The sequence below is a fragment of the Enhydra lutris genome, unplaced genomic scaffold, assembly GCF_002288905.1.
Source record: "Enhydra lutris kenyoni isolate GAN:26980312 unplaced genomic scaffold, ASM228890v2 scaffoldscaffold22, whole genome shotgun sequence".
NCBI classification, from domain to species: Eukaryota; Metazoa; Chordata; class Mammalia; order Carnivora; family Mustelidae; genus Enhydra; species Enhydra lutris.
In genome coordinates, this window is record NW_019154106.1 from 12941039 (window position 1) to 13078954 (window position 137916).

The 137916-nt window shown below is 52.0% G+C and overlaps 6 protein-coding genes across 11 annotated transcripts; 3 read left to right on the top strand and 3 right to left on the bottom strand.

Moving 5' to 3' along the window:
* Window positions 1-9602: 9602 nt before the first annotated feature.
* On the bottom strand, window positions 9603-21479 carry LOC111149560 (serpin family G member 1). The gene is made up of 8 exons (XM_022506656.1): window positions 21396-21479; window positions 20774-20851; window positions 18883-19315; window positions 17204-17338; window positions 15175-15378; window positions 14845-14984; window positions 11114-11333; window positions 9603-10110 (listed from the first exon to the last, which is right to left on the bottom strand). The coding sequence occupies exons 2-8, from the start codon at window positions 20825-20827 to the stop codon at window positions 9857-9859; spliced, it is 1440 nt and encodes a 479-aa protein (XP_022362364.1). The 5' UTR covers window positions 20828-20851; window positions 21396-21479; the 3' UTR covers window positions 9603-9856.
* Window positions 21480-36931: 15452 nt separating this feature from the next.
* LOC111150158 (ubiquitin conjugating enzyme E2 L6) lies at window positions 36932-48284 on the top strand. Of its 2 annotated transcripts, XM_022507555.1 has the most exons (4): window positions 36932-37032; window positions 40990-41085; window positions 45521-45707; window positions 47553-48283. In XM_022507555.1, the coding sequence occupies exons 1-4, from the start codon at window positions 37006-37008 to the stop codon at window positions 47702-47704; spliced, it is 462 nt and encodes a 153-aa protein (XP_022363263.1). In that variant the 5' UTR covers window positions 36932-37005; the 3' UTR covers window positions 47705-48283. The 2 variants fall into 2 exon arrangements, with proteins under 2 accessions (XP_022363263.1, XP_022363262.1); XM_022507554.1 differs by lacking the exon at window positions 36932-37032 and having other exon boundaries at window positions 40762-41085; window positions 47553-48284.
* Window positions 48285-49754: 1470 nt separating this feature from the next.
* LOC111150169 (smoothelin like 1) lies at window positions 49755-56915 on the bottom strand. The gene is made up of 7 exons (XM_022507568.1): window positions 56187-56915; window positions 55835-55967; window positions 55661-55712; window positions 54103-54261; window positions 53796-53910; window positions 53523-53674; window positions 49755-50135 (listed from the first exon to the last, which is right to left on the bottom strand). Exons 1-7 carry the CDS (start codon window positions 56913-56915, stop codon window positions 49991-49993), a joined length of 1485 nt encoding a protein of 494 aa, XP_022363276.1. The 3' UTR covers window positions 49755-49990.
* Window positions 56916-66799: 9884 nt separating this feature from the next.
* Window positions 66800-69373, top strand: LOC111149793 (translocase of inner mitochondrial membrane 10). 2 transcript variants are annotated; one of them, XM_022507062.1, is made up of 3 exons: window positions 66800-66927; window positions 67352-67467; window positions 69090-69373. In XM_022507062.1, the coding sequence occupies exons 2-3, from the start codon at window positions 67397-67399 to the stop codon at window positions 69289-69291; spliced, it is 273 nt and encodes a 90-aa protein (XP_022362770.1). In that variant the 5' UTR covers window positions 66800-66927; window positions 67352-67396; the 3' UTR covers window positions 69292-69373. The 2 variants fall into 2 exon arrangements, with proteins under 2 accessions (XP_022362770.1, XP_022362771.1); XM_022507063.1 differs by having other exon boundaries at window positions 66818-66862.
* A 10897-nt stretch (window positions 69374-80270) lies between these two features.
* Window positions 80271-103849, top strand: LOC111149594 (solute carrier family 43 member 1). 4 transcript variants are annotated; one of them, XM_022506730.1, is made up of 15 exons: window positions 80271-80319; window positions 81620-81786; window positions 89650-89827; window positions 89950-90005; window positions 90136-90212; window positions 92540-92632; window positions 94253-94386; window positions 95272-95450; window positions 96580-96726; window positions 96820-96855; window positions 97078-97216; window positions 99846-99993; window positions 100205-100278; window positions 101945-102068; window positions 103163-103849. In XM_022506730.1, exons 2-15 carry the CDS (start codon window positions 81633-81635, stop codon window positions 103307-103309), a joined length of 1686 nt encoding a protein of 561 aa, XP_022362438.1. In that variant the 5' UTR covers window positions 80271-80319; window positions 81620-81632; the 3' UTR covers window positions 103310-103849. The 4 variants fall into 4 exon arrangements, with proteins under 4 accessions (XP_022362438.1, XP_022362437.1, XP_022362439.1 ...); XM_022506729.1 differs by lacking the exon at window positions 80271-80319 and adding an exon at window positions 81043-81072; XM_022506731.1 differs by lacking the exon at window positions 80271-80319 and adding an exon at window positions 81453-81478.
* A 7303-nt stretch (window positions 103850-111152) lies between these two features.
* Window positions 111153-124188, bottom strand: LOC111150178 (reticulon 4 receptor like 2). Its single transcript, XM_022507576.1, has 3 exons — window positions 124137-124188; window positions 118059-118540; window positions 111153-111902 (listed from the first exon to the last, which is right to left on the bottom strand). Exons 1-3 carry the CDS (start codon window positions 124165-124167, stop codon window positions 111153-111155), a joined length of 1263 nt encoding a protein of 420 aa, XP_022363284.1. The 5' UTR covers window positions 124168-124188.
* Window positions 124189-137916: the final 13728 nt, after the last annotated feature.

The following is a 137916-nucleotide window of genomic DNA, read 5'->3' on the forward strand; positions in this document are numbered from 1 at the left end:
CAGTGCGGAGCCCATGGTACCACGGGTTTGGAAGGGGATAATGCATGGAAGGTGCCCGGGGCAGTGCCCCAGGAGCTCCCCCGGAGTGCAGAGAGAAGAGGCACAAGCCAGCAGCCGAGCTAGCGTAACCCCTACTTATGATTTTGGCCAGGACGGAGGCTACCAGGCTTGGTCCTCGGCGGAGGCATTCTGCGGTCACTCAAGGAGAAAGGGAGGGCCGTGGGGGAGGGGCCGGGAGGCGGCTGCTCTGCCAGCCTGTCGCTCGGGGATGATGGATGAGCCTACTCCGTGCCTTGTAATTAGCGCTTACTGGCTCTGAAAGTCTCATGGTGGGGAAATGTTCCCCGCTCCTCCTTGGCCGGCAGGCTCTCCTCCGGGATTGGGGCTGGGCGGGATTGGATGTAAAGTTTGCCCCGACCCTCTGGCACCCCCTCCCAGAGGCTGGTATGCACGTGCTTTTGTACACATGTGTGAATGTGAGTGAATGTGCGTATCTGTGACTCTTGTATCAGCGTATGTGTGTACACACGTGTATGTACAAAAGTATGTATGTATTTACATGTCTCTGAGTGCACATGTGTGCCAAGTTGCCCGTCAAAGGCAGGATTAAATGTGCAAGAACTTTCGGCTGGGAGGAGGGGAAGGCGCATCTGTCTTCCGTGATCACGAGTCCGGGTTCATCCCACACCAGCCACCTCCACCATGCCGCCCAAGTTGGACCCCAACGAGATCAAAGTCGTATCCCTAAGGTGCACAGGTGGGGAAGTTAGTGACACGTCTGCCCTAGCCTGGGAGATCAGCCCCCTGGGTCTGTCTCCAAAGGACACTGGTGATGACATCGCCAAGGCAACCGGTGACTGGAGATTGGAAGGGTCTGAGGCTGACCATGAGGCTGACGATTCAGAGAGGATCAGACTGAAGTGATACCTTCTGCCTTTACCCTGATTATCAAAACCCTCGAGGAACCGCCAAAAGACAGAAAGAAGCAGAAAAAACATGAAGGGCAGTGGAAACGTCACTTTTGATGAGATTGTCAGCATTGCCTGACAAATGCGGCACCAATCTTTAGGCTGAGCACTCTCTGGAACCATTAAAGAAATCTTGGGGACTGCCCAGTTTGTGGGCCGCAATGCAGATGGCCACCACCCCCGTGACATCATAGATGACATCAGCAGTGGTTCAGCAGCATGCCCCACTAGCTAAGAACTGCAAAGGAAAATATTTCAATAAAGGATCATTCGAAAACAAAACAAAACAAAATGCAAGGAGAGGAATCTGTAAAATGCTCGTCTTTTGTCTGGGTCACTTGAGGCTGACTTTCTATTTCAAGAAGTCACTTGACTGCCCCTCTGAGTTATCTAGATGGTAGGCAGCCCCTGTCCTGAAGGAGGAAGTACCAGAAGCATCCATGCCTCTCTATACAGGCTGCCCCTCCCTGAGTAGCTACAGCAGGGCAAGAGGGAAGAGGTGTTCCAACTTGTATAAGAGTTTTTCTGGAATAAGGGGAGTCATATTTCCCTAACATTTCTTCCTAAGATTCAAAATTGCAGAAAGCTTTTGGGATGGATGAGTGGAATTTCAACCCAGGCTTAGGGCAAGGAATATCAGTAGGTTCTCAAAGATGGAACCATCTTGGGGGACACCTGGTTGGCTCAGTCCATGGAGCACATGACTCTTAATCGCAGGATCATTAGTTCAATCCTCACGTTGGGCATGGAGCCCACTTAAAAATAAATAAATAAATAAATAAATCGGGGCGCCTGGGTGGCTCAGTCGTTAGGTGTCTGCCTTCCACTCAGGTCGTGATCCCAGGATCCTGGGATCGAGCCCTGCATTGGTCTCCCGGCTTGGGGAGAGGCCTGCTTCTCCCTCTCCCACTCCCCCTGCTTGTGTTCCCTCTCTCGCTGTGTCTCTCTGTGTCAAATAAATAAATAAAATATTTTATAATTAATTAATTAATTAATTAATTAAATAAAATGAAATTACCTCGAGAGAAAGGGCATCAAGGTTTCCGAGCACTGGGGTCTACTGTCCACTCCATCATTCATCAACCATGAGACCTTAAAGGAGTAGATTAATTACTTTCTTTTTTAAAATTTATTACTATTTTTTTAGTAATCTATATACCCAATGTGGGGCTCAAACTCACCACCTGGAGATCAAGAGTCACATGCTCTTCCCACTAAGCCAGCCAGGTGCCACTTTGTAAAATTAATTGCTTTCTAAGACCGCATTTTCATCTACAAAAAGAGGATATAATGGGATTGTGCTTTTATATAGTATGTAAATTTGAGTTAAGCAAATCTGAAAAACTGCAAATCCCCCTAACTTTTTTTAATTTTTAAAGAGTTAATTTTTGGTTTTTTATTTTTATTTATTTATTTTTAAAGAATTTATTTATTTATTTGACAGAGATCACAAGTAGGCAGAGAGGCAGACAGAGAGAGAGGGGGAAGCAGGCTCCCCACTGAGCAGAGAGCCGGATGCGGGGCTTGATCCCAGGACCCTAGGATCATGACCTGAGCTGAAGGCAGAGGCTTTAACCCACTGAACCACCCAGGCACCCCTAATTTTTATTTTTTTAAAAAAGATTTTATTTATTTACTTGAGAGAGAGAGGAGGGAGAGAGAGAGGGGAGAGGGTCAGAGGGAGAAGCAGACTCCCCACTAAGCAGGGAGCCCGATGCGGGACTTGATTCCAGGACTCCAGGACGATGACCTGAGCCAAAGGCAGTTGCTTAACCAACTGACCCACCCAGGCACCCAAAGATTTTATTTTTAAGTAATCTCTATATCCAACATGGGGCTTGAACTCATCACCCCAAGATCAAGAGCTACTTGTTCTTCCAACTAAGCCAGCCAGGTGTCCCTTTATAGCTTAACTGCTTTTTTTTTTAAATTTTCAATTCAATTAATTAATGTATAGTGTATTATTAGTTTCAGAGGTAGAGTTCAGCCGCTCATCAGTCTTATATAACACCCAGTGCTCATTAGATCAGGTGCCCTCCTTAATGCGCATTACCCAGTTAGCCCCCCACCCCCATCAACCCTCAGTTTATTTCCTTCAGTTAAGAATCTCTTATGGTTTGTCTCCCTCTTTGATTTCATCTTGTTTTATTTTTCCCTCCCTTCCCCACGATCCTCTGTGTCGTTTCTTAAATTCCTCATATGAGATTAGCTGCTTTCTAAGACTCCATTCTTCATCTACAAAAAAGGAACATAAAGGGTGTGGTACTATGACATATTATGTAAATTTGAGTTAAGCAAATTTGAAAAACTGCAAATCCCCCTAAATTCTTTTTTTTAAAGATTTTAAGACTCTCTACCCCCAACATGGGGCTCAAATGCACAACCCTGAGATCAAGAGTAACACGCTCTTCTGACCAATCCAGACGAACGCCCCCAAACTCCCTAAATTAAAAAAACAAAATCACCAAGGTTACATGATTTCAAAATTGGTGAGTTGAGAGGCCTGCGCACTGCACTTACAACCATTATCACATGGCGGTATCCCTTGATAACGGCTATTAATGTTCACATCGTGAGAATGGAGCCATTGTTTATGTTTTCCTAACTTCTGAGAGGGGATGCTAATGACTAATGTGCTGTTTTCATAGTCAGCATTGTCCTTTAGAATATTTTCTGCACCCTAGAATGATATTTTCTCAGAGTTCATTAAGTGCTGGCATGAGTGCCAAAAAACACAGTCCAAAATCAATAACTTTGTAATGGAAGTTAGATATGATAAAACACTAGGAAAAAGCCCCAAGAACTGTCGTGACATGCCAAGCAGTTAATTTAGGAGTGCCTGCGCCGGGAAACGTTAGAGATTTTAGTGTTTAGTAAATAAAGACTAGCATAAAGGCCAAAATATTCTGAAGTGGTTGAAGATTCCTCCCCACCCTTTTTGAATGATTCTTCTGGAAAATACAGTGTCAAGTTACTCAAGTCTTGAACTGCCCCACATCTTCGGTAGCATATCCTTTCCATAAGGTGTGATCTCTCCTTAAACGAAATCATGTAATCCACGAGAAATTCTTCATGTGGGGACCGTGGTTGCTGCTGCTGGGGTTACCAGGCTGGTCCTAAGGGTTTGCAAGGACTGGGCTGGTTCCGATTTAGCACGTGGCTCAGGTCAGAGGTGTTCTGGAATCTAGGCAAAACCTGAAGGTAGTCATCTTTAGGAAATTACAGCTGAAGGAGTATAAGCCATAAACTTTACAATGGAAGTTTAAATCCCCGTGTTGTCTATGAAAGCATCGGAACCTCATCGGAAATCCCGTGTCCAAAAGGCTACGCAGGACAAAGTTTCAACAGTGACACCATGTGGTGAGAAGGGCTAACTGCGATGGAGCCCCGATCACACTTCAGGGTCCTTTGTTAGAATGTCTTCAATCAAATCCATGTGTGGAGGAGGACTGTGTAATTGGGAAAGGAAGCAGGTCTTTGGAACTAGGTGGGCTGACACCTAGAACTTTGTCTATCCCAGGATAGGCCGGCAGGGTGAGGGTAGGGGTCCTAGATGTATGTCTATGTGTTTATGACCTTCTGTCTTTCTCAGGTGACATGTGTCACTCGTGCAAGTGCCAGAACTTGTTGAATATGCCAAGAGAGCAGCAGCAGCAAGAGGAAAACTATATGTAAGCAACTTGAAACTTCATGTGACAAATCCTTTCTGAAATTATAAGGATATAGACACAAAGTCCTTCATTCTTTAAGGAAAATCTCAGAGCAGCAAGTTGCTTAGGAAAGTTGCCAGTAGTTTCTCTACAAATATGTAAGAACCAGTACTGTAGACTGGGAAAATGGCCACAACGATTCATGCTCCTTATATCCACGCCCTTTGCAGGTGACTTTGCAGGTCTCTTCTGAGAAGTGGAGACTTTTCCCTACACTTTGATTCTGAGCTGGTCTGGAACGAGGCAGGTGTGAGGTTATATTACTTCCTAGCTTCCGACTCGAGACCTTGTGTGACTCTGCTCACACTCTGAGACTCCTACGGCCTCCATGAGTAAGTGCAGACTAGCTTCCTGGTAGATGAGAGGCCACATGCAGCAGAGCTGGTCAGCGGCTCCATCTCAGCCAAGATCAAAGACACGTGAAAGAAATCTATGAGCTCAGCAAAGCCAGGCATCTTCAGACCTCCCAGCTAACCCCCCAGCTCACGGCAGTAGGCACATAACCGAGGCCATCTTAAAGCAGGGGGGCCCCACACTGACTCCATGACTTATAAATGTGCATCATTTTCAAGAAACAAAACTTCAGGGGGCCTGTGTGGCTCAGGGGTTTGGGCATCTGCCTTTGGCTTGGGTCATGATCCCCGGGTCCTGGGATCAAGTCCCACATGGGGCTCCCTGCTCGTCGGGGTGTCTGCTTCACCCTCTCCCTCTGCTGATCCCCTTGTTTGTGCTGTCAATTAAATAAATAAAATCTTTGGAAAAATAAACAAACCTTAAAAAAGTGACACACTCTTTTACATGAAATGCCTCGAGACAGAACTACCTCAATTCTCTCCATTTCCAAACTTAGATTTTCTACTCTTTTCTTGCTACAAGGATGTGGGGACTCATTCATTCAATCATCCAGTTGTTTGTTTGTTTACTTCTGTGTGTGTGTGTGTGTGTGTGTGTGTGGGTGGGTGGGTGTTTTAGGGTAAGACACTTTGATAGTTTTGATGGGGACACATGGTGCAGAGCATGAGAAAATACAGATCTGGGCCACCTGGCTGGCTCAGTCGGTGAAGGACCCGACTCTGGTTTTGGCTCAGGTCATGACCTCATGGGTCATGGGACTGAGCCCTGCATCGGGCTCTCGCGCGGAGTCTGCCTCAGGTTTTCTCTCTCTGCCCCTACCCCACCTGCATGTGTGTGCACACACATGCTCTCTTTTTCTAAAATAAATATTTTTTTTTATAAAAAGAAAATAAAATACAGATCAGAGGCACCTGGCTGGCTCAGTTGATAGAGCTTTCGACCCTTGACCTCAGGGTTGTGGGTTCCAACCCCATGTTGGACACAGAAACTACTTAAAAATCTTGAAAATCTTAAAAAAGGGGCACCTGGGTGGCTCATTCGGTTGAGTGTCTGCCTTCGGCTCGGGTCATGATCTCAGGGTCCTGGGATCAATCCCTGCGTCCAGATCCCTGACCAGTGGGGAGTCTGCTTCTCTCTGCCCCTCTCCCTGCTTGAGCTTGCTCCCTCTCTAATAAATAAATAAAATCTTAAAAAAAACTTTTTTAAAAAAGATTTTATTTATTTGACAGAGAGAGACACAGTGAGAGAGGGAACAGAAACAGGGGGAGTGGGGAGCCTGATGTGGGGCTTGATCCCAGGACCCTGGGATCATGACCTGAGCTGAAGGCAGATGCTTAATGACTGAGCCATCCAGGCGCCCCTAAAAAACAATCTTAAAAAAAAAAAAAAATCTGATTTAAAGTCTAGTTTGGAAAGAAAGGAAGGAATCCTGACCAAATAAGCTACCCACCAAATTTGAATTCAGACGACATGGGATCAATTGACAGCTGTGTGACCTTTGGATAGTTACTTAATCTGAGTTTTAGCTTCCTTATCTCACAAACAGGAATAAAACCTGGCTCTCAGCATGGTGGGGAGGGTCCAAAAAATTGGCAAAGGACCGTGCTCGTGGGTCAGAATCACTTTCCACCGCCTGACTCTGCTTGTCCGTATCTCAGGAGGGCACTGAGGACCACCTTCAAGTTAGGATCACCCCAAGTAGGGAGGAATCTTCCTGAATTTAGGAGGTGGCTTTGCTTTCAACAACCTCTCACATACAAATCAGCCCACACAGGAAACAGGGTCCTCCCAGCATCCTGTGATGGACTTCTGCATGTTGAGAGGGAAAGGCATGCAGAGAGCACCCCCGCACATCAAGTGTGTTGTGATGTGGTGAGCTCCCCGTGCCCACAGAGCTACAAGTCATCTGGGTGACCCTTGTGGGGTTCACAGCCTTGCCTGGGAGACTGAGCTGCAAGGAAGGCCTCTGACCTGGGACCAGCTGTCTTGAGGTTTGGCTCCAGGAATGGCCCACGTGGGAAGCCAGCCCTGCCTCAGTCTGAGAGCAGGAAACAAGAGCAGGGGATGGATATGACGGAGGAAATAAGCTGGGAATACCCCTCATGTCTTCTTTCTGCTTCTCTGAGGAACTTCAGCTGCAACCAGAACATGCATGAACTAGAGTACACTGACCAGTTTGGGCTCCTGGCAAGGAACGTGCTTGCTGTTCAGAGCCTATCATGACGCCGTCCCACCAGCGCTTACTGAAGCTCATGTCACCTCACGCTGCATTCAGTTCCAGCCCATAGCGAGGGGAACCAGCCTGAAGGGAGAGAGCGGTGAGCCCCGTTGCAGTCCCCAGCTAGCTCAGGTTTTGCATTGCCACCCTCCCCATGCCTCAGTTTCTCCTTTTCACCAGGGTATTCCTTGAGAGTGTGGTTGGGGAAGCCAGATTCTCCAAGCAGCTTAAGTCCCTAGTGGCAGGCAGTGGTCATGCAAGCCCACATCCTGGAGGCTCTGATGGCCTTAGGAGATCACACGCCCTTCAGACACAGCTCCAGGCAGGACTAGCTTGACCAGAGTTAAGACCCTATGGGCACATCAAATCTTCCTGCAGGGCACATGCTTGATGGAGATCCATGGAGCAGGGCGACATTCAGAAATCTGTCCTCATGTCTGGGTTGACAACACTGTAACAGCGGGAGGGGAAAGGGGAGGCTGGTGCAGACACAGTCCTTCGGGGATTAGGGACAGGGGACCGAGACCAAAATGGGATGAGAAGGCAGAGAAAGGGAAAGAGGGAGGTAGAAGGGCTACAAATTGGAGGGAACATCGGTGAGTTGAAGGGCAGAAGCTAGAAATGAGAACACAGTGAGACACCTTCAGAGATGAAAAGAACACACAGGCAGCACCTGGCTGGCTCAGCCGGAGCGTGCGACTCTTGATCTTGGGGTTGCGAGTTCGAGCCCCATGTTGGGTGTAGAGATTACAGGAAAAAAAAACTTAAAAAAATACTAAAACAAATAAAACCTATCTTCCTATTTGTGCCATCAAGCTGTAGGTTGTGAAGGCAGGAAGTGGGGTTAAGTCCTCTTTGCACCTCTGCTGCTTGGCGTCATGCCCATTGCAACCCTAGGCACTCAGTGAACAAATCAATCAGGTATTTAAGCCAGATTTTTCAGAGAGAAGGGCAGAGAGATAGAAGAGCGTGGCTCTGAACTTCAGAGTCAAACACATGCTTTCACATCCCCGTTCTGCCATTTCCCAACTGCGTGACTTTGAGCAAGACTTCCCCTCGCCGAGTTTTCCATGTGATGCAGAGGCAAGGAGTAAAGGTCTGCAAGGCTCGTGGCAGGCTGCCTGTGTAAGTTCCTGACATTAACGCCTGCTGTTTCGGTCACAGTCGGTGCAGACAAGGGACACACAGACTGCAGTGAATGCATGGCCCTGGGACACCTGGGTGGTTCAATCAGTTAGGCATCTGACTCTTGCTTTCGCTTGGGTCATGATCTTAGGGTCGTGAGATCGAGCTCTGCAATGGGCTCCATGGCAGGAGACAACTCTAGATTCTCTCCTTCTGTCCTTGCCTCTTCCCCACTCACACATACGAGATTGCTCTAACAACAACAACAAAAAAAGCAGGGCACAATAGTCCCCGATTAATGACCTCATCTGTAACTTTGTAGTGCCTTTCCATTCCAACTCTAGGTCCAGTCAAGTGAGCTGCTCTGGCTGATGGGACAAAGGTATAAATTTGATGCAAGTGAAGGTATGGAAAACACTGCTCCTTTCTGGGGCATCTGGGTGGCTTAGTCAGTTGAATGTCTGCCTTGGGCTTGAGTCATGATCCTGGGGTCCTGGGATCGAGCCCAGCATAGGGCTCCCTACTCGGCGGGGAGCTTACTCATCCTTCTCCCTCTGCCTGCCATACTCCCTGCTTGTGCGCTCTCCCTCTCTGTCAAATAAATAAGTAAATAAAATCTTGGGTCAAAAAAAAGACAGCTTCTTTCTGAGGCCTTTCTTGGAACTCTGCCATCACAGGGTAGCCTGCTGGCAGGATGCAAGAGTCATACAGAGGACAGCCAAGGTGTCCCAGTTGAGGCCATTATACATCAGCCAACCCCCAACTATTACAGATGCACGAGGAAGCCCAGGGAAGGTCAGTCAGGTCGAATGAGGTCAGCAAGACCATTCAGCCAATCCCAAGACTTACATGAAGTAAAAAATGGTTGCTATTGGGGCGCCTGAGTGGCTCAGTGGGTTAAAGCCTCTGCCTTCGGCTCAGGCCCTGATCTCAGAGTCCTGGGATCGAGCCCCGCATCGGGCTCTCTGCTCAGCAGGGAGCCTGCTTCCTCCTCTCTCTCTGCCTGCCTCTCTGCCTACTTGTGATCTCTCTCTGCCAAATAAATAAAATAAAACCTTAAAAAAACACTATATATATATTATATATATAATATATATGTATTTTAAAAAAATGGTTGCTATTTTAAGCCACTAAATTGAGAGTGACTTGTTACACAGCAATACTAGCTTTTACAGGGGCCATGGTTGTCCCCGTCCTCTAAAATTGAAAGTTAAGCAAGAGAGGAAGTCATGGTCTGCCAGATTTTATTTGTACAATCTGGTGAACTTGAACCAGAGGAAGCTGTGAAAAGTGCTTTGGGGAGCCACAGGGAAGGGATGATAGAAGCAGGTCCCTTCACCAGACCCCGAGTGAACCCTTCACTTGAAGAGCGGGGGACACCTAGGGTGGGAGGTAGCCATGGGGCCAGTCCAGACAGGGCTGCCCCTGGGAGAGTGAGGCTGGAGGGGGACAGCTTGCCTTAGCCTGGTGCCCTGCGGGTCTCAGACCCGGGGGTCATACACCCGCCCCATGAAGACAGGGAACCTGCGCCGCTGGTCCCAGAGCAGGAAGAGGAAGGGCTGCTGTACTTCGAAGACCAGCAAATTGCGGGCCACAGAAATCACCGAGGCCGCCGCCGCCTCCACCCCAGACTCCGTGAGCTCCAGCGTGGCCTGATGCTGCATCGCGGAAACCTGAAGATCCATGTCCTCGGTCAGCCCGCACAGGTTGAGGTCGTAAAGAAAGTCAAAGAAATCTAGAGCATAACCAAGACAAAAACAAAGAGTCAAAGAGCAGCAGGAGGGGCGCCTGCCTGGCTCAGTCGGTGGAGCCCGCAACTCTTGATCTCAGGGTTGTGAGTTCGAGCCCCATGCTGGGTGTAAAGATTACTTTAAAAGAAAAAGGAAAAGATAGACCAACATGAAAGCCTCAGCTACTGGAGACATCTGTCCTAAATTTTTGGAATTGGTCCCAAGTCCCAGTGTTCTCTTTGTCCTCCTCCCCTGCTTGTCACGTTATATATTGTGCCTTCTGATACAGTTCATGGGATCCTCTATCAGTGGGCCCATCTTCATTCCCACCACCACCTGCTCTGACGAGGTGAGAGGCCTTGCCCTACCCACCAAAGAACCCTGAGAAATGATGTCCTAGTTTCCAAAGACCCCAGAAGTGAGGTCATATATCAGAAAGAAGTCATGTTTTATCAAATGAGGTCATATACAAGGATGTAATGTCATATACTAGGAAACCAGTTCACCCATCAGAGAGTCAAGTTCTATCACAGAAAATGAGGTCAAGATCAGGAAGTGAGGCCAAAGGTTAGGTAATAGAGTGTTGCCTCCTCCAAACTCAGAAGGGTCCAGACTGTATCATCCAGACAGCCTGTGGGGTGGTTGAGTGTTATGAATGGTCCTGGGGACAGAGTGTCTATGACCCATCCTGGTCACCTGTCCCAGTGTCTTTGTCACAATGAACCATGGTGGAAACAGTCAAGCTGGAGACCTGGGATGGTGTTCTTGCTTGCTTCTAACCAGCCCAAGGGGACCTTGGGTAAGTCAGGTAAATTTCAAGTCTCACTTCCCTCAAGGGTCCAATGGGATAACAGCACCTTCCCCTGTAACTCACGGGACTGAGGCATGACCTGACATTACGGGTGTATACAATACTCTAGAGAGAGCTAAATTGCGCTTTAAGTACAGCCCCACCCCACCCCACCCCACCCAACAGCCTAGGAGCAATCCTGAGCTGCCAGGGCTCACTCAGTTTCTCCATGATGGTCAGCATGTCCTGGTTGCTCTTCACTTTGATGCGGGGCAGCCTCAGGAGGGTGGGCTGGAACTTGCTCATCTCCAGCTTCTTCATGATGGCCTTGAAGACAGTGGGGTTGAGAGACTTCTCCAGGTCTTCGAGATGGTGTTTTATGCTCTGAGGCATCAGGATCACCAAGCTCAAGTTGTGGGAGAGCTGCAGCTGCCCTACCTGGAGAACAAGAGATGCACCTTATCTGTCTTCTCCTGGATCCCACCCCCTAAGTCCCAAGGCTTATCTTCTGTCTGCTGCCACTGTTCATGCTATCACAACAAGCCACAGTTGGACCTGGGCTCCCAAGCTTTATGACAAAGTGGGGATGGTAGCTGGGTGGACAGTGCTGGTCTAATTCCATGCACATAAGATACGGAGGAACGAGTATGGCTTTCTGATCACACAGGCCGAGGATGTCACCCTGACTCTACTTTTGACTAGGTAATACAGGCAAGCGATTGGATCTATCTGAACCCTGTTCCTTCCCCTTCCAGTGTGCTGTGCATAAAGTGTGTAATAGGCAGGGACACCTGGGTAGCTCAGTCGGTTGAGCATCTGCCTTCGGCTCAGGTCGTGATCCCAGGGTCCTAGGATCAAGCCCCACATTGGGAATCCCTGCTCAGCGGGGAGCCTGTTCCTCCCTCTCCCTCTGCCCTTCTCACAACTTGTGCGCGTGCTCTCTTTCTCTCTCTCAAGTAAATAAATAAAATCTTTAAAAAAAAAAAGATTTTATTTTTAAGTAATCTCTATATCCAATGTGGAGTTTCGAACCTATAATGCCAAGACCAAGAGTCGCATGGTCTACCAATCAAGCCCGCCAGGGGCCCTGGTCCTTTTAAAGACTTTTTTTTTTTTTAAGATTTTATTTATTTATTTGACAGACAGAGATCACAAGTAGGCAGAGAGACAGGCAGAGAGGAGGAAGCAGGCTCCCCGCCAAGCAGAGAGCCCGATATGGGGCTCAATCCCAGGACCCCAGGACCACGACCCGAGCTGAAGGCAGGCTTTAACCAACTGAGCCACCCAGACGCCCCCTTTTAAAGACTTTTGATGATTCTTTACAGCCTACAAGATTAAGTATAAATGTCTTAGTATAGCATGAGATTATGGACAAGCCAATCCTAGCCTACCTTTCAAGCTTGCCATTAAAAGGACTTCCAATTGGTGGTCAGACAAAAGTATGACACAGGTATAGGACCCATGGGTCTAATATATAGGGGTTCTCAATTTGCCCCAGTGGACACTTGACAATGTCTAGAAACTTTCTGGTTGTCACAACTGCAGGAGAGGGGACTCACAGGGCTGCTGTTATCTAGTGGACAGAAGATAGGGATGAGGGACCCCTGGGTGGCTCCGTGGATTAAGCCTCTGCCTTTGGCTCAGGTCATGATCTCAGGGTCCTGGGATCAAGCCCCGCATTGGGCTCTCTGCTCAGCGGGGAGCCTGCTTCTCCCTCTCTCTCTGCCTGCCTCTCTGCCTACTTGTGATCCCTCTCTCTGTCAAATAAATAAATAAAATCTTAAAAAAAAAGAAGACAGGGATGATGGTAAATCCTGCACAATGCCCAGCAATCGTCCTCCTAACAAAGAATAATCTAATCCAAAATGTCAACAGTGCCAACAGGTCCTGTGCACTGACCTTGAATCTCGGACCAAAAGGTTACCATGTTGCGGTCTTGACTTTTCCAGCTGGTAACCCGACCATACCGGAGTTGGTAAATCTAACCTCCTTGGTTGGGTAAATGCTCTTAAGTCCCAGAAAGATTCAGAATTAAGTACGGGTATGAGAAAGTAAACCAACTCCGTAGTATTTTTTTTTTTTTAATTCCCTTTTTGAGAGAGAGAATGAGCTTGAGATCATGAGCAGGGGGAGGAGCAGAGGGAGAGGGAGAGGGGGAAGCACATTCCCCACTAAGCAGAGAGCTCTATCCAGGGCTCCATCCCAGGACCCTGCGATCATGACCTGAGCTGAAAAGGCAGATGTGTAACTGACTGAACCCCCAGATGCCCCCCAACTCCACGGCATTAACATCAGGGTACACTGAGGGTAATCTGTGCATCTGTTATTCAAATAGTGCTTATAATTAAGAGAAATCAGACATACTAGTTTTATGCTTTGAAGCGAAAAGGTATAGGATAATTAAATGAGAGAAGGATATTGAGATGCTGGTGGAAAGCTGATCTACCTTCGAATTTAATTTTTATTTCGCAGTGGCCTTTGAGGCTTGGAAGATATGGCCAAGCAGGGCTGTCATTCAGCTCTGATGGGTAGCTGACATGCTTCAAAAGAAAATCAAGTATATTAAACTTACCCGTGCCATTCTGGTTCTGTTAGTTAGGAGTGGTCAACTACATCGGATAGGCATAGATGGGTGGGCGGAAAGGTGCGTGAACGATTCAGAACGGTCAGAGGTAACCTTTTCTCTGAAGCCTCCTGGGCACCCCTAAGTGGGTTGTACCCTTCACCACCCTCCAGTGATTTCATTCATTTATTCAGCAAACCTGTAATGAGCACTTATTACAGGGGTACTGTTCTGGGCCCCCAGGAATAGGAAACAAGGCAGGTGAGGTTTCTGTTCCTAGGGGAGAGACAATATCTCAGGGAGACAAACAATATTGTAATAAAATAAGCAAATAAACAACCTAGTATCTGATAATGAGAAGTACCATGAATATAATCAAACAGGGCAATGTTTCAGGGTGAGGCGGGGCCACTTTAAGAAACAGGAAGTTCTGAGGTCTCCTGGGTGGCTCAGGGGGTTAAGCCTCTGCCTTTTGGCTCAGGTCATGATCCAGGGTCCTGGGATTGGGCTCTCCGCTCAGCAGGGAGCCTGCTTCCCCCCCTCTCCCTGCCTTTTTGCCTACTTGTGATCTCCCTCTCTGTGTCAAATAAATAAATAAAATCTTAAAAAAAAAAAAAAAGAAGTAGGAAGTTCTCTCCATTGAGGTGACCTTTGACATGACACTCAGGAGTGCAGAAGGAACAAGTTATGTGACAATATGAGTGAGAAAGGGTCCAGGCAGAGGGAAAAGTTAGGGAAATCTCCCTCCCAAGGTGGACCAAGCCTGGCACTAAATCACTGGGTATTCTCCCAATGTTTTCTATCTCCTAAATCTGTGTCTTGCTGTCCTAACAAGGCAGAAATATCTAGATATATCTAGAAATAACTAAAATCTTCTGGAATCCAAAGTCAATCTTCCCTCCCTCCCCATCTGCTGAAATTTTACCGCTCAATTTCTGCAAAGGAACAGAAGTCATTTACCAAGTGCACACGCGTCTACACCTACCACATACATGCACACACATCTACACCTTCCCAGACGGGGGTACACCCACACATGCATGCTGTACACAGGCACACATAAACACAGGACTTGCCAAGCCGCCAGGGGCTCCTGGTGGGTTGACAGGAAAGAGATACAGATGAACAGACTCACTTCTGGCCGTTTGACGCGGTAGAGATGAAGAAACTTTAGAATCCTACTCTCCAGCCTAAAATAAACAATGCCTGCCTCGGCCAAGCTAGAGAGGGGAGAAGCACAAAAGACAGGGTAGAAATACAGATGGAAGGAGTAGAAATGATGAATTCGTAAGGATGTAATACCCCAAAGCGATGGGGCCATAGCAGGAAAGACATCAGGACCCGCCAGAGGCTCTGAGACAAGAGTGGGAAGGGCCGAGAACATACCCTGGCCTTCAAGGTCAGGTCATTGAAATGGGCCACAGGGTATTTCTTGCTGTTCATCATCGACGCTTTTATCACAGAGGATTTGAGGTAAAAGGGCTCCATAGAGGTTCTTTTCAGATCAAATGTTGTCTTCCACTTGGCTAGAGGGAAGGAGAGAGAGGGTCACTCTAATGCAGGTGAGAAAGGATGGAGAGGATTGAAAAGCCCCATTGGAAGGTGGTGGGCCGGGCTCAGTGGGATCCAGGTGTAGAATTTGGGGTTTGGTGGGCTTTGAAGCCAGGAGAGAAAGGACACGGGATGGAAAGACCACTGGGTCCAGAGCTCCCTTACCACTCAGGTAGACGGCATTGAGGAGGACAAGGCGGGTGTCAGAGGGCAGACTTTCCAGCAGCCGTGTGATCTTGTGGTTGGTCTTCTCTGCCACCCAGGCATTGATGAGTTCCGTGTTGACATCACTGTCATTTCCTAGGACTCTGGGGCTGCTGCCATACAGGCTCTGAGAGGCATTCACAAAGCCGTCCCGTATGACCAGGTCTGGGGGAAGGGAGCAGGTGGAGAGAGGGAAGCATGAGTCCCCCAGACATTCTCTCCCTTCTAAGAGGATGGGAGGAAGCGTGTTTCCTACTGCTTTCAGCTCACTGCAGCGAGCACAGCAGGTTGGAGCCAGGGTCCAGCCCACTCCTCTTACAGATACGGCAACTGAGGCCCCGAGAAAGCAAGCCCTAGACTTAGGGTAGGACCCCTCCTAGGCCTTGGCTGTCTCTCCTTGCAGTGCACCTGTGGCTTGGCGAAATAACTCAGATACTAACTTCCATTTGCCAGTGTTTTCCCTTGTTTCTTCCCTTAATTCAGCAGGGAACCCCCTCTGCTTCTTGGCCTCAGTGGAAGCTCATGGCAAGACTTTCTGGCTTTTGTTCTCCAAAGGTCAAGTCCACTAAAGAAAACAGTGTTTGAAAGAAATTTTTCCTGGACTGCATAGATAATATGCAGTTGTATTCTCTAGCAATCTAGCAAGACAGAGGTTAAGTTGATTTCTAGCAAATAAGTAAACGCAGTGTTTCTTGATCACCTCCGACACAGATTTTTCCCATCTCTAAAAGAGGGTATTTTTTTTTTTTTTTTAAGAGAACCAGGCTGGTGGGTTTTTTGTTCCTCCCCCTCCTCCTCCTCCTCCTTCTTCCTCCCTATGTTTTCTGGTTTGTTTTTTAAGATTTTATTTATTTATTTGTCAGAAAGAGAGAAAGCAGAAGCAGGTGGAGAAGCAGGCAGAGGGAGAAGCAGTTTCCCTGCTGAGCAGAGAGCCCTGTGTGGCTCTCCATCCCAGGACCCTGGGATCATGACCTGAGCCAAAGGCAGCCGCTTAACTGACTGAGCCACTCAGGTGTCCCTGTCTTCTGTATTCTACAATAAATGATATTGATTTTATAGTTGAAAAAAAAAAACAGGAAAAATATTTTTCCTTTTAAAGAGGGGGGGCAGGGACACCTGGGTGGCTCAGTTGGTTTCATGTCTTCCTTTTGCTCAGGTTATGATCCCAGGGTCCTGAGATGAAGCCCCACATCAGGCTTCCTGCTCAGCAGGGAGCCTGCTTCTCCATCTGCCCGCCGCTCCCCCTGCTTATGCTCTCTGACAAATAAAATCCTTTAAAAATAAATAAATAAAATAAAGAGGGAGCAGACGAGATCTTTAACTTTCAAACCTTTTTAAGGAGCAGAACTGTCCTGAAATAGTCATGTCTGAAGCCCACGGTTAAAAGGGCTCTGGTTGAGGCTGGGTGAGGGCTCAGAGCCCACCTGGCTCTATCTGCTTCCCACAGGAAGTGGTCCCCCCACACCCATTCAGCCTCCCCGATGCCCCTCAGCTCCCATCATGACTCCTGAAGATGCTCAGCAGAACCCCAGGGCTCTGGGGAATACAATTTGAAAATACCTGTATCAGATCATTTTGGAAGCTTGTTAATCTTATTGTATCTTAATAATGTAATATATGTAAATGACCAGAAATTCAAAGAACACAAAAGTACAAAAACTAGAAGCCTCAAGATTCCTCTGAGCCAGGTTAACAAAACACTGTTTATCTTGAGCTCTCTGGTTCTACTGATGAATGAAAGCAGAAGGACATTCTTATTTTAACAAGCACTGATGAATGGAAACAACTTGCCCAAGGTCTGGGCCATCCTGCTCTCCCTGAGCCAAAGGACATTCCTGCTGAGGCCATTACCTGTTCTGCAGTCCATCCTTGATGTCCTAGCTCTAACATGCCCTCTGTCCTCTCTCCCCTCTTTCTGAGGCATCGGGTCCTCCTCAGAGTCCTCTCAAAGTCCTGCTGGGCAGCCTCTGGCCTTTTCCGGGGTGCTCACCTGGGCTGTGGAAGATCTGAGAGACTGCGGTGAAGCCTTTGGATGTGAAAGCCTTCAGGGTCTGGTGGACACAGGAAAAGTCCTCAGGGTAGGAGAGGAGGCTCTCCAGGTTTCTCTTGGTGCTGTTCCCAGCCCCTGCAACAAAGGGCAGAAATGAGGAAAAATTGCGGGGCGGGGGGAGCGGCAGGAGGGGGTTGGACGTGACACCTGTCATTAGGACAAGGATTGAGGGACCAGGCTGGCATGGGTCAGGGGAGTGGGGTTATTTCCTGCTATGGAGGGGATCACAAATCATCAGAGCGGCGACGACTGTTTCTGAAGACAATCCAGAGGTCAGAACGAAAGCGGTGGGGGAATGATGATGAATCATCCCAGTTAGGCTTTTCCAGGGCTTTGAATCCTGTTTTCTACCCAATTTCAACCCCAAATTTCTACCCAATTTCATCCCAGAAAGCCTAGTCCAATCATTTGCTGTTTCACACGACGGTTGAGTTGGTTTGGGTTTACACAGGTTCACACTAGCTCACCGTGAAGAGGAGAAATCAGAGGATCACAAAAGAGCATGGAGAGTCAATACCCCTTCAGTTATTCATTATCAAATATCTATTGTGCCCATCCTCCCTGTGGTAACAGAAACAACTCGCGGAGCACTTACTTGGTTCCAGGCATCACAAGTGTTCCTCCCCTATGAGCTCACTGTATCTCCACAATACTTCCCTTTCACAGAAGGGTAATTACTCTCCCTATTTACAGATGAGGAAACTGAGGTTTAAGAGCGTCAGTGATATGCTCTACTCAGGATCCCAGAGTTAAGTGGAGAAGGGAGACAAGATTCGAGCCATACATTCTAGGCAATAAAGAAATCTGCCGAAGTCAATCCATGGCAACGTGCCTCCCAGGGAACACCTGGCAGTTTTGGGGGTTCCTAACTGGAGAGTGTAGGTAGAGCTTTATCCCATGGGAACATCTCTCAGGAAGACAGGGGATTAACATTTTTTGACCTCCCTCTAAGCCAGGCACTAAATGCTCTTCTTTCTTTCTTTCTTTCTTTCTTCCTTTCTTCCTTCCTTCCTTCCTTCCTTCCTTTCTTCTTAAGCATTTTATTTATTTATTGTGAGAGAGATCACAAGTAGGCAGAGAAGCAGGTGGGGGATGGCAGGGGGGTGGGAAGTAGGCTCCCTGGTGAGCAGAGAGCCTGATGTGGGGCTCGATCCCAGGACTCTGAGATCATGATCTGAGCCGAAGGTAGAGGTTTAACCCACTAAGCCGCCCAGGCTCCCCTAGTTTTTTTTTTTGAAGTAAGTATAACCACCTCCATTTCACACCTGAGGACTCAGGCTCAGAGAAGTAACCTGCCAAGGTCACACAGCCAGTAAGCAGCATTAGTAGGACTTTACTCTCTGTCTATCGCTTATGGTTTCATCTTCCTTGCTGCCTTACCCTGACACACGGCTGAGGACTGGGACCCTGTTTTATATGTTCCCGTGTAGTCCATGGGGTTTTGTAAGCAAGAGAGCCTGTTCAATCACTGTTAAGTGAAGGAATAAATGAATGCTCACCCCCCCCGAAGTAGCCCAGGTTTACAGCCTTCCCCCCAAGGCATGGCTTTGTAGGCATCTGGGTTGGGGACCCTCATTGGAGGGTCCAACATACAACTTAGAGAGAACTTAGGTTCTTACCAAGCAGGACCTGGGTTAGGAGGCTGGCAATGCTGAACGGAGAAAAGGCCATGTTGGTCTCTGCCTTCTTCGTCGCTGAGAAGGCATGGTAGAGCTTCACAGAGAAGTCTATCAAAGCCTCCCTCAACTCAGACTCTGCCCAAGGAGTCTCCAACTCAGAGCAGGAAGTGACAGGCTCTGGGCAGAGGGGCACAGTCGTGGGCTGGATGGGTGGAAGAGTGGACTGGATGAAGGGTTCAGTGGTGGCTGTAAGAGTGGTGTTGGCTGTTACGATGGTTGAGTTGGTTGGCGACAAGGTGGAAGAGCCCACGGTGTGTTCGGTGGGTGGATTCTTGGTGATCTCTCCCTCCAAGATCTGTCCTTCACTTTCCTCTCGCCAGCTCTCTGCCGTGGAGCTGGGGCTAGTAACATTCGGATTTGAGGAGGCTCTAACCTGTGATTCAAGAAACTGAGTTTTATTTTTCCTACCATGAAGCACAGTCAAAAACTCTCAAAGCACTCACACTCAAAGCAGGAAGGGAAGGTGTGGATTTGGAAAAAGTCCTGTACCAGAGACTGATTCCTGGGAGAGCCTGGAGGGTAAGGGACCTGCCCTGAAGCTGCCACCCACTAGTTCCTCTGGAGAAGGGGCAATGCAGGAGCCAATGCGGGTTGAGGCAGAGGTAAGGGGCGGGCAGGGACTCTGTTATCACTGAGGAATTGCTGCCATAAGGACAGCTGTTTCCCAGACTTCAGAGCTGAGAGTCCATTGCCATTTATTTGCATTCTTGCAATTTCTTTAAGTGTCTGCCTGTCTTGGCTCACCTGCCAGGCCAGTAGAGGGATTTGAGCTTCTGACCTCTGCATGAGAACAGTGGTTTTTCCAACTGTGGGTGGCAAGCCATTATAGGAAACCATTAGCATTCTGGAAGGAAGGAAGGAAGGAAGGAAAGAAGGAAGGATGGAAGGAAGGATGGACAGAAGGAAGGAAGGGTGAGTCAGAAGGGGATGGGAGGAAGGAAGGAGGAAGAAATAGTATAGACCAGTGGCTCTCAATCAGAGACAATCTTAATCCCTGGAGACTTTTGGCAATGCCTGGAGGCATTTTTGGTTATCACAGAAAAGGGAAGGGAATTGGGGGTAGGGCAGAGATGTTAATGGCATCTAGTGGGGAGAAACCGGGGTAGGGCATAACATCCTACAATGCACAGGATAGCCCCTCATAATGAATTTTCCACCCCCCAAATATCATGGTTTCTGGGTTGAGAAAACACGTATTACCCCATTTCACTGATAAAAGAAACCAAGGCTGAGATAGTAACAAGCTCAGGGTTTCCCAGAAGCTGCTTGTCTGACTCTGATTCTAGATCCCTCGCTAACCACGGCAGCACCTACAGATTCTCTAAGGGCACTCCCCATGCCAACTTCCATACACTACCCTCAATAGACAACCAAAGCAGGAGTCCACCTTCCTCCTGACTCCCAAGTCGCTGGGACCTCTCACTGGGATCCTCCCCCAACCCTCCACCCAGACCCAGGAGTCAGCTGCCTTTCCTGGCGTTTTGACAGGTGCAGCCCAGGAAGGACTTAGGTCTCGGCAGCCAGGGCCCCACCGCACAGCTCAGCTGCAACCCCTTGCTCTTGGATCACAGAATGCTGTCCATCTCCTGGCTCTCTCTGACCCTTCCGCCTTATTCTCCACTTTATAAACCAGTACAGGTAGGTTCGGAGAAGCGACTTGCTCAAGGCCACCCTAACTGCTGGGCAGCGGGCCGGGATTAGAACCCGGCTCTTGCCTCGCTCTCTCTGAACCCCGGTGCAAGGACCACACTTGCTGATCCCAAGAGGCGCTCTCCTCATTCTCCGGGCCCACAACGGTTAATCCTCAGCCCCCCTCAAACGGGCCACTCACCCCAGCCAGCAGCAACAGCAGCAGGAGGGTCAGCGTGGTCAGCCTGGAGGCCATCTGGGCGGCGGCGTCAGCCCGGACCTGCGGAGCCAGCCGGCAACGTTGTCAGCGCCGAGCCCTGGGGTCCTGGGGGCCTCCACTTCACTCCCGGGTCTCCAGCCACCACCCTGGGCCCGCCCCCATTCCATTCCGGGACTTAGCCCCCAAGCGCGAATTCCCTCCTCCTCCTCCTCCCCCGCCCACCTTCTCCCAGGCTCCTCCCCCTATTTGTTTTCCCCGAACTGCTTCCCTTTCCCGGCACCCGCTGGCCCTTCCTTCCCCCTCCCAAGCCCGGGTCTCCATCCATCTGTTACACCCAGAGAGTCCTGCTTCAGTCTAACAATGACGCCCAGAGGCAGCGGGGGCAGGGGAGGTCCAGAGGGGGCTGGGCACCACAGCTCGGGCGGGAGCGGGGGCACCCAGGGAGGAGGGGCACGTGGGGGCGGAGGGTAGGACAGAAGTCTTCGGTGGAAGCAAGCCTAAAGAAACTTCAGAGATAGAAGGGGGGGCAGGAAACTCGGGGAGGGAAAGTAGGAGATGAGGACACCCCACTCCCAAAGCCCCCACCCTCACCCTATCACCAAACCTGCTCCAAACTCTCGGTGGCTGGACAACTTCAGCGCAGAGTGCGCGGACAGTCCCACAGGGTCAAGGAGGTGGGGTGTGCGGTGGGGTGGGTCTTGGCTATTGGCTGGCTCGGGACACTGCCGGGTTACAAATTAAGGATGATTGATCGCTGATGTGAGTTCCCGTAAATGAGGATGGGCCGGACCCCTCCGTCGGGCCTTTGTGGGCCGGGCCTGAATTCAGCCCGAGCCCCTCGGCAGCCGGGGTGTGGGGAAGCTTAGGTAGAACTTCTCAGCTCCAAGTCACCGAAGCTCCTCTTCCGTCGTCATGGGTTCTGATAAAAACTGCGGAGATCCAAAATGTGCTCTGTAGGTGACAAGCAGCCGGCTTTTCGGGAATTGCTCTGCTCAGCTAATCCTCAAAGTGACCCTTTGGAAACAGGTCCCATTGCGCCCATTTGATAGTTAAAAAACCTGGGCCTTAAAGCAGTTAAACGTCTGGTGGGTGATCACCCTCCCTTGGAAAACAGCCCGAACTGGGACCTAAATGGCCTGGAGTCCTAACCTCCACCCCGCTCTTCCCTGCGCTGTGTGGGTGTTCTGTTTCTCCTGTTGGAGACTCCCAGCCAGTAGTTATCCCTTTGTGAAGCAGACAGCATCTGAGGCACCCAGCCCAGCAAGCTTTCCCCTTCATGTGAAAAGCTGCAGCTGGGGCAGATGCTGTGGGTGTGGGGGGCCGTGGCTGGGAGCCAGCAGACCTAGCTTTGAGGCCTGGCTAGATGCATGACCCTAAGTTGTTTCCCCCTTAGCACCTAACTCGCTTCACAGGGTTGCCAGATAAAATACAGGAAGCCCAGTTAAATTTGAATTTCAGATCAACAACAAAAATTCTTTGGAAGGATGTCCCATGCAATACTGGGACGTGGGTTAAAATCTTTTTTCTCATTTAGCTGAAATTCCCAATGAACTGGGCATTCTGCATCTTATCTACTAAATCTGGCAACCTTACCTCCTTTGCAAAGCAAGGAAGTGTCTGATGATATAATATAATAATATTATAGCTCTAGAGTCCTATGATCATCTCACTGCTGGGCCTGTCCTGTTTGGAACAGTCAGGAAAGTTAGCTTCAGAACTGCTGTTTGATGGGCCTGACCAAGGACAGAGGATAGAAAAGGTGTGTGTCTCCTTGGGGATCACCGGAAAGGATCCACAGAAACTCTGCACCAGCTTTGCCAGTGCTCCATTCCCTGTGCCGACCTGGGAACCTTCTGAGCCATGGGGAAGTTCCTTCGGCACAGAGACACACACAGTGCCACTTCCCCAACCCCAGGCCTAAGCTGGGGGCCTGGAAGGCTCACTGAGTTTGTGGATTCTGGGAAATGGGCCAGCCCAACAAAAAGAAGGTGGTGGAAAGCAGCGTCCTTCATCCTTAGTAATTCTCATGACAACTATGAAATGGGTGCTAATAATAATCTCCTCTTGAATTTAAAAAAGAGAGAGACTCATAGGCATTAATTGGTCCACCCAACATCACCTAGCAAGTAAGTGAAGAGCCGGGCTGTGGGTCAAGTGGGTATGAGCCACCAGTCCTGTATGAACCCCTGTAAATGACTGACCTGAAGCAGGCATCAGAGTGAACGTCTTCTGGCCAGCTGTAGGAGTGTGGTGGTCTGTGGACCCATCTCATGGTGGACAAGACCCAATGGAGAGGTTCCCCTGGCCTTTGGGGCTGTCTCGTTCCACCATCTTACTGAAGATGGCCACTCTGGACATTTAGAGGATGTCTCTGTTTTTTGGAGACTCTCTTGGCTGAGGAAGCTGGTACTGAGGCCATGGACATCAGCATTTTTCCCCAACGCGAATGGCCTCAGGTTGACACAATCACGAGGTTTGCAGAATTTCTCACTAGTATGGGTGTTCCGAAAGTCAGTCAGCTTAGGGTTGTGAATTAAGTCCTTCCCTCAACCCTGGAGGCAGGTCTAGGGTTTCTCTGCCTTGAGAACCTTCCCTGATGGTGGGGACCTCTTCCCCCTGTAGGACGTGTACATGGCTTCTGCCACTGTGGGCTTCCTGGAGGAGGTCCAAGTTCTCATTAAAGCTCCTTCGCCCTGAGAGTATTTTATCAGGCTTTGAGTGTTTTTCGTCAGGCGGGTCCTCAGATAGTAAAAGTACGAATTACTGTGGGTGGACTCTTTCTCAAAATCTATACACCTGTAGTTCCTCCTCTGAAGAAAAGTGATCCAAAACTTGGAAATAGGGCAGAAGAATCAGGGTCATCTTATTCTCAGATCATGGGGAACTGTTCGAGTGACTGTTTTCTTAGTTCCCCCATAGACAGTACACGAATGTGCCGGGCATTAGGGCTTCAGCCTCTCTTCAGAACCCTGCTGAGAAATACCACTGGAAGGGAAGAAGAGTCACTCTGTCTTCTTATTTACTGTGATCAGGGCCCATTGTCTGTAATGTCAGATGCTGACCTGCCCAAATGGATAAGACACACAAGTTTTCTGTCTGCTATTAATGAAGGTAAAATAGAAACATTTGGAAGAGACAATAATGATAACCCCAAAGGTTGGGGTCTTTTGCATTATCAGGCAGTAGCCAGTTCTGCTGCTAACTTAGCCATGTTCTTCCAGAATTCTCTTTTTCACTGAGTGCACGTGCACACACACAACACACACAGTTTTTTGCATCCTTCTTTGTTTTTTGTGTTTTTTTTAAAAATATTTTATTTATTTATTTGAGAGAGTGTGTGTGTGTGCACACACTAGCTGGGGGGAGGGGCAGAGGGAGAGGGAGAAGCAGACTTCCCTCTGAGCAGGGGGCAACCCCGGGCTCAATCCCAGGACCCTGAGATCATGATCTGAGCCCAAGGCAGACACTTAATGGACTGAGCGACCCAGGCACCCGCTGCATCTTCCTTTGAACCAGCTTTGTCATCCAGATGTTTGTCTCCTTAATATTCTTGCTGTGTACTATGTGTGAGAATGATGTTTCTACCATTTTGAAATCTGTATGGTGGCTTTCCCTTTTGTGGGGTTATTGATGCCTTGAAAGTAAAGGTGGACCACTGACTGACCCTTGCGTGGTATTTCCTACAAACACAGTCCTCTCTGCAGGAAGGCACAGGTGTGGCCGCCATGGCAGGTGGTGGGGGAGGGGTTCCTACTGCAGGTGCTCTCCTTAATCTTCCCTCATTCCCTTTCTCAGCTGGTCCCACATGGGCTCTTTCCTGCCTACCATTTCAAGGACTGAGCCATGCTGGGTCGGTGAGTCTTCATTCATGGGACCTTTCTCCCAAAGACCATCTTCTCAATATTAGCACTCCTGGTTGGGGGCGGGAGGGTTCCTGGGTAGCTCAGTCAGTTAAGTGTTCAACTTTTGATCCCAGTCACATCTTGATCTCAGGTTGTGAGTTTTGAGCTCCACTCTGGGCTCCACACTAGGCATGGAGCCTTCTTGAATATATAAAAAAATATATTTAATAATATAATTATTAAATTATATTATTAAATAAATATTAATATATAATATATTAAAACATATATATTTTATTCCAAATGCGTGATGATTACTACTCCCTAATTTCTTTTCTTAGTTAAGTATCATGGGCTTTTTTTTTTTTTAAAGATTTATTTATTTATTTGACAGACAGAGATCACACGTAGGCAAAAAGGCAGGCAGAGAGAGAGGAAGGGAAGCAGACTCCTCGCTGAGCAGAGAGCCCGATGTGGGGCTCCATCCCAGGACCCTGGGACCATGATCTGAGCTGAAGGCAGAGGCTTTAACCCACTGAGCCACCCAGGCGCCCCAAGTACCATGGGCTTTGTTCCATGTCATTACTGGTAGCTGTACCTATTCTCCCAAATGACTGCCTGGTACTTCACTGTATGGATGTATCACACACTATTTTTGGATCTTATGCTGCAGGACAAATGGGTTGATTCCCAATCCCCCTGACTGCATGTTGGTTCCAGAAAGCACTGTCTTGCCTGCGCACCTTTACACTTGTTACTACTCAGCAGCTTAACTAGTAGTCTGACTGCTACATTTCTGTCTCTCTTTGACTCCAGCTCTCTGTTGCCACCTCTTGGGATAGAAGACCAAGGTTTGGATGATTGGCTCAGCTGTCAGTTTGGTCCTCTTCCGACTGTGATTTCTCATTTTGACCTGCTGCTTCTGTTTCCACGCACTGCCCCAGTGCCTCCCCTGTCCCCGGGATGCCAAGGGGACTTACCATCCCTCATTTAACTGTGTCTGACAGGGAACAGGGAGCCAACATCCTAGTCCTGCTTTAGTTGGGCATGGAGCCCATATGGTCACTTACCCAGTTAAAAACTGTTCTGGGAAGTGGAGAGCCTGGGTGGCTCAGTCAATTAAGCATCTGACTTTGACTCAGATCATGATCTCGGGGTCCTGGGACTCCACTCAGCGGGGAGTCTGCTTCTCCCTCTTCCCCTGCCCCTCCCCCCACTCATGCATGTGCACACACAATCTCTCTCTCAAATAAATAAATAAAAACTTAAAAAAAAAAAAGGCAATGAAAACTGTTCTGGGGGACCTGGCTGCCTCTGTCGGTAGATCATGCAATTCTTGATCTGAAGGTTGCAAGTTCAAGTCCTATGTTGGGCATAAAGCTCACTTAAAAATAAATAGAGGGGTAGGTAGATAGACAGATAGGTAGGTAGATAGATTAAAACTGTTCTTTGCTTCAACATCTAAAATGCAATTACCATTGCCCTACAAGCCATATAAATATCTCATCATCGAGGGGTGCCTGGGTGGCTCAGTCAGTTAAGCTTCTGACTCTTGATTTTGGCTCAGGTCATGATGTTGGGGTTGTGAGATCAAGTCCTGAGCCCCAGGTCAGGCTCCGCACTAAATGGGGAGTCTGCTTCTCTCTCCCTCTCCCTCTGCCCCTCCCCAACTCATTCTCTCTCTCTCTCTCTCTCAAAAGATAAAGTCTTTTTAAAATCCAGAACAGCAGGATTTAAATCCATGTCTGCAACTCAGAGGCACAAGCCCCTTCCTCTTTGTCACACATGATGCTGGGGAAGAAAAGTATAGCCACTCTTCTATCAGAGAAAAATTACCATTTGTCGTAGATACATATCTGGATGATGAGATATTTATTTTTTTTAAGATTTTATTTGTCTTGGGGCACCTGGGTGGCTCAGTGGGTTAAAGCCTCTGCCTTTGGCTTGGGTCATGATCTCAGGGTCCTGGGATTGAGCCCCGCATAGGGCTCTCTGCTCAGCGGGGAGCCTGCTTCCTCCTCTCTCTGTCTCTGTCTGCCTCTCTGCCTACTTGTGATCTCTGTCTGTCAAATAAATAAATTAAAAAAAAAAAACCTGCTGTTCTGCTTATTAACTATCCACGGGAACTTCTGGGAGGAGTCAGAGTTCCAAATCTGACATGGGGTTTGTGCAGTCTCTCCCGCAGGGGTCACTCTGAGGATGAAGTTAAGATAGGTTTGAGAGGCACCTAAAAGTTGTTTGAAAATGACAGTGCTTGTGGTTAGATTCTTACTAGCAGCTTTTGGAGGGTGATGACTGATTTCTCCTAACGTTCCAGAAAAAGCATCGTTTTTCTTTCGCATTAGAATGGTCATAAACTCGTTGTTCACAGATGGAATTCTACCTAAAGGGTGGGTTTGTTTCTTGAACAGAGCATTCCTGTAGGCCCCAGACTTTTGTTTTCCTCCCCAATGAGATGCTAAGAATCTGCCAGGGCTGCCTCTAGTCTTTGCATTTGTAAGGTTAGAAACAAAACTATAGTGACATATAATTTATAATGAAAATTATATAAAACAAATATATAATTTAACAAAAGATTATAAAGTTTGCATCCACTGCTCACTACCCAGTTCAAGAAATAGAAATGTGGCTGGTAGGCCAGAAGCATCCTGTTCCCCTCTTAATCACACCTCTATTCCCTACACAAAGCTGTGACCCAAATGAGAAGGTCACCAGTTCCTTACTTCTCTTTATTTTTTAAGTTTTTTTTTTAAAGTAGGCTCCATGCCCAGCATGGAGCCCAACATGGGGGTTGAACTCACAACCCCAAGGTAAGAGTCGCACACTCCACCAACTGAGCCAGCCAGGTGTCCCTCATTTTGATTTTCTTGATTACTAATGAGATTGAGTGCTTTTTCAGGCTCGTTGTCCGTTTGGACATTTTCTTTGGTGAAATACCTTGGGGCATTCAAAGTTGTTTCTTTCTTTTTTTTTCTTTAAGATTTCATTTACTTATTTGAGAGAGAGAGAGCGCAAGCAGTGGGTGAGGGGCAGAGGGAGAAGCAGACTCCTTGATGAGCAGGAAGCCCAATGGAGGGCTCCATTATAGGACCCTGCATCAGGACCTGAGCTGAAGACAGACACTTAACCCACTGAGCCACCCAGACGTCGCCATCAAAGTTGTTTCTTTCTTCTTCTGGCCATACAGGTAGACCACATTTCCCTGCTTCCCTTGCAGGCCTGTGAGCTCATGGAATGCAGGTGGACGAGGTGAGAGCCTAGGCCTGGCCTTGACAGATCCCCCAGCATGAGACTCCCTTTTCTCCCGGCTCTTCTGGCTGGACGCTCATGTCCAGGATGACTTCAGAGGCCACATGTCAATGACAGTTGAGTGTCTATCATTTGGGGGGATTTGGGTGACTTTGTGGAGCAGAACGTCCTCTGATCAGGAATATTAATTTTGGACTTTACGTGAGCAAGAAATACAGTTCCACACCTGCGATCCTATAAGGCACTGAGATTTGGGACTTGGCTGTCCTCACTGTTGGTTCATTCTAACTAATAACTGCCCATATTTCTATTAGGCTTTTTCTTTTGATTTAGGAGTTCTTGGGGATACAAGTCTTCTCTCAGTTATACATGTTGCAAATACGTTCTAGCCTGCAGTCCTTCTTTTCATTCTATCCATCCTGGGTTTTAATGAAAATTCTTCATTATAGTACGATAAAATGTATTACTCTTTTCCTTTATGATTAGTGTGATTTTGCATTTGTTCATAAAACTTTTCTATCTGGGGCTAAGAATGGATTCTCTGGTTTTGTTATCTAAACTTTTTTTTTTTTAAAGATTTTATTTATCCATTGGACAGACAGTAGTAGTAGACACAAGTAGGCAGAGAGGCAGGCAGAGAGAGAGGAAGGGAAGCAGGCTCCCCGCTAGGCAGAGAGCCCGATGTGGGGATTGATCCTAGGACCTTGGGATCATGACCTGAGCCGAAGGCAGAGGCTTTAACCCATTGAGCCACCCAGGCGCCCCTATCTAAACTTTTTTTAAAAAGATTTTATTTTTAGGTAATCTGTACACCCAATGTGGAGCTTGAACTCACAACCCTGAGATCGAAAGTCAGTCACATGTTCCACTGACTGAGCCAGCCAGCATCCCCGCCACCCCCCCTTTTTTGGTATGGTGTGAAGTAGGAATACAACTTTGTTTTCTCTCTGTGGATGTGTGAATATCAGACTGTGACAATATCATTTTTAAGTTGTGATATCTGGTAGACCACATCCCTCCACTTTCTTCTTCAGAAATGTCTTTGCTTTAAAAAAAAAAATGTCTTTGCACTTTGTGAACCCTGCATCTCTCTTGAGAATCAGCTTGTCAGGTTCCACAAAATAAAACAAACAGAAAATCCGTTGGGATTTTGACCGATATTACTTTACTTCTGTAGATTCTTTAGGGGGGTGAATTGACAACTCTTTTAATTAATCAATATATTACAGCTTTCCAGTCTTTGTACCTTCTTTATCTCTCAATACGGTTTATATTTTTCTCTGTAGTTGTATTCCACTTGTCTTTGCTCATTTTGTTCCTATTTGATAAACTTTATGCTGTTGATTTTATGCTGTTAAAACAGGTTATATTGTAGTTCAATCTGCCTCATTAAAAATAATTTTGGTGGCGCCTGGGTGGCTCAGTGGGTTAAGCCTCTGCCTTCAGCTCAGGTCATGATCTCATGGTCCTGGGATCAAGTCCTGCATCGAGCTCTCTGCTCATCGGAGAGCCTGCTTCCCGCCCCCCCCCACCCCCGTCTCTGCCTACTTGTGATTTCTCTCTCTGTGTGGCAAATAAATAAATGAAATCTTTAAAAAATAATAATAAAAATAATTTTTGGGCCACCAAGGCAGCTCAGTCGGTTGGGTGTCCGACTCTTGATTTCAGCTCGGGTCATGATCTCAGAGTCCTGGGATCAAGCCCCACGCTGGGCTCTGAGTTCAGTGCAGGGTCTGCTTGAGTTTCTCTGTCTCCCTCTGCTCCTCCCCCTGCTCATGCACACATGCTTTCTAAAGTAATAAATAAAACTTTAAAAAAATTTGTGTGTGTGTGCCTAGCTTCCCCTTTCTTCTTTTTATGCAGCAAGACAAGTTGGGTGTCTTGTTTTTTTTTTTTTTTTAAGATTTTGTATCTTGGGGAGCACCTGGTTGGCTCAGTCAGCGGAACATACGAATCTTCATCTCAAAGTCGTCAGTTACTTGGAAATGAGCTCAGTACAAGCTCTTCACCCAGTTAGAGGCAATCTGGGATTGCCAGTCATTGGTCCCTAACACTTCCACCTTTCTGACCCCTCTCCATCCTTCATCTGGAAGAGTGAAAGGAAGAAGATGACCCAGGACAGGAACAGCGGGTTTGAAAAGAAGCCTACCGACTGCACACCGGTGTCACCTGCTAACGTCTGCGGAGGCTGGGGGTGAATGTGGGGTACACATGAAGGTGTCCTTGCTCTTCACTCAGAATTCTGGCCTGTCTTGTGAAAGGCTCCTATTCCATTTCTAGCCCATGTTACTTCCTTTCAGTCTCCCACCTGCCCCACAGCAGACGCTCAGTAGATAATTGTGGAATGACTGAATGACCAAGGTCCTTTGATATGCGCCATCAAGGACGCGGACTAAAATTGTCGCATCAGGCCTTCTAGCCCCTCTTTCCTCCTACACACCCATCCTGACAGTCACTTCTTTCTGGCAGCTGCCCCCAGAGGCTGGTGATTCCTGTTACCTCCTTTAAAGAGCTGATAAGACTGGAGGGAAAGAAACAAAGATATGACGTGGGGAGGGGGGAGAGCAAGCCCTCCCCCAAATTCCAGAGACACAACTGTGCCAGGAGCCCATTAACAATTCAAGGCCAAGGCATTTTCTTTATTTCCCCCATCCCATCCGCCCCCACCCCAATATTCTCCAGTCCTGCTTTTCCTCCTGACTGCTAGCCCCAGGTTATCCTCATTTTCTTACTAAAAATGCCACTTCCTTAAACAGGTAAGACATTTTAAACATTAACCTCTGTTGCCTACATTGACCTGTAGAGGGCACAAAAATGATCTTTTTGTAAAAATTTTAAAATATTGCAAATAGAGGGGGCACCTGGTTGGCTCAGTCGGAGGAGTGCGTGACTCCTGATCTCAGGGTTGTGAGCTCTAGCCCCACGTTGGGGGTAGAGATCCCTTAAAGATGAAATCTTAAACAAGAAAATCTCTTTTGAAAAAGAAAACATTGTGACTAGGGCTGCTTTGACGCTTCCTATCCAAACCCACTGGATTCTGCCATCGCTTAATTTCATCCCTGGATTTGCCTGCTTGGTTTAGGATTCATCTGGGATTCAAACCCGGCTCAGGCTTTTAGGGATTGATTTATTTATTTTGAGAGAGAAGGCGGGGGGGGGGGGGGGAGAGCACAGTCTTCTCATTCAGTCAGATGCCCTCTAGGACGTTTCTGGCTCACCCTTCAGGCCACGTAGCAGCTCAGACAAGCGTCAAGAGCTCCCAGCTCCCAGCACTCTACCCCTGTCCACATTTTCAGAAGCTACATTTTCATCTCTCACCACCATTCTCATCTGCCACTGAGAGAGCTGACCAGGAAAGAGGACCCACTGGTGGCTTGGGCTCTCCGGCCTTTCTCCTCAGCCTCTTCTCCAGGGAGGCTAAAATGGAAGGAAAGAACAAAACCCTGGGGGGAGGGGTGGCTGGAGCCCCTTCTTTCCCCCTCGGAGGTGGCCTCTGATCAGGACCTCGTTACCTGGGTGACAGGAGTCGGTCCTCAGGCCTTGGCGGAGGCCCCCTAGTCAGAATGCCAATTTACTCTTCTTCAAAGCTCCCTCAATTCTTTATTATTTTTCTTTAACAAGGTGCTGCCGCCTGGATTTAAAGGGACTGGGTCCTTTGTTGGCCTTTCTGAACATTTTTTTTTTTAAGATTTTATTTATTTATTTGACAGAGAGAGATCACAAGTAGACAGAGAGGCAGGCAGAGAGAGGGAGGGAAGCAGGCTCCCTGCTGAGCAGAGAGCCCGATGTGGGACTCGATCCCAGGACCCCGAGATCATGACCTGAGCCGAAGGCAGCGGCCCAAACCACCGAGCCACCCAGGCGCCCCTTTCTGAACATTTTTTAAAAGCAGTGTTCTGATGGAAACAAGCCCCCTCCCCCAACTGAAGTAGTTTCCTCACAGAGCTTAGGGCTTGGCTAGAGTGGGCTGTGTGTAGTCCCCCTGGAGAAGGTCTACCTGCCCTTGGGGACAGGTCATTCAGTGTGCTGGAGGAACCCAGGTGCCCCATCACAAAATGTCCTGAAGGGCCCAGAAGGCTTAGGAATTCCACTCCTGGCTCCAGGAGGCTTCATCTCTAAAATGAAGAGCTTTTATTCTTGCCACATTTTACACATCCATGTGCTTTCATATTAGCTGTAGACCCAGCTGTGTCCTGCCCAGCCCAATTCCTCTGTCAAAGCCCTTACTCTGAGTGTAACTGGATCTACAGATGGAGTCCGCAGGAGTTGGTCAAAGTGAATGAGGCCATAAGGGTGGGGCTTGAATCTAATAGGACGGAGGCCTTATAAGAAGAGGAAGAGAGACAGGGGAGCTTGGGTGCCTCAGTGGATTAAGCCTCTGCCTTTGGCTCAGGTCATGATCTCAGGGTCCTGGGATCGAGTCCCGCATCGGGCTCTCTGCTCAGTGGGGAGCCTGCTTCCCCGGCTCCCCCCGCCCCCCTGCCTCCTTCTCTGCCTACTTGTGATACCTCTCTCTGTCAAATAAATAAATAAAATCTTAAAAAAAAAAAAAAAAGAAGAGGAAGAGAGACACATGAACACCCCTTCATGGGGGGACACAAAAAGTGTGTCTACAAGCCAGGGAGAGACCTCTCACCAGACCTCCTCCAGCGCCCTCCTGATCTCAGACTCTAGAACTGAGAGAAAATATGTCCATATTATTTAAGCCACCCAGGCCACGGTCTTTTGTTATGGTGGTCAGAACTGACTAATGCAATATTAAGACTTATTTTGTTTACTTGAATACACTTACATAAGAAGGACACTTGACTTTTCCTTTGTAATTGGAAAATCGGTAATACTCACCATAAATAAATGAATCAGGGCCAACCGGGCAAGAGCCTTGAACCCAGGATATTTTTAGGGACCTAGAAAATGCTTTAATGTAAATTTCTTTTAAAATCAGAAGAAAAAAGAAATACAATAATGAGTCCAGCCTGGATTATATTCTTATTTTTACCAATGAGTCAAAATATAATTTATTTTTATTGTATTTATTTTTAAAAAATTCTTCCTTTCTTTCTTTCCCTCTTTCTTTTAAGGAAGGAAGGGACCCACCAAGGTAAAAGTGTCTAGGACCCATGAAAGTCAGGATAGAACCCTGGAATGAATGTACCTATAGAAGAAACACAATGAAAATGGAATGATGTCACTAACTTCTAGCAGATTCTACCTGCTGAAATTTCTTTTCTTTTCTTTTTTTTTTAAGACAGAGAGAGAGGGCGCCTGGGTGGCTCAGAGGGTTGAGCCTCTGCCTTCCACTCAGGTCATGATCTCAAGGTCCTGGGATTGAGCCCCGCATTGGGCTCTGTGTTTGACAGGGAGCCTGCTTCCCCTCCCCTCTGCCTGCCTCTCTGCCTGCCCCTCTGCCTACTTTGTGATCTCTCTCTCTCTGTGTCAAATAAATAAATAAATAAAATCTTTATTTTTTTTAAAGATTATTTATTTATTTATTTGACAGAGATCACAAGTAGACAGAGCAGCAGGCAGAGAGAGAGGGAGGAGGAAGCAGGCTCCCTGCTGAGCAGAGAGCCCGATGCGGGGCTCGATCCCAGGGACCTGGGATCATGACCTGAGCCGAAGGCAGAGGCTTTAACTCACTGAGCCACCCAGGCACCCCAATAAATAAAATCTTAAAAAAAAAAAAAGACAGAGAGAGAGAGGATGAGCAGGAGTAGGAGAGAAGGGCAGAGGGAGAGAGAATTTCAAGCAGACTCCTAGCTCATCGGGGAGCTGACGTGGGGCTGGATCTTATGACCCCAAGATCATGACTTGAGCTGAAATCAAGCATCAGTCGCCTGACTGAGCCACTTAGGTGCCCCTGCCTACTGAAATTTCTGTATCTCCTTTCTGTGCCTCCTTAGTCCTTGTTGAAAAAGGAGATTAATATGTATTAGGTATTTAGCTAGTAAAGACCTACTAGCCCCAATTGATACTTTGCTTTGAGAAATTAAAAAGGATCAGAAGAAGTGGAAAAAGCAAAAGCTTTTTCAGTTTGTGATTTTTTGTTATCTGTACACCCAGAATTGCTTGACACCCCTTCTGTGAGTTCATCCTGTACTGGGGAGACACTGGGTTTGATGATGATGATGGCATTGAAGATGGTAATGTTGGTTATCATATTCCTGTGGCCCAGATTTAGTACGAATGCTTCCTGTATTTCAAGCCCTGGGCTAGAAATGTTCATATTCAAATCTCACATAATCCTCACAAGGATATTGGGAACATGGCACTATTATCTCCATTTTATGGATAAACTAAAGCTTAGAGAGGTTAAGTAACTTGCCCAGAATCACTTAGAAAATGTCAGCGCTTTAAATCCAGGGCTGATTGGCTCTGAATCCCACGTTCTTAATCCCTTGGTTACACTTCCTATTTTTGTTTCCCTCTTTGCCATTAATTTTCTTTAAAAAAAAAAAAAATATTGTAGGGGCATCTGGGTGGCTCAGTCGGTTGGGCATCTGACTCTTCATTTCAGCTCTGGTTATGGCCTTGGGGTCATGAAATGGAGCCCTGAGTCGGGCTCCACACTGAGGGGGTGTCTGCTTGAGATCCTCTCTCCCTCGCCTTCTGCCCCTCCTCCCACTTACATGCACGTGGGTTCTCGCTCTAAAAATAAAATAAAATAAAATAAAATAAGGTTTTATTTATTCATTTGAGATAGAGAAAGGGAGAGAGCATGGCAGGAAGGAGGGCAGAGGGAGAGGGAGAACCAGGCTCCCCACTGAGCAGAGAGCCAGACACTGGGCTCAATTCTAGGACCCTGGGATCATGACCTGAGCCAAAGGCAGACGCTTAACTGACTGAGCCACCCAAGTGCCCTGCCTCCAAAAAATCATAGAAAAACACATTGTATTTGTTTATAGCTTTGAATGGAGAGTTATTCACGTAGTGTGAAGTGGAAAGTAAGTCTCCTTCCCACCCCATCGGAAGATAGTTTTCCTCACCAAACTGAGGAACTACTCATCAGTTTCTCTTTCTTCCTTCTTTCCTCCCTCCTTCTTTCTTTCTTCCTTCTTCTTTCTTTCTTTCCTTTCTTTTTAAATTTTACTCATTTACTTGGGACACCTGCGTGCCTCAGTGGTTTAAAACCTCTGCCTTCGGCTCAGGTCATGATCTCAGGGTCCTGGGATGGAGCCCCACATTGGGCTCTCTGCTCAGTGACCTGATCCTGAACCGAAGGCAGATGCTTAATGGACTAAGCCACCCAGGCTCCCCAATAAGAAATTATTTTTTAAAAAAACAATGTTCATAGTAATAAAAATAATACTAAAAAACACTAAAATGATGTCTGATGCCTGTCCAGGAGCGAATGTGCTGGGTTGGAGGAAAAGAGATGTCTGACTTTGTTTCCTGAGAGCAATGGAAATATTATGTTCCCAAATGGGAGAACCCTTTTTCCTTCTGCCTGATCTACTCATTGACCATGTGTTCCTCCACTCTACAAAGTGTCTTGCGCACTTACCACACGAAGCTCTGGGTGCAGCACTGCAGAGGCTGCATTCCTTCCCTCTGTCTAAATAACCTGAGAGCGAGCTCCTCAAGGACAAGGGACCCCACGTTATCTATTTATTTAAGATTTATTTTTAAGCACTCTTTATACCCAACATGGGGCTTGAATTCACAGTCCCAAGATCAGGAGTCACATGTTTCATGCACTGAGCCGGCCAGGCATCCCAGGGACCTCACTTTCTCATCAGGGTTTTCCCCAAAGGCAGGGCCTGGCACTCCGTAGTTAAATGCTAATTCACGAAGACGAATGATCAGAGGTAGGTTCAGATGCCTTTCTACCCTCACCTTTCGGACAGTTTCCTCGTCACTTTTAGCATCTAAAAGGTGCTCAGCTAGTTTACTGAATTTAATTAACAGACTTAATCATTCTGCAAATGCATCCCACATCTGAGCAGGGAAGTACTTGGTTCTAACAGACTTAAATAAAAACTATGTGGGGTACAGAGCTTAGGATTCAAAATACGTGCTCAAGATCTGCTGATTTCCTTCCTCATTTGGACTTGTGACAGGGCTTGGTCGCAGTGAGGAATATGTGTTCAGTCCTCCCGAAGAAGAGAGTATTACTAGTATATTCTTCCCCAGATGCTGCTCGGTGCTCGGAGGCTGCTATTCCATGGTGGTCTCAGGGTCCAGCTAGGGGAAAGGTCTTTGCTCTCGCACAGAGGGGTGGAGACCCCAAGTTGTGTGTTGGGGGGGCGCCCATAGTATGTCCATTTATAATGGACCGGTGGTAAAATAAGGGAGGCTGAGCAGCTTCCCCTGAAGAGAGGCTCCTGAAGTCCATCTTGGGGCTCCCGCCACCCAACTGTTTCCCAAATTACCACATAATGAGCCTCAGTAAACATTAAACCTAGTCAAGGACCGAATGAATTGCGGACGGAACCCCTAAAGCTAGAGGGATGGGTCCAACAGCGCCCCCTTGCGGTGCCCTGCACCCAAGCCGTCACCGGGGAGAAGCGTCTTTGCGGTCCCACCAGTGAACACAACACAAAGGACCCAAGCTGCCACGGGAGCGACCCCTGGAGGGAATGTCGTCCACGCCATCCCCCATCTTTTTAGAGACGGGGCACTGGGCCCAGGGCGGGTAAGTGGCTCGATCAGCGGGTCCCCAGGAATGCGCTCCAGCAGCTTAAGGAGGCGGTCTGACGGCGGAGGCCGCGGGCGACCTGCGGCGGGGCTGCGCTGGCACCGCGAGCAGCCTGTGCTGACTCACGGAGAGTGTGTCCTGCGGGCGGCACGGAGGCGCCCGTGGGGATGCGGGGTCCCCTGCGGCCGCCGGCGCCGGAGCTTCAACTAGAACCCGGAGAGGCGCACTGGCGCCGCGCTCCGAGCACAAGGGAGTCCCCTGCAACCCAGCCCCTCGCACCGGACCGAGGGAGCCAGAGTCCTCTGCGCAGCCCGGGCCTGGAGCGTCGAGGGGGCGGGGCTCCGGGGCGGGGCACACCGAGGGGGCGGGGCTCACGGGGCGGGGCGCACCGAGGAGGCCGGGCTCCGGGACCCGGCGCACCGACGGGGCGCGCCCGACCTCAGTCCTGCTGGAGCGAACTGAAGCCCCCCAGGCTCGGTCCCGAGATGTTGGCTAGCAAGCGGGTGGCGAAGGTAACGGCGGTCGGACGACCCCCTTCTCACGGCTCTCCTTGCCTGCCTTGCCCTGCCCCCTGCATCCCTCCCCCGGCTCTCGGAGCGCGGTTATTTATCGCTCTCTCAGCCTCCGGGTCTGGAGGAGGAGTGGGTCTGCGAAAGGGGCGGGAGCGGGAGTTGAAGAGAAGCTGGGGTCGGGGATGGGGGTGTGGGGCATCGAACCGGGCTGTCGCTGCCTCCCTGGGCTGTGCTGGGGATGGGGATGAGCTGGCTCCGAGCTGAACTGGTTTCGGTTTCTTTTCTCTTGCCAGAAACTTGTGATCACAATTGCTCGCGTCTCACGGAGGTGCTGGAAAGGTTCCAGGAGTCAGGGGTTCTGCTGAGGCGGGTGTGGTGTGTGTGTGTGTGTGTGTGTGTGTGTGTGCGTGCGTGTGTGTGTGTTGGGAACAGATAAAACGAGAACAAGGTCTTTGCCATGGAATAGCTCATATCCCGCCCCGAAATTGGGTACCTACATTTCTAGAGTCCTGAGAAGTATGGGGTGTTGAGTAGGAGTCAGGAACAAAGTTCCCTCGGTATTCTTAGGAGGAAAAGATGCCAAGGCGGAGCTGGAAGGCGTCCTGGAGTAGGTGGCCTGCTCTCATTCCTTCTGCAAATGTTGTCGGAAGCCTGTTATGTGCTGGCTCCTGTTCTAGGAGGTAGAGAGGCAAAGATGAGCAAAAATTTTGCCCCCACCCCCACCACCTTGAGCTTTCTTTCCAATCAGGAACACAATTTGAAGATTTATGTATTTTTATTTGAGAGAACCGGCTGAGCACGGAGGCTGAGCTGGGGCTTGATACCATATCCCACAACCCTGAGAACATGACCCCAGCAAGTGGAAATCAAGAGCCCACACTTAACCGACTGAGCCACCCAGGTGCCCCTCCAATCAGGAACACAATTTGAAATGAGGTCTGGGAGTGTGGTGGCAGGGGAAATTCTCCAGGAGGTGGGAAAACCCAGGGTGTTTGAAGGACTGGGGTGTAGCCAGGATGTGGGTGTAGGTGGGGAAGGAAGAAGGGTCACCGTGAAATGGGTCTGGCATATCGCCAGACTTTGACTCTCTTGGAAGTGGCCCTCCACTGTGTAGAGTGGGGGATGGGCCCAAGGGGTTGGGGAGGGCTGCAGGCTCCTTTCCACCTTTGAGAGAGAGAGGATCTCAGATTGGGGCATAGAGCTGGCTCAGCCCAAAAGAACTGAAATCTGGAACTTAGCAACAAAATGGGGCAGGAGGTCCTTCTAGCCAAGTGTGAAAGAGCTAGGAGCCAGTATTTATCACACGGGCACCATGAAGTGCCAGGCACAGCAACTCTGTGAGATAAGTCATATGCCCCCATTTTACAGATGAGGATGTTGAGGCTCAGAGAGAGTAACTCGGTTGCCCAGGGCCACCCAGTAGGGAGTGGTGAGGCTGAAACTGGAGCCCAGGTTGGCGGGGCTCCAACCCACAGGCTTGTCCAGTGGCCTCTTACTTTCATTTTCTTTTCCTCTGAGTAAGGTGATTTCCTCACTGGCCTCAGGAAAGAGCTGTGTGTCCTAGTTTGGGTTTCATATCCTCAGGCTTGCAGAATCTTTTGGCAGAACTCTTCTACAACAGAAAACCCCAAACAATCCCAGTTACAGTAAAGTCGGGAAACTGTCTGTTGCAGAGCTCTGTTTGACTCAGGGTTTCGTCCTTGCCGAAGGGTCGTAGATGGTACTGAAGCTAGGACTCATGGAGCAGATGCTTTGACTTTTGGAGTGAAAAATAATCGAGGGGTCATAGACCCTGGGCAGAAGGCATGAGAAGCAGTCTGGGTTTGAACAGAGACAGAGTATGGGCTGAGACATGGGCGATAGGGCCAGCGTTGTGTTTCTTTGTTGGGGGTGCAGAGAAAGTTCATGTGGTCCACAGTCTGAGAAGCCCCGCCCCCCATACCCTGGAGTGGTTTTGAGCTTTCTGTCCACCTTTGTTTATACCGCGGTTTCTGTTGACATCTGGGGCTGGATAATTCTTCTTCTTCTTCTTCTTCTTCTTCTTCTTCTTTTTTTTTTTAAAGATTTTATTTATTTATTTGACAGAGAGAGAGCGAGAGATCGCAAGCAGGCAGGCATGGGGAGGGGGGAAGCAGACTCCCTGCTGAGCAGAGAGCCCGATGCGGGGCTCGAACCCAGGACCCCGGGATCATGACCTGAGCTGAAGGCAGAGGTTTAACCCTCTGAGCCACTCAGGCACCCTGGATAATTCTTTACAGGATGTCTACCGGCATCCCTGGTCTCTGCCCACTAGGTGCTGATAGCACTCCTCCAATTTGTGACAACCCAAAATGTTATAGGCATTGCCCAAGATCCACGGGGTGGGGGTGGGGGTGTCCAGTTGCCCTCAGTTGAAAACCAATGGTTTATACCCATTTGGTGTTCCAGAGGAATATGACTTGCCCTCAAATGTCTTTTTTATTATTGCTGTTGTTTGGTTTTCCAGAGAAAAGTTCTGTTGTCCTTTAGGATGGACCCCAAAAGGGAAGAGGGGTTCCTTGATCAGATATGTTTGAGAAGCACTGTGTGCTATGGGCTCACATTTTGGAGATTCACGATACACTTTAGCTTTATGTTTTCCAATGTGCTTGATCACGAAACCCTTTTCCATCAATAATTAGTCCGCTTGCGTGGGGTGCACTGTACATATTTGCTCCCTCCGCCTTGGGACCTCTCCCCTTCTCTGCATGGGGGAAGCCTGTTTACTCAGTGTCTCGGTGCTCCTCTGTCCTCCGCTTCCCCAGTGTGTATCCACACACCTTCTTCACGTAGTCCCATTCATGTTTCTCCCATTACTCCAGGGAAGCTTTGGAGGGCTGGACCCTTCCTTCTCTCTCAAGTGTCAATAGAGGATACTCTGTAGTGGGCTAGAGGGGGAATGCAGCGATGTCCTAGTGACCGGGCTACATCTTGGGGTGGGGGTGGGCATGTGAGTCACTCCTGTCCCCTTGTTTTTCTGCTCAGTGTGTAGAGTTCTCCTCTGCTTCAGGCTTCCTGAACCATCTCCCTTCCCCAGCCCTAGCCTGGAGGGCTTTGTCTTTGCTGTCCACTGTGCCGTGAGCACTGGAAGGAACAGGCTGGACATGCATGGATACCATGGGAAGAAGGGAGGGAGAGAGGGAGAGAATTAGGACCTTGTGTCTCTCCAGGAAGAGAGCAAGAAGATAGGGATGCAGTGTGTAGTACCTTGGTTTTAGGAGGAAAGGCCAAAGAGAGTTTACTTCCAGGTGGTAATAATGTCCAGAAACAAGGATCTTCATCTTCTCTCTCCATCTAGTACCTACAGAGCTTGGTGAGGCTTAAGGCACATAAGTCACTTAAAACACTAAGCACCCTGCCTGACACATTCTTTTTTTGTTTTTAAGATTTATTTATTGGGGCGCCTGGGTGGCTCAGTTGGTTAAGGCCCTGCCTTCAGCTCAGGTCATGATCCCAGGGTCCTGGGCCCCACATCAGGCTCCCTGCTCAGCAGAGAGCTTGCTTCTCCCTCTCCCTCTGTCACTCCCCCTACTTGTGCTCTCTCTCTCTCTCTCTCTCTCTCTCTCAAATAAATAAATAAAATCTTTTTAAGAAGTTATTTATTTTTTGAGAGAGAGAGCGTGCCAAGCAGGGGAAGGGCCAGAGGGAGAGGCAGATTCCTTGCTGAGTGGGAAGCTGGATGCGGGGCTCAGTGTCATGACCATGAGATCATGACCTGAGCCAGAAATCCAGAGTTAGACTTGTAGCTGACTGAGCCCACCCAGACGCCCCCGTGACTGGCCCATTCTAAGTACTCAGTATATGAGGGCTCTCACTTTGCCAGCTTCTGTCCCTGAGGGGTTCCTTTTTGGGACCCGGGACAGCTTGCTGCTGGGACAGGCAAATGGGCAGCTGAAGGAGGAGAGACTAGCCATCTGTCCATGGCTCTGCCCCCTGCAGGAGCTGGAGGATCTTCAGGCAAAGCTTCCCCCCTACCTACGGAACCTGTTCAGCGACGATGCAGACGTCCTGGTGTGGCATGTGCTCCTCCTGCCCGTGAGTGTTCCTGGGGACCATGGCCTTGGACTGGGGTGGCAGGCCAGGGGGCATTGGCAGGGTGGTTGAGGACGGGGCCAGAGTTTCCCCTCCCTTAGAGTCCTTTTTTGGACTCTAGTCATTGGTAGGTAGGGGTCTCAGGATTGATGCTTCTGAGATCAAAGTAGGCTGTGAAGAGGCTAAAAGAGAGTTCTGGATTTAGTAAGAGATTTTCCTCAAGCCAGTAGTCACCAAGCCCACCACAGGAGTGTCAGCAGACGAACGGCTTCGAAAGAAGAAAACAGATCTCTTGGACCTTTGTCAAGGGGTAGGGGTAAACTTCCTGTTTTTCTTTTTCTTTTTTTTTTAACTTCCTGTTTTTCACAGTTGGTGGAATTTACCCTCTCCAACCTAAAATGTATTTTCTTTTCTTTTTAAGATTATATTTCAGGCAACTATTTTTTTTTTTATTCCAGTATAGTTCACATAGAGTGATACAAGAGTTTCAGATGAACAATACAGTGATCAGACAACTACTGTTACATAGGACAACCCAGATAACTCACCTCTACTGTTCTGATGTTTCTCCATTTATTAGATCTTGCTCAGTAAAGTCTCCCCCTGAAAACAGTATTCTAGAGCACCTATCTGAGTGCAAGAATTCTATTTTATCATTAACAGACTGACAATATTTTCTATGGGAAGTCATCTACACACCTTTAGTTACATGAGCATAAATATTAAAACTGAAGATTTACGGTAGTTTTTTGGTATATAAAGAGAACAATTCATTTGATTATTTTAGGATTTGGATTTTTTTTTTAAGACTTTATTTATTTATTTGTCAGAGAGAGAGAGAGAGGGAGCACAGGCAGGGGGAGTGGCAGGCAGAGGGAGAAGCAGGCTCCTTGCTGAGCAAGGAGCCCAATGCAGGACTCAATCCCATGACCCTGGGATCATGACCTGAGCCGAAGGCAGATGTCTGTCGTGTCCTGTGGGCTGCTGGGTTGAAGTAATCCATTTACCTGGCTCAGAGCAAGGACACCTGCTCTGGGCCTCAGGTGCCAGAGGACAAAGGTGCTAGAAGGTGTTCCAGGAACAGATCAGATCCCCCAAGGAGGCTAGCTCTGAGGTGGATGAGAGTGAAGGTTGGGCAGCAGGTCAGAAGGAGGAAGGTAGATGACAGGGACCCCTGGGGCAGGTCACATTTCAGAGGATACTATGAAATCCAAGGACCCTAATGGTTGGTAAGACCAAGGTGGCTGGTCTTCTGGTCTGAGCACAATCCCAGTGTGTGGAGGGGTGTCCCCTCCCCCACCACCAAGCAATTCTCAGGACATCAGCTGGGCGTCCTACTCTTTAACTCTCTTCGGACACCACCTACCGGAGATAGCGTCAGATCCTACAGATGAAGGGCCCAGTCCCACAGGACTGTCCCTGCTGCACACACACCCCTGCCTCCCCTCAGATGTCAGTCTTGAGTCCAGGCTGCTTCTGACCGAATGGTTATAAATCAGAGGTTCCCATGACCCCTTCCTCAGGTTTAGTTCCTTTGCTAGAGAGGTTCACAGGACACAGAAACAGTTTCCTTACTAGATGACCAGTTTATGGTGGACTTTTATAAGGCAGAACAGCCAGACAGAAGAGCTGCATGGGACAAAGCACCAGAGAAGGGCACGGGGCTTCCCACCCTCTCTTGGCGCGCCGCCCTCCCCAAACCTCCAAGTGTTCACCAGCCCAGAAGCTCTCTGAACCCTGCCCTTTTGGGTATTGGTGGAGGCTTTATGACATCAACACGATCGATGAAATCATTGGCTTTTGGCGATTGAACTGGAACCTTTCTGCCCTCCAACCCTTTAAGCCCAGGGTTGGCTCTCCTGCCAGAGCCCCCTTCCTTAGGTGTTTCCAAAAGCTGCTCCATTAACATAACAAAAGACATTTGGGTCACTCTCAACACTTGAGAATTTCCAAGGGTTTTGGGAGCTGTGAGCCAGGCACTGTGGGCCAAGACCAGATATATATGAGAACTATATCTGAGTGACCAGGTATCTATTTCTTATAAATCACAATAGCACATTGGTTGTACCCTTGGGAACTAGCCAGAGACTTTCCGGCCATATAAGGGTCCTGAACAAGTCTGCTAGGTGGGAGGAGTTGATGCTGGACAGCCAATTAAGGGGGGCCCAAAGGTGCCTAGTGAGGCCATAAAGGAGGCGTGGTTGGCGGGCAGGGGAAGGAGAACCCAGAAAGGTCTGTGGGTCGAGCTGACAGATTGCCCCTCAAAAGCTCAGTCTCAGTATACAAGGCTTACCAAGGTGGCCCACTTGTCCCCTTGTAAAAAAGCTGACAGGGGGACGAGCCTTTGAAAGCTCACAGTAAGAGTTCCCATTCACTGAGAACCCCCTGTGGACGGAGCACTGTTTGCTGGACGTTGCATGGGCAGTCCTACTGAAAACCTGGCAACCACCCCACGGGGAAGCCTGACATCTCTTTACAGTTGAGGAAATGGAAGCTGATGGGGTTGAGTGACCTATCACAGGATAAGGTGGCAGAGCTGGAAGAGCAGTGAATGTTTTTTCTAAACCCAAACGCTAAGCAAATAGGACTTTCTCAGCTGACCCCAAGGAGTAGTATGAAGCTGTCAGGTGGTCCAACTTCTTCATGTTACAGATAGGAAACTGATTCCCGGAGGAGCTCCAAGCCACGCCCCAGGCCCGGGGCAGAGCTGGGGCAGGTTCCCAGGGCCCCCTGCTCCAAGGCTCCTCAGCCTCCTTCCTCTGATGGAGCCCAGGAAGCCCGGTCTGGACCGTTGCAGACAGGACACGCGGACATTCTCCCATCCCTTTCCTGAAGCGTCACTCTCGGGCCTATCTCTACTTCACAGGCCCCAGGCTCTTATTATCAAAAATGGAAATGCTGAGACATTTTCCTTCTCTGTCCTATAGTCGTCTCTTCTATCTCAGAGACACACCTAGGACGCCCGTGGCTCCCGTTTTGTCCTCTGCTAACCAAGAGGAGCTCTCATACAACCTTGACTCTGGGCTTACCTCTGTATGTCGTTGTGGCTGTCTTTGTCCTATCTTCTTGGTAACGAAGTTTCTGAAAGGATCTGGAGTTTTGGAACCAGCCAGAAGCTGCTGTGCTCTGTGCTGGGTCCCCTGAGTTCCAGGACTTCCTGCTTCTAGGAGTGTAGACTAGTGCTCACGTGTGGAGACGTAGAGACCTGCGCTGGGTTCCCACCCAGCACTCCACTGTGCCCTGGGCAAGCTAGAGACATTGAACTTGAGTTTCTTCATCATAATATAGACCCTAACAGTGGTGAGTTTTCATGATCCTTACTGTAGCAGCTGACACAAAGGTAGTGTTTTCCATATGATAGGTCCTTTTCTAAGCCCTTAATATAAATGAACTCATTTAGTCCTCACGTAAGCTCTGGGAAGAAGTCTATTCTCATTCTCATATGGAAGCACAGAAGAGGTTAAGTTACTTGCATAAGGTCACACAGCTAGAGAATGGCAGAGCCAAGATTCATACCGAGGCAGGGTAGCTCCAAAGTTCATGTAACCACTACCCTCTGCTGCGTGGACTAATGTGTGTCAAGCCCTTAACATGAGGTGGCACAGGGTGGTGCCCAGGAAGGTTTTCAGGTTGCTCGAAGTCTGGAGGGTCTTTTCCTGGCTCCTGGCAAACCCTCAGCCACTCTAGCCGCTGAGTTCTTTCTTCTTTAAAAAAAGTTTTTATCATGATAAAATACACAATAACAATATGTACCATTCATGGACAAGCAGACTCCTTGCAGAACTCAGAGCCCGAGGAGGGGCTCGACTCCAGGGCCCCGAGATCATGACCTGAGCCCAAACCAAGAGTCGGACGCTTCACCAACTGAGGCACCCCAGCATCCCCCTTCTTTTTCTTTTCTTTTTATTGTACCTATGTGAGAAGATGGATGTTAGCTGGACTGATTGTGCTCATCATTTTACCATATAGGTAAATCAAACCGTTACACTGTACACCTTAAACTTGTACAGTGATGTCTGTCAATTATTTTTCAATAAAACTGGAAGAAGGTTAATTATTGGAAAAAACAAAAAAGGCTGAGAGAGTCCTTAGAGCTCATCTGGTCAAACTTGATCCAGTCTTCGATGAGGAAACGGGCCCCCAAGGGGAGAGGCGGCTGGCCCACCCCCCGTTGCACAGCAGGACTCAGGATCTGACCTTGGTGCCTCCCAGGCCCATGATCTTTCGTGACTCTGCTCCTCTGCGAATCCATGGCTCAGTCAGCAAGTGAGTGCAGGTGCCACCTCTGTTCATGGTCCTACCTGGGAGTGAGCAGAGAATGCCTGGGAGCCCAGGGCAGGGTGGAGAGAGAGGGAGCCAGACCGAGGTCCTAGGAGGAAACCAGTCTTTTCAGAGCTGACGTGTCTCGGAGTCGAGCTCAACCCCTTCTCTTGAGCAGGAGGAACCACCCTACAACCTCAAGGCCTTCCACGTGCGCATCAGCTTCCCCGAAGACTATCCGTTCAAGCCCCCTACGGTGACATTTACTACCAGGATCTACCACCCCAACGTGGGCCATGATGGAAGCGTTTGCCTGCCCATCATCAGCCATGAGAACTGGCAGCCTCACACCAAGACCAGCCAAGGTGGGACTGGGGCTCGCCTAACAGGAGGGAGGGATCCTGGATGCAGGGTGAAGGGACTGATTCTGAGTCAGAAAAGCCCAAAACAGGGGAGATAAACATTGTGGGGCTCAGCTGGGCCTGTCTTTAGATAGAAGGCATGCATCCGGAGATGCTGGGCTGGCTGACCGGGTCCTGCCCCTGCTCTTCTACCTGGACAGGTGCGACAGAGCAGCGGGCTGTAGAGGGAAGGGCTCTGCTGCTCTGTCTGCGGACCTTGGTGAGGTCTGTTCCTTCCCAGGCTCAGTGCCCTAAATGACCATCAGGGGGACAGGCCCAATAATGGCAGTATACACTGAGGAAGCACGTTGAGTGCTGTGCTAGGAGCTTTGCAAACAGACTTTATCCAGTCCCAGCAACCCCCTGTGTGATGCCCTCATTGCCCCTTGAGTAGAGGGGGACCCCGGGGTACATGACAGCTAAAGCGTCTGCTTGCGGTCATACAGCTGGCCAGGGGCCGAACTGGGATTCAGAGCCAGACTTGGCTGACCCTAGAACAGTGGTGCCCAGCAGAACGTTCTGTAGTGATAGAAATGTTCCATAGCGCATGGAACAGTAGCCACGTGTGGCTGTTGAGCACCGAAATGTGGCAAATGGGATGGAGGAACCGAATTCCTCATTGCAGTTAATTTTAATTCATTTCAACTTAGATATCCACAGGTGGCTAGTGGCTACCTTACGTATTGGACAGTGTGTCTCTAGAGCCCATGCACATTTGTGTGCAGTCTGTCCTGCTTCTGGACCAGCTCAGGAGTTCTCTTTTTTTTAAATTAATTAGTTAATTGACTGATCAATTTTTAAAGATTATTTATTTATTTATTTGACAGAAAGAGAGAGAGATATCACAAGCAGAGCAGAGAGGCAGGCAGGGGGTGGGGGAAGGAGGCTCCCTGCTGAGCAGAGAGACCCATGCGCGGCTCAATCCCAGGACCCTGAGATCATGACCTAAGCCAATGACAGAAGCCTAACCCACTGAGCCATCCAGGCACCCCAATTAATTTATTTTTTAAGAGAGAGTGAGAGTGTGTTTGCATGAGTGGGAGTAAGAGTGGGGGAGGGAGACGGGGAGAATCTCAATCAGACTCCTCACTGAGCGAGGAGCTTGACACAGGGCTTGGTCTTATAACCCTGAGATCATGACATGAGACCCCGAGCTGAGCTGAAATCAAGAGTTGGAGGCTTCACCGACTGAGCCCCCCAGGTGCCCAAACCAGCTCAGGAGTTCTTAGCCTTGGAAACAAAGATCCCCAGCGGGGGAAGGGAGGAGGGGTTCCAGGGGGACTGTGGAGAACTCTGAATGTCAAACCACCTTTGTGCGTGTTCATACGTGCACTTGCCTCGAGCGATGGACTGCTGCCTTCACCGGTCCCCAGAGGCCCCTGTGAAAGAGTGGGAGCCACAGGGCAATAGTAGTTTCCAGTCTTCAGCCTCAGAACCCTTTTTCCCAAATAAAAGTTGATGTATTTGGAATCCTGATATCAAACAGAAAGTGGTTCTTGTTGAAAAAGGAGTGGGACCCCGAAACCCCAGTTATCTCATCGACCCCCATGATGGGAAGCCTCTCAGGAGCCATGCACGGAACCTAGTTTGAAAGTGCTGGTGTCCCCGGTTGGGGCTCTGGGTATCATCAGTGAGGAACGAGGGGTATCCGACTCGGTAGAGCCGTCCTCATCCCGAGGGATGGACCCTCCCTGGGAGTCCCCCTACGGAGAGAGTGTGGAATGCTGGGGCGTCTGGGGGTGTGCTGCCGTGGCTCCCTGCCAGGGTTTTTCTCTCACCCTGCTGTCCTGATCTGGCCTCTCTCCCCAGTCCTGGAGGCCCTCAGCGTGCTGGTGAATAGACCGGACCTGGGGCAGCCGATTCGGTTGGAGCTCGCCGACCTGCTGGCAGAGAACCCAGAGCGGTTCAACAGCGAGGCCCAAGAGTTCACCCTCAAGTACGGAGCCGACCGGCCCTCCTAGCGGTTCTCCCCCGTCCCTGCACGGGATCCTCTGCTTGGTGGACAGACACGTCTCATGGACTGGGGGCCGGAGCCCTTCTCCTTCGTTCCATATTTTCCTTCCTAGGTTGTCTGTCAGTCATTAGTCTCTGTGGGGTAGTGAGCCCATTCCCAGGTTCGCCTGACCACAGGTGGGCTTTGCCCCACTCCTTCTCTCTGCCCCAGAGCCAGAGGAGTTGGCGATGGTTATGGGACAGCTCTCCGGCACTCTAGGGTGTGGAAATCCTGGTCTCACTAACTGCTCCATCTTAGGACCACAGGTCACCTCCAGCCTGGCTGGCAGGGAGCGAGCCCAGGAGCCCACCAGAATGCCTGGACATCAGGGAGCCGGGGTTACATCGGGAGGGTGTGTGGGAGGCAGGGCTCATATTTACAATTGAGCCATTTGTTTATTGCGTGACCAAAGTCAGTTAGTCCACTAATGAGTACTGCATGTCTAGAGGCAGGTGCTGAATCTTTCCTTTCCACTGAATCTTTCCACTGACAAATCGTGAAATGAAGACTCTCCATTCCGAAAATCTGACTACATGGTTTTGTTTGTTTGTTTGTTTTTAAGATTTATTTATTGATTTTAGAGAGGGAGAGAGAGCGCACACACGGGTAGGGAGAGGGGCAGAGGGGGAGGGAGAGGGAGAGAATCTCAAGCAGACCCCCCTGCTGAGCACGGAGCCTGACACACGGCTCCATCTCACGGCCCTGAGATCATTTCCTGAGCTGAAACCAAGAGTTGGTCGCTCAATCGACTGAAGATTTTATTTATTTGTTTGTTTATTTATTTATTTAGAGAACGTGTGTATGCACAAGCAGGGGGGGGGAGAGAGAGAATCTCAAGCAGATTTTACGCAGAGTGTGGAGCCCAATGTGGGGCTCCATCTCCAACCCTGAGGTCATGACTTGGGCTGAAACCAAGAGTCAAATGCTTAACTGACCGAGCCACTCAGGTGCCCCCTGACTGCATGGTCTAAACCCCCTTGCAATTCCCTTAGGATTCCAGTTTCTGGGGGCCAGGCTTTAGGCTGGGAGGAGTGACCCCTCCCCCAGTGTCCAGTTCAGGGGGAACCACAGAAGCCACCTGCTTGTCCACCCATTAAAGTCACAGATGAATTTGGAGGCTGGCTGGGTGTTTGTTGAGAGGATGGTTGGATTCATTGGGAGAACATGAGGCTGAGGGTTAGCTGCTCTCTACTAAAAGGTGTGACCCCACCCCCCAGAATAGAGGGCTCGCTGGACTTCGAGCCTCGTGGAACCCCAGATGCTGTGGGGGAAAACTGGCCATGGGGGACTAGGCTGTCAACCCATCTACAGGGGGAACACCCCCATATTACGAGGCAACTGAGGCACAGAGTGCTTTGGTGGATGGCCGGGTCTGCCCAGTCAGGGCAGGGTCCACACCTTCAGCTGCACAGCCACGTGGGCTGGTTTTCATTTCTGTGTTTCTCATGAGCTGTTCTTGTCAGTGCACATGCTTGGAATGGCTGATAAGGTCAGACAGGCCTGTTAGCAGGAAATTATAAGCAGCTCAGGGGTGCATCTCTAACGAACGATAGAAAAGCAGAAACAAGCCAGAACTTCAGCCTGAGCTTGAGGGATTAACTTAACCCGAAGGAAGAACCTTCAGGGAGCAGCGGTCTAAGCTTCTGGAAAGCCGGTTCTTGTAAGAGACTGAGTGCAGGTGGCTCCACAGGCCCTGCTAACTTAGCTTGAGATTTCCAGAGAATCTCCTAGCCCAGCACCTAATCTGGGAGAAGTGTGGAAAGAGGGAAGAGAATCAGAAAAAGCACCACCAATAACTCAGAATGTACAAATGCACTCACTTTTGGACTCACTTATGGAACACTAAGGGGACAGGCACCCGGTGAGGCTGTTTGCTCATTTCATTATCTCATTCCACCTCCATCAGGTCTGTTCAGACCATAAGCTGAGACTCAGAGAGGTTAATTCACTGCCCGGAGGTCACACAGCTGCATATCGGTGGGGGGTGGGGGAAAGGAGTTGGAGGGGTTGGCACCCAGACCACTGTCTTTTCCCAAGTGGCATCCTGGTTGTTGAGGAGATTTTGTCAGGTGAGGAACCCTGGCGGCCAGCAGGGGTTTATCATTCCAGAGGGAGCGAGGTCCCGGGGTGGGGGTGCACCGAGGGGGCAGACAGGATTTTATAAAAGGACTTTTAATGCATTTAAGACTGGTGCCACCTGTCTGGGCCCGGGCCCCTACTCTGCCCACCTCCACCCACAGGGCCAGTCCGCTCCTCATTTCTTCTTGGTCTTCACCAGCCCCTTCTGCACAAGGCTGCGGTACAGCTCCTGGATGTAGGTGTAGACGCACTTGGAGTCAGGCACCGCCAGCCGCACCATGTCGTCCACCTCCAGCAGCTGGGCGCAGTCGGCCAGTTTCCTGAGGGACAGAGCCAGAGCTGAAGCATGTGGGAGCCAGGGGGAAGGGGCACAGCCCAGCCAGGGTGAAACCCACAGAATCGTGTATGTTGGAGCTGAGAGGTCAGCTAGGCCGACCAACCCATTATACAGATAAGGTCACTGAGCCCCTGACAGTCCAAACTCAGCTTGGTCTGATCCCAAAGCCCACGTAGGTCCTCAAGGTCAAAGCAAGTAACACAGCTGGGACTCAATCCCAGGCTTGCCTCTGGCATCCTTGCCCTGAAGCTGGGTCTCAGCAGTCCCAGCCTGTTAGACTGCCATGGGTGCTGGCAGTGGGAGAATCCAGGGTCCCAGCAGAAACCCTCTCCAGGCAGAGATAGCCAGGCTGAAGCCCAAGCCAGACTGGCCAGGGAGCCAGGGAGGGGCACAGACTGGAGGACTGCCAAGAATGAGACAGGGTCCCTGAGACCAGTGTGGTGTTTTCCCCTCCTGGGGGTGGGTCAGGGTTCTGTCCCCTACAGGGTTCTCTCCCCCTACACAGGAAAAGCTTCATTCCCACTGGACCTGAGGGGTGGTGGGGCTGGGCTCTTCTGGCCACACAGCTGACTGAGGGGGTAGCGAGCACTGGCTGTTCCCCCACATCCCATGAAAATCAGGTGAGTTCCAGAACAGGGGCAGTGGGAGGTGATGGCTGGGGCAGGGGCCCCCTTACTTCACACACTTAATCTTCACACCAAACCCAAAGAGAAGGGAAGTCCATGGTCTAGAATCACAGAGCTAAGAAGGTGGGGACAAGATCTGAATTCAGCAGGTCAGACTCTCCATCCTGCGGCCCCATGCATCCCTACCAAAAGCCTTCCTTTTTTGCTGCTGCCTGATGCCTTCTGGCAGCTGGGTTCTTGTCACCTGATTATTCATCTTGCCTCCCCTAGGCTTTGCCTGGTTTGGAACCAAAGTAAGGCAGCTGCAGGAGGGCAATGACCTGTGTCCTGCGAGCCAGGGACACTTGGTTCCTGGCATTCACTTAGAGCTCTCAGCTCTATTGGGAGTTTCATGTCCATGTCCCAGTTCTGCCAGGCCTTCCTGTATGAACCTAGGACGTTGAGGGACCTCACTACTCACATCGACACTCTAAGACTGCTGAGAGGATAGAAGGGGATGCTCCAAAGAAAGCTCTTAGCAGGACGCCCAGCACCCAAGCACCCTCAATCCATGGGGCTTGTCATCATCATTAAAGCTGCTTCTGAACCCAGAGCAGGGCCTGGTATTCCTTACCCCCTCAGCTTCCCACCCCAGTGCACTCACTCCAACTCTTGGCAGGAAAATATGAAACTGGAAGGGATCTTCTGGAATACCAAGTCAGGTGTTTTTCAAATTGCATTCTTGGTGCCCTAGAGCCCCATACACGTGCCTCAGGGAGCATCTTGGGAAGGGTGTTGGGTGCTTAGCTGGTGTGCTCCAGGAACACCTCCCAACCTAGTAAGGTCTCCTTTTGAGTGATGACCTTGATAGACCATGAACTTGAAGCTGAGGAGTGAAGACATAAGGAAGCTGACAGAAAGTGGAAAATGGTGAGGTTAATGGATTAGAAGTCCCCACGGAGTTAAAAATCTCTGGGAGTGGGGCTGCTAACCTAAGTGAGTTAGAGAGGTGAGGGGTGGGGACAGGGGGAGAGAGCTCAATGTCTGAAACCAAAATTTGGAAGGTGGTACAATTATTGGCAAAAACTAGGTCGTTGGGGCCCCTGGGTGGCTCGGTGGGTTAAGCCTCTGCCTTTGGCTCAGGTCATGATCTCAGGGTCCTGGGATTGAGCCCCACATCTCTGTTCAGCAGGGAGCCTGCTACCCCCCCCACCCTCTGTCTGCCTCTCTGCCTACGTGTGATCTCTATCCATCAAATAAATAAATAAAAATCTTTAAAAAAAAAAAACACAAAAATCTAGGTCGTAACCATGAGCAGGTGGCTGAGAAGAGTGATAAGCGCAACTAACCGAGAGGCCAGTGGGTTGTAATGATTCCTTTTAACAGGTTACTTCATCCAATGTCATCCAGGCTACAGACAATTATCATTTGGGTTAGGACACACTTTGCACCTTCTGTACCAGTTTCATGACATACAAATTACAATCTTGAACTCCAACCTCTAGGAATGACCTAGTGTTTGAAGCAATACATACACTTCATAAGAAAAGTGTTATTTAGTTAAATGAAAATTTAAAAAAAATAAAAAATAAAAAGTTCCCCCTGTAATCTGTTTTGTATGTCAGGCATTCACTTAATGTTTTGTTTGAGGAATCTGCTGAAAAAGAAAAACCCATTTGCAAAGCACAGCTCCTCATCCATCTTCTCATTTTGCCCCTGGGGGACATGCAAGCCCAGAGAGGGGAATGCTGCTGCCCCAGGCTTCCCCACGGGTTTGTGGCCAGGGGCCACGGGCAATACCCTCTGCCTAATCCATTTCTACCGGGTGGCTCAGAGGCCTCTCCCTGGGGCTAGAAGGTGTGCCTCTGGTATTCACTCTTTGGGAGCCCTAAGGCCATCACTGTGTACTCTGGCCTCCCAGGTAGGTACAGACAGAGGCCTCTGGCTGAGGCCAGCTCTGGTGGGGCTTTACTGGGGGGAGTACCTCCCCTTCCGCCACCACCCAGCAGCCACGTCTTTGCCTCTCAGGTTCTCCCTTGGGCTATGCTGTTCCTCACACTCCTCCTGCCCTTCCAGGACCCCTTTCTCCATCCCACTGCCAACACCCCTGGCATCCAGCCACGTGAGCCTCAGCAAGAAATCCCCCTCCAGATTCCAAAGTGATGAATAACTACCAAAAAACTGCTATCATCCATCATCATATAGGAACAACAGCTCAGATCCCTTTTTTTGGAGTTTTTGCTGTGGGTTAGGCACTGCTATAAAGACCTCGCCTAATTATTTACTTAATTCTCACAGTAGCTCTGCAGAAGAGGAAACCTCGTGCCCATTTTAGAGATCCGGATGTGAGGGCTCAGAGAGGTAAAGGAGGTTGTTCAAGATCCCACCGCTAAGAAATGGCAGACTCAGGCGGTGGCCCCAATCTTGGCACCCACCGTGTGTAAAATGGTAGGCCTGCCTCCTATCGCTTGCCCTGCCTATTTTCCTCGGGGCGCCGCCCCCTGACCCCTGCGTTACAGATCACACAGAGGGGTGTGCTTGTGATCCGTTTCACCCTTTAGACGCGAAGCCACAACAAGTGGGGACTCTGTCAGGACGGCTGCGTCCTGACACATAGTTCCTGGTGATTGAAAAGCGTGTGCTGGATTTGTGACCGTCTGACCCGCCAGCTACCTGCCCTGCGTGAAGCCAGGCTCCGGAGCATACCCCCTTATCACCCCCCCCCCCCCCCCCCCCTGGGACCACCATCGGTGGCTGCCGCTCACTCTGCTGTGTCGAAGGCCAAGGTGAAGTTGTGCCGGCGCTGCGTGGGCTCCAGCGCTGCGTAGTCGAAGGCGTCAGGGAAGAACTTGTGGATGAGGGCACAGAAGGCCATGCCACTGCTCCAGCTCGAGGAGAAGTTCTGGATGTCCACGTGCTGCCGGCGAGTGGGGCCTTGATGAGCCTCGGGCTGGGCGCCTGCCCCACTCAGACCTGCCCCGGCCCTGCTGCCCTGGGGAAGGGTCCCCTGCCCCACACGGCCCCTGCTCCATGCCCACCTCGTAGTTTCTTGTCATGGCCCGGCACCACTCCAGGAGCATGTTCTTGACCCCGCCAATGGCTGCCCCTGCGGCCTTCGTGTTTCGGAACAGGGCTGTGGGGCCCGTCGCGGCCCTGCAAGGGGAGGCATGGAGTAGGCTGGCCCCCAGTGGTGAGAGGCCACAGGAGGCCCCATCGAGGAGGAGCCCGGGCCCCAGATATCAGTCCTCCCACCCGGCCTGGGCTGTTCCCACACCCTCAGACCTCCCAGCCCCACCGATGGGTCCATGGTTCACCGGGGAAAGCCCAGCCCAGCCTGCACCCTACCCGCCAAACTTGTCCACGATGGCTTTGCGGTTCTGTGCTCTGGGCCCCCGTGGCCGGGCAGGGGCTGACACCCTGCGCTCTGGTGCCTTCTCTTTCTTCTTCTCCTGGGAGGGAGGGGGCTCTGTGGGACTCTGGGGCACATCGCTGGGTGAAGACTCACTATGGAGAAGGTTCAGAGCAGTGTGAGAGGGCCTGGGACGAGCCACTCCAGAGCACAAGGTGGGGGCAGGAGGCAGGGGGCCAGCTGGTGGTGGTGGGGAAGCTCCCTGCAGTCAGAAGAGGCATAGGAAATTGTGACCCCCACTCCTGGCACACGTCTCCTCTGTGCCCAGCACTGGGAGGGGGTCAAGATGAACTAATGAGGCTCAATCTAGCTTTGGAGGAGCCTGTGGTCTGGTGAGATGTGTGGGCAGAGCTAAGACAAGTCTGAGGTCTGATCTGAGTTTGAATCCTGGCTTTGCCCCTTATTTGCTGTGTGATCTTAGGGCTGTCATGTCACTTCTGAGCCTCAGCCTCCTCCTCTGGAAACTGGGGACAAGAAGAGCTACCTGACACAGCGGGTCTGAGGCTTGAGAAAGAAGGGGAGTGGAGAGCACCCCGCTGAGCCCGAGTGAACATGCACCCACTGGCTTTCCTAAAAAAAGTGGCATGGAGGTGGATCTCTGGTCAAGACAAAGGAGGATTCTTCCAGTGAGTCAAGTTACACGATGGCAATAAGGCTCTCACTTTATCCAGCACCCACCCAGCTCAGGGCTCTATACTGTTGTTTTTTAAAAAGATTTTATTTATTTATTTGACAGAGAGAGAGAGAGAGACAGACGGGAGAGGAAACACAAGCAGGGGGAGTGGGAGAGGGAGAAGCAGGCCTCCTGCTGAGCCGGGAGCCCGATGAGGGTATTGATCCCTGGATCCTGGGATCATAACCTGAGCCAAAGGTAGACAGACGCTTAAGGACTGAGCCACCCAGGCGCCCCTCTATACTGTTTTATAAAGTAATCTCTATGCCCAGCATGGGCCTCAAACTCATGACCCGGTGATCAAGCACCACATGCTCTACCGAGTGAGCCAGCCAGGTGCCCCACATGCTTTATACATTTTATAGCATGTAAGCCTCACGCTAATCCTATGAGGCAGGTACGATTACGGGGTGGCTTCACACAAGAGAACAGCGACGTGACCAAGACCACACAGTTGGTAAGTGGCAGAGTCATTGTCTGAACTCGGGCTTTCTGCTCACGCTCTGTGGGCCGTGCTGACGCCACGGCCGTATGCTCAGGGACAAGATGAGGAGCCCCGAGAAGATCTGCCTAGGATGCTGAGGAGGAGGAAGAGGAGGAGGAGAAGGTGGGGAGGCTTTAGCGGTGGAGGGGGGCATTCGCTTCCAGCCTCTGGCTCCTTTGGTTTCCTGGGCTCTGCCCTGGGGTAGGGGGCTGAAAGCCAGGAATTGTGGAATATCTCTAGATCAGTCGCCAGGGAGACCCAGGCCCAGGCGATGGTAGACTTGGAAGGGAGCGTGCGGTAGAGGGATCTGGAACGGGGCCCCAGAATTTGACATTACCTGGCTGAAGGACTGGTCTCTCCAGAAGCTGCCAAGTCTGGACCCAGCCCATCTGGAGGGAGAGGAGGGAGGGAGAGAGGGAAGCTGGAGCTACCTTGAATCACTATTGCTGTTGGCCCACCCCCTCAGGGTAGCTCCTGCACCCCACCCCCACGGGCCCCTGGACTCACTCACCTGGGCTGAGGCCACTGCCCTCTTCTGTGGGGCTCTCGAGCCATTCCTCAGGGGAGCTGGACATCAACCCTGCTCCTTCCTCCGACTCTATCTGCGCACCCCCGTCCTGCTCTTCCTTGGGACTGCCTGGCTCCTGGAACCAGCATGACCTGTATGGGCTTGTGGATGCACAAGCACCTGTCCCAGGCTTTGTGAGGACTCCAGGAAGATCCGGAAGGGAGCCTGGGGCCCCTGGGCTGTACCCCCTCCCCACCGGCTCTTGATGTCATTGAGAAGATTGAACTTACCCAAAGGAATAAAGCCAGGGGGTGGGGGAGGCTTAGTTCCTGGGGTGCAGGGGACTCCAGAACACGGCGGGGGCCTCCTCCCTCCTCTCCTTTGCCACACTCACCACCTCCTTCTTCACATCAGCTTCCTGAGGTTCAGCGTCGGTCTCCCCTTCCGCAGCAGCCTTCTTCTGAGAGTCTGCGGGGGCCTCAGGGGCACTGGCTTTCTTCTGGACTTCAGCTGTGGGCTCCTCTGTCTTGCTGCTCTTCTCCTGAGAGGCTGTCGTGGCCTCCTCCTTCCCGTCAGCCTCCTTGGCTTCAGTCTTGGCCTCCTGCTCCCCAGCAGCCCGTTTGAGCTCAGCCTTGGTCTCATTGTTCCCACCAGCTTCCTCCCTGGATGGAGGCTTGGCGTCCTTCTCATCGGCTTGCTGCTTCTCAGAGGCCGGCATGGTCCCCTGCGCTTCCTCAGCCTCCCTGGGGTCGGGCTGGGTCTCTTTCTTCCCATCGGTCATCTGAGGAGCCACTGTGGTCTCTTCCTCCCTGCTGTCTCCCTTGTGAAGTTCAGCCTCTGCTTTGGATCCCACCTTGACCTCATCCAACCCATCGGCTTCCCCCTGAACTCCAGCTGGGGCGCTGTCCTCGGCTGGTGCTCTTTCCTGCTTTCCCACTCCATCCAGAGGCCCCTCTTTTCCATTCACCTCGGTCGTGCCTTTGGCCTCTCCTGCAGAGGCTCCACTTCCCTGTGTCACAGGGGCCTCTGGGGTTGGGGAGACAGTGGTCCCATCCTCAGAGGGCTTCTCCTCCTTCTGCTCCATCTCTAGAAAGTAGAGACAAGCAGGCCTGGTCATGCCGCATCCCTGCGTGAGGTGAGGAACCCGCCCTCAGAGAGCATTGGCCTGGGAGTCTGGAGGCATGCTGCTCAGTCCCGGGTCCCCCACATCGCCACTGCCTGGACATGTGATAGGAGCATCCGTGTTCCCTGTGGTAAAATGAAGGGGTCCAGTGTTGCTTCCCCAAGGGTGAGATGTTGGACCACATGGACTTGGCCTTGGATGGTGTTCACCCAACTGCCCTCTGCAGACCGTGGCTTGGGCTTTAAAGAATATTAGATCACGTAATGCCTTTTCAAGGACTTTGCCTCTTTCCAATTAAGCAAATGAAATGGTTAAAACGGGATCCTGGCATCAGGAGCACCTGTGGAGTGGTTGTTCTTCTCCCTTTTTAACAGAGGTAGTAGCTAGCCTTGGTCTCGGGCTCAGAGCCCAAAACAGGCGGGAGTATCCAGATAGAATCTAATAGTACTGCTTGGTTTCCGTTGTATTTTTGTTGTTGTTGTTGTTACTTTCTATTTCTGGCCAGTGATATTGAGTTTCCATTTCCAACAGTGATACAAACTTTCTTTTAAAAATATATTTGTTGAATTTAAAAATAAGTTAATTCAAAGGAAGGCATTCAGGAAAGCAGAACACAGGTGGTACAGATGTGCCAAAATCCCGGGGGTGGCGTAAAAGTGCCTGAAATTTGGGAAACCCAGGGCCAGCTGGCCTCTGGGGCCCTGCCAGCTCCGCCAGCTGCCACCGCTCTGTCTCAGCTTGGCCAGGGGTTCTCCGCAAAGGTGGGCCTGGACATGGGAGAGTTTATTTTGATGAGGAAAAGAAACGTACTCTCCCTAATCTGTGCCAGAGAAACCTGACCCTCTAACTGCCAGGGATGGGGTGGGGAAGAGGGAGGTTGTGATAACTTGACATGAGCTTTCCTATTCGAGTACTGTATATCCTGTAGGATCTACAAAGACAGGTGGGCGGGGGGCAGGCAGGGCCACCTCCTTCATCCCCCTGCCCTTCTTGGTTGTCTGTTTACAAAGAAAACAATCCTCAAATAGTGTTCAGGGTATGACTCAGGGAGTAAGAGAACGAGGTACTTGTGTCACTGGCTAAAAATACCTTCTGCCCTCTGCCGTGCCATCATTCTGGGCCGCAGTACCCAGGGCACCTGGGCAGTTGGGACGGAGGCAGGAAGACAGGCAGGCTGGTACAGGGCTCCATTCCCTGCCATCCACTCATGTCTTACTGCCCCCAGTCCAGAGTCCCCAGGGTCCCTGGATTTGGGGCTCCCACGGTTTCTGAGGAAGCCGACTGGGATTTGCAAAGATGCTCACACTGTCCTCCAACCCCACCCCTCACACCAGAGCCCCTTCATGGTTCAAAAGCTTCAGTCATGTATTATCTGGGAGCTAACCAGCCAGAGTTGGGATGCACGTCAGTGGGGATCCAGGAGACTGTGGAGCCAGATTCACCCCTATTGCTTAGTTGCTCACTCTGAGACCTGAGCCGACCCTCTGCTTCTCGAATCCTCAGTTTCTACTGACAGTGACAGGATTGGTCTAGATGAGATTTTCCAAACTGTTCTGTGGAAAACTAGGGTCTCCTAAGACATTAATAGGAGCTGGGGTTGGGGAAATGTATTCTCTGGATGAGGCTGTTCCAGAAACAGCCTCCTATTTTCCCTTTTAGAGATATACAACTTCATTATTAAGGAAGGGGGTTCTAAATACTCCGTAGTAAAGAAACCTTAACTTTGCTTAGTCTTATTTAACTAATTGTTCCCCAAACATATTTTACCATGGATTTATTTTTTTCTTGCTTTCTTTTCTTTTTGCTTTGCTTTTCCTGAGACGCATCTACCGCCATCTCGAGGAACGCCTAGTGTCCCAGAAGCGAGTATGGCAGATGCTGGCCTAAATCATCCACACAGCCCCAAACTCCGTGTTCGTGTTTGGAAGGTGGTATGGAGCAGTGGTGGAAATCATCAGTTCTAGAATCTTTCCACTGTTTATTAATGGTGTGCTTGAGCAGGCTACCCGCCAGCCCTGTGTTGTGAAGTGGTAGAGATAAAAGTCACCCTGTGGGGTGCTAGAGGGTTAAGGAAGCCAACACATGGAAAGTGTTTTGAAGTGTGCCTGGCCTGAAGGGAGCACTCGGACTTTATTGTATTATTATTATTTTTGACTGGGCTCCACGCCCAATGTGAGGCTTGAATTCACAACCTTGAGATTAAGAGTCGAATGCTCTACCCGCTGAGCCTTGTGTCTGCCTATTAATGTTGGCTCTGACCCAGCCATGAGGGCATTTCATTGGTAAGACAAGGCAAAGAGGACTGAACGCCAGTAAGATGACAACAGACCCCTTTTATACCTCAGAGTGTGATGGTGCTTAGCTAAGACTTACCAGAGCCCTGTAGCCATCTTCCCCTTCGTCTACCTGCTACACGCTGGGAGGGGGGGAGGGGATGGGAGGGAAGGAAGGTCAGGTGCACGCGTGTGCACGCACACACTCACGCACGCGTACGCACACACCCCTCAGCTGTTCTGTGTGCTCATCACCTCAGCTCTCCACAGCCCCCAGGCTTGTCATAAATAGATAAGGAGTGAAGAACCCCAGAATGTGAGAAACCAGGGTAGCATCGCCCACCCCAACACTAAGGATCCCCTAGCAAGTTTCCAGCTTTCTCCACAGTGCCCTGTGGGACCTCACTCATTCCTTACTCTTGCCCTTTGGAATAGGTGTTCCTGGCCCCATTTTACAGGTTAGGAATTTGAAGACCCTTGAGTAAAGTCACAGGACAATTAAAGGGCCCAGCCAGACTTAGAATCCAGTTCTCCTAAAAACCAGTCTGGCGCTTGTGCCCCAAAATGCTGCTGCTCCCACCAGTTCTTCAGCGAGGGTCCCTTCAGGGGCCCTGGCCAGGTGTGAGGGGCACCCCACAGGTGGGCAAGGGCAGCTGGGTGTGGCTGCGGAGCACAGCTCTCTCTCTTCCACGTGCACAGCAGGCCCTCTCCTCCGTCCCCTCTTCCTCTCCACGCCCCCCTCCTCTTTCCTCCGGGAAGCCTACAGACACCCTGTTTTGTATCCAAAGCAGCACTCCTGACAGCTCCTCTTCCTTCTCCGTGTTTCTCTTGGCTGGCTGGGAGAAAAAGAACCCAGGAGCTCGAGTTCCAAACCCCAAATAATGCAGACAACACTTGATGGTTCTTTTAGAACCTCCCCGACCCCCTGACAACCAGTCTGTCTTCTCGTGGTCCTGAGGCTTCTGCCATCCCCCATCCCAGCCAGTGACTCCCCCTTGGAGAAACCACTCTCAACTGCTTAGAGAATGTGCCTCCCACCCTGACCAGACCAGGATGAGACCAGACTCCCAAGGCCCTCTCTGCCCCTGTCAGGTCCTCCCAGGGGATGGCCACCTGCAGGCTACTCTGTAGGTGATTTCAAGTTGCCCTAGAGCTGGGTCCCTGACCTCTGGCATCCAAAGAGAGTTGACAGAGAGGTGGAGAGGATTAGCAAAGAGCCTGGATTTCTCCAATTCTGTGGCTCCATGAGGAGGCTCCAGCCCCTGGAAGATGGGAGAGGGATTGGCAGCTCGAGGGGGGGCACTTAGAAAGGGGCCCGGAGTTTCTCCTACCTGTGGGGCCTCTGCCTGGGGCTTTTGGAGCTGTCTCTTTCCTCCAGCTGAGCGACCTCACTCCTGGGCTGCCTATAGCCCCAGCCAGTGGCCTCCAGCCCCCAGCTCTTCAGTCGGCTGCCTCCCCCTTCCTCCCCCCTTACACCCCACCCCACCCCCACTCCAAGAGCCTTCAGCCGAAGAAGAGTATTGTTTATGGCCCTGTTGGTACAACACTTTCCCTTGGCCTAGGAGGCTCAGATTTCCCGTGAAGATCTGACAGGTGGCACCTTTCAATCACAGCCCAGCCTGTCTTTCCTGCCCTGACCCCGGCTGTATCCATCCTGTGGCCACCCTTCTTCCCTATGTACTTGCCAGGCCCTGGTGACCCCGAAAGCCAACTGCAGGCCGTGTGGAAGATGGTCACCAGCCCTCTGGGCTCGCCTGCCCATCGAGAGAGAGTCCAGGCTAGGTCTCCTCTGCTCCCTCTGCCCCCTCACCCCATGTTCCTTTAAATAGTCTTTTACTCTTCCTCAGACAGAAACAGCTGCTGAAGGGTGGGCTGCAGAGGGGGTGAATGGGACAGCTGCCCACAGGGGATGTCTCGGGGCTCACACAGCACAGAGAGATGTTGGGGGGGGGCGAACAGGTGAGGAGGCTGCATTCTGTTTTAAGCTGAAGTGACTGGTACATAGGAGGCTGAGCTTTTCATACTGAATTGAGATTTTTTTTTCTAAGATTTTATTTTTAAAGTCATCTTTATGTCTAACATGGGACTTGAACTCAATCCCAAGATCAAGAGTTGCACGCCTTCCAGGCGCCCCTGAATTGAGATTCTGCTCAGGAAAACAAATCTGCATCTTCTCTATGTGTCCTGTGATCTCAGAGAGGTCCTACTTTGGGAGAGTGTGTGCAGGGGACACTCCTATCCCCTAGGGAGCCTGGGACTCCCTGCAACTTCTGCCCCCAGTTCCTTTCACCTCCACCACACTGGCCTCCTTCCCGTTTCTGAAATTAATCGATTCCTTCCCACACTCCGGGGTGTCAGCTTTTTGCTTCTGCTCTTTGCAAGAATGTTTCCTTCTCATTCTGCTCTCAGCTCAAGTTCTGTTCCCTCAGAGAGGCACCCGTGGCTTCAGTCCCTCTCCATCATTTCGTCCCAGTTTATTTTCTTCATAATAGTTATTGGAATCCAAAGTGAGCTTATTCATTTCCTTACTGTCTGCCTCTCCCTGGACTCTAAGCTCTCTGTCTCTAAAGGCAAAGACTTTATCTCCCATGCCCATGGCTATGTGCCCAGGGCCTAGCACATTGCCTGGTTTACACGAGGTGCTCCATACACATATATTGAATAAGTAAATAAGATAATAGAAGGTCATGGTTGAGGGGGGGACAATCCTGTGGGGCTTAGAGGCTCCTGTCAGGATGTTGGCTTTTGCTCTGTGATTGGAAGCCAGTGGAGTCTTTCAGGTTGTGAAGGGACACGATCTAACTTTAATTTTTGACGAGATGACTCTGGTTGCTGTTTTGAGAACAGACTGAGCGGGGAGCATGAACTGAGGTGGGGAAGGCAGTCAGGGCATTACTGCAGGAAGCCGGGGGCAAGATGGTGGTGAGGAGACATGGTGAGGAATGGTAACTGTGGATGACAGTGACCAAGACTGTGCCAGCTTTGTCTCCAAGCCACTGGAATGACCTCTCTGTTCAAGTCACTGACATTCCTGCTCTCACATGTCCTGTTCTCCTCCAGGGAGTTCACTTAGACTGCTTTGTGTTCTCTACTCCCCCCTCATGAGTGGTCAGGGCCCCCTCTCAGATTCTGGGTGACAATCCTGCATTCCTTCCTTTGGGGTTGAGGTCCCATCCAAGAGGACAGTACTGATCCATGGTGAGTACAAACACACAACTCCCTTCTGGGAGCCTGGGAGGCTGGGAAGGGGTGGAACCCAGTAGAGAGAGAGAGAGGCCACAGCCACAGGGTGGTACTGACAGAGGTCAGCTACTTTAGACAACATATCTGGATTCCAAAGAGATCTTGGGGGGCTGGGGCTGTATAAACTGTTTTTGTTGTTGTTGTTGTTTACAAGAAGAAACTTAACAGGAACAATTGGAAATTCCTACTTATGGGTTCTCAAATCCCCAACTGTAAGTATAGAAAGGAAAAGACAGTTTCATAGTAAATAATAGCCATGACATCATCATCAGTAAGAACAATTATTACCCAGGCACTGACAGGACGAGGAAAAGTGGGGAGTTGTTCAATGGGTATAAGGTCTCAGGTGTAAAGTCTCAGGTGTTCAAAATGAATAAGTCCCCAAGATCTTTTATACAACGTTGTGCACACAGTTAAAAAAACTGCATTGTGCACTTAAAAATTTGCTTAGAGGGTAGATCTCATTGAAGTGTTCTTCCCACATAAAAAAGGGACCATTTTTTTTAAAAAGGGACCATTTTTTAAAAAAGATTTTATTTTTAAGTAATCTTTACACCCAACATGAGACTTGAACTCACAACCCCAAGATCAAGGATTGCACCCTCCTCCAACTGACCCAGCCCGTCGCCCCCCAAAAGGGGCTATTTTTTAAAAAAATATTTTATTTATTTGACAGAGAGACAGTGAGAGAGGGAACACAAGCAGGGGGAATGGGAGGGGGAGAAGCAGGCCTCCCTCTGAGCAGGGAGCCCGATGCGGAGCTCGATCCCAGGACCCCAGGACCATGACCCGAGCCGAAGGCAGACACTTAACTGACTGAGACACCGAGGCACCCCTAAAAGGGGCTATTTTTTTTTAAAGATTTTATTTATTTATTTGAGAGAGAGAGCACACACAAGTGAGGAGGCAGAGGGAAAGGAGAGGGAGAAGCAGACTCTGTGCCGAGCAGGGAGCCCGACACTGACATGGGGCTCAATCTCAGGACCCCAGGATCATGACCTGAGCCATAGCAGATGCTTAACCAACTGAGCCACCCAGTGCCCCAAGAGGGGCCATTTTTGAGAAATTGTGGGAAATGGAATATGTGCAAAAGATCACATTAAGAAGTTATTATAATTTTGAGAGTATGAAAATGGCATTGTGGAAAGGACTTTATTTGGGAGAGGTCAAAATAGATGAAGAAAATATGGCCAAATGTTAACAACTGTTAAAGTGTGGTGATGGGCATGTGGAAGTTAAGTATACTGTGCTTTCCACTTGTCTGTATGTTTTACATTTGCTCTAATAAGTCTAAAAATTAAAAGGAATGAGAATAATGATTTTTTTAATGAGCGTCTGCCATGGGCTAGGTGCTTTAAGTCTATTTTTTCTTTTTCTTTTTTGTAATGATTGTTTTAATTTTTTATTTTGAAATCATTGTAGGTTTGCAGGAAGTTGCATAAATAGCACAGAGAGAGTACTGAAAGTAAAATCTTACATAACTATATGCAATATCAGAGCCAAGAAATTGACACTGGAACAATGGTATGTATAGTTCTATGACATCTTATCACATGCTTAGATTTGTATAAACACCTCCACAATCAGGATGCATAACCACCCCATCACCACAAAGATCTCCCTTGTTCTACCCCTTTATGGGCACACCTCCTCCCTAACCTTAATGCTGGGCAACCATTAATCTCTTTGTCTCTATAGTTTCGTCATCTTGAGAACATTATTCAAAATAGAATTGCACAGTGTGTAACCTTTTGCAATACCTAATAAAAATCCCATCAAGGAAGTAGATTATTCTTGTCAGAACCCATCTCCTTTTCCCATACAATTTCTTAATATTCCATAATGTGTTGACTATATTATCAAAAGCTAAAACCAGGGGTGCCTGGCTGGCTCAGTCAGTTAAGTTTCTGCCTTCGGCTCAGGTCATGATCCTTGTGTCCTGGGGTCAAGTGCCACATTGGGCTCCCTGCTCAGAGGGGAGCCTGCTTCTCCTTCTGCCTGCTGCTCCCCCTGCTTGTACTCTTTCTTTCCGTCAAATAAATAAATAAAATCTTAAAAAAAAAAAAAGCAAAAACCAGTACAGCAACATGTGTCCACTAAAACACATGTACAATAATATTTACAGCAGCATTGTCATAATAGCCCCAAACTGGAAACAATCCAAAAATCTATCAACAGGTGAAATGATAAATGAATTGTGACTTATTCATGCAAACACTAGACAGCAATAAAAAAGAATAAATGACAGATACACACAACAATGTAGACGAAACCTTACGGACAGTATATTGAGCTAAAGAAGTCAGGCACAAACCAGCAAATAATGTATAACTTCATTTACATGAAGTTCAGGAGTAGTCAAAACTAACTGAGGGCAATAGAAGTCAGAATAGTGGTTAACTTTGGGAGCAGGGGTAATGACTGGGAAGGAACCCAAGATAACTTTTGAGGGTGTTGGAAATAGATTGTATTTTGATCTGAGTGGTGGTTATAAGAATGAATATATGTATATATATTTTTTTAAAGATTTTATTGATTTATTTGACAGGCAGAGATCACAAGTAGGCAGAGAGACAGGCAGAGAGAGAGAGGTGGAAGCAGGCTCCCTGCTGAGCAGAGAGCCCTATGCAGGGCTCAATCCCAGGTCCCTGGGATCATGACCTGAGCTGAAGGCAGAGGCTTTAACCCACAGAGCCACCGAGGCGCCCCTGAATATATATTTTTAAATTAAAGTTAAGTTTAAAAAAATTTAAGCTTAAGTTTCATGTATTTTAGTCAAAATGTTATACCTTAATTTTATTGAGAAAAGCTTTTTTTTTTTTAAGATTTTATTTGTTTATTTGACAGAGACAATGACAGAGGGAATACAAGCAGGGGGACTGGGGGAGGAAGAAGCCGACTTCCCGCTGAGCAGGGAGCCCTGACCTGAGCAGAAGGGAGGAGCTTAAGGACTGAGCGACCAGGCACCCCTGAGGAAAGGTTTTTAAGTAACCTCTATACCTAAGGTGGGGCTCGAATTCAGAAAGAGGTTGGGGGGTGTGGATAAAGAGTTGTGTGCTCTACTGAGCCAGCCAGAGGCCCCTGCTATACCTTTTTTCCAGATTTTATTTTTTTATTTGGGAGAGAGAGAGAGAGAAAATGAGCTCAAGTGCATACTCAGGAAGGGGCGGGGGGTGGGGTGGGGGGTGGAGGGAGAGAATCTCAAGGGGATTCTGCACTGAGCCGGGAGCCAAGGCAGGATTCTATCTCACCACACTGAGATCATGACCTGAGTGGAAAACCGACAGTCCCACACCTAACTGACTGAGCCACCCAGGCACCCCTACCTTAATTTTATAGTCTGGGGGCACAGGGCTTGAGAAAGATGAGTCTTTAGAGCAGAAATTAAGGGCCAGAATTTAAAATCTTAACTTTCTTAGGCAATTAGGAAAGCATATAGTGACCAACCAGCCCACCTTCGCCAATGGGCATGTATACTTGCACCATTAATTTACATGTCCTAAACCTCGTTTACCGGGAAATCCCTTGAAAAATCAAAGGATTGGGGTGGGTTTTTGTGGTGCAGGGGTGCAGATCGAGGAACACATGAAGTCTGGTAAGATGAAAAGAGTTCACAAGTACTTTCTTCCTCCCTCGCTCAAATACACTAAGTTAGCTCTTGTGGCAGCCAAAATCACTCCTATCCATCTCTTTATGGTCCAGGGCGTCTAACAGAAGAAGCTGCATAAAACAGACTATACGTATCTCATTTTTCTGTGAGCAGGAACCGTGCCTCGCTTCTCTGCAACCCCAGGGAAAGCTCAGGACCTACATGCCCCTGTATATGCACAGTCCCCTGGAGCACTGGCTCTCAAACCTGGCTGCACAAAGAAATCACCTAAGGAACTGAAACATTTACTGATGCCTGGGTATTACTCTTTAATTGGTATGAAATGAAGTACGAACATCGGGATATTTTAAAGCGTCCCAGGTGACCTTAATTCGCAGCACAAACAGAACTGCTCTTTGGGGGAGTACTTCCTTCTCCGCGCCAGTTTGCGCTGGGGCGTGAACTCTCCGGGGGTGGGAGCGAGGTTCACCGAGCTCGACCCTCTACCCCTTCCCACGAAACAGTTAAACTCCAATCTCTCCGCGATAACCTGGGGAACTTGACAGCCAGGCTGCAGGCGCTCTGCACTCCGCCCAAGCCTCTATGGTATTTTGGCGTCCTCTCTAGCACATGCAAGGCGTCTTTGTCTTCAGCCACTGCCGGCGGCTCCCTCTCTATGGTAGCCGATTGCCCGTCCGCCTCTTTGGTACTTCATTCCGGAAGCGAGTCCTATCATGAAGGAGGCGGGACTTTCCTCCCGGAAGTGACCCACGTGCTTCCGCCTTAACCTACCTGGTCGCACGGTGAGTTTCGAGTGTTTGCCCGAAGTTGGGGACACTGCGGGCATTGTGACAGGCCGCGGGCCGTGGTAAGTGACCTCCCTCCTCAAGGTGACCCTGATGATGGCGCCGCCATTTCAGTGGTGCAGGCCCTAGACCGGGACCTTTGCATCTTAGCTCCGCGTGTTTTCGAATTCCCAGGGCCCTGGAGGTTTAGGTCCGCGGTTTAGTGTTCCTCCCCGGTCTCTAGATTTTCTCCTGGGTAGAAGTGACCAGGAGGCACTGGGCCGCCAGGGCTCGATTTCCAGCCGCTCCACTGACATGTGACCTTGGGCTAGGCAGCGTTCCCTTTCTGGGCCTCAGTTTCCACGTCTGTGAGATGGGGTGGTTGAGCGCACTGAGGTCAGTGACCGGTGCCAGCCGCATGTCTTACGATTCCTCCGCATCCTCCACCCCCTTGGGATGGGAAATGGAACGGGCCGGGTGGAAGCTGACGGTGGTGTCTGCTCCCAGGACTAGGAGGCCAGAAGGAGCTCTCTTCCACGGTGCAGGGCTGAGATGGATCCGCTCAGGGCACAGCAACTGGCTGCGGAGCTGGAGGTAGAGATGATGGCTGATATGTACAACAGGTAAGGGCCCACAGTGCGCCCCCTTGTCTTTGAGAATGATCCTAGGTCACCCTCTCTGGGCTGCCTTTCGGAGGGTACCCGCCCGCACCTGCACTCCTCCTGGTTGAGGGCTAGTGCAGATGCAGTATGGGGTCACTAGAACAAGTTGGACATCTAGATTGGGATGCAGTTGGCGAGCAAGTAGCTGAGCAGGAAGAGAAGCACCAGTCCAAGCTCTGGTCGGGTTCCAGGAACAGTTGAGCATTTGCGTTTGTGCCAAAAAGCACATAGTCCACTTAGTAATTAACATTTCTTAAATTCTTACTCCGCCTCAGGCACATGCTGAGCAGTTTACATGCCTTAAACTTTTTTAAGCTTCAGAGTGATTGGGTCAATTTTAGTTGTCGCATTCTAAGGGGAGGACACTGAGGCTTCTAGAGGTTAAGTAACTTTCCCAGGGCTCACAGCCGGTCGGTAGCAATGTCAGGACCAGTACCTCAGTCCAACTCCAAGCTAGTGCCCACAACCATTTGGCAGATTTGGGAACAAATTGTAACTGCTCTAGTCACCCCTGGTTTGGCCTAGGGCAGGTTACTTGGACTGTTTGGTGGTTTTCCCAGCTATGAAATGGAGGTAGGGACGCCTGGGTGGCTCAGTTGGTTGTTCAGTGCACGTTGTGATCTTAGGATCGCAGGATCAAGCCCCACCTTGGGTTCTGCGCTCATCAGGGAGCCTTCTTGAGATTCTCCCTCTGCCTCTTCCCTGTGCAGCCGCACACTCATGCCCCCGCACATCTTTTCTCTCTCCCTGTCAAGAAATAAATAATAATAAATCTTTCTAAAAATAAAGTGGACATAGTAATGGTACCTACCTTGTGGAGACATTGTAGATGTTATGTGTAGAAACGTATGACAAGCTCTTAGTATTAAGCCCAATACACAGTAAGTAGTCCACATCTGTTTGCTGTTTTTATTGCCTTAAGCCCCCTGTATTTTCTCGTGATGGTTTATCTTGGAGGCTATATATTAGAATACTTCCAAACATTTTTTTTAAAGATTTTTATTTATTTATGACAGATTGTGAGAGGGGGAACACAAGCACGGGAGAACTGGAGAGGGAGAAGAAGGCTCCCCAGCCCCATATAGGACTTGATCCTGGGATGCTGGGACCATGACCTGAGCCGAAGGCAGATGCCCAATGACCGAGCCACCCAGACACCCCACTTCCAAATACCTTAAATAATTTTAAAATGCAAGCCGTGAGGTCAGACCCTGGGGGTTCGTATCCCGGCTTTACATGGTTCTGAGGCTCTCCATGCTATAGTTTCCTTATCTGTAAAATGGGGATAATGATTGTGCCTACGTCATAGGGTTATTGTAACGACTGCATGACAAGCCGTGTCAAGCACTTAGCATGATGCCTGGAACATAGCCAGTACTCAACTAATGGTTCCTATTTAAATAAACCTGGGCTCAGATAAGCGAACATTCTCAAGGACACTTTAATACGGTTGAGATGTGAACTGAGGTTTTTACACTGCCTTCCTGGAAGATGAAATCAGCACAGCCGGACAGGAATGATGGAGAGATCCTGGTATGCTTCCGGATGCTGCTGACCTGACCTTGCCCTTCCTCCCCACCCAGAATGACCAGTGCCTGCCACCGGAAGTGTGTGCCTCCCCACTACAAGGAAGCAGAACTGTCCAAGGGCGAGTCTGTGTGCCTGGACCGCTGTGTCTCCAAGTACCTGGACATCCACGAGCGGATGGGCAAGAAGCTGACAGAGTTGTCTATGCAGGATGAAGAGCTGATGAAGAGGGTGCAACAGAGCTCCGGGCCTGTGTGAGGCCCCAGACATTGTACACCCCAAGGTGCGCCCTGCCCCTTCCCACTTGTCCAATAAAAGTGTCCCCATTGGGTATCAGCTATGACGACTGCCGGGCCTCGGCTCCCTCGGGAGAGCCTCCAGGAGCCCAGAGTATGGTAGAGCTACTCTCCTGGTTGAAGAGGGGTATTTGTCACACTGCGATGTGACTGTCTATGTACGTGGATGTGTGTGTGTATATATATTAAAACAGGTTTGTTGGCACCAACTACATGGAAAGCAGTGTGCCTGGCACTTGGAAGCAGAGGCGGCAGCCGCAGCCTCTACCAGCAGAGGGAGTCTCATGTGTTTCAAGGCATAGACTGGTGCCATGTTCTGGGTTATACTCCAGGGCAGCTGCTTGCCGTGTGACCCTGAACATGTCACTTTACTATGCTTTAGCTTCCTCGTCTGTGGAATGGGGATAATCACAGGGCTGTGGTGAGGATTAAATGGTTTAATATGTGTCCAGCATGTGGAGTAATGACTGGGACATAGGAAGTGCTCTGTAGATACGAGCTGTATACACGTGTTTAAATAACAACCTAAAATTTAAATGGAGTCAGGCAGGCATTTTTCCAGATGTAAGGGAATAGAGGAGCGAGTGAATGGGAGATGGGAAGGAAGATTTGAGAAGGAAGTAGCCAACGCCTGGGTTCTAAGTGGCAATATCAAAACATGTGACAGGGCCAGCTTTATGTGTGGTGTGAGTGATCCAGGGAGGGGACTGAGCGAAAATGCTGCCATTCACCGTTCACCTGGAACAGAGACTGCGCTCCTCACTCTTCATACAATATCCCATCCAGCTCTTTCCGCCATCTTTCTGGGCTGCCATAATGGTGCACACTGGTGTCCTGCCAGATGTTCGCAAGAGTGTTAATGCTGGAAAGAGAGGCAAATGCCAGGTTCTTATTAGGCCATGCCCCAGAGTCCTCGTCTGGTTTCTGTGAAGATGAAGCATGGTTACCGTGGTGAATCTGAGATCACTGATGATCACAGAGGCTTGTGAACCTCATGGGCAGGTTAAACAAGTGTGGAGGGATCAGCCCCAGATTTGATGTACAGCTCAAAGATCTAGGAAAATGGTCGAATAATCTTCCGCCCTGCCAGTTTGGTTTCATTGTATTGCCAGTCTCAGCTGGCATTGTGGCTCGTGGAGAAACAAGATGAAAACACACGGGAGGGAAAATCCTGGGGTTCTTTTTCTCCGGATGTAATGCATGCAGATAAAACGCCTCAGTGGGGGAGAAGAGTCTGATCTAATCCACTCAGCTGGGCTAAGGGGCCCTATTAGACAGTGGAGGCCCAGAGCCCTGGTTGCTTGTCGGAGTTCTCACGAGAGGAGTGAGGGCTGACTGCTGCTCTTGCTGTCTCCCTGAGGAGACCACTGCCCCAAGTTCCTGAGTGTCCTGGAGAGCTGTGCACCTTTCAGAATGTGTGGCTCACTCCCTCCAGGTGGGATTTTGGTTGATGTCAATGCCACTGTGGCAGTAGTGCCTTCATAGCAGAGAGGTGGGTGTGGGGGACAGAACCTCACCAGGTCACTGGGCATGGGGTAAAGGAAGCACTAGACGCAGTGAGTTTGGAGCTTAGAAGTGTAGGCCAAGGGACTTGGGTGGCTCAGTCGGCTGAGCGTCTGACTCTTGACTCTTGATTTTAGCTCAGGTCACAATCTTAGGGTTGTGAGGTCAAGAGGTCAAGCCCTGCCTTGGACCATGTGTGGGGGTGGAGGGGAGAAGGGAGGCTCTGGAGGAGTCCGCTTAGGATTCTTCCTCTTCCTCTGCTCCTCCCTTCACCTCTCTCTCCCTCTGTTTAAAAGAAAAAAGGGGAGGGGTGCCTGGGTGGCTCAGTGGGTTAAAACTTCTGCCTTCGGCTCAGGTCGTGATCCCAGGGTCCTGGGATCAAGCCCCGCTTGGGGCTCTCTGCTCAGCAGGGAGCCTGCTTCCACCTCTCTCTCTGCCTGCCTCTCTGCCTACTTGTGATTTCTGCCAAATAAATAAATAAAATCTTGGGGGGGAAAAAAAAGGTGCAGGCCCAAGCCAGACCGCCTGTGGTGGAATTTTCTAGCTGTGTGATCATGGGTGAGACATTTACCTGCCGTGTGCCTCAGTTTCCCCATCCATAACATGGTAATAGTGGTACCCACCTCCTTGAATGAATGGTGTGAAAATGGAAAGTGTTCATAACTGCAACACTTAGGAAAGTGCCTGCCTCTGTCAGATTAAGTGCTCGGTAATGTTAGCTTGTGTGTTTGTTATTGCTGAGTTTGGTGTGAGAAGACCCTGGGCAAACTTAAGCCATGTGCACTGACCTTAGTGGCAGGCAGAAGGCGAAGGCTCCTTTCTAGTACCGAAGTGCAAGTGTGGGTCGACAGGTGGCGCTGTCTGCTCGCAGGAGCAGCCTGGCAGCGGGCAATTCCACAAATGCCCGTTTGCCTCTTCCCTGCAGGCGTCCTGAGAGGGAGAAGGGAGGGGTGAGAAAGATAGACGTGGTGCCTGCCGCAGGTTTAGCAAGGAACATCAAAAATTCTGAGAGCGCATAGCGGGAACATCTAGAAGGGGTGGTAGGAGCAGAGAGAAGAGGTTCCAGCTGGAGGGAATAGTACTTGCAAAGGCTTTGAAGTGGCAGAAAGTGTGGAGCGTTCAAGAAACAGCTTCAGTGCGCCTGGAGTGCCGAGTGTGAAGGGAGGTGGTGGTGAGAGATGAGCCTTGGGGGCTGGGCAGGCAGAGCTCCAAAAGAGCCTTTAGGAGCTGCGTTAAGGAGTTTGGATCTTCTCCTGCCAAGGGCAGCAGCAGAGCGTTGGAGGATGTAAACCCTGGCAGCGAAAGATCTGCTCTCCCGGCTGCCCGCTGGGTGGGTAGTGGAAGATGGCGGGAGGTACCAGTGAAGGGGAGAGGTGCCAGGGAGCCCGTGAGAACAGCTGTTCAGTTGCCTGGTGTGCTAAGAAGTGTATCACTTCGGTTAATCCTTGTAACAACTTGCAGGCGGGTACAGTTATTCTCACTTAGCAGATGAAGAAGCTGAACTCTGAAAAGGTAGTTAACTTGCTGAAGGTCACGCAACAGGCAAGGGACAGAGGCAGGGGTCCAGCTTATTCAGACAGCAGAACCCACTTTTAACTGTTGCTCGAGAATTCGGGGGGTAGGGGGCTTGGTCTCTCAAGAGGTACACATCAGCAATTTCGTACTTCATTCAACAATATTTATTATTGGCTGCTCCATGCAAAGAGCCACAAAAGGTATCCAAAGTGCATTTGCTGTGTCCTGGCTCTCATGAATATTGTGGGGAGCTGGAGGGGGTATAGGAGAGATGGGACACACATACAAAGGGTGGCAGAATAGGTTAGGCTCTTTCTGCCATAAAGCGGAGTCCAAAATTCCTAATCCTAATGTATTTTTGCTAGGTTATCATTTTTAAAATCAGGAAATGTCTCAAAAATCTGGGTTTGACTTTTTTTTTTTTTTTAAGATTCATTTATTTGACAGTGAAAGAGATAGTGAGAGAGAGAGAACACTAGCAGGAGGAGTGGAAGAGGGAGAAGCAGGCCTCCCACGGAGGAGCAGGGAGCTCCATGTGGGACTCAATCCCAGGACCCGGGGATCGTGATCTGAGCCAAAGGCAGACACTTAACCACTGGGCCACCCCGGTGCCCCTGCATTTGACTTCTTTTGAAAGTTTAAAGTATCAGTCAGCCTCCATTTCTGCTTGGGAGCAACCAAGGAAGAGCAGCGAAACTCCCACTGCTGATTTCTTTTCTCATCCTCTGCTTGGCCAGTAGGCATTTGGTCCTAATCTGCCCTGGGCTTTCAGGTGAGCCAGATGCTAGATGAGAAAACATGTCGATGTCCAGGGATAGGCAGGCTCTAGGTGGCTCCCAGTGGTCCTGCCCACAGCCAGGCATTCCTGGTACAGTCTGCTTCCCCTGAGTGTGCACTAGACCTACAGACTTGCTTCTAATAAACACCACAGCAGAGGTGACAGGATGCCCCTTCCAAGGTTAAGGTACAAGAGATTGGAATGGCCATCTTGTTAGTGGTCTCTCTCCTCTTGCTTACCACGAGGAAGCCAGCTTATATTTTGTGAGTGGCCCTTTGAAGGGGCCTATGTGGAAGGAACTGAGGGCAGCCTCGAATGGGCGAGGAACTCAGTCCCACCGACAGCCCCGTGATTGCTTCTGCTTCTCCAGATGACCGCAGCCCCTGCTGACACTTCCCAGCTCTGCGAGCCACCTTGGAAGCAGAGGACCCCTCTGAACTGCACCCTGACTCTGACCTACAGAAACCAAGATAATGAATGTTGTTTGAAGCAATTACGTTGCGGGATAGTTTGTTATGTAACCATCTCTAACCAACACCTGGACAGATCTTACAACTACTACAGTAGTCTGAGATTATGATCTTTTCTACACCTTGACCCAGCATGGGCCAGGCCCCATTCCAGGCATTTGGGACACATCACTGTACAAAACATAAAGATCCCTGTCCTCTTGGAACATGTATGCAAGTGGGGACAGTTATGCATAGTAGAAGTCTGGGCTAGCAGTGCTGTTTTGAAGGAGAGAGCATTTTCAATTCCTGGGGAGAGGTTTTTAACTGCTTTTAGGTCTCAAACCCCTCATGAAACTCCAACAGACGCCATGGGTGGTTCTTTAGAAATATGTACATGCACATAGAATTTTGCATACAATTTAGGGATCATCATAAAAATGTTTGTGGGCTGACCGGAGGGGAGTTTTGTGATGAGCATTGTTTTAAGTGTTGGGACAAAGAGAAACAAGATTAAAAAATTGAATGGGGAGACATACTAAAGTCAGTTGGCTTTTGCAGTTGTGGTAAGTGCCACAGGAGATGTTCTGGAGCTATAGAGAGGAATGTGTCCCCAAGTCTGGGTGCTCAGAGAAGGATGTCTCCCAGAACAGGGTAGGTAAGTGAGATTTGAAGGATGAGTGGAATTTGGCCGGCAGGGGGCAGGTAGGTGGTAGGTTCTGTGTTAAGTGCTAGGAGGGTCCCCGCCCTCCCGCACACACAGTCCATTGGACGAAACACACATCTTGATGAGTCTCCTCAAAAGGAAACTCAAATATATAGATCACATAGCAAGGGGATTTATTGCTGGAATCAGGCAGGGAGACTTCTTCCCCCAGAAAGTGACCATTAAGCCATAATCTGAAGGATTAGTTAGATAGGCTCAGGCAAGGGAATGTTCCAGGCCCAGGAGAAACTTGAGATGGGAGAACATGGGGTGTTAATGGGCTTGGAGAGGTCACCATGGTGAAAGCATAGAGAAGAGAGAGACCAGAAGGGAGGCTGGGGCTGCAGATGGGGCCCAGACGAACTTGGGGTCATTGTTGGGAGTTTGTATATTCGCCCAAGGGTCATGGGAAGCTTGTGAGGGGAGGAGTCTGATCAAATCCCTGTTTCCAGGAGATCATTCTGACTGGACCATGGGGTCATGTGCATAGGTGGAATCAGGCCAGGTTGAGAGGTGCCCGGCTGGCTCAGTTGGTGGAGCATGTGGCTCTTGATTTGGGGGCTGTGAGTTCGAGCCCCATGTTGGGTGTAGAGATGACTTAAAAATAAAATCTTAAGAAAAAAAAAAAAAAGCCAGATTGAAAGGATTGCGGGAGTGCAGGTGTAGCTGCTGATAACCTAGCTTCAGGATGACAGTAGATGAAGACCAGACATCTTTAACAATAGGGTCCATAGGCTCTCTAGTAGGTTGGATGTGGAAGATGAGGCAGGGAGCAAGTCAGGTAACTCCAGTTTTGTGGCCTAAGTGACCAGGTGGCAAGTGGCACTTTTACTGACACAGGCAACAACAGAGCAGAAGGGGGTTAGGGGAGAGGAAGGTCCTTTGTGGTCATTATTGGGCACTTCTCATTTTAAAAAGATTTTAATTTATATTATTTTATTTTTTTTTAAGATTTTATTTATTTATTTGACAGACAGAGATCACAAGTAGGCAGAGAGGCAGGCAGAGAGAGAGAGGAGGAAGCAGGCTCCCTGCCAAGCAGAGAGCCTGATGCGGGGCTCAATCCCAGGACCCTGGGATCATGATCTCAGCCGAAGGCAGAGGCTTTAAACCACTGAGCCACCCAGGCGCCCCACATTTTAAAAAGATTTTAAAAAAATTTTAAGTAATCTCTATACCCAACATGGGGCTCGAACTCAGAGCCCCCAGATCAAGTGTTGCACTTGACCCACCAGCTGAGCCAGCCAGGTGCCCCCCCTGACTATTTTAGAAGATCCAACATAGCTGGATCTGTCCAGCTGCATCCTCACACCACAGTCCCCTCATTCTGCAGGCTTCATCCATTCTGGCCCTCATTCAGCAAACTGACTGCCTCTGGCATCCTCTTGCCGTAGGACCTCCGTGTGCACTGTGTCCTCCTCTTGGCGGGCTGATAAATCCTACTGATTCAGACATGGGAAGCTGTCTTCAGATCAGACTACAAGCACGCTGACCTCCGGTCTCGATCAGATCCCCTCCCCAGTGATATGTTCGCATGGCACCCTACGTCTCTCTTCCTTAGCACCTCCTTTAGATGCAATTACACTACCTGTGTAATCACTCGATTCCTCTATACCTCTGTCCCATTGGACTTTGCATTCTGAGGGTAAGGTCTGTATCCTACTCACCATCGAATCCCTAGTGCCCAAAACATGTGAAGGTGTGTGTGTGTTTGAGATATAAATTCCACATATCATAAAATTAAATATTTTATTTTTTAAAAGATTTCATTTATTTATTTAAGAGTGTGTGAGAGCATGAGAGAGACAGCCCATAAGCAGGGGGACGGGCAGAGGGAAAAGCAGGCTCCCCACCGAAAAGGGACCCCAATGCAGGACTCTATCCCAGGACCCCCGGGATCATGATTTGAGCCAAAGGCAGTTGCCCAACTGACTGAGCCGCCCAGGCACCCAAAATTGAATATTTTAAAGATTTATATTTATTTTTTAATGTAATCTCTACACTGAACTGGGGCTCTAACTCACAACCCCAAGATCGAGAGTTGCATGCTCCCACCAATGGAACCAGTCAGGTGCCCCCTTCTCTTTTTAAAGATTAAAAAAATTTTTTGCATAATCTTAAAAGTAGATAGTTTAGTGTAAAATCCAGTGGATTTTAGTATATTCACAGAGTTGTACAACCATCACCCCTGTCTAATTGCACATTTTCGTTGCCCCAAGAAGAAACTTCACAGCCACTAGTCATCACTTCCCATTTTTCCCTCCTCCAGTTCCTGGCAACCATGAATCCACTTCTGTCTCAGTGGCTCTGCCTGTTGTGGGTATTTCGTATAAGTGCAGTCACACAATATGCAGCTTTTTGTGTCTGGCTTCTTTCACTGAGCAGTGTTTACAGGGTTCTCCCATGTGGGCACAGCATGAATTGCTATGACCAAATACAATTACACTGGAGATGAGTACACACACATTTTGTTTATCCACCGACCGATGGATGGTTGGGTGCTTGCACTCTATGGCTATTCCGAATAACGCCGCTGCGAACACTTGTGTCCAAATTTCTGTGTCTACGGCTGTTCTCAGTTCTCTGGGGTATATTCCTACAAGTGGAATTTGCTGGGTCATGGGGTAGCTCTATGCTAACTATGTGAGGAACTACCAGCCTGTTTTTCCAAAGCGGCTGCACCATTTTATCTACATTTTTCATGTAAAAGTTTATAATAACGATTTATTACACAGAAGAAATAAGTTCTGACATAGTGAACTGGATACCATTATTTCCAGCACCTAACGGACTAGAAGAGTGAGGCTCAGCAGCGTGCATGCCTTGGGCAAAATCGCACAGCTCTTCAGCTCCTCAGAGCCAGGATCAGGACTCCGGAGCGGACGCTGCTGTCGGCCCAGCCTTGAAGCAGGCTGCACCAGCAGGAGATCCTATATGATTGGGGGTGGGGTGTCAGGGAGATGGAGTTTAGGAAGGCATTACTTTTGGGGGTAGGGAGTGGGCTGAGAAATCCTATCAAGTCTGATACAGAAGTGTATCTTAGGTCTCTGCCCTTTTTTATTTTTTTTTCTATCTGAACTGTTACAGTGGCTTTAAGGTCTTTAAACTGTCCTAAGTTCTCTGTCCTTTCCAATATATTCTTCTCCTTTCATTAAGCACACTCATTAGGCAAACTCAACCACATCCATCACCATCCTTAAAAGGAAAAGAAAAAAGAGACAAGACAAGACAAGACAATCCAGGAGCTCCTTTGGGCCATCTCACAGCCCTGGAAGTCCTTGGCCTCTCAGAGGTCATTCCAGACCGACCCCAGCTGACTCTTTCCGCTTCAGGCCCCACCACCCTTTCCTTTATTCATCAGATGTTTACCAGAGGTTCGTTACATGCCTGGTGCCAGGATAGCGGCAGACCTATCTCTACCACATGGTTGAGGCCCCCAAGAGATTTACAGCTCGTGGGGAGGAGGCAGACAACGAAACCAATGAGTCAAGTTTACTGTGAGGGCTTCAGTGGAGATTAGACTAGTGTTTTGGGGAGTATGTGGGCAGGGCCCCAAACCCAGCCTAGGAGACCAGACAGCTTCCAGAAAAAGGTAAAACTTGAGGTGAGTCATGAGGGAGGAGTGCATTAGAAATGAAGGTGGGGGGCGCCTGGGTGGCTCAGTCATTAAGCGTCTGCCTTCTGCTCAGGGCATGATCCCAGGGCCCCGGGATCAAGCCCCACATTGAGCTCCCTGCTCAGCGGGAAGCCTGCTTCTCCCTCTCTCACTCCGCCCGCTTATGTTCCCTCTCTCCTCTCTCGCTGTGTCTCTCTCTGTCAGATAAATAAATCTTAAAAAAAAAAAAAATGAAGAGGGGCGCCTGGGTGGCTCAGTGGGTTAAAGCCTCTGCCTTTGGCTCCGGTCATGATCTCAGAGTCCTGGGATCCAACCCCACATCGGGCTCTCTGCTCAGCAGGGAGCCTGCTTCCTCCTCTCTCTTTCTGCCTGCCTCTCTGCCTACTTGTAATCTCTGTCTGTCAAATAAATAAATAAAAAATCTTAAAAAAAAAAAAAAAAGAAGAGGGGAATCTGTCATGCCTACAAGAAGGAGGAGCAGGCGCAAAAGCAAGGAGATACGAACCCAGCTGGTTTACACTTCGTTCCACAGGTGCTTGCTGAGGGCCTCTTAGCTGCCAGGGGCGCTTATAAGATGCTGGGGATACAGCAGGGAACACAGCAGACAGACCAGGCCCTCGCCCCCATGGAGCTGACGGTCCATGAGGGGACAATGTGCAAATGTGTTGGGGATGAAGAAGGGCAAGCATTAAAGCCATAAAGGCCCATGGACCCCTAAAGCCCATCCCAGGGAGGGGACCCACAGAACCCTGAAATTTGAATGTGAAGATGTGTGTATGTGAGCTCATGGTCACAAATGCATTTTCACAGGGAGTGGACTCATAACATTGCATATGGTGTTCTCAAGGGGATCTGTGACTGTTTTGGGTTAGAACCCTTATTCGAGGGCACCTTGTGCTAAGCTAAGGAGTTTGACCTTGATCTGGAATTTCTGGGAGCGGGTAATGAATTTTAAGAGGTGAAACCATCAGAGCCTGACTCCGTGCTCCTGCCAGAGAAAACTCCTTGTGCCTTTGTCCCCACTGAGCCTTTGCTCGCGCTCTTTCTCCTGGCCAGGAGGACTGGAGCGGGCCACACTTAAAAGCCAGATCTGACTTTGCATCCTTCCTCCACCCACCACGTTCCAGCAGCTGGCTAGCCTTCCCGGCCCCCCCCTCCCCCCGGTGAAAAGCTGTGGAGATGAGCCCATGATGTTTTGAGGATTTAATAGTTTTTGTTTGGCAAGTGCCCAGCGTTTGGTAGTCACTTAGCCAATGTGAATTCCTCTCTTGGCTTGGTGACTTAACTGTTCAGAGATCCTCTTGTCTGAGGTCGTGCCAGCGGTTGCTCACACTGCCACAGAGCTTTGTGGGTGTCACCACTCAACTCTTAACACGCTGTGTTAAGCTCACATCTGTATTGACTGGCCTGTGCCTCACCTCTTTAACCCACACTTCCCCTCTATCTTACCATCGAGGAACCTGAGGCTCAGGGAGGGGTCCGGAAGTGTCTGGAAGCATCCCATTGCCACGGCTTTGGAAATAATAAAACTAGCCATAGCAGTAACAACAATGAACCCCCAATGTGTTACTGAGCACCACCACGCTCAGCATTTGCCCTGCACCACAAGCCCCAATTCCATCCTTCACCTCCTACCTCCTTAATTAGGTACTGTTACCTGAATTCACAGAGGAGGAAACCCAGGCTCAGAGAGGTTAAGCAGCTTGCCCAAGGTATCCCAGGCCAGTCACTTTCAAAGTCCAGATGCAGACCTCCAGCTGACTATCCCCTAGGAAACCCGTGTCATTCTGCTTCTTGGAAAACACTACTCCCAACTGCACAGTTCAAAACCCCACCCAAGCCCGCCCTTGCATCGCGGCCAGTCTGCTCCAGCTAAGTCGTTCTCTGTTTTGATCAAGGATACGGAGGGCGCTGCCCAATTCTTCTGGGGGACCCGAGGGAGAGGGTAGGGGTGAAGGAGTGCGGGTGAGGGTGGAAATATTAGGTGCTGGGGCGTGTGCCGTGGGAGAGTATCAGGGGACTGGAGGCGAGTCACGTGCGCGTGAAACTCGACCTAGGGGGAGGGGAAGAAAAGGGAGCCCCCGCCCCTACTTCGGGGCGCAGCCCGGGACGAGTGTGAATACCACGCTTAACTCAGTGGATCCACTTGGTCTATGCCCCACCTTAAGTATCCCGGGTGCCCGGCGAGTTCCCAGCCCCCCGACTTCATCCGAGGGAACGGAGGAGGCAAGAACACCAGACTGCGGCGCTGAGTCTCCGAGGCGGCCCTGACCCCGGAGCGCAGACAAGTCTGAGCACCCGTGCGGTTCGGAGCTGGGCCCGCGGGACAGCGGACACCGAGTGTGGACGCGCCCCGAAGGCGCTGCGCTCCCCAAGGCGTCGCGTCCGTGGCGGCCAGAGGCGCGTTTGCCCCCAGACCAGAGGTAAGCAGCAGGTGTGGGTAGGGGGTCCCCAGCTGCGGGTCCGCTGAAAGCCCCCGGGCCGGCTGTCACCGATACTCGCAGGCTCCACAAAGAAAACTTGCTCCCGGAACCCGTGGGTCCCGCGGCGCACTGTCGACGTCTCTCCAAGCGTGCCCCTCCTTCCACTTCCCTCCCGCCCCTCCGACTCCCCTCTTCCTCTCCGCCCGCTCGGCAGCACTTCCTCAGTTTGGAGCAACAGTCTTGCAGTTTGAACGGGCGCGCGGGAACCCAGCGCCCCATTGCACAGATGAGGTACTGAGGCTCCGGCAGCCGCAGCTGGTGTCCTCCGCCCCTCCCTCGTGCCCTCCCCCCCCTTGCCCTTCCCCGTCCCTCTCCTCTCAGCAGTATCCGTCTCCCCTCTGCCGCTCCCCGCCCCCGCGCCGCCCGTGTCCCGTCTCCTCCCATGGTGGTGGCGGCGGCCGCGGCGGGGGGGAGCTCGGGCTCCTTCCCTCCCTCTGGTAAACACACCCGCCCGCCGCCGGCCCGCGGGCCCATCCGCCACCACTGCCATTATAAAGTCAGCGGCCTCGGGACTTCCTACCGGAGCTCGAGACCCCTTCCCCCGCCCGAGAGCGCTGGCTGGCGCCGATGCGCGCCTCGTGGTGGCCCGCGCCCCGCCGAGTGAGTGAGGGGCGCCCCGACTCGCCCTAGGTCCCCATCCACGTGGCAGCTGTTGGCCAGGATCGAGAGACTGCAGGGGACACGGGTCGCCCGGTGCGGAAAGGGGGAGGGACAAGGGCTGGCGGGGGTCCGGCCCCGGAGCAGAGGAGTGGTCTTAACCCGCTCAGCAGGAAGGGGGGGGGGTCCTAGGCGAGCCCCAGACTTCCCCTTCCTCCTCCTGCTTGCTTCTGGGGGGTCCTTCCTGGCGCAGGCGGCCGGATACTGGCCAGCGGTGGCTCTTCAGAGCGCGCTCTGCCCCTTGCTGACTTTTGGGGACTTGGGGGAGTGCGGGTTTGGGCCCGGGGAGCCGGGCTCCGCGCGTTCTGGCCAGGGTGGAAGAGCCCGGCAGAGCGCCAGGAATCGGCTGCGCTCGCACAGGACCTGCCTTGTTTCCGATAGTGGCCAGGCGGGAGCCCGGCGCCGCGTGAACCCCTGGCACTGCCAGTGCGCACAGAGCCAGGTTGGCGGCACCCGCCGGGAAGCCCGGGGCCCTGGGGCCTTCCCGGGCTGGCTCGAGGGGGTCTCGGGAGGCTCCATGATGCGAGACCCTTCCCGGGGGCCGCTGGGGGTTCCCCCCGCTCAGCGCTGTGTTCCCGTGCAGGCTCGCGGCCGGCATGGCCCCCACGCTACAGCAGGCGTACAGGAGGCGCTGGTGGATGGCCTGCACGGCGGTGCTGGAGAACCTCTTTTTCTCCGCTGTGCTCCTGGGCTGGGGCTCCCTGCTGATCATGCTCAAGGAGGAGGGCTTCTATTCCATCATGTGCTCAGGTATGCCCGCTGGGGGAGGGACAGCAACAGGGCAAGGTGGAAGCTGAAAAAGGACAGGTGGCCAAGGGGACTGAAAGCAGGGCTGCCAAAGAGGAAGCACTGGGCAGACGCACTTCTTGACCTCTTCACACTTCCCCTAGAGAGTGGGTGGCTATCTGCTCATTCTACCTCCTTTATCTAATGGAGTCTTTTCCCGAATGCCAGGTGTCCTGCTGGATATTCAGCCCCTAGGACTGACCACTGGAGTCCTAAGTCTTTGGCACCTCAAGTCTGGCTAGAGTAAGATGGAAACCCCTAGAAGGAGAGCTGCCGCACCCAGCTGGGGGAGGGATTTTTTTTTTTTTTTTTAAACCAGGGCTCCTGGAAGGCTATACAAGACAAAGGAGCCCCTACAAAGTGCACTTGAACTTAACAGGTCTGTGTCCTTCCTCTTCTAGGACTTTGAGCCCCCAGGTGTTCAAATCAGTCATCTGCACAAGGTTAATAAGCCAGGCATTGTGGAGGGACCCTGTTTTCCATTTCAGTTCCTTTGGCTTCCTGTGAGCGGCCCCTAATGAGGAAGTAGGAATTCTAAGGCTCCTGAGTGGAGGGGAGGATACCAGGTCCCCTCTGAGTTGTTTACCCTGGAGACTGCCGGCAACTTGCTCTTTGTCACCTCGTGCTCTTGATGCTTGCCCCTGCCCATCCTGTAGCTCCTTCCTGCCTCACTCCACCTGCTTGGTTTGGGTGTTTTGGTTTTTGTTTTTTTTTGGAATCAGCTTTATCAAAGATTAGTCTACAGCACACACTTTGATGAGACTTGACAAATGTGTGCCTCAGGGACCGTCACCCACCACAATCTGTATTTAGAATATTTCCATCACCCCCAAACTCCTGCTTCCCTTTTGCTGCCCATCCCTCCGGCCTGTGCTTTTTTTTTTTTTTTTTAATCCACCTGTGCTTTTTAAAAACACGTGTGAAAGCTTTATTAAGATCTAAGTCATGTACCTTTCAATTCACTCATTGAAAGTATACAATTTTTTAAAAAAATATTCTGTCTATTTGAGAGAGAAAGCGCGACAGCAGGAGCAGAGGGAGAGGGAGAAGCAGACTCCCTGCTGAGCAGGGGCCCCAACACGGGACTCCATCCCAGGACCCTGGGATCATGACCTAGACCAAACGCAGCTGCTTAACTCACTGAGCCAGGCAGGTGCCCCTAAAGTATACAATTTAGTAAGTTATGCAACCATCACCATAATCAATTGTAGGACATTTTCTTTACCCCAGAAAGTAATCATGTACCCATTAGCAGTGCCTTAGTTTACCTAGGACAAAAATAGATTTTTTTTTAAAAAGCACTTGTTACCATTTAGTAAACCTCCCCCTTACCCCACCCTCGGGGCTTCAAGCTACCAGAACACAGCCATCCCCCTCCCCCGAATCTTCTCTTCAGCTCTTCTGTTGAAGCATTTGGCCTTCCCAGCGATGGGTGGCTTTGGGGAGCCCTCCCTTGTCTAGCACTCTGTAGTAGCCTGATTTTACCCCTCAATGATAGGAACTGTTTGCATATTTCATGTAAATGGTATCTTATAATATGTGGTCTTCTGTGACTCACTTTTTTTCACCTAGCATGATGCTTTCAGCGTTGATCTGTGTTGTCGCAGGTGTCAGGACTCGGTTTCTTCTCCACCGTATGGATCGACCACATTTTATTTACGTACTCGTGAGCTGATATGCATTTGTTTCCACTTTTTGGCCATTATGAATGCTCCTGTTAAACACTTAGGTACATATTTCCATGTGGGCATAGGCTTTGCTTCCTCTTAGGAAAGGAGTAGAATTGCTAGGTCAGGTAGTAACTGTATGTTGAACATTTTGAGACAATGCCAGACTGTTTTCCGCAGTGGCTGCACCATTTTCCATTCCCAGTGACGGTGTAAAGGGTTCCAGTTTCTCCACATCCTCGCCTACACTGATGATTGCTTGTCTTTTTGATTATAACCAGTCTAGTAGATACAAATATTATCTTCTTATGGTTTTGATTTCCAATTCCCTAATGGCTAATGATGGTGAACAACTTTTCATGTGTTTCTTTTTTTTTTTTTTAATTTTATTTTTTATAAACATATAATATATTTTTATCCCCAGGGGTACAGGTCTGTGAATCGCCAGGTTTACACACTTCACAGCACTCACCATAGCACGTACCCTCCCCAATGTCCATAATCCCACCCCCCCCCACCCCCCCCCCCCCCATTACCCCTCAGTTTGTTTTGTGAGATTAAGAGTCACTTATGGTTTGTCTCCCTCCCAATCCCATCTTGTTTCATTTACTCTTCTCCTACCCCCTTAACCCCCCTGTTTCTTTTTTTTTAAGATTTTATTTATTTATTTATTTTTATTATTTATTTGACAGAGAGAGATCACAAGCAGGCAGAAAGAGAGGAAGGGAAGCAGGCTCCCCACCGAACAAAGAGCCCTATGCAGGGCTCGATCCCAGGATCCTGGGATCCTGAACTGAGCCAAAGGCAGAGGCTTTAACCCACTGAGCCACCCAGGCACCCAGGCACCCCTTTTCATGTGTTTCTTGGCCCTTGGTATATCTTCTTTGGAGCAATGTCTGTTCAGATCCTTTGGCCATTTTTAAGTTGGATTATTTGCTTTTTTTAAATCAAATTAAATTATTTGACAGAGAGAGAGATCACAAGTAGGCAGAGAGGCAGGCAGAGACAGAAGGGGAAGTAGGCTCCCCACTGAGCAGAGAGCCCGTAGGCGGGGCTCGATGGACCCTAAGATCATGACCTGAGCCTAAGGCAGAGGCTTAACTCACTAAGCCACCCAGGCGCCCCCCTCTTTTTTTTTTTTTTTTTTTTTAGATCATTGAATTGTAAGAGTTCTTTATATTCTAGATACAAGTCCCTTATGAGATCTGCGATTTGTAAAATTTTACTCCCTGTGGATGGTTTTCTCACATTCTTTTGGGAGCACAAAAGTTTTTTAATTTTGATGAAGTCCAATCCATCTTTTTCTTTGCCATTTGTGTTCCGGTGTCATGTTTAAGCAATCCTCGCCTAACCTACGGTCATAAAGATTTATGTCTGTGTTTTCTTCTAAGAGTTTTTATAGTTACAGCTCTTACATTTAGATCTTGGGTCCATGTGGGGGTAATTTCATCTGGTGTTTTGAGCTGTCCAGAAGTGAGTGTGCGTCTGAGCCTGGTTGTCTGGGATCACTCAGAGGTGACCAAACCGAACCCTCCTTCTTTCTCAGAACTTATTCGTCCACTCTTGGAAAGCAAGGCACAGCAAGTCTCTCTTCCCCTGGCTCTCCTTCCCTCAGGCGACTTAGCCTAAATCCTTGAGCTATCAGGCTGATTTGGTTACTGTACCTTCAGTCATGCTGCCCCATCAAAAGTGCTTATTTTCTGCTTCTTTTAAACATTTTTTAAAAATATTTTACTCATTTATTTGAGAGTGGAGTGAGCACAAGAACAAGAGAGCATGAGTTGTGGGAGGGGCAGAGGGAAGGGGAGAAGCAGACTCCCCAACTGAGCAGGGAGCCCGGATCCCAGGACCCCGGGATCAGGACCTGAGCTAAAGGCAAATGTCCAACCGGCACCCCTGTTTTCTGCTTCCTGAAGCCACATACACAAGAACACAGAATCAGACCAGGAATGTGGGTCCCCACAGTGTGTGGAAAGAGCCGGGCTTCCAATGCTCTGTGTCTCTTGGCTTCTATTAGGTGTTTACTTAGCTCTCTGAATATCTCAGTTACCCCATATGTAAAAGGGGACTGATCATCCCTACCCCATGGGACTGCTGTGAAAATGAAACGAGAGCAAGTGTGTGGCCTCCATGTGGGGGGGTCGTTGTTACGTGATGGACCCAGCTTTGCTGTCATTTGCCATGTGCCTGTCATTCTCTCTGCATCTCTGCTTCTAAGTCTGCAAAACAGAGTGGATGTCCCTCATCCTTCTTGCCACAGAGCAATGACATGAAGACCAAATGATGTCAGTTAACAAATGTGGGGTTCATGATCCAGGTCTTCACTAGTATTGGCCTTAGGGTCCCTGGCTACACCCTCTGTCTTCTCAGTGTTTCCTGCTCCCCCTCGGGGTTTGCCCTGGGGTGAGTGGTTGAACCACCTCTAGGGGTGTCACAGTTGAAGAAGGCTCTGTTACTCAGAATTCAGGCAAGGACAATTCAGTTTAACACATACTACTGTATAGCCAGCAAAAAATGCCAAAATAATAAAATGATACCTAAAGTTCATCAGGCCTTTAGTATTTGCTAATAGGTCTTTATTCCTATTATGTAGTTTATTAGTCTTATTATGTAGAAGAGAAAGCTGAAGCTCAGAGAGGCTAAGTAACTTGCTTGAGGTCACACAGCTCATAAGTAGCAGAGTGAGGATTCAGCCCTCGATCTGACTCCACGACCTGTCTGCTGGTCCTCATGGGAATAGTGTAGATATCTCCAACCTCCTGGAGCAGTCCCACCGTAGACGAGACAACAAACTAGAGCCCAGTCCTACAGGTGTTTGAGTGAACATGACTGTCAGTGGACGGACGGATCAGGGCGTGAAGAGGGGCTCACCGACCTGGGAGACCAAGTAAATGGGATCATTTTGTGAGTGTTTGTGTGCGGCAGTTCTCAGCCCAGCCAACCTCTAAGGGGGTTGCAACCCCCAATTATGCCCATTTCACAGGTGGGCTAACAGAGTCTCAGAGTTTCTGCAGCACAGCCAGTGAAGCCAGGATTTGAATGTGCTCTGGCTCCAGAGGTGGAATGTTTAACCACGATCCTGCTTTCTGGTGCTTCACAGACCTAGTCGCTTGTAGTTCACCCTCATGATTTTACCTTTTCTACGTCATAGGTGCTATTTACTTAATGCTTCCTTTTAAACCAATCCATTTAAAAAAATTAGCTTAATTTCAAAGTGTAATATCCTTGGAATCTTGGGTTTGATTGTACTTACCCACACATATACACACACATCATACACATACATGTGTCTAATAAACACAGATACATGTATATATATCAGAAACACACATATACACACATACATATGTGAATATATTGGAAAGACATATGTATGTTTCTAATGTACATACATATATGCAACATTTTCCCAATACATTCATATATGTATGTGTGTATATATGTGTGTTTCTGATACACATTGAAATGACTAATGACTATGAAACATCGAAATCCTTTCCCTGTACCTCCAACCCATCGTGAGGGCCCCACATGCTATGCATACCACAGTTTGGGAAACACATTTTTTTCTAAGACTTCAGCCCTACCACTAACTCGATACGTTTTCCCTGTCCCACCCTCTGCCTCACTTTACTTGCCTATACAACTGGGGCCGTTAGATTTTGATGACCTCTTCTGTTGTAATCGACATGAATAGAGTTCCAAGGAGTCTTGGCAACTTGGGCTGGCTTTATCCAAGAAGTCCGGCTGTAGCCAGCTACCAGAGTGATCAGGCCTCAGGAGCTAGCTCACGTTAGTTATCAGTCAGGTTCACGAGAGGCTGACTGATAGACCAGATAGAGCAATGCACTAACTGACCACGATTAGTAGCTGTCCACCGGGCTGGCACGCTCCACGGCTGGGGAACACCTCCTCTTGTCTGCACCAGGACGGGCTTGGGAAGTGCATGGAGCTGCTGCCTACGGGACTGGGGGTCCTGTGGGGGATGAAAGAGTGCTGACCTTGGAGAATGTCTTGAGTCCAAATGGAAGCCTGCCTGTAGGAAGCAGCGTGGCTGGGAGTTGCAGGGAGGTTGTGAGGATCGGATGAGATACTGTATGAAAAAGCTTAGCACAAAGTAGGTGTTAATTAATCCAGAGCTAGTGGGACAGTGTAAGGGAAGGTAAGGGAAGGAAATACCGAGGAGTGAGGCCAGAGTCTAATTCAGCGGCTGCACACTCAGACACCAGCAGGGGTCAGGCAGGTTGTAATAACTAATTAATAATCAGAATTTAATAATAATAAAATAAGGCAGGTGCAAGATGGCGAATGTCTGGGAGCTACTGGAGAGGTGAGGACTTGGGTGGCCTGGAGAGGGCAAGTGGTGGCGAGAAGGGGTGACCACCGCTCAGCAAGTGCCAGATCTTCTGGCTCGATCCATCCTTCCTTCCTTCCTTCCTTCCTTCCTCCCTCCCTCCCTCCGTTTGTTCCTTCCTTCCTTCCTTTCCTCCTTTCTTTCTTTCTTGATTTTATTTGAGAGAGAGAGAGATAGTGAGAGAGAGCATGAGCAGAGGAAGAGGGAGGGAAGGAGAGCAATGGCGGGCTCAATCCCAGGATCCTGGGATCATGACCTGAGCAGCAGGCAGACGCTTAACCAACTGAGCCATGCAGGTGCCCCGATCTTCTCGCTTCTTAAAGAGAAGCCAGATTTTTCAGGGATAGCTCCCGATTTTAAACTGCATCCTGTTACAGTTTGCAAGCCAAGCAAAATAGGCGTGGGGGCCACTGCTGGTTGCCTGTTTGCAGCCTCTGGCCTGAATGATCTTTGCATTTTTTGCTGCTTTACCCATTGCCCCAAGCCGGTACCTGGCATACAGTAGAAGTTCCGGAAGTGCACGGAGACTAAATAAAGCGGAGCAGACGAACCTGGTGGAGACATGAGACATGAACAGTGATTGTGACCATCACGAAATTATGGGGCTTACCTGAACCCCAAAGGCCGTGGTCTGAACACCCCCACTGCTTCTCCCATGGGCCTGAGCAGTCTCCCCTAGCGTCCGGGCACTGGTACTATGGCCAGCTCCCCGTGGCCTGAAGTGCCTCCTCTCCCGGTTGACCGGCACTCAGGATCTGAAACGTCTTTGTCCTGTTCTTCCTCATGTTAACACACAGGTCGCCTCACCCCTCTGCTGCCCGCACGCCCTTCGGATATCTGAAGTCGGGAGTCATCGTCCCCACCTGGGGCAGGTGCTTCCCCTCCCAGCATTCAGGCATCATCATGGCCTCCTGTTTTGTTCTCTATATAGCACTCGTCACTCTTTACCTACCTTTCTTTCTTTCTTTCTTTCTTTCTTTCTTTCTTTCTTTCTTTCTTTCTTTCTTTTTCTTTTTTTAAATGTAAGCCCTACGCCCAGCGTGGGGTTTGAACTCACAGCCCTGAGATCAAGTCGCATGCTCTACTGACTCAGTCAGCTAGGCACCCAACAGCACCTGCCACTCTTTAAATCAGGGTCCATTTGTGGACTTGTTTTGTATCTAATGTAAGCCCCATGAGAGCTGAGAGCTTCTGTTTGTATTCACTGTGGGATCCCCAGCACCTAGAGAAGAGGCTGACCCCATCATGACCCCGCAGAAGGGCCGGCCCCCCATTACCCCTTCATCAGCTGTTTCAGGAGAACTTTCTCTGGGCCAGGCCTTGTGCCAAGCTCACCTTCCCCAGCTGAACCTCCTAAGAAACCTGTGGGTTAGGCTCCCTCTGCTTCCTCCGTGGCCCAGGGAGAGGAAGTGCCTTGTTCAAGGTTGCCCAGCTCATAGGGGTGGCGGTGGGAATTCAGACCCTGGTTGGTCTGCCCTCCAGGTGTCCCCCGAGTGTGCCTTTGGCAGTGACACCAAGGCAACAAATGGGGCAGGGGAACAGCCACCTTGTGACTCCGTGAGCCCTGAGTGAAGCAAATCGCCCTCCTTCCCCCATCGTTAACCTTTTTTATTAACTCGTCACGACTCCAAGTTGGCAGGTTACCTTGAGGGCAAGTCCTCACCAGAGTAGATAGGACTCTGGGCCACCCTCAAAGTCACCAGGTTGGTAGGAAGTCATCAGCTCCGGAGCCCCAACCCCAGGCCCTTCTCCCCTGCGCCCGGGTGTTCCCGCTGCCGTGTGCTGAGCCCTCCCTTGCTTCCTCAGCGGAGAACACCACCAACGTCACTCAGGGCGAGCAGCGCAAGTGGCTGAGCTGTGATGGCCAGGAAAAGATGCTCAACCTGGGCTTCACCATTGGCTCCTTCGTGCTGAGCGCCACCACCCTGCCGCTGGGGATCCTCATGGACCGCTTCGGCCCCCGGCCCACGCGGCTGGTGGGCAGGTGAGGCTGGTCGGCAGGTGGGGGACTGAAGGCAGGGGCTGCCGCTCAGGGGCAGGGTTGGGGGGCGGGGGAGGCTCAGAGTGTTCATGGGCAACTCCTCCCCCTTCCCTGGGTCTCCACAGTGCTAGCTTCGCTGCGTCCTGCGCCCTCATGGCCGTGGCCTCTCAGGACACCAGAGGTGAGCTGTTCGGCCTCTCGGGTGACCACAAGATAATGGGTGGTATGCGGGTGGATCATCTGCTCCCAGCTCCTCCCTTGGCCTCCGACAGCTCCCCAGATGCCCTCACCCAGCCCTCTCCCCTTCCCAGTTCTGTCTCCGCTGATATTCCTGGCGCTGTCCCTGAATGGCTTTGGTGGCATCTGCCTAACGTTCTCTTCACTCACGGTGAGTGTGACGGGCCCCACTTGGCAGCAGGGTACCCAGGAGTGGGGGGGGGAGTGGGGGTAGAGGTGAGTGAGGGGGAGGGGGGTGAGGGAGGGGCTGGTGGCCGCAGAGCAAATGCTTGTGTGTGTGTGGAACCGCGTAGGCGGCCGCTAAGGGTGGGTGTGAGGCTATGCACGTGGGGACTCTATGGTGTGTGAGTGTGGGTTTTGGGCCGTGCGCGTGTCCCAAGCACACAGTGTCTGCCGCCTCCGTTCTAGGCACTGGGGCCACAGCGCAAACAGGACTGCCAACTTTCTCGCCTTACTGGAACTTCTGTTTGGGGGTTGCTGAGTGAACAGGCAACCCCCCCCAATAAGTAAACTTACAAATGATGTCAGTAGTCATAAGTGCTGGAAAGAAAGTAAAACTGGGTGTTGTGATAGCTAGTGACAGGGAAGGAGCAGCTGGGGTGTGTGTTTGCCGCGTTGTGTCTTGTGTGATGCCCTAGATGGGGAAGGGCATGTGTCCAGGAAGGTATTTGTGAGTGTACGAGGTTAAGCCGGGTGAAATTACCGCCGCTTGACCGTGCCGAACCTACAGAAACAGCTTTTTTGCATGATTTGCTCTCTTACATATGTGTTTGCTGTGCTTGTTGCTCTGAGTGTGTCTGTTGATGGGTGTGAGTGAGTGTAAGGGTTAAAGGCTTGTGAGTGTGCGGTGGGGGAGGGGTTCCTGGCTGGGCCAGCTACAGGCTGTTTATCCCTGACCCATCCTGACCGCCAAACTGGGTGTTTTTGGCTGAATTTCACCTCACCCAGCAGCCGCCTTTAATTCCAGCCTGGGACATTTCACAACTCTCTAAGGAAGCGATCCCTTCCTCCCCGCCCCCCTGCTCAGCCCCTTCTCCACGCTGTGCAACTTGGCTCAGGCCCTGAATCCTTTCCCTCCCTTGCCCTGCCCTGCACTGCGCGGTGCCCAACCTCAGACCCTGCCTTCGCGGGCCTAGGGGGCTCTGCCCCCCCCCCCCCCCCCCCCCCCCCCGCCCCGCCCCGCCCCGCCCCGCCTCAGTAATCTCCAGCCAATGGCAGGGCCCGGCGCCCGCCCCGCCCCGAGCCTCTGCCCTCGCCTGCCAGGACTGACCCGAGCCGAGCCGGGACATCCAGTGCTGCCCAGCCCCTCGGCCCGGGTTAGCCCGGTCGGCCTCGCGCCCTGCCCCCGGCGCTCCTTGCTGGGCGGAGGCAGCGCCCGGGGACCCTGGGGCGGGGGCGCCAAGGGTCCCGCCGCTCTCGCCCTGGCCCTGGCACTTTATCCCGCGTCCTTGGCGGCGTGCCTCGCAGATACCGGGTGTCAGGGAAACCTCTGCCCCAGTGAGGGTCAGCCTGGCCCATGCCCTTTTCATAGCCACTTGGAAGGTGGTGGAGGACTCCTTCTCCGTGTTTACCGTCTTCCTTCCCCAAGGTATTTGAGGTCCCCTTCCTGGCCTGGGTTATCCTCTCTGTAGAGAGGGTTGAATTTCCATATGGCATCTAACTCCGGTCCCAGCTGTGGGAAAATGTTGGCCTGGGGAGGATGGTGGGGCCAGAGGAGGGGTGCACACAAAGGGCAGAGTGACTTTGCTTTCTCCTCGCCAGAGGGCCTGGCTCAGGCCAGTGAGCAGAACATATGATCAGTTCTCTCCTGGTGGGAATTCTGGGCCTGCTCTGCACGTCAGAGCCACCTCTCCTGGACACCTGGCCTGCCCCTACCCCACCTTTAGTTCCACCCTTACCTCCCTGGCACCTCCCATGACTTGTCCTGGCTCAGCAGATTGGGGCCTTTGGCGTCCCCAGGAGGGTTAATTCCAGAGCCAGCCATGGTCCCAGCCTTGGGGCCTGGGAGACAGCAAGGATCACCAGCACAGGGGATAAAGTCATTAAAGAGCTCTGTGAACTTGAGTATATTTCTCACTCTCTCTGGGCCTCAGTTTTCTCATCTTTCAAATGGGTTGCTCTAGATCAGTTTTTCTTAAACACCCACTGCATGGGTTATTAAGAGGCATTGCCCAATAGAAGGGCTCCATAAACTTGGGGAACCTGGGGGTTAAGCAAAATTGACAATTTTTTTTTCTTTGAGCGCACATCTGGGAACATTTCACATGCTAAAGTGCATTGGGAGGGTGCTGGCTAGTTTCCAACCAAATTTTGCCTTCAGACTTTTCTGTTGCATCTCCCAGAGCTAGTTTTCCTGGAGCTCACTTTGAGGGCTGCAGGGCTGGATGCATTCAGGTTTTACCCCACGGGGCTGGGCACAGGGCCCCCTGGGTGGCTGTCAGGGTCCCCTAGCTCACTAGTGCTGCTTCCCTCCCTCAGCTGCCCAACATGTTTGGGAACCTGCGGTCCACGTTCATGGCCCTCATGATTGGCTCCTACGCCTCTTCTGCCATCACTTTCCCGGGAATCAAGGTATTGGAACTGTTTGGGCTGGGGGCAGTGAGGTCACTTGGGTTTTCTTTTTGCCTCGACATGAAAACTGGGTGGGACTGGGTGAGTAGTGGCTGGCGTGTCTGAGGATCCTGTTCTTGCTGGCTGGAGGTCAGTCCCCACCACCTGGGGACAAGGCACTGCCACTGACCCGCAGGTCTGGCCTCCCTGCTTTGCCTCCTTTCCTTTACCACCACCCCGGGCCTCGCCTCCATCCTCTCTCGTAGGCTAGCTCAAGCCTTTCTAGCTGGTCTCCCTGCCTTTGACCTTCCCCCTCTCTGGTCTGTCATTCACACGACTTCTAGAATGATCTTAGTTGGAGGCCTGGCTCATACACTTGCCCTGCTTCGCTGACAGACTCAAGTCCAACCCCTTCACAAAGGCATTCAATGCCCTTCACCTCCCTGGCCTCAACCAGCCTTTCCAACCATGTCTCCCTCTCCTGTCCTGGAGGGACTGGTTGCCTTGGGTCCAGCGTCATGAACGTAGTCCACACGGAGCTGGAGCCTGGACACATCTGCCTGGTGGAACTAGAACCAAAAGGCCTGTGTTCTAGCTTGGGGGAAAGCTTGGGGCCTCATTTCTTCCTCTGATATCAAGGAGTGGTTTCACCTGGGCCATCGCGTACCCTCCAGATTCTGCCTGGGGCAGTCACGTGTGTTATTTTAGAGGCACTTGCTTGGCATCCCGGAAGGAGTTTGAGAGTAGAGTGGTGGGGGCGGCCATCAGCATTCAGGTAGCAGACATGGAGGGTGGCAGGTTCTCCCTTCTCTTTGAAGCTCTGTCCTATCCCCAGGGAAGAAAGAGCCTCTAGGCCCCAGGCTGAGGAGGAGCAGAAACATTCCCAGGCAGCACTGGAGCTCTGAGCAGGAGCCTGAGGGGGTGGCAGATGTCCGTCATCCCAGGCATGGAGGACAGGGGGAGGGACACCATCTCTGTGTACCTGGCTTCCCCATTGGCAGAGAATCCCAATCAATTCAGAACTTGCTTGTCCTGATGTGAGGAGGCCTTGCGCAGAGCCTTTGTCCATGCACGCGCATGTGCGCACGCACACACACACACACACACACACACACCCCACACACACATAGTTGTCGTACCTGGGAGCACCTGTGAAAGGAGAGATAAGGCTTCTCATATTGGGTTTGTCTTTCCCTCAAGGAACATGCCAGGAAGGGGCAAGATAAACACAGTTAGGCCTGGGGTAACCTAGAACATTAATTTTTCTCCTTTGTACATAAAATGAAATGGCATTTTTGTGTGAAAGCCAACACGTGCATGAACTCATAGGTATACTTGGGTGCCTTTTTAAGATAGTAATTGAGATTTCAAAGACCTTCCATGCTTGTGGCCAGCAATTTCAGCTCCGTGTGGGAATTGTTTCACACCTGTTTAGGGGGCTGGGGTGAAAAAGGAAGAGGATGGTGGGTCTTCTGGGTCTGACTCTTAACTTCTGGCCTCAGCTTCCTTATCTGCAAATCAGGCACAAGGAATGGGGTAGAAGAAACCTTGTCTCAGGCCACTGGGTCCTGGGCTCTGCCTTGGGCTGGGAGAGGTGGGGCCAGGCAGCCACCCCTGTGAGTCTGCCCCTTCCTTCCACAGCTGATCTATGATGCTGGTGTGTCCTTTGTGGTCATCATGTTCACGTGGTCAGGCCTGGCCTGTCTGATTTTTCTGAACTGTGCCCTCAACTGGCCTGGTGAAGCCTTTCCGGCTCCTGAGGAAGTCAACTACACGTGAGTGGCTGTGGAGGGCTGTGTGGGGAGGGGGACACCCCTCCCTGTGGAGGGAGAGGTGGTGGGGGGGACTGGCGAGCATAGTGGTGATGCAATGCACAGAATCAGCTTTGGTGTCAGAGAGACCTGCCTTTGCTGATGGCCTCTGCTTTCTCATCTGTACAATGGGCTTGATCCTCCCCACCCACAAGTGTTTGAATAGACGTGGCATGTAAAAGATGGTCAAAACAGGGCGACTGGTACTGTTAGTATCCTTTCTGAGTTTGGACGGTGGGATCAGAGTAGGAGGGACCCCAGCCAGGGTGCTGTGTGCCGTGTGGTCCCAGCAGGGGAATAGAAAGACTCAAATACCCCACACTTTATGGGGCAAGCTAAATGCCAACTTTCCCCCACCCCCTATCAGCTTCCCTACAAGGAAGCACATGGGGTGCCAGTCAAAAGCTGATGTTTATCCTGTGTGTGCTTCTGGCCAGGCACTGTGCATAGCTCTCATACCATTGTCAACAGTCCTATGATGGGGCTTCTGTTATTAACTCCTTTAATAACGAAGGCTCAGGGAACAAAGTGATTTTCCTAAGGTCATACCACTGAAGGGGGCTGGGGTAAGGCTTGGAACCAGGCTCTCTGACTCCGGAGTCTGAATTCTTAATTCTGCCTCCATGGCATCAGCCCAAGTGGAAAATGACTTATCCACCCACCACGAGGGTGCTAAGCTGGCCCCTGGCCTGGGCTCTGAGAGACAGACACAGTGGGCCTGTCAGTCAGTGCTAGGTCATGGGGTGCTCAGCACCCCTGGGGACGACTGGGACAGACCATGAGAGGCTGGCTGTTGAGGGCAGGCTCTGCGCAGCTGGTTCCCACACACCCTGGCCTGGCTGCTGGCAGGAAGAAGATCAAGCTCAGCGGGTTGGCCCTAGATCACAAGGTGACAGGTGACCGCTTCTATACCCATGTGACCATCGTGGGCCAGCGGCTGAGCCAGAAGGCCCCCAGCCTGGAGGAGGGGGCTGACGTCTTCATCTCATCCCAGGATGTTCGTGGTGCCTCGGAGACCCCTCCTGAGAGTGAGTGTCTGATCAAGGGGCCAGTCTTGGGGGACAGCGAGGGTGGGTCCTCATGCTTAGTGAACACTCATCCTAAGTGCTCATTCTCTCCTCTTGTGGTCTCTCCACATGCGTGGTGTAGGTGGAACATGCTCCCCATTTACAGATGGGGGCACTCAGAGCTCAGAGAATTCTGGAAGTTCAGACTCAGGGGTACTGGATTCCTGGGTAAAGGAGGGAGGGAGAAGCTTCCAGAAGGGGGCAGGCTCTCTAGGCCTGTGGGGCAATTGGTTTCATCAGGGCTCCTTTCAAGCCTTTGAGCCCCTGGCTTCAGGTACTGTCCCTCTCCTCCCCCAGGCCACTGTCTGGCTAGACCCTCCGATGTCCGGCTGGCTGGCTGGCTCCCCCTGCTGGCCAGAAGAGGAGCTGCAGCCACCTGCCTGGGGCACTTCCTGAGGTGTCCCGCTCCCAGATTAGAGGAAGGTGCACTGACCTTGGAGTCAAGAGATGGGGGTTTGAGTCTGGCTCCCCAGTTGCAGGCCATGTGACTTTTGGGTCAATCCTGTAACCCTGCTCTGGCTTTCCTTGACTCTTAAACTAGCAGTAATAACACCCACTGAACAGGGAAGTTAATCATGAGGATTAAATGGTCCACGGACGTGGAAGCTCTGTTACGGGCACAGGAGTGTGCAGGTGTGAGTGTGTTACCCCTGCTGCTGGTCTCTCGTGACAGAGGGAGGCCGGCGACCTGCCGCTTCCAGCCCCGTGAGCCTGAGCAAGTCACTGAGCTCTGGGCCTCCATTTCCTCAGCAACAGAAGGTACTAAAGACAGGGTTTTGTACGCTTTGAGTAAATGGGATGTTATGTGTCGAGGGAGTGGCACATAGTAGGTGCTTAATAAATAGTAGCTAGAGTTATTATTATACACCAGCGAGCATATCAGAGGTCACGTGAAAATCTTCTGTTGCAATCATTATCAAACGGGCAAGAACCTGGAGGGCAGTGAGTCTCAACAGTCATTTTTGAAGAAAGCAGTCCCTCCTGAGTCACTAGTGCAAGTCCGAGCTCCCTCTGAAGCTGCATCTGCGGGGACAATCAGAGGGAAATGGAAGCTCCGGAGGCTCACGGGCGCCCTCTGCTGTCTCCCCAGAGACCGTCCCGTTCCGCCAGAGCCTCTGCTCCCCCATTTTCCTGTGGAGCCTCCTCACCATGGGCATGACCCAGTTGCGGGTCATCTTCTACATGGCCGCCATGAACAAGATGCTGGAGTACCTGGTGACGGGGGGCCAGGAGCATGGTGAGGGGCTGCTGAGCCTGCTGGGGCTGGGGGCACAGGAGGGTCACCCTGCTGAGCTCCTCTCATTCTGGCTTCTCCCCCCACCCCCATCAGAGACAGACGTCCTGAGAAAAAGGGCAGCAGAGACAGGTAAGGGGATGAAAATTGCCCCCCCCCACTGCCCTCTCCACAGGGAGCCTGGGCCCATCCTCGGAGCTCTGGGCATTTGGGGCATCGAAAACCTGGGCTCAGGGGGAGACAGGGCTGGCACCCCCTCTCCTACACCAAAAGTGGGTAACAGTGTCCACTGGGCTGCTGGCATCTGTCGTGACTGACAGCTCCTGACTCCACTTTTCTTGCCATCCTGCCCAGTTGGGTTCTACTCCTCCATCTTTGGGGCTATGCAGCTGCTGTGCCTTCTTACCTGCCCTCTCATCGGCTACATCATGGACTGGCGCATCAAGGACTGTGTGGACGACCCCGGTGAGGGCGCTGCCCTCGGAGACCCCAGGTGACCGGCACAGGGATGGCCATAGCCTGTCACTTTCTCTGCCCTTTCATATCCAGCATCTCATTTCATTCTCCCCAGAGCCCTGGGAGAGCAGGAGCCTCTCCCCATTTGACAGATAAGGAAACTGGGGGGAGGGCGCTGCTGGCTTGGTAATGAGTGTGGCTCATCTCAAGGGCTGACCATGAATGAGGCATCTTGCCCTGTCCTGTCGAGCCCTGCGACAGCTCTCTGAGGTCGGTATGTTGTCCTAATTTCACAGGTGAGGACCTGGAGACACAGAAAGGTTAAGTAACTTATCCAAGATCACACAGCTTTTATTTTATTTTATTTTACTTATTTTATTGTTTTAAAGATTTTATTTATCGGGGCACCTGGATGGCCCAGTTGGTTAAGTATCTGACTCTTGGTTTCAGCTCAGATTGTGATCTCAGGGTCCTAGGATCAAGCCCCGTGGCTCCCTGCTCAGTGGGGAGTCTGCTTCTCCTTCCCCCTCTGCACTTCCCCCCCACTTGTGTGCCCATGTGCGGGCACTCTCAAATAAATAAATAAAACATTTTTTAAAGGATTTTATTTATTTATTTGAGGGGGGGCCCCAAGCAGAGGGAAAGACAGAGAGAGAATCTCAAGCAGACTCAAGCATGGAGCCCAATTCGGGGCTCAATCCCAGGACCCAAAGATGGTGACCTGAGCTGAAACCAAGAGTCAGCCATTTAACTGACTGAGCCACCCAGCTTCCCTACCACACAGCTTCTAGTAGCAGGTTCTAGAACCTGTTATAAAGGGTATACCCTAAAGCCTTCTGTGGCTAGGAAGAGATAGAGTCGGTATATCAGATGTCGATTGCTATATCACAAATTACCCCAGAACTCGGGCATCTTTAAAAAGCTAACATTTATTGTCTCGTAGAGTTTCTGAGTCAGGAATCTGGGGATGACTTAGCTGGGTGGTTGTGGCTCAGTGTCTGTCTGAGTCTGTTTGGGCTGGTCTAACAAAACACCACACATTGGGTAGCCTAAAAACAATAGAAATTTAGTTCTCACAGTTCTAGAAGCTGAAAGTCTCAGATCAGAGAGCCAGTGGTTGAGTGAGAACCCTCTTCTGAATGACAGACTTGCCCCAGCGTCCTCTCATGGCCTAAGGAATAGGAAGCTCCGTGGGGCCTCCTAATCCCATGATGAGGGCTCTGCCCTCGTGACCTAATCACCCCGCAGAGGCCCACCCCCTAATACCATCGTGTTGGGCATTAGGCTTTCAGCATATGAATTCCAAGGGGACACAGCCATTCAGACCATAGCAGGGTCCCAGGAGGCTGCAGTTTGGCTGTTGGCTGAGGCTACAGAGATCTGGGGTGTTGACCGGAATGGGGGAATCCATTACTGAGCTCACTCACGTGGCTGTTGGCAGAAGGTGTGGCTCCTCCCTACCTGGGTCTCTCCATAGGGCTGCTTACCACAGGGCAGCTGGCTTCCCCCAGAGCCAGGGGTCTAAGGGAGGGAGACCAAGATGGCAGCCTCTGTGTCTGTCACAGTGAAATCTCACAGGAGATGCATCATCACTTCCATGGTCAGTCACACTTCCATCTGTCAGTCACACGGAGTCACTGGTCTGGTGTGGGAGGGGACGACACAGGATATGGATAGCAGGAGATGAGGCTCACTGAGACCCATCTTGTTGGCCGGAGACCACTGTTGGATCTTGAACTTAGGTTTTCTGACTGCATGTTCTTTTTGTCTTTGTCCTGAGAGGTTAGGAATGGAAGACTTCTTCTTCTTTGTTGGTTTTTTTTTTTTTTAAGATTTTATTTATTTATTTGACAGAGAGAGAGATCACAAGTAGGCAGAGAGGCAGGCAGGGGCGGCGGGGGTGGGGGAGCAGGCTCCCCGCTGAGCAGACAGCCTGATGCGGGGCTCCATCCCAGGACCCTGAGATCATGACCCAAGCCAAAGGCAGAGGCTTAACCCACTGAACCACCCAGGAGCCCTGGAATGGAAGGCTTCTAAGGAACAATCCGGTGGCTTCCCTCCCCAACATTGGTGCCCCCGCCTTGTCACTCAGCCTCCTGAAGGCAGAGCCATCTATCTAGGATAGAAGGGCAGCCTGCCCTCATCCCAGCCTGCTGGGATGTTCTCATCCTCTGGGTCTGGGGCAGTCCTTTGAGCCCTTCCTTGTGCCAGAGCAGGGCTTGCTGGACAGTCAAGGGCTGAGCTGCTGTCCCCAGAGTAGCATCTACTTTTGTTCAGGCTGATGGGCAGAGACGCTTTTTCTCCAATGGGAGGTGGTGTGAGCACTCCCGGTTCTCTACCTTCCTTCCCAGCCTTGTGTCTCTGACTTCAGTGTGCGCGAAACATACCTGGGCTATTTGTCAAAATGCAGATGCCTAGGCCACGCTCCTGCAGTTCTGGCAGTGGGAGCCTGGAATCTGCAATTTAAAGAAAGACCCCAGGTGATACTGGAGTCGAAGGCGGGGGAGCCACACTTGGAGAAACACGGGGCTGGAGACACAGCCTGCCCCCCTAGCTGCCCCCACGGCAAAGGCGCAGCGTTCAGAAGGGAGGCCGCCCGAGAATCAGGGAGGGAGGGAGCTGCTGTGGAGTGGAGGCAGCCGCCAGTGACATCCTGTTCTCCTCAGGGATGGGGTTGCCACCAAGCCTGCCAGGCCCCGCTACCGCTACCGCAAGATCCAAAAGCTCACCAATGCCGTCAACGCCTTCACCCTGACCAACTTTCTGCTGGTGGGGTTCGGTGTCACCTGCCTCATCAACAGCTTACACCTCCAGGTGCCCGCTTCCGTCCTCCCCGCTCCCTGCCTCCCAGGACCCCTCCAAAGGGTCGTTTCACCTGCCTTCCAGGAAGCATGGTTCTCATCCTCTGGGTCTGTTTTCCGGGGATGGGGTGGTCAGGGGCTCGGGGTCCCTCTTCACCTGACCCATCCTTCCTCCCGCCTCCACACCTGCTCTTCACCTCTCCCCTCCCTCTTTTTGGTTTCAGTTTGCCACCTTCGTCCTGCACACCATGGTCCGGGGTTTCTACCACTCAGCCTGTGGCAGCCTCTATGCTGCAGTGTGAGTCAGCCCACGCTTTGCTGCCTTCCTGAGCTCTCCCCCATAGCCAGAGAATCCCAGAGCAGAGTCCAAAGGGCCCCAGACCCCCTTCCCGGCCCCTTCCATCGCCTCCCTGGAGTGCTGACTGACATCTCACAGCCGGTGGGGAGCTAGGAGGCTGTCTGGGGGGCCACCCTCTCAAAGCTTCCCTGGCGGGGGGTCCCCGCCCCCTCACCTCTATCAAAGGCAGCTTGTCTCACCGCCGCTGGCTCCAGTGCCAGGAGGTCCTGCCTTAGAGGAAGCCGAAATTCTTGGTTTGATGACACTTTGGTGAGGTCCGCTCTCTCTCCTCCCATCAGCCCTGTAGAAATTTCCAGACTGCAGTCTTGCCTGCCTTCTAACTCTCCTGCTCCATCTGGGGCAGCCCCCAGTTCCCTTTCCCCTCGCCCTTCTGGTTTCCACTGCCGGCCCTGCTGAGTGACTCAGGTGTGTGCGGTGACACAGTCATCACCACTATCAGGTGCTTCCTCAGTGGCAGGCGCGGTGCAGGACCCCTGACCCGTGTCAGCAGAGGGCAGTCCCATCTCCTTCACCTGCTCCAGCCAGAGTCTTGACGTCACGCTTGCATCTTCCCTCCCTCACACTCCGCATCCAGTCCCCAGCAGTCCTCCCAGCTCCCCATCCACGAACCCCAAAGGCAACCCCCTCCTCATCCCTAACACCACCCCCCTGCCCTGGCTGAGTGCAGCAGCTCCTGGCGGGTTCCCCGCGCCTGCCTTCTCCTCCCTTGGTCTATTTTTAACACACGGCTGGAGACACCTGTTGGGACATAAGTCTTTTCCTGTCACTCCATGGCTTCCTGCCATGATCTGAGAAAAAGCCAGAGAATTTGTTATGGCTGAACAGGCCCTCCAAGGTCCAGCCCCTGGGAACCCTTCTGCTCTCTTCCTTCCCCTTCCCCACTCACTCGCTCTGCTGCAGCCACTGTGGCTCCCTCATGCCGCAGTAGCCCCCAGTGTGTTCCCTACTTGGGGCTTTTGCCCTTGCTCTTTCCTCTTTCTGGAACATTCTCCCTCCAGATATCAGCAGGGCTCACAGTAGTCTCATCTTGCCCAGGTCCTTACTCGGCTGTCCTCTTGTCAGGGAGGCCTCTGCTGGCCGTCCAGTGAAACCCCCTGACACCCCTACCGGCTTTCTCCGCCCTGTTTCTCTCCTTAGCTCTTATCACCAGCCCACACTCTAGGCATTTATCCCGCTCCTTGTCCAGCTGCCACCCGCCCCACCAGAAAGCCGTCTCTGCGAGGGCGGGAATCTTTGTTGGGTCTGATGGTGAATGTGCCTGCTCCTTAGGACAGTGCCTGGCCCATGGGAGCGCAGTGGATACTTGTCAAAAGAATAAATGAGCAGCCCAGTGAGGTCAGGGCTAGTTCGGTTACTAGTGGAGGAAGAAGTGGGTCCCAGAGAGGAGGGATTCCTTGCTGTTATCACCTAGATAGCAGGTGGAGAAGCCAGCTGAGTGGCCCCAAAGTCACCGCACACCTCTCTGAGGCCAGAGTCCAAAGAGCACGGGCAGAGAGGCCCTTCCGTTCTGCCCTGCCTGCCTTGCAGATGCCGGCGTCCGGGGATGGGGGTGCTGGAGGGGAGAGGGCCGCACCGCCCTCCTGACTGGCCTCCCTCTCGTGGACAGGTTCCCCTCCAACCACTTTGGGACGCTGACGGGTCTGCAGTCCCTCATCAGTGCTGTGTTCGCCCTGCTCCTGCAGCCACTTTTCATGGCCATGGTGGGACCCTTGAAAGGAGAGCCCTTCTGGGTGAGAACTGGGGGTGGCATGGGGGGAGCAGGAGCCCCTTCCCAGGGTGCTTCGGAGGAGTTGGGGGGTGGGAGGAGGGCTTGTGTGTGGCCGAATCCCTGACTCCTATCCCCGACTAAAGGTCTTTAATTGGGGGGGTTCCCGAGCTGGCCGCCCATCATAGCCCCTCACAGAGTGAAAAATACAGATTTCCCAGCCTGCCTCTTGCCCTGGGCCCAGGAGTGTCTCTCCTTCAGGTGCCAGGTGAAGTGGCCCAGTTCTGAGGCCGTCTGGTGTCACCCAGGACATGGATGGTCTCTCTCAGCACCTCTGGAAAGGGGCTCCTCCAAACCCTCAGCTCAAACACCCTCAGGATGGGGCAGCAGCCTTTGGTATTAATAGGAGGGCTTTTCACTTCCACCGAACACACGTCTGCCTCTGCAAAGCTGGTCCTCTCTCTGCCCTGTGGGGATACCTGTCCCATAACGCTTCTCCCAGCAGAGCAATGAAGAAAGGATAGTCACGGTTTACGGAGTGTTCACGAGGTGCTGAGCTCCCCGCGTACTCTGCTTCCACCATCTTTGCCCTAATGAGGCATTTACAGTCAAGGCAATTTGCCCAAAGTCGCACAACATGTCCTATAGAGGGGGGTGTGGAGGCCCGTGCGAGGGCCACTGTCCTGGTCCCTCTGTCCCCCGGCCGCATGCCTCAGCTCCTTTAACCGATAGCAGACCTCTTCCCACCAACCTCAGTGTGATCCTATCGTCAATATCCGCAGCCCAGAAGGTCCCATTTCAGAAGGTGCCCTGAATTGGGCACCAGCCCAGGGTCCCCCAGTGTTTCCGCAGAGGATGCCAGCTCGTGAGGGTCCTGGTGTTAGGCGAAGTTCAGACCATGCTCTGATACTTTACGAAGCGGTTGAACAGTAGATGAGGTATTGGGGAAACGGTGACTGAAGACAGAGTAAGCAGTAGCTATGTTTATCATTCTGGCCAAGGACCTGGAGTGAAAATGGCTGTCTCCTCCTCTCTGTTAGAAGCTGAGGAGGGTCCTTGAGGCTGATGAGAGAAAACGGGTACCTACTTGACTCTTGTCTCTCTCTCCTTGCCCTCAAGGTGAACCTGGGCCTCCTGCTCTTCTCGTTCCTGGGCTTCCTGCTACCTTCCTACCTCTTCTACTACCGTGCCCGGCTCCAGAGGGAGTATGCCACCTACTGGGAGGGCCCAAAGAAGGTGCTTGGCAGCTCTGAGGTGACCGCGTAGACCTCTTGAGGCCAAGGGACCTGGATGACAGGAAGCCAAGGCCTGAGTAACCAAAGGGAATGCCTCATGTGGCTTTTCTACCTGTAACATACGCACAGAGCTGGGCCGTGGATTTATAAATACCAAGAGAAGTTCTATTTTTGTAGGGACTTGCTAAAAGGAAAAAAAAAACCTAAAAAAAATTTCCCCAAAGCAATGCTCCATTGACTGAAGACAGCCCCTGTGCTAGAAGGATTGGGCCTTTTTCCTTCTCAGGATGGCAGAGACCAGGATGTGGGGCTGCCCTTTCTCTGGGCCTGCCTCCTAGTGCCTCCTGGGGGCTTGTGGGATCAACAAACAGCCAAACGGGCTACTCCTGGGGTTCTAGCTATGCAGTGCCCAGAGCATGTGTGAGTGCGTGTGCATGTGTGTGTGTGAAACAACCTTCCCCTTAGAGGAAAGGGATCTGAGGTGCTCGCTGTATCTTGGATGGGGTGTTAGGGGGTAAGCCCCTTCCAGGGACCGGAGGGCGGGTTCCCTCCCTGGTACTGCTTTCTGCAGGTCTTAGAGGAAAAATAAAAAGGGAACTGAGAGACTGGCTGGTGTGTGCCTGTATCTTTGTTGGGGGTGGGGGGGTTGTTTTCCCACACCCCCATCTCTTCCTCACCCAGGCTCAGCTGGGCACTAAGTAGGACACCTAAAGTGCTAGCCTGTCCACCTCTGGCTGTCGGCTCATCTTCCGGTTCTTAACCATGCCCTGCCCTTGGTGTCTGGAGGGAGTCCACGTCCTGCCCCCTGCTCCTGCCCCCCCACTTCCCATGGTCTGAGGTATGTCCAGGAAGTTGCCTTTCTCTGTACAGGGGGTCAGGGCAGGATGCTTTAGAAAAATGCCGAGGGTATGATGGAGGTTTGTTGAAATTTACACTTTTTTATAGTCTCCTGTTTTATCTTAAAACTTCATGCAAATTTGGAGCTTCACTTTATACTATATTCATACTTATTTTTAACATTGAAGTGAGGCTTTAAAATTACATAGGTAAAGACACCATGTTTGAGAACAAGGGCCCCGCCAAGAAGATATACCTTATTTATCCCAGGTCTACACTTCTTCATGTCCCTGGGACAGAAGGCTTTGAGGCCAGAGAGTGAGTCACAGAATGAAGGGATGGGCCAGGAGGGCCAGTGCCTCACAGGTATCTCATTTCATTGTAACGATGGCCCAAGAGGTTGGTATCTTCGCAATGGTATGAAGGTTGAGGAAAGCCTAGACAGGTTAAGGCACAAGGCCAGCTGGTAGGTGGTAGAGCTGAGCTTGGCACCAGGGCGTTCTGACTGTTGAGTCCTGACCACAGGCCTACCAGGGGCAGTCAGGGCCAGAAAGATCCCAAGCTTCTCAGGTGAGCTCAGCTGTCCTCTCAGGGCTGAGAGCGACCTCAAAGACCCTATTCACAACCCCCTTCCCTGGAGGAAAAAAACAAAAACAAAAAAACAAAGACAACTTTGGAGAACCCTCAAATGTCAGTGCTGAAGACAAAATTACAGATAAAACTGCCCCTTTGTCTTAAACTCTCTTTAGAAGTTAATGAAGCAGATTGATCCACCCATTTCACAAATGAGGAAACATGTCCAGAGAGGTCTGGAGACTTGACAAGGTCCCACAGCAGACCCCTGCCTGCTCTGAGCCCAGAGTGCTGGCTTTCAACACAGTTCCCGTTTTGTGAAATACCAAACCAGAATTGGACAGCGCCCACTAAGGAGTTGGGTGGGTTCCCGGAGGGCCAGCCTGGGTCTCACTGTGCTCGCCGTCCCGGACCTTGACCCTCCGAGTAATCTGGCGGGGAGTTTGATTACGAGGGAAGGATCCCACCAGAACAGGTTGCTGGTGGGCAGAGCAAGCAAAGCCCTGCACCGGGTGCTGGGTGTATCCAGCAGGCGGCGCTGCGGGGCTGCGTCTGGGATGGGATGGGATGGGGTGGGGGGTGGGTTGGGGGGGGGGGGGCAGAGAACCGAAAGGGATTTCCACCCCCAACACACCCCTCCACACACAGCCTCCCCGCTAGCCCGTCCTACCTGGGCCTCGACCCCCAGACTCCCACCCTGGCTTGTGCTGCCCTCCTTGGACGGCTCACGCCTTCCCGACCCCCACTCTTAAAAGCGTCATCTGCACCCCCACCGGCCCTCAGACCGAGGGAGGGGGGCCTGGACCGTGGCCCCGGCCCAGCTGGGGCTTCGGACCGGGTGGGAGTTGCCTCCAGAAATCTCGGCCTCCCGGGGGAGGGGTGGAGAGCTTGGGGAGGGGGCTGGGCAGGGGCGGAAGCGAGCTGGAGCAGTGTTTGTCGCGGCGCTGCCGAGCGGAACAGATGGCTGGGGAGGGGAGAGGGTACGTGGCGGGGGGGAGGAGGGGTGCGGGGGCCGGAGGATGAGGAACGAGGAATTTCGACGCCCCGAGTCTCCCAGGAGAAGCGCCCCTCCCCATCTCTTTCCTGCAAGAGTGGGGGCCAGCGCCGGCCTTTCTCCCAGAAAGCCCGGCCTCTGGCCTGCCGCGGCCCCCGCTGCGCAGCCGGCCGCCCCAGGGCGCGCCCCTCGCCCTAGGTCGCCCCCCTGTGCCGGCGGGGCAGGCTGGGTCAAGGCCGCCGCGAGCCGCCCGGGGCGCTAGGGTTAATGGGGCTGCACCCCGAGGGGCGAGGGGGCGGCGGGAAGCCGGCTCCCGAGCTGGGAGCGAGTTCAGGGATCGTAAATAGCTGAGGGAAAACGTGTTAATTGGAACTTTATGCAAATGAGCTGGGACTGGGGGTTGGGGGGTGGAGGGAGGGAGAAGGTCACGCGGGTGCGGGACCCGAGCCCAGTTCCGAGGGCAGGGGAGGCGGGCTCCGGCCTGGGAGGGATAGGTGAGTGTCCTGACGTCTGGGCGTTGGCCTCCGGGGAAGGCCGCGGGTCCCTGCAGGGGCGGCTTCCTCCCTGACCCCCTGCCCCAGAAACCGAGAGGACGCCTCCAGCGTGTCCGCATCCCGCGTCCAGAAGTTCAGGGTCTCAGATCGCCGCGAGGGTCGGGGACACATTGTAAGCGTCTGTTTCTTAGTGGCTGCTTACCTGGGGTCTCACTTCTGCTGTGTCCTCATCCCCATGGTCTCCGCGTCCTTCCTCTGCCTCCTCCCTCCTTTATCCCCCCATCATCCTCTTGGCGCTGGAGTGTCGCCTGTTACTTTCACCAAGTGTCCCTGCCTTGGGGGTGGGGGTGAATCTAACTTTTCTTCCTTTGCTTTCTCTACTCTGCCCCCCTTCCCTGACCACCCCATTTTTGGGATGTTTCTCAGCTTTTAGAGTGCTCAGTAACCAACCCCCACTTGTTAAAATGAAGCTCCAGGGTCCCTCGGTGATCTGATTCAGCAGGGCTAAGGGGCTCAGGAATCTGCATTTTAGCAACTTCCCACCTAAATCAGATGTAAAAGACCCTCGTTTAAAAAAAAAAAAAAATACAGGCAGGGAATTGGTGGGCCGGAAAGAGTGGGCAAGCTTTCTTCCAAGGCTCCCCCTTCTCCCTGCCAACCCTGCCTCCGTGCTTCTGACCTCACCTCTGCTCAGAATGGCCATCCAGGCTTCTGGCACGATCTCACCAGGCATGGAGAAGGTGCCAGGAAGGAGAAAAGGAGGGAAGGAGAAAGGGAGAAAAATAAAGAAATGAGTCTGCACCTAGCTCTATTCTCTCTGAGTAGGGTCTTCCCCTTCCCTTCTGCTGACTGCTTCCCTCCCCTTCGCCTCAGCTGGACCATCTTCCTCTCTTACTCCACCTGCCTGACCTCCGCTTCTCGCTTCTCCATTCATTTCCCCCTCTTCAGCTGAAGTGTTTAGAAAGGCTAAAGGATCTTAGGGGGGAGTGGGCAGAACCAACCAAAGCTCCCGCCTCCAAAAGAAAGGGGCGAGAGGCACCTGGGGTTGGAAGGAAGAAGGGGGAGGGAAGCTGGACTTGAGGGAAGGTAATAACAGCAAATACTAGGTCACCTTTCCACGGGGTTATTGTATTTACTCCCCACAGCAAGTTGATTTAAGCAGGTGTTATTGTCCTCGGGTCACAAATGAAAAAACAAACAAACAAAAAAAACCCACAATAGACAATCAGAGAGGTTAAGTAACTTGCTGAAGGTCACACAGTAAGTAGAAGAATAACTAGGTCATTCACCTTCCACTTCCCCAAAATCATTTCTCCAGAGGCCACTGGTCGCTGTCCCAGGCCTGTCCTCCCTTCCGTACCCCCAGGGGCAATGGGGATGGGGAAGGGCACGGTGTACAGAAATGAAAGGAGATGCTCAGGTTTCGGAACATCTGACAGGTCGCCATGGCTGGAAGCATTAAAAATTCATGTAGAAACCCGACCCCTGTCGGACCTTGGGTCTGCCACCTGGACTGTCCCTGACCTTGTGGCCTCTCAGAGCCTGGTGGGCGAATTTCCTTTCAGCAGTGTCCCGGAAGCCCCGTGTCTTTGTATCTCAGAGGAGGGGGGTTCTCTTAGGGATTAGGGGTCTGAAGTCGGTTGCTAGCAGTTCTGAAAGCAGGGCTGAGAGCCCTCCCCGTCACTCTGAGGGTAAGAACCTTAGAGGCTTAAGGGCTTATAAACCCCGTCATCTGGCGTCCTTCTCCTGTTCCTCTCCCCAGGCGGTTGGATGGATGCTCACGCTCAGTTTTCTTTGACTGAAGCCTGGCTGTGATTCCCAAGGTGGCCAGTGGGGGGCAGCCATCTGCCTGTAGGTAGCCTGAGCCGGAGCCTTTACCGCTGCTTTGAAGGACAGTCAAAGAACCCCCACTGATGAGGTCAGAGAGGGGGCAGACTGGGCCTTGGCGGAAGGCGTCTGGAGTCTGTCATCTGAGGAGGGGGGAGAGGCTTCCTCGTTTGGGGGAGATCGAGGAACTTTAAGGAGATTTCAAAGTAGGTTTGTGGGTTGCAAGTGCAGGATAACTGCATGATACAATCATTCTAGCCCCAGTGAAGATTTGGGGCGAGGCCATGAGAGAAAAGGCGAGAAAGGCAGTTGGTAACCAACTCTGAGGGATCTTTGATGGTCGGCTAAGGCATTTCATCTTTAACCTGTAGGCAGTAAGAAGGTATTGTAGGTTTCCAAGTGAGAAAAACACAAGGCAAATTTTGGTCGGTTGAATCTGGCCACCATGGGCAGCGGGTGGGAGGGAGAGAGACTGAAGGTAGGAAAACCAGGGAGCGGGGTACTGCTATTTTCTTCTCTATTCTAGGCATGAGGTAATGAGGAGATGGAGCAGGGAGATGGTGGAGGGAATGGAAAGGGAGGGATGGGTCTGGCCAGGAGGGGACTGGGTAACCAGGCAGACAGATTATAGAGAGGAGTTAAGCACAGCGAGCCTGGGGGTCTGGTAGACAATGCAGGATGTGGGTCCTCTCACAGAATGCGGCAGGTGAATGAGCTTTGTTTTGTTCAAGGGTGGAGGCTCTTGGACAAATCCCCTCCCCTCTCTGGGCCTCAGTTTCCCCATCAGAATCCTGGTGATTGCACAGGATGGCCTTGAAAGCCCCTCCTGTGTCAGGGTGTGCAGCTCAAGGCTGTAAATCTGAGTTGTCCTGAGACGCTGGGGGATGTGTGCGCTCGAGATATCGGGAGGTGGTCTCTGTGCAGGGTCCTGCTTAGGGGGTTGTGTGGCTATGCGTGCATGCATTTGGGGTGCATCTGCCTGTTTGTGGGACCCGTGGGTGTCAGCTGGCCTGCACGTGCTCCATAGCTCTGCACTGTGCGAGTGTGTGTGAGAGAGCGTGTGAGCGTGGGTGTGCACGTGATGGGCGTCCGTGGGTCTGTCTGGGCTGGTGGTGGTGGACGTGGGGGTGGTGGAAAGAGGCACTGCTGTAGGCTTCTTCCTGAGGCTCACACACTCCTCTTGCTTTCACTGTTCTGAAATAGCATCTGGACCAAAGGCCCATGAATATTTCACAGCGATAATTCTGTGACCTGGACAGCCTGCTTCTGATTTCCCAGCATCCTCCCTCCCCCTGCCCAGTCCCCAGCAGCTCCTCCTCCATCAGAGCTCTTGCCCCCCTATCCCACTGGCTAGCCTCCTCAAAGCCAGCCTGACACGGGCTCCTGTGAGGCCCCAGCTCCCCACGTTCCTGGTTAGCTAGTTGTTTTCATTGTTCCCCCACCCACCCCGTAGTCTTATCCAAGGTCCCCCTGCCTCAGGCCTTCCTGTTTCTGCCTCCTCTCCTTGCCATCCTTCTGACTTGCCTGGCCAGAGTCACAGGATCTCAGCATTCCTGCTCTCTGAGCCCTGGCATCCAGGCCCCCTCTCTTTCCATTCCCACCCCTTGAGTTAGAATCTTAATCCTAAATGTAAACCATCAAACTTCTCCCCAGTTGCTCTGATAAGGCTCACCCCAACCTCTCTCTCAAGTTCTACTTTAGTCTGGCTCTTTCCTTCCCCAGGCCTCCCTAGCCCTACCTCTATCCCTCCCTTTCACATACTGGAAAGATGAAGCTTCAGATCATACTTCAAGCCAGCAGGGTACCCCAACTTGGGATTCTTGTCCCTCTGGTCACCTTAGGACCTTGGTCTCTCCTCTAACCTGCTTGCAGAACTGCTTCTCTAACCTGGTCCATCCCACCTCACAGGAGCCAAGGGAAAGAGATCACTGATCTATAGGGTTGTTGTGTACAACTGCGCAGGCTGTACACTGCATAAAGGCACAAGAGGGCAAGTGTTTGTTGTGGTGTGGGGCGGGGCTGCCCTGAGGATGAGGTGCCTTTTTCAGATTTGCCCAAAGCCATGTTTGGGTTGGGTGTGCCCCTGGATGTCTGTTATTTCTCCTTGAAGGGTAAGATGGAAAATGCTCTTCCTTCCGGAAGGAACAGGGCCTGGGAGGGAGCCGTTAACCAGGCTGGAGGCCTTCCCCAGCCTCAGCTCCTCAGGTGCCAGAAAACTCAGGGTGGTCTGTAGCTGCTTCTCCTGGACCAATGGGAAGCGAAGTGATATCAGCACTCACTCTTGGCTGTCAGAATTCACCTGGCCTACTTGGGACTCCAGGGTCACCCCTCTTCCTCAGTCTTCAGCTTCTCATCATGGGGGAGCAGCACTCCAGGCAACAAGAAGCACTTTGGTTGCTTGGGATGTATCCTCTTTCTCTAACCCTCTTGGCCCTGAGCCTGCTAGTTCTCATGGCTCTGATGGTTCTAAGCCCTCCTCCCACTTTTGGGGTCCTGAGCCAACAAATCTTACAGAAGAAGATAAAATAATAGAATTTTTTAATAAATTTTTTTTTTTCCCAAACAACTTCTGTTGATCTTCACCACACAGGGGCCACGGTGGAGAGGAAAGTTCCCTCCAGGCACCCTAAAAAGTGTCCCGGGTAGACTTAGGAGAAAAGTATTCCTCCAATGTCGGGAGGTTGAGGGGGGCTAGGAGAAGCAGGGGCCTAGGGTTAGCCTGGCCCCAACTGAGGCATCCCTCCAAAGGGCTCCTAGGCAGGGCTCCCTTCCCGGGAGCTTCCAAAGGCTCTGCTGGTGGGCGATGCTCTGTAGACAAAGCCCCTCTCGAGTCCACGGTGGGCGCTGGGAGAAGGGGTCGGCGGCTGCCAGGGGTGCCCCACCCCAGCCTTGGGGTGGGAAAGAGTTAATGGCCGGAGTTGGGGAGAACAGGGCTGAGCCACTGGGCGCAACCCAGTCCTGAGCCAGCAGCCCCCGAGGCAGGGAGAGGCGGCCGGTCCCTCCCTGCGGAGGGGAGAGGAAGGCTTTAGAGGCCGGGGATGGGGGGGCGGGTTGGAGAGCGGGGGCGGGCCGGGGGCGGGCCGAGCCGCCGCTGGGGGTGGGTGGGGGCAGGGGGGGACACACAGGCCTCTTCAGTCTCAGCACCGCAGTCAGAGGTGGTGGGGCGCCAGGAGCAGGAGGCAAAGCAGAGGGGTGGGCAGCCCGGCGGAGAGCGCGGGGCCGCGGGAGTCCGGGGGCGCCTGGCAGGCCGCGCCCGGGCACGTCTGCTCCCCCCGCTGGTCCTCGCCCCCGTAGCCCCCCCAGTAGTCGTCCTCCGTGGGCGCGTCCCCACCCTGGCGCCCCCGCGGGTCTTCGGCGGGCAGGTCTCGGTAGAGGGTGGAGGGGTCGGCGGGCGGCGCCCCTGCCTCGGCTACGCCGTACAGGTGGTTGGACGAGCTGTTGCCGCGCGCGCGGCTGCCGGGTCGCGTGGGCACCGCCGGCGGGCACGCCTGGAAGTCGGCTTCGCGGAGGGTGCGCAGGTCGCGGCCCTGGCGCTCCGGGGGGGTGGCGCAGGTCACGTCGGAGCTGGACACGCGCGCGCGCTGGAACCAGGCCCAGAGCGGCCGCGCGCGGCAGTCGCACGCCCAGGGGTTGGCGTTGAGCCGCAGGAACTCGAGCGACGGCAGGTCGGCCAGCGCCTCGCCGGGCAGCGAAGCCAGGCTGTTGTTGAACAGGTAGAGGATGGTGAGGCGGCTGAGGCCGCGAAAGGCCGCGCGGTGCACGCCCTGCAGCCGGTTCCCGTGCAGCAGCAGCCGGTCCAGGCTGCCCAGGCCGCGGAACACGTGCTCCGTGAGCAGCCGCAGGCGGTTCCCGTGGAGGAAGAGGTGGCTCAGGTTGGCCAGGTCTGCGAACAGGTCATCCTGGGGTGGGGGTGGGGGAGAGAAGAAGAGAGTGGTCCTTAGAGGCACGTGGGGAGGAAGGGAAAGAGGGAGAGCTTCGTGGTGGAACGCAAAGGGTTTGACTTTTTGATTCGGACGGTTTTGGGTTCGAATCCTGCCTCCCCTAACCTGTTGAGAAGTTAATGTGGGGAAAACAATGTAGTTGAGGCCAGTAGTTCTTAAACGTTAGTGCTTTGAATGCCCTGCAGAGCCCGGCGTGCTGTGCACAGCCCCCCAACCTCGAGTTTCTGATTGAGCAGGTCTGCGGTGTAGCCGCAGGATATGTTCCCAGGTGGTGCTGATGCTGCTCGTCAGAGGGCCACACCTGGAGAATGAGAACCCTGGGCTTGCTTAAGGACGCAGGCTGGGCGCCCAGACTTCCTGACTTCGAATCCTGGATCTCTCCGTACAGACTGTGCCACTCTGGGCAAGTCTCTGTATCTCTGACTCAGTCTCTTCACCTGTAAGGTAGGCAGATTAAATGAAGCAACATATACTAGGTGACTGAGAACAAGATTTCCATGAGGTAGGCATTCAGTGGGTTGGCCGCTGTTGTTAACTTGGCCAAGCCAGTAATCTCTCTAAGCTGGTTTCCTCATCTATAAAATGGGAATGAGTGTACGTCCTCCTGCGTTGGTGCTGAGGATTAAGGGAGACAATCTACACAAAAAGCAGATGGGTGAGGCGCTGGGCACAGTGCCTGGCACATTGGGATTCGGTCCAGTGAAGCCCACAGGCTCAGTAGTGAGAGCCCGGGGCTTCCGATCCAGCGTGCCCTCCTCCTGGCTGCAGAGGGCTGAGGGAGGGTTTGGTGAGATCATGCTGGAAGGATACGGCCTGGGTGGGCACAGAAACCACCATCAATAAAAAGCGGTTATGGTGACGGTAGGGTCTTGGTTACAGTTAGGTCCAATCCTGTTCCTCTAACAGAGGAGTTTCCTGGGGCTCAAAAGTTCTGCTGTTCTACTTCCATAGGATATTAAAGGGACCAGGTGTCAGGGACACCCACCAGAGGGAGGAGGGAGGGGAAGGAAGCCTGCTGTTTGATGCCCTCCATCACTGGCCCCCTTCAAGGGCTGTCCCACCTGCCTGCCTGGGGCTGTGAGGCATCCCGGAATCAGGCCTTGTTAGTGCTGGACAGATCCTGGACAGCGACCCAGAATGAATGGGGGTGCGGGAATAGGTGTAGGTATGCTTCCTGGGGGCAGGGAGCTGGATTCTGTCCCTTAACCAGCTCACCAGCTTGTTGGTGGTCAGCCTGACTCGAATAGTGCTTCCGGGTCCACTGATCCAGCCGCTTTTTATAGAGGAGAGCGCTGAGACCCAGAGAGACCAAGGGCTTGCCAGAAAAGGGCCCAGAGCCCCAGTACCGAGTTCCTCCCCTCTGTGGAGGATACCCCTGTGGTCAGCAGGCCCAGAAGGCCTGGTTCTCAGGGATGAGAGCATCGCGGCTCTGAAGCCTGCACACCCCTGGGTGCTGTTTCCAGGCTGTTTCCCACCCTTTCCTGGCTGGGGGATGATCCCGCCCTTCCCACCTAGGAGCCTGGAGGCAGGCTTGCAGGCGGGGGGGTGGGGGGGGGGCGTTGACTCCCAGCCCACACCCACAGCCTCCACCTTCCGGTGCTCCCTCCCATCTGCCTTCCGCCCTCTCCGCTGCAGGAACTGAGCCTGCCAAGAACCCTCCTCTTGGCCACATTGAGATCTGTCCCCTCAACCTTCTTGGCTGTCTCTGACACTAGCGTTCTCTGCCCCCTGCTGCCATCACCCTGTGTCCGGCTCAGTGGTTCTCTGCACGCCTGTGGCCTCAGCCTGTCCCAGCTTGGCCAGGCGCCCTTGTCCTTCTCTTCCTGGCACCCAGGGAGTGCGCTCTGAAACCCTTCCACTCAGACACTGTGTTAGGGTTTTCCTTTTTTATGGAGTGTCAGCCAAGGTGGGACACCCGGAGATACCTGGTCAGGATCAACATGGGGTGGGGGTAGAAGCAGGGGTCACCAGCACTCTTGGGACTTCCTGAGCTCAGGAAGGGAAGACCAAAGACCAGACACCCCAGAAATTCAGACACCTTTGATCCACAGCCCCAATTTGAGGGCTACAGAACCCCTTGATCTCAACTCTTCTACTTCCCCCCTCTTCCCTCTTGCGAATGTCCTGGCCCTCCCCCTCGCTGAGTCTCCATCCGGGGTCCAAACCCCTCCCTTCATCCCAGCTGTTGCCAGATGCCCCAGCCACTTCCTGGGCTGCAGCTCTCAAATGCGGGCCTTCCTCTCTCCCCATTAAAACGTTCTCTGTGCATTAATAAGCTCTTGACTTTCACAGCCCTCGCCCTCCCCACCCTGTGCTGTTCCCCCCCCCACCCCCCCACCCCCCTCCCCGGGCTGAGAGTGGCTGCTAAAGTCATCCACTTCCATTTCGAAAACCACATTTCCCTCACCTCCCTACAGGTCGGTTCACAGCTCTCTGCATCCATTTGGAATCTCAACGCTGGATCCCTGCCCTCCCCAACTACCCCCTCCAGGCCCCAGAGCATCCAGCATCCTGCTCTTCACCTTGCTTCCTTCCACCCTCCCGGCTCTAGTCTCTGGCACCAGCTGCTGGGCTGTGTGACCTTGGGCAGCTCCACAACCTCTCTGAGCCTCAGGTTTCTTCATCTATGAAGCAAGGGACTTGAGAGAGTTGATCATTAAGATCTAGCCTCATCTGATATTTATGAGTAAGTGAGTCCTGGAGTGTACCTCATTCATTCAGCAAAGCTGTATTGAGTGTCTGCTCCGTGCCAGGCACCCCCACTCACAGGGCTCACCAGTCTCTGCCAGGTGTCACCGTATTCGTCTGCGTCAGAGCCCGCGCTGGGCGCCAAGCTCTGTGCTGCCCAGACCCCACATAGTAATTGAATCATCACAGCCCCACGAGGCAGATAATATTGCGTCCCTTCCGGAGAATAGGAGAGGAAGGCCCCCAGAAGGCAAGTGACTTGCCTAGGGTCCAACAGCTCCATGTGCTAGAATGCGGGCGTGAGCTCCGGAGTCAGCCAGACCTGGGCCGGTTCTAGGCTGTGCTCCTAAATGTCTGGGTGACCTCACACCGGTGCCTGGACCTCACCAAGGCTCAGTGTCTTCGGCAGTGGAGGAAATGATGCTTACTCTGAACCACACACATCGCTGAGCCCTTTTCAGGCAGCATCGACTTTAACCCTCACAACACGCCTCTGAAGTGCAGGTCGTTTTCTCCGCTTTATGGATGGGTCTGTGGAGGCTCAGAGACGCGAAGTAACGCCCAGAGCCACAGGGCAAGCCAGAGGAGGGCCTGGGATTCACACCCAGCTCTGCCTGCCTGCGAAGACTGCCCTTACGCACCATGCGAGCTGTCATGATTGAAGGAGAGAACTGTGTCCACCATTCACACCACAGGGTGCAGGACAAGCACTTCCCCTTTCAGAAGGACCCCCCCGCCCCGCCCACTCAAGGTCTCCTTTGCCCAGACCCTGCTTGAGCCTAGGCCTGAGAGACAGAGGGTCTGGTCATCGTGACCGATTTATTCTGCACTGAACTACGTGCTTTATATACACAAACTCATTGGCTTTTTGTAGCCATTCTTTGTGAAAGATCTTGTTTTTATCTTTTCCCATTTTAAAGATAAGGAACCTGGGGTTCAGAATGGGGAGGCAACTTGCCTCAAGTTAAGTAAGTCGGAAAACAGCGGAGCAGGGATTCAAACTCAGGCGTTCTGGCCCCAGGTCCATCCTCCTGAACAACTAATGTGTGTTGGTAAAGAGGTCAGGGTGTCAGTAGGAGTTGCTATCCAGCTACGAGCAGGAATAGGACAATGATAGCATCCATGAGCAGTGGGGCTCAGGGCTAAATTTTCAGCCTCATAGAGCGTCTTAGGTAAATGTCAAGTACTACCTTGGTCACCATTTTACAGATGAGGAAATGAAGATGGAGAGGTCGAGTGATTTGTCCAAAGACACAGCAGCCAGGGTTTGAACCTCGGTCGGGCAGGCTCCGAAGAGTGTGCTTTCAAAGCCAGCCCACACCGCTGTCCTTCCTGCCCCTCTGGACGGAGCCTGGGGGAGAGGTCTGAGGGACAGACATTCCTAAAATGTCATCAGACGCCAGAGGCTCCAGCACCATGGGCACTAACTGGTCGTGTGGCCCCAGGAACTTCCATTCTGTGTCCCTACTGCCCCTAACTGTCCCCTACGACCAGGCTGTTGGGACGATGAGACACGAAATCCCCAGTCACATGGACAGTGGTTTAAGAGAATTGATGTGTCAAGGCCTGCTGTCTACAAAATCTTTGGGGCCCCGGGCCACTGCATCCTTGCTTCCTTGTCTGTAAGGAGACAACCTCCAACAGAGAGGAAGACGTGAGATGAGGGGGCTGAATATACTTTGTAAACGCTGAGGTGCGAGGCAAATTTAGGAAGCAAAGGAAAGGGAGGGAGTATTCTGGGACCCGCTTGTGGCCTCAGTATCCTCCATGAAGATGACCCAAATCTCCAGGATCGGGTCCAAGACGGGCTGTTTCACCAAGGCCAATGTTAAATGAGGCTTGTTTCTCTTTTTAAAATAGTATTTTAACAAGCATTTACATAGTGCTTACCGCATGCCAAGCACTATTCTAAGTTCTTTACAAATTATTCATGCACTGAATGCTTATAAAACCCCTAGGAGATGGGGGGCTGTCGCTGCCCCTGTTTTACAGATGGGAAGACTGTGGCTCGGGAAGGTTGAAACTTGCCACGTGCTTGTAAATGATACCAGAGTCAATGCCTGTATAGTCCTTAGCACAGGGCCAGACACACAGTGTGCCTCCTAAGTAGTAGTGGGAGCTACTACAACCATTGTTTAGGCAGTAATCATGGCCATGGCAGACTTCTCCAGCGGGGTCTGCATTTTTCTTCTTGTCTTTCTCCCCCACTAGAATGTTCTCTCGGAAGGCAGGGAGCTTTGTCTGTTTAGCTCCCTGCTGTCTCCCTAGTGCCAAGCACGTAGTGGGTGCTTCATACACTTGTCAGGCTACTACTGCCCGTGTCATGGGCTCTGACCTGATGTGCAAATCAGCATATTGGTGAAACCAGGCAGGCTCCAGACCCAGGGTGGGGAGGAGCAAGGGCCTTCCAGGCTTATGGGTGGGGGAGGGAAGAATTTAGAGGTCCTTGCCCCCTTCCAGCCAGAGGCTGGGTAGCCCAGGGAGGAATTTCTTCCAGAGTGGTTTGGAGGGTATGTGATTGCTTCCTGGGGAAATAGAATGGGAGGATCTGGCTGTCAAACAGTCAGCATAACAACAACAATAAACAATATTTAGATCAATGACAATAACAATAAGTAGCAATTACTGTTATTCCTTCCGTTTCCAGAGCATCCATTTTCCAGCTACTTAACCGCTCTTTACCCTTTTCTTTTCCTTATGCCCTTGCGCGGGAACGACAGGTTTGGGGGAATCTGAAAGATTAGGACTCCCCCTTGTCCCAATACCCAGTGAGCTGGAGAGAGGTGGAACCTTCCATGGGGCATAATTACAGGGGCTCTGCCCTCTTGCTCCTCCTCCCCATGACGTGATGTGGGAGGATGTAGGGGTGGGTGAGAAAGGCAGCCTCCAAGGCCTCCAGGCTGGGTGCCTGGGGAAAGGCAGAGTCCCCCGAAGGCAAACAAGGGGGAAAGGAGGGATCACAGAAAGAGACACGTACATACACCCAGACAGACATGGGGGAGTGTGCAGAGTGGGCGTGTGAAGGGAGACAGACAGAAGAGGCAGAAGAAGACAGATGGGGGAGGCAAGTTAGTGAGAGAGGCAGAGAGGGACAGAAAGGGATAGACAGACAGACGGACGGGCAGAGGGAGACAGATGGGGGGTTGGAGAGTTAGGGAGAGAGGCAGCGAGGGACCCAAACAGGCATAGACAGGAAGATATAAGGAGAAAAAATAAAGAAAAGCCCCTGGTGAGAGTGAGAGGAACAGAAACTCAGGAAAGGGGCAGGGAACTGGAGAGGCTTTGGCAGAAAAGGGGTCCCCCTGCGCCCTGGGGCAGAGGAGCCCCGGGCCCAGGGGGAGGGCGGGGCGGCCCCAGCAGGCGTGGCTCTGGGGCCCAGCGGGAGGGCGGGACGGGCCCCAGCAGGCGTGCCCAGAGCCGGCTCACCTGGAGGTGGAGCAGGCTGTTCTCCTGGAGGTAGAGGTACTGCAGGCTGACCAGGCCGCGGAAGATGTTGCCGGGGAGGCTGCTGAGCTGGCAGCGGTACAGATGCAGGGACTGCAGCCGCTCCAGGCCCTGGAAGGTGTCGGGCTCCAGAGAGCGCAGGTGCCGGTTGTCGCCGAGGTCCAGCTCCTCCAGGGCCTGCAGGTGGCGGAAGGTGCCCGGGTAGATGGTGGAGAGGTTGTTGGAGAAGAGCCACAGGGTGAGCAGGTTGGGCCCGAAGGTGCCGGGCCGTAGCGTGCGGATGAGGTTGTTCTGCAGGAAGAGTCGCTGCGTGCTGGGCGGCAGGGACAGCGGCACGGAGGAGAAGTTGTTGGCCTGGCAGCTCACGGTGGGCGGGGACGAGTAGCAGGTGCAGAGCATGGGGCAGCTGGGGGCCGCTGGGGGCAGGGCCAGGAGCATCAGCAGGAGGCAGGCCGAGGCGGGACCTGTGGGAGAGGGAGGCCGGGTGGTTCTGGGCAAGCCCGCCTCAACGCCCCCCGGCCCCCGCGGCCAGGCCTGCCAGCCAGGGGCCTGCCCACACACCCCTAAGGGCAGCGCTCCTGGGGGCGGGGTTCTGGGTGCAACCCTCAGGGACGCAAGAGGTCCTGACCTGTGGCTGAGTTTTGAGGCTCCTGGTGTATTAAAAAATAAAGAAATGCCAAGAGGACACTGTGGAAAGCAAGGTTTGCCCATGTAAGTGCCGGGGCTCTCCAGCTCCGGACGGTCGGCCCCTGATGGTTCTTGCTTATACCGGGCAGCCCTGTAAGATGTCTTATTTAGGCTGTTTTAACAGCATCCCTATCTTCTGCCCACTAGGTGCCAGCAACACCTGCCCCCAGGTTATGATAACCTAAATGTCTCCAGACATTGCCAGATGTCCCCTGGAGGGTGAATCGCCCCCATTTGAGAATGGCTGGAACTAAATTGAGAATCTTCGTGAATCTAAGGCTTGTGAAAAATGGCCCTCAGGCTGCCCCGGGGTCTGGCCTTGCCGAAACCCCCCATGCCTGCAGCCCCCTCCCTCACCTTCCAGAAGCTTTCACCTTGGAAGAACCAGGGCCTGTCCAGGCTGCAAGGGCCCTGGGGGACCAGGGGTCAGTGCGTTTCTAACTGGGCCAGCAGCACCTGCAACAGAATCAGGCAGGTGGTCCTGGAAAGCAGGCAGAATCAGAATTCCTGGGGGTGACCGCCTGGGAATCTGCATTTCACACCACAGGCTCTCCTCATTCAAAGTCATCAAAGTCACTTAAAAATAATGTTTTTCAAAGTAACTTTTGAATGATGGAAATAGTTCAGCATCCTTATGATACAGATGGAGAAGCAGGCCCAGGGAGCCCCAAGAGCCTGGGGCTAAAGTGTTGTGTCTAGGTCCCTGTATCCCTGCGCTATAGTATGGGTGCAGGACCCCCTAACCATCCCTGTCCCCGGCCTTCTGCAGCTGATAAGCTTCTGAGCTGGATCTAGCTTGCCCTCTGCCCTTTATCATGATTTCCAGATTAGTCCTGGGGTTTTCTCCTGGCAAATCTGCCTGGGGCAAGGGAAGCCCACACCCCATAAACTGGGCAGTGATTCCCTGGGCACACACTGATGAGAACCTTCTGCTTCAAGGAATGTGTTAGCCCCATGAGGGCAGGGGGAGGGGTGGGAGACAGGTCCTTGGACCCCGGACCCGAGATCCTGGGGCTCTGTGGGTTTCAGAGACTTCAGGGGAAGGACAGAGGGTCTGTGGCTCTGAGTGGTCCTTGCACTCCAGAGGTGGTTGTGTGTGAATGTGTGTGTGTGCTTATATACAAATATATGATTGTAGGGATGGGTGTGAGTGCTGCTGAGCTGCTGTGTGCACATGGCACCGCCGGTCTGAGTGTGGCATGGACAGCACAGATACCCTGCTGTGCCTTCTCCCTGGGTTGTTGGGCAGGGGGACACCCCTTGCCAGGTGTGTGTGGTGTTCCCACTCCTTGGCTCTGGGCGCCGCCCCAGCTCTGACCGGGCCCCTCGTTGTGCCCTGCGGCGTGAGCGTGTGCCGGCTGTCCTCCGCGTGTGTGTGAGTGCGGCCCCGTGCGTGTGTAGGCTGGGTGTGATGTAATAACTCAGTGACACAGCGGCTGCTGTTCCGTTCCTTCACACCACCTCCGCGTTTCTCGGCCCTTCTCACCCCTCCCCCGTGCGGCGTTTCACGATTACTTTCTCCTCCCGAGTTTTTCTAAGAGCCACGTGGGGTGGAGGGGCACGTCTCTCACCCCTTCCTCTGAACCAGGCAGAGGTGGGGAGCGGGAGTGCAGCAGGGAACCCTGGGTGGGTTTCGTGAGGCCTGAGGTTTGGGCCTTAGAACAGGAGATTTCAGAGCTGGAAAGGTCCTCCATGTGGTTCCAGTTCTTGTTCTATGCAAGGGACATGGGGCTCAGAGAGGGCAAGGAGCTTGCCCAAGGTCACACAGCAAAGTGACTGATTGATTGGGCAAGGACCAGAAAGGATTCTCCTGATGCCTGGCCAGGACATTTCTCTTTGTAGCAGTCACCCTCTGAGCTTGCTTCCCTGAGGACTTGACACCAGAGGAAGTCAAATCCTTTTCTGATCCTTAATCCCACCCCTGATCCACAAAGCTCACAAGAGTGTGAGCTCTGAAGGCCAGCAGCCCTCCAGAGGATTACGGAGCTCTTCGCCCCAGCCTCTAGGGCTGACTGGTACCCCAGAAGAGACAGCCGGAATGATGTGTGGTTCCGGAGCTCTCCAGACTCCAGGGCCACTCCCTGGCCCCAGGGTCTCTTCCAGCCTGGGGGCCAAGCCTACAGGGGTTGACTGCAACTCTTTGGCTCTCTGCTTGCCCACATCAGCGAGCTCCTCTTCTCTTTCCCCACGCCCCCTCTGGCTGGTCCCCACATCTACGCCCATCAGGGCCCACTGCCCCATGTTGGAGATGGTGTTCCCTACAGGCTCTTTGAGGAGGGGCCCTGAGCAGGGGGCCCCTCCGTAGCAGCTGCTGCGTAACAGTGACTCTGTTGCCATTTCTGGCCCTCTCCGCTGTGCAAAGCAGCTGTAACCCAAGGAGCCTCATCCATAATTCAGGCTGCGGCTCTCACTGGAGGCGAGGAGGAGGGGAAGGTGGGGGGCTCAGGGTTTCTCTGCCCCCAGGCCTGGCTGGAGCGCTGCTGGGCAGAGGCAGTGGGGGCTGGTGAGCCATGCCACTCTCTCCCTCCTCCGCCCTTAGTCCCTGCCCGGCGTGTGCCCTTTTCCTTCTCCACCCCCTGCTTCCCACGGCTCCTCATCATCCCTCCTTCCCTCCAGGCCTTGTCTTTTCTCTCTCCCTGAAGACCACACGTCCACTCCCAGCCCCCATCTTGTGACTCCCTGGCAAAGACCAGGGTAAGATTCAAAGTGTTGGAGCCGGAAGGGGGGTACACCCATGGCCTTCAAGGGCAAACCCCCACCTTATTTCACAGGGAGAACCGCTAAGGGCTGGAGAGGGGAGGGGTCAGTTTCGGAGGAAGCAGCTCAGGCCTCCTGATCCGGATCTCTGACAGTCTGCCTTCAGTTTCTGTCTCGAAGCCTTCATTTTGCTGCTTACTCCTTCTATAGGCTGAGGGGAGCCCCTGTGACAGCCTCCCCCACCCTCTTGCCTCACCCCATCCTCTCTCTTTCCTCCTCTTCCTTTTTTCTAAAGTCAGCAGGTGATGGCTAGAGCCGCAGGGGAGCGTAGAGCAGGCATGGGCAGAAGCCATCTGTCGTGAAGCACCTACTGTGTGCCAGACTTTGTCTTACTCCACGGCCTTCCGCAGAGAGTATAACACAGTGTAAGCCCATGGAGTAATATTATTGCCTCCAATCTGCAGCTCAGGCGAGGGACACTCAAGCACAGAGTTGTCTCAGGTCGTGCAGCTAGTATCCGGTGGAACCAGACCAGTCCATGTCAGAAGAGACTCTCTGACCTTTCTCTGGGAGACCTCACATCATCCACAGAAACCACACTGAGTGTGACAGTCACTGCCCTTGAGGTAGAGGGAGACAGAAAGTGCACCCAGGTGCATGGGGCTGGGCCAGCCATGAGGCTGTTGTGGGGATGGGGGAGCAAAGAAGTGACCCAGACTCTCAGCAACTTTTTTCTTCTGGGCTTCAGCTTGTGGCTGCTCTAAGGGACAGCCCATTTGGGAGTCAAAAAGGAATGACCAGTGTCTAGGAGATGTGGCTAAGATTGACCTACGGACAGAGGGGAGAGAGGCCAGAATAAGGTATCGATCCCGGAAGGCTGAGGTGCCCAGAGCCAAAAAGTATCCATTCACTGAGGGACCATTGTCAAGGACTCTGGACTATCAGCCTGGAGTCCCAAGGCTCAGAAGCAAGGTTCTCACCCCAGTAGCCACCTTTTAGTCCAGAGGCTCTGGTGAAAGAAGGAGTTTGGAGAGGAGGCAGGTGGACTCCGGGTGGAGGGCAAGTGCCAGGGTGCTGACCTGCTGTGCGGAGGGGCCCCTGGGAAAGGTGCTCCCTGGAAGGGGAGTCAAGGGTCCTGGCTCTGAAGGAAGGACACGGGGTCCCAGATGAGCAGCAACAGCTCCACACCCAAAAGGCTGGGGAAGGGCTAGAGCCTGGCAGGCAGCGGCTGAGGGGGCAGGGGCTGAGGAGGTGGGAGCCTGGAGCAGAATGGAGGCGGTGGCGACACTAGTGACGCAGGGGCCTGGGGAAGCACTGGTGTGGTGACGGAGGTTTACAGCTGCTGCAAACAGCTTCTCACTCTGCCAGAATGTAACACCCCAAAATAAGCAGCCACCATGGTAGCGGTGGCAAGATCCGACGACCGGGCCCAGAGATATAAATAAATATAAATGCAGCCAGCCGGGGTGCCCAGCCTTGGAGGCTGCCAGCCCACTCGAATGTCCTCACCCTTTCCCCCTCACAGCCGCCCCCAAGGCCCAGAGCTCAGAGCCCCCCAGGCTGGCCCAGCGACCGCTCCCTGAGAGAAGGGATGTGACAAGCAGGCGCTTTGGGAATGGAGAGCTTCCCATGTGGAAGTGGTTACCAGAAGCCTCTTTGTCTCATCCCTGGGCAGCACCCCCCGGTCCCTCTCTCCCATCTTGTCCTCTTCCTCTTCCTTCCTTCCCAGCTCCCATCCTCATCAGCCCCCAGACTCTCTCCCCCTGTGGTTTTCTGTTGCCAACCACAGCGCTCATCCTTGACCCCCTTCCTGGCTCCTGACACCCCAGCTCTATCCGCCAGCTTCGTCCCTCTCTGATTTTTAGGCTTCGTTCTTCCCACTCCCCTTTCCTTCCCAGTCCCCAGAGTCCCAGCTCTCCTCTTTCCCATTACCCACCCTGCCTTCCGGATTCTGGGTTCCTCTCCCTCACCTTCTCTCCACCCCTCTGTGCATCTGGTCTCCTCTCTCCTCTTCCTCTGTCCTCACCTGGGTCCCATTTCCCTCCATGCTTTTCCCGTCTAACCTTAATTCCTCCTCTGTCTTTCTCCCTCCTCTAGCCACTTTCTCCATCATACACTGCTTCTCGCTCCCCACCCCTCTCTATGACCCCTTCCTCACCCCACCCCCAATCTCTGGTCCACACCCTAGTCTGTCACTCAGTCCATGGAACTATCCCCCTTTCTAGCGCCTTCCATCTGTCTTACTAGGCAGGGCCGTTTGGATTTCCCTCTGAGCCTCCTATCCTCCCAGACAGCCCCCTACCAACACCCTCTGCCTTTCCAGGTGACTGGAAAGTGCTGAGGCACGGGGCACGAGGAGTTGCTGAGTCGGCGCTTCCCCAGCCGGCCAGAGTCCTCAGCGTCCCCCGGAGCAGGTGGAGCCCCGGGCCGGGTCCGCCTGCTCCAGCGTCCCCCCTTGGTCACGAGCTACCCGCACCTCCCAGCAGGCTCCGAGCCGGGTGCGCTCCTCCAGCCAGCATCCCTGGGCGCGGGGGCGGGGCCCCGGACTAACCTCTCCCCCCTCCCAAGGCAACCCCCCCACCCCCACAGCGGCCCCACCCTCGCGCCCTGGGGGAGGGGGCACCCGGCTCCCCTCCCCTGGTTGCCCTCCGCCCACCGGCGGGCTGGGGTCCCTACCTTGCAGCAGGCGCCCGAGCCCGGGCAGCATCTTGTCTCGACGCTCGGGGGAGGGGGCGGCGGGGGGAGGGCGCTCCCTCTCGCTCCCTGAGCCCGCCGGACGGACGGCGGGGACTCCGCGGGGCTCCGGGAGGGCCCGGGAGTCCCCAGGCTGTGTGGCCCGGCTGCAGCGCTCTACCCTGCGCCCCCCGGGCTGCGGGCCTCGGGAGGAGCCATCGGCCCCGACGGGACGGGGCGGGGCGCGACGGGGCTGGGAGGGCTGGAGCTAGCCGTCGACGCCCGGTGCCGGCGCCCCCCGGCAGTACAGGCAGCGCGCGAGTCCGTCAGTCCGTCGGTCCGTGCGCCCCGGCTGCTCGCCGAGGGAGAGTGGGGACAGCGAGGATGCTCTTCCTAACCACCCCCACTCCTTCCCGCACTCGCTGGCTCCTCCCTCGCTTCCTAGCTAGCCGGCTTAACCCTCTCCTGGCCACTAGGAGGCGGGAGCGGCTCTCTAGCCCCCTCCATCCCGGCCCCCTCCCCTCCTTGGGGAACCCGGAGGACGTTGTTCGATCGCCTTCGCGGAGCCACGCTTTGAGAGAAATCCTCTCCGGGCGGGGGGGGGGTGCAGTAGTGTGAGGGAGCTCCGTGGACTTGGCCAGTTCCCCCTCCCAACTTTCCTGGAGGAGATGGGCTCCTGGGTCACCTCCCCCTCCTGCCGCGTTCCCGGCGCCAAAGTCCAGGCCTCCACCGTTTCTCTCCCCTAGATTCCACCTTTCCTTCCGTTCCCAGACCCCAAGCCCAGAGTGTGCGTGGCTCTAAGAATAGCATATGCAAGAGTTTGCGTGTGCAAGGCTGAGTGCCTATGAGCGTGCACGCGCGCACAAGGACCCTTGCGCAGGTGTGACTCTAGAGTGCTTGCGCGCGACCTTTTAAACGGGCCCGCGGAAGGGGGGAGGGCACGCGAGTGTGCGAATGGGTAAGCCGCTGAGTGCCCACCAGCGTGCGTGTCTGCGCGGGTGGGAACCGTGAGGTGTTCGAGAGTTTGGCGCGAGTGAGCTTGGGATGGGTGGCAAGGGGATACGTGCCCGGGTGTGTGCGTGTGCCCCTTAACGCCCTGGTGAGCGGGTGCAAGTTTGGGTGTGAGCGCGAGTGTGTGAATTTTTATGTGTATGTGTGATGTGTCCTAAAGGGAATATCTCATCTCCCGCGTGGGGAGGAGACCGTTGATTTCACTCGAGCTTCTTCTTCCTCCCAAAGAGGGGTGCATTCTGATCTCGTCGAGGTCCCTTCTGCCTCTCGCGGCCGCGTTCGAGGCGATACCAAACGATTCGTGACCTAGGCGTGTCCTTACAAAGGCGGCGGTGACGGTGACCCCGGCCGAGACCCAGCCTGGGGCGGCCGGCATCAGGCCCTCAGAGCCGCCGCGGCTCCGGACAGGCGCAGAGCGCTGGGGGAAGGCGCTTCGGGGACGGCGGCCTTGCGGCACCCGCGGGGCTGGAGCTGCGGGAGCGGCGCGTGCAGCCCAGGCCGGGGCCATCTGCGCGCAGCCTCACCCGAGGAAGCGCGAGAGCCCCGGGCGGCCGCTCCCGGGAGCACAGAAAAGGAACCCCTAGCCCCGTTGCCTCGCTCTCTGGTTCCTCCTTCCCTGTCGGTGCCTGAGTCCCGCACGGCACCGCGCAGACAGTCGGCGCTGTATAAATGCCGGTTCCTGTTTCCCATTCATTCTCTGCTCCACTCATGGTCGCTCATGCTTCTCTGGCTCTCGTTCGATTTCTCTCACTTTCTTCCCCCACCCTTATTCATATTTGTAGTCTCCGTCTCTCCGTTCCACCTCCCGCCCCGTTCTTCCCCCCGCCTCGCCTCCTTCCCCTCTCCTCTCCCTGTCATTTCCTATCTTAATGCACCCGTCTCTCTCGCGCGCTCTCTCTCTGTCCCTCCGTGTCCCTGTCTCCTCCGTTCCGTCCTGTGGCTCTCTGCCTCTCGGACTCTACATCTCTGCGTCTCTTGTCTCTTTCCCGGTGTCTGTCTCCCTCCCCGCCTCACCCCCACCCCACCCCACCCCACCCCATTTCTCCAGCAGGCTCCCGGCCTTCTTGCCCCTGGACGCTCAGGCGCCCCCTGCTGGTGTATCGTCTGCCCTTCCAGGGCTCCGTCCGCCCCTAATGTCCTCTCCCTCGCCTCGGGAGAGGTCGGAGCGGAGAGCCGCGTCCCTGGGGCTCCAGTCTCCCTCCCATCTCTTGAAGGCAGGAACAGGCCCCAGCGTTTACTGGGACCCACCCTGCCGAGGTCCCGCGCCTGGGAGGAGGGCCTGGAGGGGGCGGCGGGGAGGGAGTGTTGGGGGTAGCAGGGTGGGATTTGGCGTCCTTCCCCGGAATGAGCCGCGGCACAATCTGTCGCTGGGTTTGTTTGCCGAGCTGCCTCCGGAGCGCAGTGGGGCCGGCTCCCGGGGAGCGAAATATCACAAGATGCGGAGACAGACGCTGAGGGGCGGGTGGGCGGCGGGCTGACTCAGGTGTGCTGTCATCGGTTCCCTGGGCCCGCGATCTTCTGAGAGGGGTGGGGGGGGACCCCGGGTCCCGGACACAGGCCAGCTCCCAAAGCTGGAACGGGATCCCCCATCCGGGGGTGAGATGCAGAGAAGGGATGCCCCTGCCAATAATCCGTGGCCTTGGGAGCCCCAGGGGACAGCTCCAAATTGAGTGTACCCCAGAGGGTCACAGACCCCTCTGCTCCTATCCCATTGTATAGGCTTGCACGGGGTTTCCTATAATTATCTGCTGACTCACCACTTTCCCCTACTAGACTGCCAGCTTTTTGAGGGCAGGAAACTCCTCTCATCCATCTTTGTGTCCCCAGCAATTGCTCAATGAACCCTTTTGGGTGGATGGATGCATGGATGGATGGGGGTGGGTGGTGGGGTGGGTGGGTGGTTGCTTTACAGGAAATACCACAATGCCGTTGGTCTTCCCTGTAGAGCATTCTGACCGCTTGTTCCTCTCCCTATCCATACCTGCATCAACCCCTGCCCCCATCCCGCCTCCAGATGGGCAGGGAATTGGAAGCAGCTCTCTCCGGGTCTGAAGACCAGCGTTCTCCAGGTGACCCTAAGTAAATCATTCCCTGTTCCATCCATTGCTTCAGTCTCTTCATCTGTACAGTGGAGACATATTCCTCAGGCTTCAGTAACTCTCCAGCCACTCCAGATTTGAGAAAATGCTTAGGGAAATGAAGTTCTGACCCTTCTCTGTGGTGGTTAACTATTGTTCTTACGGAGGTTCTTTAAGATCTTTGCCCCAGGAGAATCAGACACCATGTGTGAACATGAGTTTTGCTTCTGCAGTTAGATGTTTTGACATCTCAGAGAGTAAGCTGATGGCAAGATGTAATGGATGGCTGTGTCATAGGGCATCTGGGTCCATCCCTGCCAGGCTGGACACTTGGCCAGTCTCTGGGACTGCCGGGTCCTCAGGACTAGCCACAGAGCTGTCCTGCCCTCTGGTGGCAATAGGCGGATCTGCAGCCCCAAGGGAAGCCTGGGCTCTTTGGAATTGGGCGGATGGGATGGATGGATTTTCCCTGAGAAGGGGAAGGATCCGTTGTGTAGAAAACAGTGGGCTTTGGAAAGGAGGTCATGTAGAAGAGACAGGATATTGGCACAGATTAGTCAAGGCGTGGCTTCCTCTATGATTTCCCTCTTATTAACATCACTCTTACTCTCACTGTGGCGCCAGGGCTCCTCTTTCCTCTGGGAGACCCCACCCGGGGAGTCCGTGGAATTCCCCTGACCCTTTTTGACACCTACTTGGCAAAGTCATCGTGTAGGACACTTGGCAGCAGGCGAGGTGGGGGTGGCTCAGTGGTCAAGAGTGCGGGTGTCGGCAGGTTCCTGCCCTGGCTCTGCAGCTCACTCGGCTAGCTCGATGACCTCGGGAGAGGTGTTCCGCTGTTCTAAGCCCCAGGTTTCTCATCCAGAAGATGGGAGGAGGGCAATACCGGTTCCTAACTCACGGGGGGGATCTGAGGATTCAATGAGATAAAAGGAGAAAGAACCTAACAGAGTACTGACCCTGTGCTCAACAAACCCTAATAATATTATTATTGATTTTCTCTTTCAGCCTCACAGCGGCCTGCAGAAACAGATGTCGCATCTAGCGGAGACAGCGAAGTGGGGACCCGAGGGTGCATGCGTACTGAGAAGCAGAGCTGGGTCTGGGAGTCAGTTTTTCGTTGTAACCTCCTATCCCATGTGTGTGTCTCCGACCACATCTCTGCCTTCCCCTGGCACAGACCAGGGCTGCCCTGTGTGGTCAGTGCTGTCTGGGCCTGAACTAGAAGTCTAGTTTTCCCCTGAGCCTGCCTCCACAGGGCCACTGTGTAACCTGGGGCAGACCTCTCTCCTCCCTGGGCGTCAGGATCCCCATCACGGAAAGGAGCAGCTGGGACTCCGTCCTCTTTCTTGAAGGTCCCGCAGAGCCATGCTTTTGTGCCGTCCTCGTTTCTCCGTGGTGATTCTAGAATCAGAGGCTACTGAAATGCAGCCCTCAACCAGATTCCTTTCCATGCTGCTCCCCCCCTTCCCAGCTCTGGGGGTGTGATGAGAGGCCCCAGGGCCCGGTCAGAACTTCTAGGGACTTCCAGAGCTCCCTGAGCCTTTCAGGGCCTGCTGGCAGTGGTGGGGGAGGGGTGGCAGAGAAGGAGAGGCTGTACTTTTCACCCAGAACCCTCCCACACTGAAGTCCAAGTTCTACTCTACCCCCCTAATGGGGACAGGGGACAGGGCTGCTTTCCAAAAAGGAAGAAGACAGAAACCAAAGTAGTTTAAAGGGCGGGGATGTCAGAACTTGTTTTCTCCTTCTGTGCTTGGTTTCTAGGGTCTCTGTCCATTTATATTATTTATAATGGTTACTGGCATTTGTGAACTATTTCATGTCATGGACTTATGGGTATTGGCTCATTTAACATTCCGAGCAGCTTTATGGGGGAGGGCCTATTAATATCCCCTTTTTACAGATGGAGATTACTCAGAGAGGTAATATTACTCTTATCTCCTTCTTGCCCTGGGTCCCATGCTTTAGAGGGTTCTGGAAGAAAAAAAAATAGAGTGTTTTTTTGTTTGCAACCTCCTCCAACCAGCATCCCTCCTTGGGGCATGAAGTTCCTGCAACCAAGGGGTTATGCCCTCTGGGAGCCTGCATTCCCCTTCTAGACCATACTGTGGCTATCCAGAGTTCTGGACTCCCTTCTCAAATGGCCCTAGTCCACTGCCAGGGCCTCTGGGGGCATCTTCTCCCATCTACCTTTTTGCCAGTGTGGTCACCCCTAACCAAAGGATGGCCAAAGTGCAGCTGTTTGTGAGGGGTGGTCGGAGCTTGGACATGTGGGTAGGATAGTCCCATGTAGGATATACATGAGGCCCCATGCTTGGGAAGGAGCTATGTTTGGGAAGACAAGAGAACGTGGCTGTGTTTCTGTATAGAACTCCGTGGAGTTACATCATTCTAAATTTGAACCTAGTTTTTCCAATGTCAGGTTCCTTTGAAGGATGCAAAGGAACAATGCTGGTGTGGAAAGACAGGAGTTGCCTGGCATGGACGGGTGGGGTGAGGAGAAGCCTCCCAGCTTATAGCGCCTGTGCTTCCATCTAACATTGCAAATGTCAGATTCAGGGGCAGCCATGGTGAGATGTCATGGGACTTCATCATAGCCAACATGACTAGGAAGTTGTGGAACCAAGCTCTGAATCCAAGTCTGTGTGACTCTTTCCTTGTTTCACAAAGCTCCACGCCAGTCTTGACCAACAGTCCTCATTTTGGCTCCCTGAAGGCCTGTCGGTTAGAAACTTGGGTCCCCTTGTGTCTGCCAGAGTTTCCCTCCTGGTGACGAAAGCCTCCCTTCCACACTAGACTGCGACTTGCTGAGTGCAGGGTCCACATTTTCTTTGACTTTATTTCATGCACCTGGCACAGCCTTGACTCAGTGCAGGCACTCGGCAGATTGTGCTGACCTACCAGACCCAGGTCTTTGAAATAAGCATGGCGCAAGGTGGTGTTGGTCCAGCTGGTGTCCAGCAGAGGGAGCAAGTCTGGGACAGAGAGTGGGCTTTAGGAAGCATTGGGAAGCTCCGCCTGGTATTAGATGAGTTGCCTTAGACTCTGTGAGTCTGGGAATTCAGATTTGGGGTTGAAAGGCTCCCATGTTGACCCGCCTCCACCCTTGCACTGATTCTCCAACCCCTCCCCTCACTCCAGGAACACCAGAGGAGAAAGGATGCTTCTGGCATGACTTCCCTCTGTGATTCTCTATGGGCAACACTTTTCTCATTTATATCATGAATGGACAGGACAGAACAATTCCCTTCCCCTTAAATTCTGTGGGCTGAAACCACTGAATCGGCAAGGGAGAGTGTGTGTGGGTGAAGCGCATAGCGGGAGGCAGGGCAGAGAGCCACAAGTCCTACTACAGGGGACATGGACCCCTACTGCCTATTCCCACCACCACGGCCCAGTTTGGGCTTCTGCAGTAGCCTGCTAACAGACTTCTCTGTCTCTCAGCCCACTCACCTCAGTTAATCTCAATGTTAATCCCCCAAGGTGTAGTTTTGATCCTATGACCTGCTGCTCAGAAGCCTCCCGTGGCCAAATCTGGCCAGCCAATGATTCATGTCTCTGAATCCCGAAGCACTCAAATGAATAAGAAAAGCCTTAAGACTTCAACAGATAAACAGGTGAAGGATGGGGACAGCTACTTCACCCAAGAGGATAAGCAGAGTAAACAAATACTCGGAAAAATAGTTCAACCTGTTCGTGATCAAAGAGATGGAAATGAAGGCAGTCTCCGGATAGCGATTTATACTTATTCAATTAGCAGAATTCATAAACACCATCACCCAGTGCTGGCAAGGTTGGATGAAGTCTGTGTTCCAACATCTTTGGAAGCAGCATGCAAAACTCTGCAAAACAATCTAGTAAAATGTAGCAAGAGCCTCAAATATTATTACCTTTTGACCCATTAATCTCACTTCTGGGAGCTGATCTTAAGAGCGTAGTTCAATAGATGAAGAAAGCTCCTGGCATGCCACTGGCCTTATCCTCCCACATTTTTTCAGGCAGGGAGATGGTTAAGAAAATCATAGTTCATCCAGTCAATGCAATATTATGCAGCCACAAAAATGATAATTATAGAGAATATGCAGAAGCATGGAAAATGTGTATAACATCATGTTTATTGAGAAAAAACAGGATATGAAATTTGCATGAACACTGTGATTGTGACCATGAACAGTAAGTATTCATGTTGACAAAGTCTGGAAGAGAATATGCAAAAATGAAAATTATTTAAGGTTGGGAGGATGAGTGGTTTTCCTTTTTGTTTAAGCATCTTCTTGGTTAATGTTGAAATATTATTCTCACAACAGGATGAATTCTATAAAAACAAAACCTCTATTATTGCTTATAAAATAAAGTTAAAATTCTCTAGCCTACATTCGCTGTAATAATCAGAATGATCACTTTGATTAGGTGTTTAATAATGACAGTGACCCCGTTTGTTAGGTGTTTACTGCATTTCAGGCTGTGAGGTGAGTCATGTACACAGTTTCATTGAATCTTCACTGACGACCCTGTGTGTAAAAACTAACATATCTCCATTTTACAGATACGGAATCTGACACCCCCCAGGGGGTAGGGGGTGGTTAGCCCAGGTGCCTATAGGGTAAATAGCAGAGCAGGGCTTGAACTGCTGGCTCTCTGCTTCCAGAACTTGTGCTAAATCCCATCACTGGCTTTGTGTGTCATTGTTTCAAGAACTTCAGTCATTAATGTATCACTGTGATGATTTGGGGGCTAACGGTGGCCCACACATCATGTACTGTGATTTACTTAATCTTTAAATTTAAATTTAAATCAACTCACTTTTTAAACATTCAAACGCCTACTCTAGTATTATCCTAAGTAAGAGTCCCCGTGGAATCATCTGTTAAATGTGTTGGTTATATTTTTCAATGTACAATAAAATAAAAAAGAATTAATAGTATTAAAATTCCCTGAAGATCATCTTGTATACCCCTCCCCACTTTAGGAGAAACTGAATTATCTTATGCCACAGTCTAACTCAACCTCCCGGTCCGTTTTTCTTCCTCCACACCACCTGCCCTATCAGCTACCACCTTCTCGAGACCTGAAACAGTCCCAGCCAGATGGCATCTCCAGACTCCCCTGACCCCTCCTAGCCGGGTGCCTTGTGACGGACCTTATGCCCCTCCTTGCTCCTGTGTTCAGTGTTTCTCTGGGGCTTGCAGGAGCTGAATGCAGATCAAAGCCCTTAGTGGACAAAGAGGACACTCAGATTCAGAAATCTGCCTACTACAAAAATTAATTATCAGGGCTCCTGGGTGGCTCCGTCGTTTAGCGTCTGCCTTTGGCTCGGGTTGTGATCCCAGGGTCATGGGATCAAGCCCTGCATTCAGGCTCCCTGCCCAGCAGGAAGCCTGCTCCTCCCTCTCCCACTCCCCCTGCTTCTGTTCCCTCTCTCGCTGTGTCTCTGTCGAATAAATAAATAAAACCTTTAAAAAAATTAAATCTCATTTATTAAGCTCCCACTGTGTGCCAGGCGCTATACAGGAAGCTTTATGTATATGGAATTTCTATCGGCTCTTTTACTTTTTTTCCATCTTGGGGTCAAAGTGTCTACATTAACCAATTCTTCTCATTCTATTGTGATAAGGGCATTAAACATGAGACTTACCTTCTTAGATTTCTAAAGGTGTGGTGCAGTGATATTATCTATAGACACTATGTTGTACAGCAGATCTCCAGAACTGATTTAACTTGACTCTTTTTTTTTCTTTTAAAGATTTTATATATTTATTTGACACACAGAGAGAGAGCGCGTGCACAAGCAGGCGAAACCGCAGGCAGAGGGAGAGGGAGAGGGAGACTCCCGCTGAGCTCGGAGCCCAAAGTGGGACTTGATCCCGGGATCATGACCTGAGCCAAAGGCAGATGCTTAACCAACTAAGCCACCCAGGCACCCCTATTATTGACTCTATAATGACTCTGTGAAATTCATATGATTTTTAATTTATTTTTTTAATTTTAACCTTTTTTTTTTTTTTTAAAGAGAGAGAGAGAGAGAGCATGCAAGCAGGAGGCAGGGCAGAGGGAGAGGGAGAGAGAGTCTTAAGCAGGCTCCATGCCCAGCACAGAGCCAGACGTGGAGCTCAACCTCATGACCCTGAGATCATGACCTAAGCTGAAATCAAGAGTTGGACACTTAATCAATTGAGCCATCCAGGTGCCCCTGATTTTTAATTTCTACTTCATATGTTGGCAAACTGTGGTCCATGGGGTAAGGCATTTACCTGAAACACACAGCAGGTAAGTAATAGAGCCTAGACTCAAGTCTTGTACTGTTTGACCCCAAAGTCCTTCCTCTTGCCACTCTGATCCTCAATGTTGTGAATGATGAGGGTAATAAGACAGGCCAGTCCTCCCTCCTCCATGCTCTCCGAAGCGGGTCTATGCATTTCTTGCCTCTCCAGGGTGGGAACAAGAGGCATTCATTCACTAAGGGAGGGACTGTTGATTGGTCTGACCATTTTGGAAGACAGTTTGACAGCAGCTGTTAAAGTGAGGGGTGCCTGGGTGGCTCAGTCAGTTGGGTGTCTGCTCAGGTCATGATCCCAGGGTCCTGGGATTGAGCCCTACATCAGGCTCCTTGCTCAGCAGGGAGTCTGCTTCTCCCTCTTCCTCTGCCACTCCCCCCGCTTCTCCTCATTCTCTCTCTCTCTGTGTCAAATAAATAAATAAAATATTAAAAAAAAATTGAAAATGAATAGGATTGTTGGCCCTCAAATTTACTTTTTTTTTTTTTTTTTAAGATAGAGAGAATGCAAGTAGTGGAAAGAGCAGTGAAAGGAAAAAGGAAGGTGAATCTCAAGCAGACTCCACACTGAGCACTGAGCCCAATGTGGGGCTTGATCTCACAACCCTGAGATGGTGACCTGAGCCAAAACCGAGAGTTGGACACCTAAGTGACTGAGCCACCCAGAAGCCCCTAGGTACATACCTTTCAGTACATCCATAAGCGGTCATCAAAAAGAATGAAGGGGCCCCTGGCTGGTTCAGTCAGTAGAACTTGGGACTCTTGATCTCAGGATTGTGCGTTCAAGCCCCACATTGGATATGGAGTCCGCTTAAAAGAAAAAAAAGAATGAATGAAGTGTGTGTGTTCTTATGTGGAACAATAACCTAGCAGAGATACTAAGTTACAGCAAGGCGAGGGGCAGAACAATGTGTCAAACCCTGTGGGATGAAATGTATCTAATTATACACACACACAGGCAGACAGAGGCTACCTCTGGAAGAACATAAACAAAACAGGTAACAGAAGCAGCCCAGAATTCTGCATCAGAGAGACTCTGCGGGAGGTGAGATGGAAGGGCTGGTTTTGCAGCAGCATCCAGCCAGAGGACCCGGCTGGCATCCCAGGGTCATCAGAGGAATCTATGCACGTGAGTAATGGAGATGTCCCCACCTGCATACCCACCATAGCCAGCCCGCCCCCAGATGATGGCAGACTTACTTTCTACTACGTAACCTTTTGTGCTGTTTGTTTCTTAAAACCCTGGGCCATATATTACCTCTTTAATAATTTAGAATTTAAAATTAAAAAAAAAGAGGAATTTCCTGCCTGAGGCAGGACCCACCTAAGAAATGAGAAGAGGCCAGGCTGCCGGTGGAGGGAGAGCAGGCCCTCGAGGGCCTGGGTGGGAGGGGCTGAGACGCTGGGACCTGTGGCCTCTTCCACAGCCCATGGGGGACCTCAGGACCCTCTCTCCATCTCCCTTCAGGGGAAGGTTCCATCCTCTCCCTTCTGTGACCAGCATCCGGTCACAGCTTCAGAGGTAAGTTTTTGGACGAGATGTATTTCAACAGCTACACTGAGCTCGAATTTCTTCACTTCTGCAGCACTTGATTCTTTGTTTCTAAAATGGAGGTGATACATACATCGCAGGGTGGTCCTGAGGGTCAAGGAGCCTATGCTGGGCGGTACACAGAGGGTACGAAACTGGGGAGACTCCTCCATGACCTTGGCAAAAAGGGAAAAGGTGTCTGGTGAGGGGTCCGGGCAGCACACAGTGGGGGTGGAAGAAAGGGCCTGTGTTGAGTTTTTGGAAAACTCCACCGAAGCTTGGTTGAGTGAAACTCCTTATACCTCCAGTCTCTTGGACTCATCAGGGCAGCCCTGCGGGCCAAGATCAGACCCTGAGTCACATGGAGGCTGAGCAGTGGGAGGGGAAGAGATCTGGGTGGAGGGGTCAACCCTAAGGACCACCACAGTCACCTAGGACCAGATAACTGTGTCTTGGCTGGACATTAAACATAGCTAAACAAAGACTGGCTTACCCATTCACCCATTTATTTTCCTGTCAGTAATTTCTCAAATGACGACTGGGAGCCAAGCATGGGGCCAGGGGCTGAAGATGGGGCAGTGATCAGCAGCCCCTTGCTGCCAAGTCCTTCCTTTCTCTAAGGCTCTGGGTGTGCTCCTTCTCTGTGAGCCTTACCCCGCACCTCACCCCCAACGCTTAATCCTGTGCCTCATGCGCTCACCCGGCACCCCACTCTGCTCTACTTTTTCTTTCTTTCCACAGTACTCCTAACTTGCCAACGTGCTTTTTAAGTTATCTATTTATTAACTTTATTTTATTTTTTAAAAGATTTTATTTATTTGACAGAGAGATCAAGAGAGCACAAGCAGTGGGAACAGTAGAGGGAGAGGGAGAAGCAGACTCCCTGCTGACCAGATAGTCCAACACACGGAGCTCGATCCCAGGACCCCGGGATCATGACCTAAGCGGAAGGTAGACGCTTAATGACTGAGCCACTCAGGCGCCCCTGGGTTTATTACTTATTGGCTGTCTCTTTTTACTAGAATGTAAACTCCGTGAGAACAGGGAGTTTTGTCTTGTGGCCTTGGACCCATAAATGGCTGTTGAGTGACTACAGCCCTACCCGTCCCCCACCCCAACCCCGCCCCTTTGTGTGCTGGCGAATGTTTACGCACCTGAGCGGTAGGGGGAGAAATCAAGTCATCCCAAATACAAACATGTAATTACAAGCAAGGAGCAGTTCGGTGAAAGAGTACCGGCCACAGTGCGTTGTCCTGGGGCTCAGGAAGTTATACAGGAGGCTCGCTCTGAAGGATGAGTAGGAGTTGGCGAGGGATAAGGCAGGAAGGGGCAAAGCAAGGGGCCTCTTGTGGGATCCAGGGGCGGGGGAGAGGGGTGGTGGCACAGAGGGCCTGGTGCCCTTGAGGAGGAGCCAGGCCCGAAGCCAAGCCGTGTGGCCTGTTCAAAGTTTCAGATCACTTGAATAAATGTAGAGTGACAATTCTTTCCAGGGAGCCCCAGGCAGCCTGCCTGAGGGGTACTAGGTAACTAGTACCGGGCGCTCCCCCTGCCTGGGCCGCCTTTTAGTCCTCCACACACCCCGCACCCCGCACTCCGGCATCTCAGCCCTAAAGCCATTCCCACCCGGAGGCCCTTACTCAGTGCCCGCCCTGTCGATGGCAGAGGGCACAGGGGACAGTGCTATGCAGACTCAGAATAAGGGCTCCGAAATCTCCTGCTATTCTGGGAGGAGGCACAGTGTGATGTCATTCCCCTTTTCTGGTGGAGGAGGGGGCTACGAGAGGAGTCACTCATTCACTGTCAAGGTCACAGTCATGGTCCTGGTCAGGGCCACCACCGTGGGGGTGGAGATTGTGTCACAATCGGAGGGAGGCTCCTGGCAGAGGGGCGGGCATCCCAGGCTGGGGCAGAGATCATAGCGACCTTTGACTCCCTGGGCTCAGCAGCTCCTCTGAGAGGATATCCTGTCTCACACCCATTGGCGCTTGCTCTCCTGCTGGTGCTGGCTGCCTCTTCCCACCAGGGCAGATCTCCTGTCAGGGCTGAGAGAGGAACAGCTCTCTTCTTGCTGATACTGAAGCTCTTTAGCAAAAGTCCCAAGACAGTGCCGTTCTTTCCTTTTCCTGGAGTCTCCTCTCTTGAAGAATCTGGACAAATGTCTCAGGGCATAGCCTCCTATGTCTTTCCAGAAAGCATTGTTAAGCCAGTGCTCCCAGGAGTGGTCCCGGGCACCCCCAGTCTTGCCTCGGGGTCAGGGTCCAGCCTCCCTGGACACTCTCTGCAGGGGTGAGGCAGCCTCAGTCCTGGCTCCGAGTTGATGGGTTGGGGTTAATTGCAGCCCTTCACCCTTCACCCTTCCGGTCCTGGGTCCCAGGGAACTGTAGGCGGATAGCCTACAGTTGTTCATCCCCTCTGAGCCCAGAGCCTGAGCTATCCAGACCCTCCACAGACCCAGTCCATCAGCACGACCAGGTGTAAACTGAGCTATGTGCAGAGCTCAGCGGGTATCAGTTCACTCCTGCTGTCCTTTCTGGCTCAGTCTGCCAGTCCTGCTTCTCAGAGCCCCATTTGTCAACATCCCTCCAATCCCGTTACTTGCTTTGGATCTCTTTGTTTCCCAGTTTGACTTCAGGCCTTTCTTTGGCTCATTAATAAGGCTTACAGGCGGGCTGAGGCAGGTCAGCTACAAGGAGCCCCAGTCACAGCGGGGGAAGGCTGCTCTCCGGCTGCCTGGCTTTGGTAGATGGAAGGCAGATTCTCCAGCTGACTTGTCATCTGGTGGCAGGGTGACATGGCACAGAAAGGACACTTAGCCTATGTCTGCTCTTCTAGAAGCCTCAGGCCTCTGACTGCAAAGTGGAGTCACCGCTGCCTCTCTCGCGGGCTCAG

Excerpts from the sequence above, each read along its gene's own strand:
- LOC111149560 (XM_022506656.1), bottom strand. The coding sequence starts at position 20,827 with ATGGCCTCCAGGCTGACCACGCTGACCCTCCTGCTGCTGTTGCTGCTG. Across the intron at positions 19,316-20,773 it reads TGCTGTTGCTGCTGGCTGGG|GTTAGAGCCTCCTCAAATCC; the intron begins GTGAGTGGCCCG and ends CTTGAATCACAG. Across the intron at positions 10,111-11,113 it reads GACCATCATGGAGAAACTGA|ATTTCTTTGACTTTCTTTAC; the intron begins GTGAGCCCTGGC and ends GTTATGCTCTAG.
- LOC111150158 (XM_022507554.1), top strand. The coding sequence starts at position 40,852 with ATGAGGGCTCTCACTTTGCCAGCTTCTGTCCCTGAGGGGTTCCTTTTT. Across the intron at positions 41,086-45,520 it reads GGCATGTGCTCCTCCTGCCC|GAGGAACCACCCTACAACCT; the intron begins GTGAGTGTTCCT and ends TCTCTTGAGCAG. Across the intron at positions 45,708-47,552 it reads TCACACCAAGACCAGCCAAG|TCCTGGAGGCCCTCAGCGTG; the intron begins GTGGGACTGGGG and ends CTCTCTCCCCAG.
- LOC111150169 (XM_022507568.1), bottom strand. The coding sequence starts at position 56,915 with ATGGAGCAGAAGGAGGAGAAGCCCTCTGAGGATGGGACCACTGTCTCC. Across the intron at positions 53,911-54,102 it reads ATCGTGGACAAGTTTGGCGG|GGCCGCGACGGGCCCCACAG; the intron begins GTAGGGTGCAGG and ends CTCCCCTTGCAG. Across the intron at positions 50,136-53,522 it reads TTGGCCTTCGACACAGCAGA|GAAACTGGCCGACTGCGCCC; the intron begins GTGAGCGGCAGC and ends TCTGTCCCTCAG.
- LOC111149793 (XM_022507062.1), top strand. The coding sequence starts at position 67,397 with ATGGATCCGCTCAGGGCACAGCAACTGGCTGCGGAGCTGGAGGTAGAG. Across the intron at positions 67,468-69,089 it reads ATGGCTGATATGTACAACAG|AATGACCAGTGCCTGCCACC; the intron begins GTAAGGGCCCAC and ends CTCCCCACCCAG.
- LOC111149594 (XM_022506730.1), top strand. The coding sequence starts at position 81,633 with ATGGCCCCCACGCTACAGCAGGCGTACAGGAGGCGCTGGTGGATGGCC. Across the intron at positions 89,828-89,949 it reads CCCACGCGGCTGGTGGGCAG|TGCTAGCTTCGCTGCGTCCT; the intron begins GTGAGGCTGGTC and ends GGGTCTCCACAG. Across the intron at positions 94,387-95,271 it reads CCTGAGGAAGTCAACTACAC|GAAGAAGATCAAGCTCAGCG; the intron begins GTGAGTGGCTGT and ends GGCTGCTGGCAG.
- LOC111150178 (XM_022507576.1), bottom strand. The coding sequence starts at position 124,167 with ATGCTGCCCGGGCTCGGGCGCCTGCTGCAAG. Across the intron at positions 118,541-124,136 it reads GCTCGGGCGCCTGCTGCAAG|GTCCCGCCTCGGCCTGCCTC; the intron begins GTAGGGACCCCA and ends CCTCTCCCACAG. Across the intron at positions 111,903-118,058 it reads ACAGCCTGCTCCACCTCCAG|GATGACCTGTTCGCAGACCT; the intron begins GTGAGCCGGCTC and ends CCCCCACCCCAG.